We start from the raw sequence: 144,179 nt of genomic DNA on the forward strand, positions 1-144,179 counted from the left end.
ACCATAATGATGAATAAAATAGGTCATGTTCCTGCCAAGACAAGAACGACAAAAGGACCTGCCATAAACCTGATGAATATTAGTTTATGTTCTTATTTAAGAGAATACTTCGGAATAGAAACAGACGAATTTGAATCTGGAAACATAACTAGTAATCACGAATAATTTTAATTTATAAACATTATTTATTCAGAGAACATGACTATCTAAAGAAAATTAAACAAACACTCTTGCAATCCATTCTAACAAATCATGATATCATTCTGCAGTCCAAGAATTGTGACCTATAAATGCATTTGGTGACAAAAATACGAAAAACGGAACCCACAAATGGAATACATATAGAAAGGCTTATGCATTTCTCATTTACTCGCAACATATACACACAAACGCATTTACACTAACAGAGTATATCTTTGAATGCCTTATGACATTGTTTTAAAGACAGAAATATAGAAAGCACTTGAGAAAGTACACACAACCTGACAATAATGAAAACCAGTCCTTCGTATTGATGTGTTTTAGACTCTTCGTTCATGGTTTGTAAGGAAGAACTATATAAATTTGTTCTGAGCATGGATAGAAGAATATATACGGTACTTTATAGCTCCGGTGCATGCATCCTTGATGCAAGTGAAAGAACATGAAAATCAGGAACAGCATGAAATTTATTGATTTATACAGGACATGTTATCATCGATGAAATAAATGTCCGTATTCTACATGCTATCGGCACATAATTGGAAAAAGGACGTGAATTTATATGCGACTGTAAAGATCTTATTCATTTTGTCATTTGTTCTGAAAGACGTATGAATATCGGAACTCTACTTTTGTGTAATTTTCTTTTTACCATGAATTGTTGGTTGTAGGCACGGCTGTTATAATGGAACATGCAGTAAAGAGTAGAAATTGGTCGATTGTTACACTATATACCCTTGTGGTACGAAATTTTGTTTCTAAAATAAGGAATAGTCCTTTCATTTACTGGTGATTAGTATCAGATGGTTATTGGAAACAATAGTATTACTAATGTTTATTTAGGCATCAACTTGTGCTGTGACAGGCAGTGGTAAGAAGGTCGTGGTTCTGAGTGCAGATGCATCGCTTGAAAGAAACGAGTGTAGGAACCTTGCATCGGAATCACTTCTTGTGGTCAATGATTTAAGAGTGAAGCTGCTAAATTATAATACCTAAAGATGAAGAGATGTTAGATGATATACATGGAGATAATGTGACGTGTGTGCAGATGTGTAAGAAACGAAATATACGTGACTCAGGCTTTTACAAAGAGAAATATATAAGTTGGTTCTGAGCACGGATGCAGAACTTGATACGGTACTTTATAGGTCAGATGCATGAATCTTTGATGTAAGTGAAAGAACATGAAAAGCAGGAACAGTGTGAAGCTGGTTGATTTATGCAAGACACGTATTTTTAAATATGCTATTAAAGATGTTACCTAGAGCATGGTATTTCATATATGAAGTTGTTTTGGTTCCCAGCAGGGATGTTATCATCGACCCAGTAAATGCCCGTATTCTACATGTTATCGGTACATGATTGGGAAAAGGACTTGAATTTATATGCGGCTGTAAAGATTTTATTCATTTTGTCATTTGTTCTCAAAGACGTATGAATATCGGAACTCTACTTTTGTGTAATTGTTTTTTTACCATGAATTGTTGGTTGTAGGCACGGATGTTATAATGGAACATGCAGTAAAGATTTGGTCGATTGTTAAACTATATACCCTCGTAGTACGATTTTTTATTTCTAAAATAAGGAATAGTCTTTTCATTTACTGGTGATTAGTATCAGATGGTTATTGGAAACAATAGTGTTACTGATGTTTATTTAGGCATCAACTTGTGCTGTGACAGGCAGTGGTAAGAAGGTTGTGGTTCCGAGCGCAGATGCATCGCTTCAAAGAAACGAGTTTAGGTACCTTGGATAAGAAATTGGTCTTGTGATTTAAGTAAATAGCTGCTAAATTGCAATACCTAAAGATGAAGAGATGTTAGATGATATACATGGAGATAATGTGACGTGTACAGATGTGTAAGAAACGAAGTATATATGTCTCAGGCTTTTGCAAAGAGAAATATATAAATTGGTTCTGAGCACTGATGCAAAATTTGATACGTCACTTCTTAGCTCAGGTGCATGAATCTTTGATGTAAGTGAAATAACAAGAAAAGCACAAACATTATGAAATTTGTTGATTTATTCAGCACACAGAATTTCAGATATGCTAACTATTGTATGACACAATATACGTGAAGCTGTTTTGGTTCCCAGCGAGGATTTTATCATTCATGATGTGAATGTCCGTATTCTACATGGAGATAAATTGACGTCTACAAAGGAGAAAGAAACCCAATATATATTAGTCATTTTCATAGAGAAGTATACAAGTTGGTTCTGAGCAGGTATGCTAAAATTGGAACGGTAGGTTGATGCATTTTACTTATAAACATACAAACACAGATGTATAAGTTAGTTGTTTATACTGGTGCTAGAATTCATATGGTACTTCATAGAACATGTCCATATATCTTCTAAGGAACACGAAACAATAGAATTCCATGATATTCGTTGATTTCTGTACATTTGCAGACTAGACTATATTTATTACTGTGTTGTAGAGAAACACGAATCTAGAGGCTGGTTTACAGTACGGATGCAAATATCTGAGTGGTATTACATACCCCATTTTAGTAGGCGCTGCAGGACAGAGTAAAAGCGCTTCGTGGAGTTCCCAGATTGATCATGGACATAGAATTTGAATAAACTTAGGAATGATTTTGACTATTGCTAGAAAATGCCTTTAATTGCTTTGGTTACTGGTGAGAATGTTATGATCGCTGATGTAAATGCTCGCATTCCACATATTATGGGTACAGGATTTAAAAAAAAACAAACAACAAAAAAACTGTCGAGAATTTGTACAGTGCTATAGAGATCTGAAACTTTGACATTTCTTCTGAGATATGTATGCGAGACTTATTAAAACATTTAAACATTCTGAAAGAAGTTGGGTTAGTTCGAGGTGAGAATGGTGTAAGGAAGCCTGCAATACGATATATAATTACGTCCATTGTACTATGAGTTGTTTGTTCGTTGTCAGCATTTACCCATATTAATTGAGGATTCCAAAAGGTCCCTTAATTTCACCTGAATTTTGTGCAGGCACAATACGCTCCGTAAGGTGCGGTAGCTCGTGCGCTTATTTAATTCATATCGCGGGAGTTTCTAAATGAGAGAGAGAGAGAGAGAGAGAGAGAGAGAGAGAGCGTTTTGTGAGATTCACTGTTGATCTGTGTGACGTGTGTGGGGTGTTACGAAACACCCAAATCCACTCAAATCCACCCAAATCCACACCAAATCCACACCAAATCCACACCCTAGTGCAATCTTTCGACTTTAATCTCAAAATATCAATCCGTGTTGTTGAAAGGTTGAGCGTGACCTTATAATAGATATTTTGTTGAACATGTGGCTCTGATTTTGTATAGAAATAGAACAGTGAAGAATTATAGCATATAATTAAAACTATACAACAGTATATAATATGTGTATGTATCTTATTAAGTACGTCTTCATGCCTGCCCATACGAACGTCTTCCATACTGGCAAATAAGTCATATCAATCTTAAACAACCACCGAATTTGACAAATATGATACCAATTAATAGGTTTCTCGTCAGTCTAAATAGACCTAACCCAACAGAACTGTGTAAAACTGCACAATAAAAAAATAATTCGATTTGTGGAAAAAGATTTGTTTTAAAAAAAAAATTAAAAAATGGGGGTAGGGGAGGTACCGTTGCAATTTAGAGATGAGACGACAGACAAAATGCGATTTGGTGTGGATTTGGGTGGATTTGAGTGGATTTGGGTGGATTTGGGTGTCTCGTAACACCGGAAAAATAAATATATTGCAGTACTCAGCGCACGAAGAAATGTCATTTCACTTTACTTGATGAGACAGAGATACCATATTTATTATCTCTTTTCTTGTTAAATTGTTAAATTGTTAAAGCTACGTTAAAAATCCTAATAAAGGGAAATTACTCTTGAATTGGTTCTCAGCGTGGATGTTTGCCAGTGGTTCTAGCTGTGGACTTCCGGTTCTTCTCGCGGATGTGCACTGCAGGACTCACGGTACTAATTCCACTCCAATGGTAAACATATGGAAACACTATCATATTCAAAATTCAATAACTTAAAATTTATGGGTGCTGATAATGACACCTATAATTCTTCATGCACATCTAACCTTGGTGCAAGCTTATGTGTGGAGAACACCATATGACCCGCGGCAACACGTGTTATTGATTCTGCACCAAATGAATCAGGTGCTACTTTCAGTATTGAGTACTCCTGAGTCAAGCCTGTAAAAATGCTAAAATTACATCAGTAGAAATTTGTCAATATTTTTTGTACATTACATATAGGATAAGCTCTCAAAAGATATTTTTCCTAAAATTTTAATTTTCATTATTAACCAATTATGGACCACCAAACCTGTAAATACTCTATCATTTCTAGACTGGTTCACAGTTCTTCCGTATAATTAGTACCGTGTGTCCTATAACCAGATTTAAATTTTTTAGAAAAAGTTGTATTTGACTCCTTGATATTAGAGCATAATTGTGAGAAAGAATTGGCCATGCTTGTGCATGGATAATAGTGCAATAGTATTTTATGTGATACCAATATCTATAGTTAAATTGCATCCGCATTGCATGTTGCTGTGTTGTATTGTACTTATTAGTGGCTTATTCTTGTTATTAAAATAATTGTTTTCTGCCTTTGCATCTTCATGTTATCTTTCTATGGCATGCATGCTACACAAAAGAAACACAAGCATGCTGACATCAGCAACTATGACATCACAGGGTATCAAATTACATGACGCATTGTATTTTCATCTCTCACTGGCTATAAGACAAGTTTTAAATGGTTTAAATTTCAAAATTGCATTTCTTTTCTTGCTGACTCTCACAGAAATAAGATGCAGTGCATCCCTATTCACATCAATCAAACAAAACAAATAAGTGTACCACATGACAGGTCAAAATGATAAGAGGCCATTGCCCTTTTGTGACTAAAACAAATACACACACCCATGAAGCATCAAGAGATGCTGAAATTCCAAACTTATTTAAACTATCATCACATGTGATTCATGACCCCCAAATGTTAATAAAAAGGTATAAAAGCCAAGGAAGAGTTCCATAAGCTTTATTATACTGAAGAATTAAATAACATAGTGTTACTTTTTAGTATGAAACTATGGGGAAGGGTGAATAAGCAAAGAATAGACAGTAATTTCTTCAAGCTTGGTAATGTTCCCCACAACAAAGGGGTGGGGGGAATGTGTATCAACCCAAATAACACATCAACATGAGGTATGTTACATAAGGACAACAAGAGACAAATTTGAAAAAGCTATCCAAAGTTCCTATAATGCTGACATTGATGTTGGAGACAGAAAGTGTATGCACAAACTGTTATGACTCAAGCTATTAAGTATGCTGGAGGTGGAGAAATGTGTGAAAAACTTTGCTATGCCAAAACAAGTTCATGTCTCTATGCAATATGCAGACACTGATAAAACTTGTCGTTGAATACACTACTTGTTAAATTTAAGTAATAGAACTGAATTGCATATTGAAGTTGTCTAATACATAAATATATACCTTCATTTACCCAAAGCTCATAAAAAGTTAAGAAAAAGTCTCAAAATCATTGCTGTGGCTACTTTCCACTATAAGCAGTGTTAAATTACTTACTTTTTAATATAAAGCTGAAAAAATGCATACATTATTGAACAAAAGAGAAACAAAGCAAACATTGCAATCACTCAATTACAGTCAAAGGGGAGGTAATACACCTTGATTTGGCAAACCAAATAGCAAGCTCTAATTTACAGCTAAATGATTTCTTACTATTACTTGATGGTAAGAACAGAGCAATGTAGGTTTAATAAATAGCTTTTGTTTCAAATATGAAACCATATTTCTGACATGAAGCTTGTTTTCATTTATTCACAACATCATATGTGGTGAACAAAACGCATATCGCTTAGCGCACACAGTAATCAAATGCTGAGATTTGGAATAATGTGTTCTGAGACACAAGTTGCAACACCCTGAGTATAAAGGTTTTCTATCATGGGACTTGGTACATGAAGAAAAAAGAGATCTGGTTTGGTGGGAGAGAGCAGTATGTTCACCATGCAGTTATACATCAAGAATGTTTCAACTGTATGAAGAGAGGTTGGGGAAGAAAAACTGCCTGTGTAAAGAATGCAATACAGACAGGACTTTTGCAGACTCATATTGGGAATGAAGGGTTGAAAACTATTATTTTAAGTGAAAATATCCCTCCCTGCTCCCTCAACAAAAGGGATGCAGAAAAGTTCCAATACTGTTTACCCAAAAATGTAATGTACCAATATGAGAAACATGCTGAACATAGAATAGGTGTCAAGGAGTTTAATTCTAGGATAAGAAATAAGACCGGTATAATTGATATTCAATGTGACTCGACATATAATAATTCAATTTACAGGTTGAGGCAATGCAGCATGTGCAGTTTTGTGCACAGTCCTTATTTTTACAATGTTCTCTGCTTTGATCTGCTGACTGTGTGTCTAACGTTAAATGATCAGTACTGATACATAAGTGATTGTGCCACCTATGTCACAATCACTTATGTATCAGTACTGATCATTTAACGTTAGACACACAGTCAGCAGATCAAAGCAGAGAACATTGTAAAAATAAGGACTGTGCACAAAACTGCACATGCTGCATTGCCTCAACCTGTAAATTGAATTATTATATGTCGAGTCACATTGAATATCAATTATACCGGTCTTATTTCTTATCCTAGAATTAAACTCCTTGACACCTATTCTATGTTCAGCATGTTTCTCATATTGGTACATTACATTTTTGGGTAAACAGTATTGGAACTTTTCTGCATCCCTTTTGTTGAGGGAGCAGGGAGGGATATTTTCACTTAAAATAATAGTTTTCAACCCTTCATTCCCAATATGAGTCTGCAAAAGTCCTGTCTGTATTGCATTCTTTACACAGGCAGTTTTTCTTCCCCAACCTCTCTTCATACAGTTGAAACATTCTTGATGTATAACTGCATGGTGAACATACTGCTCTCTCCCACCAAACCAGATCTCTTTTTTCTTCATGTACCAAGTCCCATGATAGAAAACCTTTATACTCAGGGTGTTGCAACTTGTGTCTCAGAACACATTATTCCAAATCTCAGCATTTGATTACTGTGTGCGCTAAGCGATATGCGTTTTGTTCACCACATATGATGTTGTGAATAAATGAAAACAAGCTTCATGTCAGAAATATGGTTTCATATTTGAAACAAAAGCTATTTATTAAACCTACATTGCTCTGTTCTTACCATCAAGTAATAGTAAGAAATCATTTAGCTGTAAATTAGAGCTTGCTATTTGGTTTGCCAAATCAAGGTGTATTACCTCCCCTTTGACTGTAATTGAGTGATTGCAATGTTTGCTTTGTTTCTCTTTTGTTCAATAATGTATGCATTTTTTCAGCTTTATATTAAAAAGTAAGTAATTTAACACTGCTTATAGTGGAAAGTAGCCACAGCAATGATTTTGAGACTTTTTCTTAACTTTTTATGAGCTTTGGGTAAATGAAGGTATATATTTATGTATTAGACAACTTCAATATGCAATTCAGTTCTATTACTTAAATTTAACAAGTAGTGTATTCAACGACAAGTTTTATCAGTGTCTGCATATTGCATAGAGACATGAACTTGTTTTGGCATAGCAAAGTTTTTCACACATTTCTCCACCTCCAGCATACTTAATAGCTTGAGTCATAACAGTTTGTGCATACACTTTCTGTCTCCAACATCAATGTCAGCATTATAGGAACTTTGGATAGCTTTTTCAAATTTGTCTCTTGTTGTCCTTATGTAACATACCTCATGTTGATGTGTTATTTGGGTTGATACACATTCCCCCCACCCCTTTGTTGTGGGGAACATTACCAAGCTTGAAGAAATTACTGTCTATTCTTTGCTTATTCACCCTTCCCCATAGTTTCATACTAAAAAGTAACACTATGTTATTTAATTCTTCAGTATAATAAAGCTTATGGAACTCTTCCTTGGCTTTTATACCTTTTTATTAACATTTGGGGGTCATGAATCACATGTGATGATAGTTTAAATAAGTTTGGAATGTCAGCATCTCTTGATGCTTCATGGGTGTGTGTATTTGTTTTAGTCACAAAAGGGCAATGGCCTCTTATCATTTTGACCTGTCATGTGGTACACTTATTTGTTTTGTTTGATTGATGTGAATAGGGATGCACTGCATCTTATTTCTGTGAGAGTCAGCAAGAAAAGAAATGCAATTTTGAAATTTAAACCATTTAAAACTTGTCTTATAGCCAGTGAGAGATGAAAATACAATGCGTCATGTAATTTGATACCCTGTGATGTCATAGTTGCTGATGTCAGCATGCTTGTGTTTCTTTTGTGTAGCATGCATGCCATAGAAAGATAACATGAAGATGCAAAGGCAGAAAACAATTATTTTAATAACAAGAATAAGCCACTAATAAGTACAATACAACACAGCAACATGCAATGCGGATGCAATTTAACTATAGATATTGGTATCACATAAAATACTATTGCACTATTATCCATGCACAAGCATGGCCAATTCTTTCTCACAATTATGCTCTAATATCAAGGAGTCAAATACAACTTTTTCTAAAAAATTTAAATCTGGTTATAGGACACACGGTACTAATTATACGGAAGAACTGTGAACCAGTCTAGAAATGATAGAGTATTTACAGGTTTGGTGGTCCATAATTGGTTAATAATGAAAATTAAAATTTTAGGAAAAATATCTTTTGAGAGCTTATCCTATATGTAATGTACAAAAAATATTGACAAATTTCTACTGATGTAATTTTAGCATTTTTACAGGCTTGACTCAGGAGTACTCAATACTGAAAGTAGCACCTGATTCATTTGGTGCAGAATCAATAACACGTGTTGCCGCGGGTCATATGGTGTTCTCCACACATAAGCTTGCACCAAGGTTAGATGTGCATGAAGAATTATAGGTGTCATTATCAGCACCCATAAATTTTAAGTTATTGAATTTTGAATATGATAGTGTTTCCATATGTTTACCATTGGAGTGGAATTAGTACCGTGAGTCCTGCAGTGCACATCCGCGAGAAGAACCGGAAGTCCACAGCTAGAACCACTGGCAAACATCCACGCTGAGAACCAATTCAAGAGTAATTTCCCTTTATTAGGATTTTTAACGTAGCTTTAACAATTTAACAATTTAACAAGAAAAGAGATAATAAATATGGTATCTCTGTCTCATCAAGTAAAGTGAAATGACATTTCTTCGTGCGCTGAGTACTGCAATATATTTATTTTTCCGGTGTTACGAGACACCCAAATCCACCCAAATCCACTCAAATCCACCCAAATCCACACCAAATCGCATTTTGTCTGTCGTCTCATCTCTAAATTGCAACGGTACCTCCCCTACCCCCATTTTTTAATTTTTTTTTTAAAACAAATCTTTTTCCACAAATCGAATTATTTTTTTATTGTGCAGTTTTACACAGTTCTGTTGGGTTAGGTCTATTTAGACTGACGAGAAACCTATTAATTGGTATCATATTTGTCAAATTCGGTGGTTGTTTAAGATTGATATGACTTATTTGCCAGTATGGAAGACGTTCGTATGGGCAGGCATGAAGACGTACTTAATAAGATACATACACATATTATATACTGTTGTATAGTTTTAATTATATGCTATAATTCTTCACTGTTCTATTTCTATACAAAATCAGAGCCACATGTTCAACAAAATATCTATTATAAGGTCACGCTCAACCTTTCAACAACACGGATTGATATTTTGAGATTAAAGTCGAAAGATTGCACTAGGGTGTGGATTTGGTGTGGATTTGGGTGGATTTGAGTGGATTTGGGTGTTTCGTAACACCCCACACACGTCACACAGATCAACAGTGAATCTCACAAAACGCTCTCTCTCTCTCTCTCTCTCTCTCTCTCTCTCTCATTTAGAAACTCCCGCGATATGAATTAAATAAGCGCACGAGCTACCGCACCTTACGGAGCGTATTGTGCCTGCACAAAATTCAGGTGAAATTAAGGGACCTTTTGGAATCCTCAATTAATATGGGTAAATGCTGACAACGAACAAACAACTCATAGTACAATGGACGTAATTATATATCGTATTGCAGGCTTCCTTACACCATTCTCACCTCGAACTAACCCAACTTCTTTCAGAATGTTTAAATGTTTTAATAAGTCTCGCATACATATCTCAGAAGAAATGTCAAAGTTTCAGATCTCTATAGCACTGTACAAATTCTCGACAGTTTTTTTGTTGTTTGTTTTTTTTTAAATCCTGTACCCATAATATGTGGAATGCGAGCATTTACATCAGCGATCATAACATTCTCACCAGTAACCAAAACAATTAAAGGCATTTTCTAGCAATAGTCAAAATCATTCCTAAGTTTATTCAAATTCTATGTCCATGATCAATCTGGGAACTCCACGAAGCGCTTTTACTCTGTCCTGCAGCGCCTACTAAAATGGGGTATGTAATACCACTCAGATATTTGCATCCGTACTGTAAACCAGCCTCTAGATTCGTGTTTCTCTACAACACAGTAATAAATATAGTCTAGTCTGCAAATGTACAGAAATCAACGAATATCATGGAATTCTATTGTTTCGTGTTCCTTAGAAGATATATGGACATGTTCTATGAAGTACCATATGAATTCTAGCACCAGTATAAACAACTAACTTATACATCTGTGTTTGTATGTTTATAAGTAAAATGTACTGGGCTTCCTTCGCATCAACCTACCGTTCCAATTTTAGCTTACCTGCTCAGAACCAACTTGTATACTTCTCTATGAAAATGACTAATATATATTGGGTTTCTTTCTCCTTTGTAGACGTCAATTTATCTCCATGTAGAATACGGACATTCACATCATGAATGATAAAATCCTCGGTGGGAACCAAAACAGCTTCACGTATGTTGTGTCATACAATAGTTAGCATATCTGAAATTCTGTGTGCTGAATAAATCAACAAATTTCATAATGTTTGTGCTTTTCTTGTTATTTCACTTACATCAAAGATTCATGCACCTGAGCTAAGAAATGACGTATCAAATTTTGCATCAGTGCTCAGAACCAATTTATATATTTCTCTTTGCAAAAGCCTGAGACATATATACTTCGTTTCTTACACATCTGTACACGTCACATTATCTCCATGTATATCATCTAACATCTCTTCATCTTTAGGTATTGCAATTTAGCAGCTATTTACTTAAATCACAAGACCAATTTCTTATCCAAGGTACCTAAACTCGTTTCTTTGAAGCGATGCATCTGCGCTCGGAACCACAACCTTCTTACCACTGCCTGTCACAGCACAAGTTGATGCCTAAATAAACATCAGTAACACTATTGTTTCCAATAACCATCTAATACTAATCACCAGTAAATGAAAAGACTATTCCTTATTTTAGAAACAAAAAATCGTACTACGAGGGTATATAGTTTAACAATCGACCAAATCTTTTCTGCATGTTCCATTATAACATCCGTGCCTACAACCAACAATTCATGGTAAAAAAAAAAATTACACAAAAGTAGAGTTCCGATATTCATACGTCTTTCAGAACAAATGACAAAATGAATAAGATCTTTACAGTCGCATATAAATTCACGTCCTTTTCCCAATCATGTACCGATAACATGTAGAATACGGGCATTTGCTTCTTCGATGATAACATCCCCGCTGGGAACCAAAACAACTTCATATATGAAATACCATGTTCAAGGTAACATCTTTAATAGCATATTTAAAAATACGTGTCTTGTATAAATCAACCAACTTCACACTGTTCCATCTTTTCATGTTCTTTCACTTACATGAAAGATTCATGCATCTGACCTATAAAGTACCGTATCAATTTTTGCATCCGTGCTCAGAACCAACTTATATATTTCTCTTTGTAAAAGCCTGAGTCACGTATATTTCGTTTCTTACACATCTGCACACACGTCACATTATCTCCATGTATATCATCTAACATCTCTTCATCTTTAGGTATTATAATTTAGCAGCTTCACTCTTAAATCATTGACCACAATAAGTGATTCCCATGCAAGGTTCCTACACTCGTTTCTTTGAAGCGATGCATCTGCGATCAGAACCACGACCTTCTTACCACTGCCTGTCACATCACAAGTTAATGCCTAAATAAACAGCAGTAATACTATTGTTTCCAATAACCATCTGATACTAATCACCAGTAATGAAAGGACTATTCCTTATTTTAGAAACAAACAATCGTGCCACGACGGTATATAGTTTAACAATCGACCAATTTCTACTCTTTACTGCATGTTCCATTATAACAGCCGTGCCTACAACCAACAATTCATGGTAAAAAGAAAATTACACAAAAGTAGAGTTCCGATATTCATACGTCTTTCAGAACAAATGACAAAATGAATAAGATCTTTACAGTCGCATATAAATTTACATCCTTTTTCCAATCATGTGCCGATAGCATGTAGAATACGGGCATTTATTTCATCGATGATAACATGTCCTGTATAAATCAATAAATTTCATGCTGTTCCTGATTTTCATGTTCTTTCACTTGCATCAAAGATGCATGCACCGGAGCTATAAAGTACTGTATATATCCTTCTATCCCTGCTCAGAATAAATTTATATAGTTCTTCCTTACAAACCATGAACGAAGAGTATTAAACACATCAACACCAGGGACTGATTTTCATTATTGTCAGGTTGTGTGTACTTTTTCAAGTGCTTTGTATATTTCTGTCTTTAAAACAATGTCATAAGGCATTCAAAGATATACTCTGTTAGTATAAATGCGTTTGTGTGTATATGTTGCGAGTAAATGAGAAATTCATAAGCCTTTCTATATGTGTTCCATTTGTGGGTTCCGTTTTTCGTATTTTTGTCACCAAATGCATTTATAGGTCACAATTCTTGGACTGCAGAATGATATTATGATTTGTTAGAATGGATTGCAAGAGTGTTTGTTTAATTTTCTTTAGATAGTCATTGTCACGGAATGGTGTAAAGGTTGTTAATTAAATACATGTACTCGGGTTTCGTTTCTTTTCTCTGTACAACGATACCCGAGGGTGATTATAATATGGTCTATGTATTTCGAAATCGTGAGTACTATTCGTCGTGTGCCACACGTGCAAGGTGTCTTTGATAAAGAATAACGAAAATTCTAAAGGTATAAATACGTTACTACATGTAAAGGACCTTTACAATACTAATGGTTTTGTCAGCAAGCGGCCTGCTAAAAGGATTCGCACAACTCCAGCTGTAGGGGTAGGTAATGTTTTGGGTTTTAAGTGATAACTAGTGTATTACCATATTTGCCTTTGCATGTTTGTTATCGTTTTCTTTACATACCATAATGCGTGCATTTTTTATTCTTGTTGCGACGTAGTGCAGGACTTATATTGGTAATGTAAAGCTACATTTTTTTAAAAAGAATTGTTTACTATTGTCTTATCAAGCAGGGTTAGGTTTACTATTGAACCTGTTTTGTAATTGCCATTATAATATAATCTTTTTAACTTACCATGTATAACGTCCTTACGTTATGTCTGTATCAAGTGTAGTACACTGTATCGGGTATATTTTCAGCTGAGTGAGAGTTTTGATGGTAGGAATATCCGGGGTGTCCGGTGTTGTCAGAGTGTAGAAACGTCCGTGTGTCCGGAGCGTTTAAGGTGCCGGAGCGTCTAATGTCTAGCGTCCGAAAGGGACCAGAGGGACTAAGGTGACCCAGCTGTAGAGCCGTCAAAAGACCAGGGGGTCCGGAGGGTCTAATATTTCAAGTGTCCGGAGGGTCTAATGTTTCAAGTGATCATAGTATTCCGAGGGTCCGGAGTCTATATTGGTTGTGAAATTGATTCAGAGGAGCTGTGGAGCGGATAAGGTGCACGGGTGATGGAGTGCATCTCCACACATGTATTTTTAGCTGTATGCTAATTTTGGGTTAGTAAGACCCAGTGTATTATTCAGGACTGGAAGGATAGATTGTATATCCGTTCTTGTTTAGTGACATAATTTCGCTACCTGAGCGAATACATTTTTTTTACTATGTGTAAACGCTTACATTGTTTACTATTTGAGTGAACTATATTCATCTTTCCATTATTGAATCATTTGTGAAATCATTTATCCTGTATTTTAGGGTTACTGAACTAATTTATTTGTATGTTTTTTCCATCTTTGAAACTGTGCGTTTTTTTGTTAAATAGATCCAATATTTGGATTATAAATACGCACACATCTTCATAATCCACTACTCACATAAATCGCTACATTAAACCATATATCTGTGTCGTCAAAACGTGTTCTGTTGTTAATCCGAGATATCCCACCCGGTTATCTTGTTACAGTCATGTTCTCTGAATAAATAATGTTTATAAATTAAAATTATTCGTGATTACTAGTTATGTTTCCAGATTCAAATTCGTCTGTTTCTATTCCGAAGTATTCTCTTAAATAAGAACATAAACTAATATTCATCAGGTTTATGGCAGGTCCTTTTGTCGTTCTTGTCTTGGCAGGAACATGACCTATTTTATTCATCATTATGGTGTCGGTGTCGGTGTACGTGTCACGTGTCCATCCATTCATCCACACGCTAGATTACAGTTCATGCTAAAACTGTTTGGATTGAGCTATGTCTCGTTAAAGGAAAAGTGGTCTCTACAAATATGTGGTTTAATATCTCTTTGGGTTTTTGCTATACAAGAAGGTAGACTACCTAAATAGGCCATTGCTATTTATCAATATCTGTATGATGCGCTCATAACTGAAGATTCTTATGTTTTTTTAAGTATGTTATTCACTAATCATATTGCATTTTGCATAATTATTATCAGTACCAAGTTACCTTCCTCATCATAAACTCCTCTCTCTCCCTCTTGCATTAGAATGATTTCACATAAACGTTTGATCATCATATGGTGTTGAGGCATCTTGTTACAGTATTGGTTGAGATCCCTGTTTAGATTGGCAGCAGTGTGAAATCTGTTTGATATGGATAGGACAACAGAGCCTGAATTACAATGTTTACACATTTGATCCCTATCTTCTTCTTGACCCATGGGATTTGGGTCTGTGACGTGTCAACACTGTAAGACCAAATAGTTTATATTATTAATGATCCCTGACTTTCTTCCTTTTCTGTAGTTGTAAGAAAGTATCGTCCCTGCACTAAAACAAAATATGAATCTATTATGTCTAATTTGCAGTCGTCATGACCCATTGCTTGGGTCAACATTAAATTAAGTTAAGAAGCTACATTTGTGTTGGATGTTAATATTTGTAACTCAGTAACACCATGGTTGCATTGACTTTAAGTCTATCGAAATTTAGCTGCGTCTCAAACTCCAATCGCACGTGGCCTTGTCTCATTCTTTAACAGCAGTCATCTCATTATCTGAGTTCAGTTCTACTATGTTGCTTCTACTAGCCTTTAATTTTTTTAACTTTATTTCCGACTTTCATTATGTCAAGTTTCTACTTCTCAAACGTTCATTGTGAAACTAATCAAAATGGAAGCAAATGTGACTTATTGTTATTCGTCACTTAATCATTTGGAACATTTACTGAGAAGGTGTAATGAATGTTGCAAAGGTGACTGCAAATCCTACCATTGTCCACTGTGCCCAGCCTACAAGTTCAAGTCGGCCAAATTAGTTAAAGTTAGAAGCCATCTTAAGGTTCATTGGAAGACAAGAGTAGCTGCACCAAACGAAGTTTTACATTTTTGTTCTCTTGAATATGTCAGTCTGTGAGGATAAAACAAAAAGATTTTTAAAATGAAACACAACAATGTTGGGATTTGTAATGAGAAATATGGGAGATATACTTTACTATACATGTGATGCTTTAGGACCCTTCTGCTACTGCAAGTTTCCATCATTTGTTATGATCATGTAAACCCCGGTACTTTGTGAATCTAATTTAAACTAGCACATTTTATGACTTAAATGTGTAAATTATCCCCACCCTGTTATTTTTCCACCTTTATGGCCTTACCGTTTTTCCAAGGGGCGTACTCTGGTTCATCTAACAATTTGCGCAATTTCAAGTTTTCTTCCGTTGGTTTTTCTCATAATAAACACGTTACGCCAGCATAGCATTTAGTGCTACTAAATTGGCATTGGTTCTTCCAAGGACCGTCATTGTATGATAATCCTTTATAAAGAATGTCCATTAACACACGGTTCATGTAAATAATTATATATCTAAAGGTAACATAAGAAGCAAGTTCTTCCTGCAAAAATATAGTATTAATAAGACCATTTCGAAATATGATATAGTACATTGACTTCTATGGGATATCAATATAACAATACTCGCTCATAACAAGTTATTTCATGCATTTTTACAATATACTTATGTTTAGATGATTTTGCAGTCGAAGTTATTAATTTGTTTCATATAAATTACAGTGCATGGTTAGTTTTGATTATTAGTTTTGCAAATATGTTTTCTGTAGATGTAACGTATCTCTTTGTAAAGAAGCTGCATCAGTTAGAGAGTATCATATATAAAAGTCACCAGATTGCTTATGTAGAAAATTACCTCGAAAGTTTTGAAACAAATATGGTGTCAAGCCAATTGAATATATATATATATATATATATATATATATATATATATATATATATATATATATGCTAAGAGCTAATTAAAATCATGTAATTGAATGTAATGTTTTATCTCTATTGAAAATGATATGAGCAAATTTCGACTCTGTATTGTCTGTTTCCGTCCGCAAAAAGCCAAATGCGAGTCCACATGCCTGGTTACTTAAGCCCTTAAATTTAATTTAAAGAAAAAAAACTAAGAAAAAATGCTTCCTTCAGCGTGTATAAATGAATTATAATTAGATAATCAGCAGATAAAGATATTCTTTCTCAAATTTCTTACCCGGCCTCTGTTTCTCATATTCGATCATTATAGTTCCTGCTAAATATAATTAAGCTGTTTCAGCGTGTGTCAATAATTAAATATATTTAGTTTCGGTATCGGGGGTAATTTAAAACATAAAAGTTTAATTTGGTATCAAAATTTGTTTCGGTTTTCAGATTTGAGGGGGCTTGCATTTGCCAGGGAAAAATGAAAAAAGTAGTTAAAATTCGGGACTAGAAAATTATTCGGTCTCGAGGACATTTCAGTATACCAAGGTTTCTGGTTTTAGACGTTCAACTATATTATATATGATCTCATATGAAATTAACTGGATATGTTATGTTGACCTTTCTTTTTAAGGTGAATTTTCACTGCTTTGTCACATTCCACAACAAGATGCAAAGCCAGGTCACTTTCATTGTCCATTATGCAGAAAAATAATTGTGCGGAAGAAAAATATTCATGATCATGTGCTTAAGCATGGATTCAATTCAACTCAAAGACATGGTCTTGAAAAACCCGTATCCATACAACAAGTTTCAGATGATGGTGGAACTAATGGGTAGGTGTGGAATATGCAAGAATTGGAAAACTGATTACTACCTATATAAATTACTTTTGATATTATTTAAATTTCATTGATAATTGTTCTTCAGCACGTATTTCTTATTACGTATTATTTCAATATATTTCTTTAACTTTTAGTTCCTTACTTAATTTAAAATGTTTTGAGTCTCTATTGTTGTAACTTTCTGATTATGTATTTTATCGTATTTCTGTATAAAATTAATTTATAAAATCTTACTGTTACAATCACTAGAAAAAGACCAGAAGAGCTTATGGGATAGTCTTTTGTGCGTCACTGGTCATCCATCCATCCATCCATAATTACATGTTTCTTATGGATACTCCTCATACAGTACTCGGAGCATTGCCAAGAAACTTTATACACACATTCATCCCATGGTCTAGTTATGAAAATGATTGGATGCTGATATCGACTTGTGATTCTGACTGAAATAGTTCTTGTCCTTTTAAGTGGGTCCTAAATAATCTAATATGATGATCAGTATGTCCTGTATATTGAAACGCATGTTATTGCTACTCCTTATTAGTAGATGGTCATATTAAAAGACGTGCTATGATGTATAGAGTTGCTCCTAAATAACGATGCCGATGCGAGCCATGTTGAACATGAATATGTAGTCATATCAACATGGTATTTTCACTCCAAGACTTCTGATAATTGTTTGTCATGAGATTAATGGCGTCTATCCTAAATGAATTCTCTGCTAAAGACTTCTTATGCTGTTTAGCTTGTTATAAAACAAATTGTCATACTCTGGCATCCAATATGACCACCACAGTATCTGTCTTAAAAGTCATGTTATTACAACTTTTCCTTAAACAACAAAAAGTCATCTTGACATAGGGTTCTCACCACAATGCTTAGGATGATGTCAAGTATTTCATCAGTGACAATGGTACCAGTCTGACAAGCAATATTGCACCATCCACACAGTGGCAATCTTTTAAAATCTCCTGAATGAATTAATGTGTCAACTGGAGATTTTCACCAAGAGACTTATTATGATGTTTTGATGGTCTTAAATTATATGAAAATAGCGCAGCTCCAGCATGGCAGCTTTCTTGAAAATCTTGTTAGTGCTAATACTGAATGGAAAGTCATGCCTTGGAAATATTATCTTTACTATTTCCAAATGGATGGCTATATCAACATGAGGTTTTTAGTATAACATCTGTCCAAAATGAAAATGGGGCCTGTCTAAAATTCAATACAGCTACCACAACGACTGTCGTAAAGATCTTTGTGTCACTACTTCACCGTTATGTATGACCATTTTGACATGGGATGTTTACCCAAACACTTCGTATGACGTTTACCTTGTCCTAAATTAAACTGGTGCCTCGCTGATATGCAGTATAAAAATTTGAAAACAAATTAAATCGATAAAGATAATTCCGAGATATTTTAGCGATCAAAAATTAAAAAATAGAAAAGTTCCCCTCTTTAATTCCTTCTGACAAGATGAGCATCATTCCATTGGAGAGATTCTTGTTCCTCATACTGTTTTTTCTAGTTAGTATGTACAATTCATTCTACGAAGTTACAGAAACAAAGCTACATTATTTAAAATATTACTATTTCTTCTACAGTTACAATTCACACTTACAAAATCACATTTCAGCGAACATCATGATGTTGAGTTTGAGAGAAAAGCCAACCACAAAACAGAATCTGAACCTATGGACCATGAATATGCAAGGTACTTTCAATTATGTTCATAAGGGAGAAAAACAGCATGTTCTTTGAAGTTGAGTTATGCTGAATTATTTTGTACTCTTCAAAACAAAAATGATATACAACTAGAAGGATTTAAATACTCGGAAAACATTGTGCAGAAATGAAGATTGTACATGTGAAAACTGTTTGTAAGATAGGCCTGTGAAGACCAGTTGCATGAATCTATAGGCTCTTTATCCAAAAGAAAATGTAATAAGTGTGGAAAATTGATCGGAAAAATATGATTCAAGAGGCATATGACACTACATGATCTAAGTGCCTCTAAAGATATCAATAGACAGCGACACCATGCTACTTACATCATCGACCATGCAAAGGGCATATTTTGCTCACGGAAAGGTTTGCGCGGTGGTGGCTTCATACATATAAAAAAGACATTATCTGTTCCTGACTGAGGTACGTTCTGTGAAAGTAGTAACTGTATACAATCGTATGAAGTAGCAAAACGAGGGAGACATATGAGCTACGAATGTCCACATGTTCAGTCCATACAGTATGCAAAATCAGGGATTGAACACGATCTAACACCCATATTTCTTCAGGCCTTAGTCACTGGCAAACTCATCAAACCCAAGCGCCCATGCTCAATTAAACACACAGATAGCATCAAAATAAGTTAACATTTAATTTAACCTACCTTTTCCCGATCACCCAATGCTTTATTAAACATACATTGGGAATCATATTACGCTAATAGTTATTTCGCCGTACCATTCCTCAGTCACTCCGTGTTATACAAGATATACACCTGGCATCGTAGCAAGCTAATAATTAGTTCGCCCTACCATTTCCCAACTACCCAGTGCTCTATTAATAGTATAGCTGGTATCATAAGACCCTAATAGTCATTTCCTCCCACCATTCCCCAATCACCCGTTGTACTATTAATCATACAGCTGGTATCATAATGCGTTAATAGGTTTCCCCCCGCTACTCCATAATCATCAAGTGACTTGTATTCTTATTACCCGTTTGATTTAAATATCAAAATGATAGTGACGTTCATTGAGAGTATGTCATCGTCATAGCTGAACGGCTTATGTTCCGGTTAGATTTATTACCTCTGCAAATATATGTCTACCGTCTGCAGAGTAATCCCTCTCGCCGTAGCATTTTTTTTTGGCTAATATTAAGATATATTTACATAAGTGAAGACCGAGTCATGCAAAACAAAAGTATTTTGCAAACTTTATTGGCGACACGCTTAAAATCAAGCTCACTCTGGCGTCTTGAATTTATTGACATTTAAAGTAATAAATTATTGACCTTGACCCGAACGATGCCAGGCAGAGCTTCAAGGGAAGTTTAACTGAACTTACTGCATCATATGATTTGTTGTTGTAGGGTTTAACGCCATTTTTCAGCACACGATAGGCTATACATGGCGGCCAGTATTAATGGTGGAGGAAGAACCCGGGAAATCCCCGGAAAGAACCACCGACCCTTGAGAAGCTACTGGCAAGCTTTCTCACATATCCACATTGGCCAAATCCGAGTCTCGAACCCATGCAGACAGAGGTGAGATGGCAGTGATCCGTAAAGGAGAGCGCTTTAGACCACTCGGCCACTCGGGGCCCCTACTGCATCATATGAAATGATATATTCCTTTATTATAAATGGTGTGTTTTTGTTTTGTTGCTTTAAAGGCACTTGTAACAACACACAAGGCTTGTATAATATTATTCTGATGGTTTCAGAAATATATCCATCTGTTTGCTTTCTCATCGTTTGAATAGGTCTACTTTATATTTGCCAGATTAGATTTGGTTATGGTTTGGGGTGCTGTGGAGGAGTTTATGTAGGTTCTATATCGTCAGCAAATCCGTGCGATATGAATGCAATAATTCACTATCCGAAACGTCCTCGCAAATACACTTTTGTTGCATATGCGGAAAGTCGTTATTTCTCTCACTTTGAAATCTTGGTTTATCTAATGAAGACGCATTCATAATGTTCCTTAAACTGAAGTCACTAATCAATATAGGGTTACATATTTGAAAGAATAATTATTGTTTGTAAGCATGCATTTAATTTATAGACATATCACACATAATAAACCACATTTACAAGACACAAACAACACAAGCAGCAACAAATATATCGGTAATAATAACATGAAGAGAATAAAGAGAACAAGGCTTTTTGTTCAGTAATAAAACTCGTGATTAGTTGGTCGAATTTGTAGGTTTTGTACATTTTAAGCCAAGGGAGAAAAATAAATTAAATAGGTTGTAATTTTGTACATCCTTTTAGATCAGGAACACCTGCCTCATTATCATAATTTCTAGACATGAATCATGAAGTAAGTAACAAATTATACTGAACCTGATATTGGAGTATTTAATGGTAGCAATGGTACTGTTGCTCGAGAAATATGATGCAAAATTCGCATTCATGATATGACACTGTGGCACGGAGATTTCAAGTTTTACCGAGTCATTGTGATACGCAAAATATCCAACTATATAACTCCTGACCAGTAGCATGCATTTTATGAATAATGTAAAGTACAAAATGCTTAGTGACGATCATTTGAGCATGGCATTAGTGTTGTACGAGCAGTTGATCATTTTATAAAAGAACAATTTCTTTACATCCACAATTGTCCTCGCGAATAAGGGACCAACAAATGATTTTCGGGTCGGTATGGCTGGGAAATTTAGAGAAAAAGTTCCTACCCAAGGATAGCTCGAAACTCTGTTCTTTCTTTGATTTCAGTAAGAAAGTAATTTTGTAATAAAGCTAATGCACACAAATAGTGTAATGTTTAGATGCCACGTACCATGCTTCGTACTTTATTTGGAAGTTTCATGGAATCTGCTGTGTAAATGCAAGTGCTAACTGACCAGAGGTTTTCTAAATGTATGCGCATGTGTATTATATACGATCCTTACATAACTATAACTAGCAATGAGTCTCACTACCGAGCGAATCAAACAACACTTCTGTTAGTCTGGCTTGATGTCACTGTTTCCGTTATTTCCATGCATGTCAAGACAACAGCCGCTCTCTGCTGTAGGTTTCTTAATCGCACAAGTGCAGCATATAAATTCTTCCAATCAATCAACAGCCAAACACTCACTAGATCCTAATATCAGATTGGTATGGTCTCTCTTGCTTTACAATTGCATGACCCATCAATAAGCTTTTCCATGCCGAGTATTAGTAAATACCTGTACCTTAAAATATCAAAGGACTTCCTTATGCTAAGAAATTAGGAAGAACTTATATTACGAAATTTGTCTATGCTTGCATCAAGTCTCGCGAAGAATATATGTTATAGCGTCTGCTTCTAAAAAATGACAAACTACTAGTTTTGAGAAATATTTTCACGCCACCGACAACCTATTATCAAATAAATGATCACTAAAATCTAAGAAGACTATAAATAGAGAGATATCTGCAATGCACATCCACCCCATGTTTATTACAATATGAAACACTTCCGAATACGACACATATACCTTAAATAGCACCCGAATGCGTGTAATATCTATTGCATGTATAAGGAAATTGAGGGAAAGTACTTAAATTTTGGACCAAGGAAGGAATCAACTGGCTCTAGAATATCTCAATGAAACTTAATAAACCAATTAATAAGAAAATTATTCAAATCAATCTATTAATGTGGCGGTTACTTCAAGTAAAGACAAATATTATATGAACTTGTGGTAGACGTATATAACAAACAAGGATTTAACGCAGTAAACAACACATGTATAAAACTATTTTCAAAGACCTCAAGACAACTGTCGTTTCCAGCTGAATGGTCCTATTTGCGTCCTTCTGGAATCAAGGTACAACTTGGACAATGACAAAATAGTGAAAAGGATATCATAACGGTGTTCAGAGGCGTCAAACACACAGTGGTACTGGAAAAAGATTCCGCCGAACAATACCTGCTTAGATCCACAGTTGCAGCCAATGGACAATTCACCATGACGTGCTTGCGGCTGTGGATGCCCAAAATTACTCCCTGGATGGCTCACATGCTTGAACTGGAATCGACAATAGCCAAATTTGCCAAAAAAAACTTTACTCTGGCCGGCACCGCATTTACATACAGCAATTTTCCGCTACTCAGCTGACCACGTCGTGGACAGTCGCCACTAATCCAGGTAGTGAATTTCCCAGATTGTGTTCTTGGTGTTTCGGATGGCAGATCAACGCAGAGATCAGGAAGGAAACAATCACGTGTTTAAACATCTTAATCTGTCTCGTATTCACGTCAGAGTCAACTCCAGACAGTATCAAAAACGAGAACTTGAAAGCAACTTCGTCGTAAGCACCTGAAATTATTCTCGTGTGTATTTGATGTTGATGGAAGCCATGCAGGAGTACCAAGACCTGGACACTGGCACGCAGATCTCGATGGACGACTTTGCCAACTTGTATCTCGTCCTCCACTTTGATGTTTCCAAACATTCCGAGCGACGCAAAGATTCGTCCGCCGACATCAAAATCCGATTGACCATTACCAATCCATGCGTTAATTACCTGTTATGCTCTGTGAAGTCAGACCGATCCATGACGCTGAAAGTGCTCAATGGAAAAATGAATGTGATCGTCATGCGATGAAGTCATGCGCTACCTCCAACCACTGCATACATGAGCCGTGTATAACTCGTTACAACTTCAAGACGTCAATGACAGCACGCGTGGATGGAACTGCATCGACTACATCCAACGTAGGTACGAAGGAAAATCACCGCTCGAAGTCATTTAGTCACTAAAATAATGTACACTATAAGATAACACAGCCAACACGAGTTCGTTGTGCTATAAGTGCTAAACCAGAACAGAGAGTATCGATCTAGTCGATGTGGTCACGAAGAATCATCGCCTCATGATCATATCGAGGTATGAAGAATGTGGTTAAAAAAATCACACATAGTCACCAGTAAAGTGACGCCAACAGCATCACTTCATCAGCGAAAACCACTAGTATGTAGACTATGTACAACTATGCTGCCGACAAAATCATTTCCTGCGACTTTGTGTCATGGTTCTGTATTTAAAAAAAAGGTATCACTGGAGGCATTGTGACATCGAAACGAGCTGTGAACACCTTCGCGTGGAAAGAAAGCTGTGCGTGGGAGACTGTATAAATGCTGCTGCCAGAGACAAATTCTCTGTTGCGCCGTAGACGTCCATGCGCTGCTCGGAACCTTCCAAGAACATGTGGCGGATGAACGTTACCAGGACATAAATACACCGACCGTGGAATTCCTTAGAACAGCAACTGGATGAAAAAGATCACCCAATACTCGGTCAAAAGCCCTACAACGGCGTACATGCCATCGCTATTCAACACGACATATGATACAGAGATTACCCCGATGACAAAGATGGATGCGATCGAGTCATCCTGAAGGACGTAAAAGAAATTCAAGCCTAAAATTTCAGAGAGCGTGTAGATCGAGCTCTTGTACGCGGAATTATAGGAGCCAAGCATAAGTTAGGCATAGGCTTGCCACGTAAAATGAAAAAAATGCCAGAAGATCTTTTGGAACTGAAAGTTCTCGCAGAAAACCAATATAAAACAGCGCGCAAGCATTTTACACGACTCCGAGTCATCGCGGTCGCGACAGACGATATATGGTAGGCAGATCTCGTCGACATGAGAGATAGCGCGTACAACGATCATTTCAAATATCTCATGAATATCAACAATGTTCAGCAAATACACGAGTAGTTCCTCTGAAAAACAAAAAAGGAAATAGTGTCGTTGAAGTGTTTGATAGCACTGTAGGTGCACGAAAGCCAAATAAGCTATGGGCAGATCACGGTAGTACATTTATATAACAAATCCGTCTCAAACTTGCTTAAAAAAATAATATTATCTTGTACAGCACACAAAATCAAATGAAAGCGGCCATAATATAGAGGTTTAATAGAACTCTAAAAGATCGCATGTGGAAGAGATTTACCAGCGATAACACCAACCGATACTAAGATTTTTTCGCACTGCAGCAATAAAATGACTCCCACGGAAGCATCTTCGGCTGACAAAAAACAAAAGGTCACAGAAGCCTTATGTGTTAGATGCAAATTCAAAGTAGGTGACCACGTCCTAATTAGCAGAGAAAAAAACTACATTAGAAAAGGGATACACCCCTAACTGGCCCGAAGAAGTCTTCGTCGTTGATAACATTCAAGAACCATTCCGGTCACGTACACACTCAAAGAATCCTCGGGGGAGCCCATACAGGGTTCTTTTTACGAACAGGAATTACAACAAAAGAAACCTCTTCAGAGTTTTAAAAAAGTCATCTCTTCCATAGGAAAAAAAAATCCCTTGTCAAATGGTTTGGTTATCCCGAACAATTCAACTCGTGGATTATAATGGGATCACCAACTCCTCATTATCATAGTCGTTTTCAATCTCCTCACAATATATCATTTCAGGAACATAACTCAAATCCTTATTTGCATAAACTTCAAGCTCCTTTGCATGTTTCAGCCACTCGTTGGACTCCTCTTCACTTAATTCCACTATTGGAATATTACTGCAAACCTCATCACTAGATCCAAATCAATCAATACTCCATGAATAACATGGAAGAGACATCTTCGCTATACTACAATCACATCTCTAATACAACCCAAAGTGGTCCAGATCCCCCAGCAGCTCCAACAAAAGTGAGTTTTAAAAAAAGTGGTCCAAAACCCCCATTTCTCTAAAATGGTCCAGAATCCCCAAAACAGAGTAGCATAGAGCCAGAGGCCTCTCAAACACTTTTATCACACACTGGTAAAAGTGGTCCAAAACCCCTATTTTCCTATACTACTCACAGCTCCTTGTGACTACTGATGTCGATGCCAGGTACATGGAGAAAATGCATTTTAATCCATACAGCTACATTAGACTTCTCCACATGCTCCCAAAAAAATGGAGATTATCAAGCAAGTTATTATAGAATGGAGTCAAAGGAGGCACCCAGACATGGATTAATTCATTCCCACAAGGTCAGCAGCAACGTTTGATACAGGATTGTGTTGCATTAACAACCACTTATTTGGCTTCCCCAAGAGGACATTACATTTTCAAACACTGTTCCTGATCAGCATACATGACATTGCTGAGAGTATCCAAATGTCTGCCTCTAGTCTGATGAATTTATACTGAATCAGCAGAGCAATAACTACAATGGCAACATGATGCAAGCTATGATGATGATGATGTTCGCCCACTGGTGTCCATGAGGACCATTCAAGGTCATCAATTCACTGGGCGTGGGTCCGGAGATGGCTGATCAGTCCAATCCGGGTCAATAAGAGCCCATTGCAGTGGATACATGGACGTACAGGTTGCTGACTGGGTGTTGCGGAACTGCTGTTCTTGGATTGTGCAGATCACATTTCTCAGCTGCGTCCACCAGTCTTTTCTGCTCAAAGCCTGCCGCACCAGCATTGACTTGACTGCACCAAGCAGATTGATCAGCAGAGACGCTCTCCCAGCTGTCAGGGTCAATGCCTAAGTTCTTCAGCAAGGCCTTGAGGGTGTCCTTGTACCTCTTTTTATTACCACCATCAGATCTCTTGCCTTGCTGTAGCTCTTCACAGAAGACCTTAGGTAGGCGTTCTACCGGCATGCGGACAATATGGCCAGTCCCTCGGAGTTGTGCCTTGCACAGCATGGTGTGGATGCTTGTCATGCCAGCCTGAGTGAGCACCTCTGTGTTCGGTACTTTGTCCTGCCATCTGATTTTCAGTAGTTTTCTTAGGAAGCTTATCTGGAAGTGGTGCAGTTTTTTAATATGGCGGTTATACACAGTCTAGGTCTCACAATCATAGAGGAGGGTGGGGAGAACAACTACTGCATAGACTTTGAGTTTCGTGGAAAGCTTGATGTCTCTCCTATCCCAGACATTTTGAGCGGAATCTGCCAAATGCTATGCTGGATTTGGCATTCCTGGTGTTGACCTCATCGTCTCTGTGGACTGCTTGTGAGAGGATGATGCCAAGGTATATGAACCTGTCTACATTTATAAGCTTTTGGCTACTGAAAGTGATGGATGGTTCCAGGTAATCGTCTCCAGGAGCTGGCTGATGTAGAACCTCAGTCTTGCTGGTAGAGATGGTGAGTCCGACGTTGGTGCATGAAGTGGAAAAGAGGTCCATTCTCTGTTGCATGCCTGCCTCTGTGCTGGAGTTGAGGGCACAGTCATCTGCAAACAGGAGGTCGCGAATGTTCACAACTTGGACTTTGGTTTTGGTTTGAAGCTTCCTCAGGTTGAACAACTTCCCATCCAGACAGTATCGGAGACCTACTGCCACATCACCGTCCTTGAAAGCATCAATCAACATTGCGGAGAGCATGAGGATGAATAGAGTGGGGGCTACAACGCATCCTTTTTTCACACTATTCGTAATTGCAAAGAGTTCGGAATAGTTTCCCTGGTGCTGGACTATGGCAGCATGCCATGATGAAAATGCCTCACCATTTCAATGAAGACTTCTGTACATCCAAAATATGGCCATGATCTTCCCGATTGACAGTGTTGAATGCCTTAGTCAGGTCCATGAAGGTGATGTATAGCTGGATATTTTGTTCAAGACACTTTTCTTGCATCCGCCTGGCAGAAAAGATCATGTAAATGGTGTCTCTCTACTTTCTGAAGCCACACTGACCTTCTGCAGTAGGCCATGATCAAGGTGCTCTGTGACTCTGTTCAGCAGTAGCCTGGCAAGGACCTTGCCTGTGATGCAGAGTAGAGATTCCTCTATGGTTGTCGCAGGATTGATGATTGCCTTTGCGTTTGTAAATGTGGATGATGAATGCATCTTTGAATTCCTGGGGTATGCGTTTCTGCTTCCACATTCCACAAAACATCTGTTAGTATTTCCACTAGCTAAGGCCCACCAGACTTGTAGATCTCAGCTGGGATGGTGTCTGCTCCTGGAGCTTTCCAACTAGACAGGAGCACAATGGCATTATGAGTTTCCAGCACTGTTGGAGGGTCAGCCAATCTCTTGCTGATCTCCACCTGGGGTAGAGGGTTGATCGCTCCATCGTTGATGGAAGAGAGTCTGTTGAGGACACCGTCAAAGTGTTCTACCCAGCAATCCAGTATCTTCGCCTCTGTATGAGTGCTGCCATCGGAGCTCAAGAATGAGGCTATGCCTGATGTTACTGGACCATAGACATCATGACGAGCACTATAAAAATTCTTCATGTCGTGTCTGTTGGCAAAGGACTGAATATCATCAGCCGTTCGACTCAGCCATATGTCCTGCATCTCACACAGTTTGTTCTGCACAGTTTGGCATCTAAAGGCATCTTTCTTTGCAGTGGATGTAGGGTCAATGTTGTACGCATGATGGAGTCAGTGCTTCTCCTCTAGCAGGGACTGTATTGTTTCACAGTTCTCATCAAACCAGTCTTTTTGCTTTTGCACAGTGACGCCAAGGGTTTCAAATGTAGTAGAGTACACCAGATGTTTGAAGGTCGCCCAGCATTTCTCTATGTCGTTGGTATCAGAGTCTGTGGTTTCCAGCCTTTTTGTCAGAGCTTCAGATAGAGCTTGCTCAGTGTTGAAGACTTTCAGCCTGGAGACATTGAGTCGCTTTGGGACTTTAATTCCCTTTGGACATCTTGGAGATTGAATTCTAAGATTCATCTTGGAAATCAGTAGCCTGTGGTCTATCCAACAGTCAGCACCATACACAGCTTTGGTCACACGGATATCCTGCGCACATCCTCAAGAGCAAATGTCTATTGCTGTTACAGTTGTCAATGCCATGTCTACCAATAACTCCCTCCCACGAGATGTGGTCCATGCCAACTCTGGCATTAAAAATCACCAAGAATGATCAGCTTGTCTGACTTTGTTACTGAAGCAATCAGAGCTTCCAGATCCTGGTAGAATTTGTCTTTGGCTAACTCAGAGTTGGTCATGGATGGTGCATAAGCACTAATTAGTGTGGCTTGCTTTTTTCCAGGGTAGCTTCAGCATTATTAGCCAGTCAATAATTCCCTTTGGTAAGATGGAGAGCTTATTCACCAAACTCAGCATAACAGCGAAACCAACTCAAGACTCACAACATTCATCGGTGCCATGTCCACTCCAGAAAAAGATGTAGCCAGCTCGCTTCAGGCAACTGGCCCTCATTGGTCAAGTGAGTTTCACTCAGGGTTACTATCTCTGTCTTGTAATGAGCAAGTTCTCTTGCAATCAGGGCAGTTCTTCTATCTGGTCTGTCAGCCTCTGCACAATCCAAAAGAGTGCATATGTTCCATGCACCAAGAGTGAGTGGAACCTTTTGGGTTTTCTTTGTGTTTCAACAGCAAGAATGGAATTCCCTCCAGCCACGGTAAGCTGGTCGGGGTGGTTGAAGCAGGCTTTTTTAAAGGCACCTTTTCTAGCCCCCTCCTCAGGCTATGGAGGTAAGCAGCGCTATCATGAAGAGGCCTGCTTAGTCACTCAGATGGTTGACGACATACATTTCTGCTTCAGGTCAGTAGAAGATGACCATATAGCCTCAGCTGCCGGCGTGCAGGTCTGCCACTATGGCTGACAGTGCATCCACATCTGCTGTGTTGCAGCACGCCCATCACCGCAGGACTAGGGCATGGGTGATGATATTAATGACAAGCCCTAACTCACCGAGGGTTTGAGACCCATCAATTACCCTCAACCTGGTTTAGCTGGCCAGTTGATGCCGTTGCCCGCGGTGTGGCTGCTGCTCATGATACAGCTTCCTGGAGCCACAGGTGAGAGCTGATCTCCAAATGGGGACCAAAGGTGGACTAACTACCCCAAAGGGAGTATGACTGTTACCCCCCACCAGATGTACTACCCATCCATAAGCACCCCTTACACCAGCAGAGCAATAACTACAATGACCACCTGTTTCTAGCTATATTGGTTAAATGGAGTCACATATCAGATGGAGTTTAACATCAGGAAAATGTGACACCATGCAGGTAAAACATCCATTCACTTATTTACTTATTCCACGGAAGACCAAGTTCTCTATGTGCAGGATGCAGCATCATTTGTACCTAGGAGTATAATGGAGTGACAACATTAAGTATATTCTACATTATAATAATGTCTCCAACAAAACTTCAAGCACTTTGGATTTCTGAAACACAATGAAAGCCAAAATGAAATAGATGGTCTACATTAGACAGAAGACAGAAGCTGGAATATGAATCAAACATCTGGAACTATCAAATACAGGACCCAGATTATGCAGGTTGAACAGAAAAATATATGCCATGCTGTGCTTTTCTTTTCCTTAATTAATGTGAGCAGGTGCAATGTTCTCCCTCAGTAATTAATATCAGGCCAGCTGATGTTTTACTGGGTACTGAAGTTTGAATCTCTCCAATATGGTATGGCTTCAAAGGACTCTGCTAAAAATGCTATGTCACATTTCTGATCGTGACAGTACACTGTACCATAATTTAGTGAAATGTTTGATAAAAGAATGCAAATTAATATTTTCTTAGATCTTTTTGATAGCTAAATTCATTTTAAAAAATTAATATAAATCAAAACAGGCATCATTCAAAAATGGAAATCAAAAGCTTCATGAGGACACATAAATGGAAATTGGTAATAGAATATGAACCATGATAAACCTAGTCAGAGGACAAATAAAAAAATAAAACAAAACACTGTCACTGCAGTTTTTAAAAAGCAGTATATTTAAGCATCTTACATACATGTGCAGTGTTACACCTTGATCAAATTGTGATGAATATGATGTTGTACAGGTGTTCCACAATAATCAGAATCTTATTATTCTAACTGCTACTTTCGCAAAAAATCAAAATATAATAAAAGTTAGTATTAATAATACAATAGACATATTAAAATTGATATTATTATTAGTTTTTGTATGATGTACATTATATTTTCTTCTTATGAGGGCTTCAAAGGAGAATAACCTTAAATTATCCAAATCACATTCTATACATTAGGCATTATTAGTATTATTATTATTATTATATTATTATTATTATGCTCAAATGTTTTCACCACTAAACATATTTACTAAACCGTTTTTCAGCAAATGGAGTTTTAATGAATATGGTTCACTGTATACATGTATAAATCTACATGATTCTGTGGTTGTAATTAATTGTATACATTTGTTAAATAAATACATCTAAACTAATGTGTGTTCCCCTTTTCTGAACTTTCAAAACACTGTGAAGCTGAGTTAAGGCAGTTTCCCAGTACAACTGAACAATAATTGATTGCTGGAAAAATCTCTGAATTGTAGCGTAGAATGTGAGTTTCCATAGTAACTAGTTCTTGATTCTACTGATTAGGCCAATTCCAGATGACAATGCTTAACAAAATGTGTTAATATCGTCATTTAATTTTATATTATTATTTACAGGCACATAAACAAGTGTTCTCAATTTTGATATTTTCTAAATGATGATTGTTCGTTGCAAGAAACCCTAATTTATGTAGTTTTTGTGATCTCCCCAAAATAATACATTTGTTTTAGCTTAATCAATTACCATCTTATTTTGTTGAGGTAAAAGATAAACTCCAATAATGTCTGAGTCCAACCAAGTTCGGATCACTTCAGTATTAGATAGACATTGATAAAAAGCTGGAGAGGGCCTAAAAGAGAGACTTATGGGACAGCTGAATGAATGGTGCAAGTCTGCTAGCTAATATTGCCAACAGTTACCTGTTGAGATATATATTTTATGTATGATCTAAACCAATTTAAAGGAGAATTATAAAACCAGGAAGTTTAAATTTTACAGCTGAATTTCAGGATCAACTAGTCCAAAGGATTTCTTGAAGCCAGTACAAAATATTCCAGTTAAAGACCCATTATCAGTTTCTTGTGACCAATGATCTGTTAATTTGTTGATTTCATTAACATCAGTTATTGAAAACTATCATTAATAGTGTTAGCTCTTATAAATGACGGAATGGCATCAGGCTCAAGTGGGGTCATGTGTTAGACTGCTTCTGTATACAATGACTGGTGAGGCCACATAATATATTTCATCAATATCCCTTAAAGCTGTTGCTATATTTTGCTGAAAGTCTTTGTGGGAGGGAGAGAAACAATTGTTCTTGGATGGGTTTAGTTCTTATAAATATTTCCGCAATGTCTTGCACTCTTGGGTACTCATCAATAGCCCTGTGGGGTTATTAGGTTTCGAGGCATGGGGATTTACCCTGGCAAGTTGGCTGTTAGCACCCACCTATATTCATCAAATCAATAAACATTTTTGAAGTAAACTAAACATAAAACCCCTCCAATTTTTGTGGAAAAGCCCTTGTATGTTTAGAATTCATGAACACAGTGATAGCCTGATTATATGATGGTTCTGTTGTCTTATCAAACTCATACCTAGCTTTATTCCTCTATTTTATGCAGTTTTTCATTTCTTTCTTTCTGTGGAATTTATCCCTTAGATGCCTAGTCTTTATGATCTCAGAGGTAATCCATCTTAGGTGAACGTTAGTATTTTAACTCCTTTTATTTTAATTGGTAAATGCTTGTCAAAGACTGTATTCAATAACTGATATAACATGATTAAGGCAGTGATGATATCAGCTGTATTGCTAACTGAGTGTGAGTGTTTGCAAAATAAATCTTTTAAGAACTACTCCTTATCAAACTGTTTAAGTCCACACATCATCTTACAATGTGATGACAAATTTTAGACAATTTTGGAGCATGTCTAGTTACAGATCACATAGTGGTCACTCAATGCATACACAGGTGCATTAATTTCACTTATATTTTACGGTTTATTACTATAAACATGATCAATGATAGTAGCACTTCTATCTGGTATTTAAGTTGCAGTTGCAATTATTTAGGTAAATCTGTAAGATTCAAAGTTACTTATCCATTTTAATGGAGTTTTCATGTAGTTAATGTTGAAACCACTCGATACGATAGTTTGTAGATGTATACTTTGGTAGGATTTTCTGAATTTGCACCTCAAATCTATCAATCCCATCAGGTATAGATTAGGTAGCCTGTAAACTGAACATATGAAGCCTAAGAGTGAGATGGTGAAACACAATCCCATCAAAGTCTATAATCTTATAAATCAGGGTGGTTGAATATCTTCAACAACATGGGCAACATGGACCAAAAATGTAAAGTTCATGGTCCAACATGATATATATTATAGAATTGACTTTCCGTATGAATGTGGGCCACAAAAAATGAAGTATGGGCCACATTTTGGCCTATGGGCATGTATTTGGGCAACTATGTCATAAATTATAGCTTCCCCAGACATGTAATCATTAAAATATAGCAACAATTTTAATTAATGCTCTTTAACAAAATCACCAAAAAATTTCTTAAAAAGGGAAAAAGACACAATATGGTATCTTAGAATCAATACACAACTCATTTATTCAGAGTCCCCACTAATATGTTGTATAAAGATGGAACAACAAAATATCCACATTAGTAGGGATTCACTATATATGCAAATTACATTATTTTTGACTTGCCACTAGAGTATATCTAAAAATGTTTACAAATTTGATTCCAATATATTTGGACAAATTTAACATTTATATCTCACTAGAGCAAAACTATAAAATATACAAACAGGTGATGTGGTTTCTTCAAAACAATGTCTATTCTAGAACTAAAGATTTAGTGGGGAAGTTCGAAAGGTGGCCTAAATATATAAGATTGTTTCCTAAAGTAAACATGGGGAAGTTCGAAAGGTGGCCTAAATAAGATTGTTTCCTAAAGTCTGGGCCAGACACTTGCATGCAATTTTTTGGCATTCATTTATTTTGGAATTTAGCACACACATCCAACACTTGTGTCCTAGAATAGACCCTGTTTAAAAGTGATCTTTTACAAAAGTCTCATGATTAATGATCTGAGCAAATAATTTGATTTTATCAAGAGTATTGTCAAGAAAAACTTAATACAGCAGGTATTCACAAGGAAAATGTCACTTTTTATTGTTGTTATACTGATATAAATGTCAATATGGGTGATACAAGATGTAGGATTGTTGTGATATTCATAGTTACTAGGTAGAAAAACATGATTTAGCTTCAGTAATTGCAGATACTGTTCTGGAATCACTTCATTGCCTCCTTTGCCTAAAAAGAGAAAAGAAATAATTGTTCAGCTTACCTAACAGCAGAAAACTTAGAAAAGAAACCAGTCAGTTTCTAATAACTATTTTGTTGAAAAGAGGCCAGTTTTTAAGTATTGCAGTACATGTATTTGATAAGTCACACATTTATTTGTTTAGAAGCCATGCCTTGTCCAAATATGTTTGCACTTGTTAAGAGTAATCAGTAGAGTGGCTGAGTGGTGTAAACCATTCGCCATTGCCTATCACTACCCTTGCATCTTTGTCCATGTGGGTTCGTGTCTCTGAGAATGTGAGAAAGATGTCAGTAGCTTCTCAGGAGTCAGTGGTTCTTACCAGGGTTTTCCCTGTGTTCTTCCTCCACCAGTTTTTGTGAAAAAGGTGATGTGAATCATCTGAATCAAATTTTAACATATATTTTACACATTAAACATCCATATCTGTCAAGTCTCATCATGAACTGCATTTTGTAAAGAAATCATACACATATCACACATTCTTAAAAGAGGTTTTCAGACAGTTTTTCTGTCAACATATTAAATTTTATAACTACAGCAAGTGTGGCTTTAATATGTTTTCAACATATTTACGACCATTTTAATTTCATTAGGAACAATAGCGTTAAAAAGCATTATTAAAAACAAGCCAGTATTAAACTGTTTTCTGATGTAACTATAAGAGGCTGGCTTCAAGGGATTCGGGTTTCCCTCCCCTGACACCCACCAGGGTTCTGCCCATGTTCCCAAACAGGTAGGTGCCACTTACCCCCTCAACCACCATCTCACTCATGACACCCAAGGCTCCTTTGCAGCCTTGAACATACCAAGGCTTTCTCATAATGCAATGTCCAGTGTATGATTTGCTAAACTTTGCTTGAACATGGTTTGCATAGCAACTGAGAATTGCTTAATAAGACATTTTCAAGGACTTAAGAAACTTTTTAAGGAGCATTTTTCCATCTATGGAATTTAAAACCCATATGTTCATTTGCTTATCGCTCCATACATTGAAAAAAAAGTAGAATAAAAACAACAAAACTAATTATCAAGTGAACTGATAAAAGGGACACGAATGCATCTAACAATGTCATGTTCATTTGATTCACTCAGTTTTATCTCATTTTTTATTTATCTATTCATTATTTCTAAAATATACTGAACAAGAAACTTTATGAATTTAAAACGAGATACATTTTATTTATTTGGTTTTAATGTTTTTTATCTCAAAGTTACGAGGAATTCGGGGAAAATACAAGAAATTGTTCATGAATTTCTCATTCAGAAGCTGTAGCCACAACATGATTTTCAAGATGGTTGCCATGGCAGTCATACTGAATATCAGATTGGCACCATTTTCATTTGTGACTAACAAGACACTATTAGAAGTCTTCTGGTGACAGCTGACCCATAAGATCTTAAAACTGTCTATAAAGAATTTATACATGTACGTATTTACACTATATGTCAGGAAAATAGGTGGAATATGATACATTATGATACATTCAAGACTTAAAACCAATCTGGCAAATACCAAGTTCTTAGTGTAGCCTAACATGTTTCTATTAGAATACATCACTTCCCTAATATTCCATAAATAGCTCAGAGGAAGGGTTTAAATAATTATTCTCAATTTTAAGGTTTTGATGCGACACAAATAATATGGCTAACTGGGTTTGTTAAAATCAACTTAAGCAATTGTACCCAAATCCAGCACTCTTGGCTCTAGGCAGATCCTGTTTCTCCTTGAGATGCATGCAATACAAAATGGATGAAAGCAATCTTTAAAACCACCTGACTTTGACTGTACCTGTAGCTTGCAGCTTTTGGAGTATCTACATTTGATTTTGACTGCACCTGTAGCTGTTAGTCGAGAGCTAGCTACCTAGACAGATGTGTACACAAGCAATGAATATTAGAATTTTATTACAAAATGAGTCATCCCCCATTGGGTAACTAATACAGGTATGATTGTGAACGCAAATTCATACACATATTGAAACTGTAGAGTGGAATTAATGGAACACTTCCTTAACTCATTGCCTATTATATCTAACAAAAAAGTGTTCAGCACATGATAGGGTATACAAGATGGCCAGTATAACTTGTGGAAGAAGAATCCAGGAAAACCCAAAGAAGAACCACTGAACCATGGGAAACTACCGGCAAGCTTTCTCACATACCTATGTTAGCCGAACCTGCAACTTGAACCCACACAGACAGAAGTGAGATGACAGTGATTGGTAAAGGTGAGCACTTTGGACAACTTGGCCATCCAGGGCTCTAAAAGCAATAGGCGTAGTTCCAGTTTAAAATTTAAAAAAAGTGTTGCGGTCTGTCCAAATTAGATGTCTGTTTACTAGTTTTCACTCTTTCATTACTTTAATTTTCCTTCTCTTTATTTTATTTATCAATGACCTTATGCTCTGTACTCAACATACAGATGATACAGCAATTTCTTTAACAGGTAGCAATATTTAATCTATACCTTAGAAGTTCGTATCTTATATTAACTGATGACTATTCAAAAGACTATAAGATGGCAGTAACTGAATCTATGACAAAATGTGTGCTTATGGAAACATCTAAAAACTTTCAAAGCTAAAGAAAGATGTTGCATACATTAATAAATTAATTGAAAATATAGACAGTTAGAAGCAGTAATGAGTATTCACTGATAGAAGTGTGAAGTGGGGAAAAAACAAATAGACAATGTCTGTAGGTCTCACACATCTATAATTACATTGCTTAGTAAAATAAAACTTCACCAGTGATAAAGGAGTTCTTTACTATAATGATTATATATGTCATATAAATGTTTAAGAAATCGGGGCATTTATACTAGTTCACAAGGATACAGAACTCATAAGCTCCAAAAACAAGCAGCTCGGCTGATGCTTTTTATAGCCTCATTGATGCACCATCATCAAACGTGTTCATGGGATGACAAGGGTTACAAATCGATGAAATAACACATTTTCTGAAAGCGGTTCTGGTTTCTAAATCTATCAAAGCAGATGTTCCAGAGTACATGATTAAGTTATTCTACAAAATGTCTTCACCCTATAATCTAAGAGCAAAGTTCAATTTAGAATTACCAAAACTTTGTTTTGAATCATTCAAGGGATGTCTACAGTATCTAAAATATGGAACTCCCTGCTCACATTTGACCTGCTGATTGTTAATTAACTAGACCAATAAAATTTGAGTTTTGGGGTTGATAAAGATGTTTCCTATAAAAATTATCACTGTTTCTTTTGCATCTTTCATATCAGCATATTTACAAAAGGATGTAAAACTGTCTTGTACATATAAATTCAGTCTACAAACATCTCTCTCTTTTTTACGTAATGATGTTTTATGAAAAAATATAATGTAATTTTACCACAAGCCATGTTTCTGCAGAATATCCTAAATATATATCTAAGTAGAATTGATCATAGACTAATATGTATAAGTGAAGATCTTGCTGAATCTAAATTTTAAAACAGTTATTGGATGACAAGAAACAAAACTTTATATATGCAGTTACTTTCATAATATATTTTAGTATGTATCTGTTGACTTGCTAACTTGAAAATAGTTATTTTCATAAGAGAGAACCATTTGCATAAAGATATATATATATATACTTTTTATGTAGATGGGTTTCAAGGGAGGTTAGTTGTATTAACAGTTACCCTCTTAAAATAAAGACTTATTTTGATATAATTAAAATGAATGATAGTTGCATGACCTAATTTTACTCACTTGAGAAACGACTCTAGAGGAAATGTTATGTGATAGGTATCATTTTACATATAGTTACTTCAATAATCTGCATCATTTGAAACAAATTGACCATGGTATTAGAGAAATGATTACTAATATAAATGTTAGTGCTCCCATCCATTTCTATGAAAAATGTATAGCTTTATTTCATCTCTCAAATCTACAGTGTATATACTGTACCATTTATTAGATACGCAGAAACCTGATAGTTATACTATAAGAAGTGCACTGTGCTCCAAAATAGTTACCTTTTACGTCTTACAGGACTGTAACTTAAATTACTGAAATAAATATAAATTTACTTCACTTTCCACTTGTAGGGAGATGACATTGTAACCACTCTTTCAGTTCCATAACTGATTAATTTTCTATTAGCCTTTGAGGTAATGTCACCCCGGGGAACCTCGTCTTCCTTTAACTACTAATGCTATGTTCCAAAGCTTGGATGTTGAATTCAATACATTGCCCATCTGAGTTAGTTTTAGGTACAAGGTCATCATGCACTGTATCACATCCACCACATTCATAACTTGTCTTATTGGAAAACTTGTTCTCTACTAATTCAAAATAAATTCTAATTGTGTTCTCTTAAGCTGATTTAGGAACCAACCACTGAATTTGAATGGGCTTACATTGTTCTTTCAAACTGGAGTTTGTGGTGTCTTTTTTCAGATGATATAATTGATATGATATAGTTTTTATTCAATAAATCTGTACATGAATATTTCCTTTAAAGCAACTGGGGGGAGGGATTAGTCATAATTTAATAGCTTGCAAGTCTACTGTTAAATGAATGTATCTAGCAGGTTCCATTTTTGTCCATATTTGGTTAGACATATTTTCTGTAATCCATGGCAAAACACTTCTTGAAGTACATGTTTTTCATCACTTATTATAGAGCTGTATGTTTTCAGTTTTATTAATATGCTGGTCACATACTACATGGTTTTTCCAGTGCTATTGTATGAAGAAAATGCTCCATTGTGGGTATTCCATCTGTTGCCTTCTTAGGTCAATGGATTGTATACCAAGTCATCTAGAAATATTATATTCTTGGAGCTCTGGTTTAGTTTAGTCAACTGCCATGGGGAGGTTGTAACTGTGAATTTTGCCGACATCTTTGTAACACAGTCATTTCAAGTCAATGTATTTGGTTTCGCATGGGGTTGAATATGTGGCATGTTCGTACTTCAGAATATCTGTTGATTTAAAATTGATTATTAATGAGGTTCCATTTACTAACCATTTCAGGCAAACCTGGACAGAGGTGAAGAATGGGTTTTGTTTATTGATTGCCAAGTGTTGAAATGTTGCAGAAACAGCTTTTGTCCTTTCTGAAATATTTCAAACTATGCAGAAATCAGTATTAATATATTAACTTAGGAAAGTGGGAATGCAAAACTTTCCAACCTCGGAGGGATGTGTGTTAATAATGGTAGTTAAACAAACCTGCATTCTCAATGAATATGTTAACGATTTGGGGTGTGTTTCCCAGGCAAAGTCTCATGCTATAAAAATGAATTACACTGCAGGACAGTCCATATAACTTTATCTATTTGTTCAACTTAAATATGAATTCTTTTATCCGATAAATTGGTTGTATTAATATCAAAAAAGCATAATGAGTTATACAGTAATGATGGATCAGCATGTGTCTGACATTTAGTTCAAGATAGTAATTAATAGTTCACATTGTAGGGGCTTAACTGTCATTAAGGGGGGAGTAGATCATGCTATCGATTTATTGGTAATGGTAACTAGTTCTGTTGGAGAAATACATTAATTTTCCTGTAATATGTGAATTTATGGAAAAATAGAAATTGAGTGCATGTAGACAAACACAGCTCTCATGTATGGAATACATGGTAATGACCTGAAACTGTTGTGAAATATGATACTGGCTATTGAATTCTGAGTACTGGAGAATAGGATATTTCAGTTCAGGGTGTGAGAAAGAAAAACTAAGCGATTTAGGCTGCAATTATTTATTTGTTCAAGGAAAATAGCTTCCACAGCTTAATGTAAGAGTGAACTTATGAATATAAGAGTGGACCACCAGTCTGGATGAATGACAGACGCCATTAGTGACGCCTGAGTAGACCATTTTTCAGTACAAACAAGTCAACCACAACACCAGCTGATAAGCTTTGATGATTCTCGAAAGTGACACATAACCAGTTATCAGGTTATGAAGACATGCCATACTATTTAAGTTCAAAACGCTCAATCAATTTTGTGATAAACTTTGCTGTATCTATATACACAGAACTGCTAATTGCATTTTAGAACTTTGTGTTAGTTTATTTTCTAGTAGATTGCATCCTATATTTGGTCTCGTAGAATTTTCATTTATATATCCAGTTAGTTAAATTGTTATATTCTGTACACAGGGAGATTGTGTTTTCTATTCTATATCTCTGCTTAGATCTTCATTTGTTCTATCCATTAATTTAATATTTTAATATTTCTTTCATCAGGGCTATAACACCATGGTCGTTCTTGAGACATCGATAACCACCAACCAAAAATGTAAACCCCACCGCAAGTGGGGGCTCATCAGTGTGGCCTTTCTGTCTCCTTTGCATCTCTTGCCAGAGGAAATGATTTTCCCAGCTCATTTTGATATAGATTTATTGGGAGAACCACTGATTTTTGAGAATGTTATGTTGCTAGAAGAATATGTTGGTCAAACAATATTTCAACATTTAGCTGACATCTTTGTGATTAAAGTCTGTCCTGAAGTTTCTTTATCAGTTTATCTTTAACATATATATACTGCCTGAACTCCATGTATTGTGAATTTTACCTTAAGTTCTTCATTGATTTACATTTGGTTGGTAATGTTCTTATGGACTTTTGGAACCTGAAAACATGGATTTGTTGGATTTTTCCATTTGTTGCTCATATTCCTGTCTTACATGATACCAGAGATTTCTCATACTCAGCCTCCATTTTTAAAAAAAGATCAAATCATTATTTTTTTGGGCAAATATTTATTCTGTATTTAGAAAACTTATGATTTCTTAATAATTATATGCGCAGTTACATTAGTGAGATTTTATTTTCCTTACCTAAATGTTGTTGAAATACATTACCTGTGTACTTAACCAAAGTTGATCATCTGATCCTATGGATCAAGAAACAATATAAATATAAAACAAATTTGACTGATATAATACTTAATTACTGCTACTGCTTTCCAGACAGAACAAACCTTGATCATACAATGCGATTTCATCCTCCAGTAGTGTGAACTGGAAGGTTCTGAATACAAGAATGGCCTTAGTCCATCGGATACCCTGCCCATGCACACTCTCCATCATTCTGTTTCAGAAGGCAGCCTAAACTAGTGGGACATCAGTGTTGGGGTGTGTGTGAGAATTATTTGACAATAACAACAGGTAAATAGTATAGCATTAAAACTGGTTTATTTCCCACAAATCTGAATACCAGCAGTACAGAATATATTGCTATTACATAGCTTAATTTCTCGGTCTGGTGGGAGGCTGATAATCCTACAATCGGTGAAAGAATAAATTAACACAAGGAATACTGACCCTCACAGTAAATGAATAGAAGAAGACTACAGCCTAATAGTATCTATATGGGGACACTTCTGAGTTATTGTACAACAAATGGACCCAAAGAAAATATGTCTTTGCTTTTTTGAGTCAGCAAGCAAAAGTAAGCCGAGGTACTATATGATCATAAATATACCATTTTTAAAGAGGCAAATAACAGATGGAGATGTAGGAATGTCTCAAACCTCATGGGCTTTAATTTCAATGAATGAAAGGTTCATCTCAGTAATGGACTGATGGCATCTCTTTGATAGTTAATGCAATCCATCTAAAAATTCTGGAAGCTGAAATATCATCTGTTCATTTAATGGGGAGGAAAAGATGCTGTCTACCTTTCCTTCTCCTTTTAGAAACTGCCAACTAAAAGCATAAAACCCAAACTGGACATAAAATTCTATCCCAAGCACAGATATGATTGCTTCTGGGGATCTCAATCAAAAGTGAAGCAAATGATAGAAGTTGGTTTTTGTTATTAAAAACTCTGGTTGGCAAAGGAGAGAAGCTGAATCAATTTCCATTGAATATTATCCATGATGGGGCTAGAAACTCTGTCCTTTGTCATGTGGAAGCTAAGCAAAGTAAGAAAACTGTATTGAGGGTAAGGTTCTCAAAGGAAGCTTCACCCAAAGATTCATATGGTGTTTTAGTTGGAGACCATAAGAGGCATTAGTGAACAAGACACCTGTCTTTGCAGCTCGAAATAACTGATCAGTGGATAGGGCCACTTTATAGCCCTTCATAGTAGAGACTAAGTAATATCTCTCTTCAAGTTAAGGTAGAGAGAAAAACCAGTTACTGCACTCAGAAAGAGACATCAGGGACTGACAAGTTTGCAAGTACTGCACCAAGTGCAAACATTTCTGCACTGGATACCATAGACCTGAGATTTATATTGTCTCCTGAACTGAATGATGCACCTGTCAACTTTGTTCAAAATGTTGTACTTGCAGAGAAATGACTTGAAATGTGGCCAGCATGAAAGTAGAGAATCTGCAGACTGCTGTGTTGGAGGCAAAATGAGCTGAGACAGGAGCTCCTTTCACTCGGGTAATGTTGACCAGCAAGTCAAGAATATTGCTGAACCACAACCATGGGGGACCACAGAGGGGTAGTCACATGACCTGAACAGTGGAGTCTTTTCTTTAATAAGTACATTTAGGATCATCATGAGGGATGAAAGGGTGTAAATGAACAGACAATCCAATTTCAGGCTGAAAGCTTCCACTGCCCAAGCCCTCTAGTCAGATAGGGGTAGGTGGGAACTAGGCAAATATATGAATGAAGTCTGTTTCATAACCTTGTTACAAACAATATCAAATCAACTAGTACAATCCAAACTATACTACTCAATATGAGAAAGTATAAAAGAAGAGGTGAAAACGATGCTAGAAATAGGTATCACTGAGGAATCTGACTCACATTATGCATCGCCCATAGTAATTATTAGAAGTCAGATTGTAGAAATAGATGTTGTACAGACTTTAAGAAACTAACTAAATGACCATTTTTGACATTGAGCCAATCCATGGCATACTCTAGTAAAATTTGGCAATGCCATTTTCTTTATAAAGATCGATGTAAACAAAGAGTATTGTCAGATATAAATAAAATCTTCATGTAAGCACCTAAGAGGTCTGAAAATTGTAGAAAATATTGCAGACAAGAGCCTAATTCCTAATCCATAAGAAAACTTGAGGATAACACTAAAAGTTTATCAAAAAAGTGTTAATTTAGCTTAGAACAGCATAGAGAACAGCCAGATCAACAAAATGTGACAATGGTTCCCAAAGACTTGAATATGTAGGTTACATAGGAAACAGGAGAAAAACCAAACCAGTCTGGAGGAAGTTCAGAATACATAAAACTGTCTAAAGGCCAGAGAGTAAAAGGTAAGTTTTTAAAGAACTGATAGGTTCTTACAGGAAATATGTCCCAAACTTTAATGTCATGGCTGTACCTCTTAATGACTAGGAATAGGAAACCTACAAAAGTAGAGTGAGGTAATGTTCAAGAAAATTTCTTCAGAATTCTGATAAAAGTTTGGACAAATGTCCCTCTGTTGCAACTACCTGATTTAGATAGTTTATACTTCATATAAATGCAAGAAATTATGGTTTCTGTTCCAAACTATGACAAAATTATATACCCTGCATCTTATGCCGGCAAAACATTGACAATGAGTGGAAGGGTATATTTAGTTATTGAGAGAGAAAGTCTTGTGAAGTTCTCTAATAATTAATTTCTCTGTACAGTTGAGAATTTGTACATGAAACTGACCATTCCCATTAACTATACCTGAATCAGGCTAAGATTTTAATAATAATAATAATAATATTAATAATAATAATAATGTCTTTGTCTAATGAGGGCTACTCAATTAGTTAAATATAACTAATCTCCCTTGATGCCCTCTATTAATGCAAATATTTCTCTCATGAAAAGTAACAATTTACAGATATGTAATGTATAAAAACATAATAAAAAAAGTTTATTTTAACTGCATATATAAAGTTTTGTTTCATCTCTCCAATAACTTTGTTTTGAAATGACTTTCATCAAGATCTTCCTGTATACAGTTAATGATCACTTCTGCTTATATGTACCTTTATGCAATTCTGCAAAAATGTGGCATGTATTATGTTTACATTAGTTTCATACTGACTCAAAAACAATATTAGGTACAAAATTAGAGAGACCTTCATACACTTAACTTATGTGTATAAAACATTTTATACCTACCTACTTTTATTAATAAACTAATATGAAAGATGCAAAACAAGCAAGGATTAAATCTCGAACTCGAACTTATATTTTCTAGTCTGTTCATTAATTTGTAAGTTTGGGGTATACTGCATGTGCATTTTTTAAAAAGGATTTAACTGAATCTGCAGATCAAATGTGAACAGGATTTGAGTTCTGAATAATACAGACTTCCTTTCTCCGAATAATACAGACTTCCCGGCTGTACTTTTTCCATCGTATACTCTGGAAAAGGATGGAATACGATGGAAAAACATGGAAAACCCTGGAAAACGATGGAAAAATGAAATATTCTGCAGAATTTAGCATGGAAACCCTGGACATTGTGCATGGAAAATGCTGGACATGCCTGGAAAATGCTGGACATTTTGGACTTTGAAATTTTTCAGCATGGAAAACCCTGGAAAACGATGGACATTTTGGACTTTGATTTTTTTCAGCATGGAAAACCCTGGAAAATGATGGACATTTTGGACTCTGAATTTTTTTCAGCATGGAAAACCCTGGAAAAGCATGGACAGTTTAGACTTAGAAATTTTTGGATAAATTTCAGCATGGAAAACCCTGGAAAAGGATGGACAGTTTGGACTTAGAATTTTTGGGATAAATTTCAGCATGGAAAACCCTGCAAAAGAACTTAGTCAATTTTCAAGATTGGTACAAAGAATTATTTTGAATTACCTAAAGAAAGAGCAATCATGACTAAACTGCGCTGTAACACAGATTTTTGAACTTGAAACTGAACTATTATTTCAAACCTATAATAAATATACACTGAGAAATAGAGGACACAAGTCAAATAAACAAACTAAACCATACACACACACACACACCTGACCCCTGCTTTAAAAAAACAAACTACAAGTGCTGAAGTAGTACATCATTTATTGTATGTACCACATATGTAAATAAATGTTCATTATCAAAAGAACATCACTATACAAAAATGTTGGTGTAACACAAACTATACATGTATGAAGAGATATCCTGAAAAATTAGTTAAATCCTGACCAGAAAATATCTGGTGCATATAAAATCATAAATATGTCCAAATCTGTTCACCACTTGAGCTTGACACTACAGTGTATAAGTATGAAATTCTGCTGTGCAATGGTGAGAGCCATTTTAGTCCTTTTCATGATGATTGGGGAGAACAGTACCATAAATGGCATTTCCAATTTCAACAACAATAATAGGTTCTCAAAGACACTTGATCCTATTTTTGATGATGAAAGGAAGTCTTCTTTCTTGTCAGAGCCAACTTCATTCCAAGGAGATGTTTGCTCATAATTATTAGTTATGTACACCTGGACAGCCCCCAGTTTCACACATTTCTTCTTTATCGGAGTACAATTTTTTGCAGATCTCACAATAAAAATTCTATTTGAGATACTCCTTACTGAATTCACATTTTTCCTTCAAATCTTTGACAATTGTCAATCCTGTGTTTGCTGAAGGAAGATGCAACTGAATTAAGTCCAAAAAGTCACATATTTAGCATCTGACAAATTATGTCTTGTTGGCAAAGCCCCAAGGACAATAACATGTTCAGACTTTGTGATTTCACTACAATATATATCTTGTTATGGGGCTATGACATAAAGTGGGGGATCTGTGACATGGGATGGGTAAGACTGAGTTGCTTCATTCACCTGATGATACTGTTCATCGTCTGAACTTGATTAAAACTCTATACTTTCTTCTGAGTCAGATGAAAAACTCATGTCACTGTCACCATATCTAGTTGGTTCATCTGTTGATATTCTCATTATATTTGAAGATTAGTATTACGTACAGTCACCAATTTCATAATATCCAAGACCAACAGAACTGGATTCACCTAGATCAACAACACTGTAATGAGAAATACAAATTTTAGTGAACATGTATAATTCATATTAAAATCTTAACATTCAAACATTATTGTTTTGTTGTGGGAATTGAATATGTACAGTTAATATTACACTGTTACAGTAGTTTAGTTTGACAAATCCAATGTTAATGCATGCATCATTTAAACATAGGTAATGCAAACATGATACACAATGAATGCATGTTAATGACAAGTAATTGATACACAATAATATACTCAATCATACAAAGTACATGTGATACAACATACACTTCATAAATGTATGTGATGTTTTCAGAAAAACAACTCAAGTTTCATAACGTTTTAGGGCATTATAAGAAAAATGAAAGTAAAAATTATATTTAACATTTTAAATGATTAAAAACTGAAGTACGACAATGCATAACAATAAATTATTAATCTTGTTCTGCAAGAATCAATACTGATCAGATATTTCCTGGAATTTCTGTAATTGGCTGATTTGGTTAAATATGGTGTACATTGTGCATATATTGTGTATGGTGTGTTGGATAACCCATACAGAGTGAATGTTCTGTTCAAACACGCACATTGAATATTCTGTCTGTAAATACTGAATGATTTCACCATATACTCAGAATTTGTTGAACTCTGAAAATTCCATTTAGTATTGTATAGTGAAATTTGTTTATTCCTTAAATTATTGATATGGTAATGAAACTGTGTTTAAGATATGAGCCATGTTAAGCTGTGAATGTACTAGGTAAGAACAAATGTATAAAGAATAATGCTTATCTTCACACAAATAAACATTGCTGTGGGAGACAGCTGCAGACATTATTTAAAATGTAAAAAAACTCTCTATTACTCCTGGAATTACCATTGTTTTCTCTTCCTCCAGTACATGGTGCTTTTAGGAATGGACTTTGTGGAATTAACTTCAAACTGCTTATATATTTTGTCCTGAACACCAGTACCTGTAATACACAAACAGCATTAAAACGTTTACAGACTGTACAGTCAGACTGATTAAAACATCAACATATCGTTCAAAAATCATCTTCATGGTAAAACTTGTGTACATTTTAATCTTGCTAAGATTAATGTGAAATTTTTCAAAATTTCTTTTTCCAGGACTTAAGTTACTTAAGTTATGATTTTACTTATATATGTAGCAGTCTGAAAATTTAGCAGTAACCTAAAGACCTTTTTGAACATTTCCAAGACTGACAATTACAAGGTTATGGCTGTTAAAATAAAATTCCACAAATTAGGTTGCTTTGAAAGTTATATATACATATATACTGAAAAACAAAAATACCTACTCTAATTTTAAAACTGGTGCAAAAGGAAACTTGTTTTTGACCTTGTATATCTTTTCACATTTATTGTAATACTTGCTTACAATTTAATTACCAGTCATACATATATAGTGTTGGGCGGTTAATCATATAGTCAGTTTATACTTGGGCAAACGAGATAAAGCCGAGACTCCGTTTATTTCATACTCACCTATAATGTTTGGGTGTCCAGTTTGTGTTGTATTTCCATTTGTGTTCCACACCTCGACACGATATTGCCTCTTGGTCGTAAACTTTGTCTTCTAAAACCACTTTACTGTAAACCAATCATTCCCCAACATATCCAAATCACGGCGTTGGTATCCGATGTATAGATATTAACTCTTTAGATAAATCATAAATCAAAAGAGAACAAAATGTCTGATTTTTCTGTCAAGTATTCGCCTTTACGTATCGGAGTCACGTTTTTGTCACGCAGAAATAGCCGAGGTTGTTCCGTATGATGATGGCTGATGAAGCTGACTATGAAGGGATATAAAATTATGAACTTATTTTTTTAACCAATTACTACATTGAAAAAGCCGACATATTTCGATTTCATGCGTTAGAACCAAATTTTCTGTAAAAAGAAAAAAAAAAAAAAAAACGTTTCTGTAAATTTTGGTTCCAAATTCGGCACCGTAAAACGCTTTGGATAACCAGTCTAGAATTTGGGCGCAATTTTCGATTGGAGTGTCATTGAAATTGTAAAATATAAAATATCCCAGGATTTTAAGATGACCACTGAACCAGAAATATCCCTGGTTATATGGGTTAATGATCGTCCCATTCAGGAAGGCATAATCTGTATGGCTGATGTACACTCGCCACGAAAAGAAATGAAGGAATATCGCACGGGAGAGAAAGTGATGGCGGTTCGTCGTGGATTCAAGGGATACCATGAGTGTATTATTGCGAAAATAGCAGGTAAGTCATTACTCAGTCCAATTGTAGCAAAATTATTTGCACGGCCGCCAAATACCTTAGCTGCGAAAGACTTCGCGTGACGTAAATTTACGGAAAGCTATTACGAAATATATCCTATGGAACAATTTTTTTTTATGCTGTTTGAAGACATAAATTAGACGTCAAAATAGTAAGGATATTGAAAGGTATGTGTTATGTTTTGAGCTTTGTTTACATAATTGGCAACATTTTTTACTTATCCTAATGCACAATGACCAGTTATCTCGTGTCTGTCTTTCAAAAAAGTTAGTACGTGCCGGCCTTGCGAATATACATTTCCAAATTGTAAATTTCACTTTAAATTTTATTCACCCTTGATATTATCAATGATCTGACTGGTATTTGTATTTTTTACATTTTCGTTATTATTTTCCAGACAGTGTGCTATTTGTAGCAATAAGTTATATTTGTTTTAATTAATTTTAGACTGCGACTCAGAAATATTCCAGTAGATCTCTTTTCCAATTAATCTTCAGTTCAGATTATGGCTTGTTTCTGTCTATCCAATTTCTATTCAGTCATTTCAGTAATATTTAATAGTAACTTATTGTATAATTAATAAGAATGTACAGTTGTAAACTGTTGGAAATGATTATCAATTTTCCTCACCAAAAATACTTGTTTAGTTTGTGTCCTTTAATTTCAGAAAAAAAGTGGCAAGGCACAGTTATGTAAACAACTTGATGGCGACAGCTTCATTGAAATTCTTCGATCTTTTAATTTGAATTAAGCAAGCGAGAGGTAATACCACATTTGTTTCAAATTCAAATGTCTAGAACATTAGCTGTAACCTGGAGTTGTGTATGTAGATAAGCAGCAGAGGGGCTGTACAGACCGAAACTTTTTGCACAATAAACCCCTCCAGGAAACTATTCCTCGATAGAGGGCTTATTTCGACGAAATAAACCCTTCTATTCAGAATACAGGACAAAAAAAAATGTCCCCCGAAAACTCGAAGAGTTTCCAGGGACAAACTCGTTGAGTTTGCACTGACAACTTGGGTTACTTCAATAAATCTGAAACAGTTTCCGTGGCGGGGTCGTTATTGAAAAATCCATGGGTCGGGTCCATCCCCTCTGCTGCTCTGGGAAATGAGTTTCCAAGGAAAAACATTTTTATGTTGCAAATAGTGTATCAAGTCCAATACGGTATCTTGTTCTGGGATCGTGTAAATTTATTGTCACAAATCCGTGAGGTTTTCTTTGAGCATGACTGAAGAAATTTTTAAATTTATTTAAATCCATATCGCCACCACACCAGGTTTGATGAATATTTCTCAGTGTATGTGTATCAACTCCATTGAATATCGCAAGAAGATTACAATTATCCCTGATTACTTTAGGAATTTGTGTATAACGCTGAGTAACATAAATCACATCAGTGTTTTTGTGACGTCCCCGGGAAAATATTCTTGCGGGATTTTTTTGCTTGTCCAACATAACATCATCATACACTACTAGGTTGTTAATTGATTCATCAAGATCCTCGACGCTGGGGGCTTCTTCGATATCAGTGATAAATTCAACAACATCCTCACCGTCTTTACTCAGCGCGCTTGCACTCTCATTAAAATCTTTTATAACGTTATAGCATCGTTGATCATCTACAGATGGAGCTATCAAATACAGTTTATCCCATTTCATCCACTTCATTATCAAGTTCAGCAACAGCTGTGTTTTACCTGAACCGGATGGCCCAATTATAATCGCGCGGATAGAGTTTGGTAGCACTGAATTATGCTTAACTGGCTCTTTCTTTTTTGTCGCAGAAAAATCTGTAATTTCCATTTGTATATAAAGAATAATAATTATGGATCTATATTGTGTGAAGTGTAAGGCACGAACCCCTACGAATGATCTAACAACCATTACAACAAAAAATAACAGACAAGCACTTTCTGGTAAGTGTACGCGATGTGGCACAAAAAAATTTAGATTTCAAAAAAAAAGCGAGAATTTAGCGGAGGTGACATTGCAGCCAAACTTGGAAAGCTCCCCGGAACTCCCTGGGCAAAGTATCCCGGAGAAAAACATCTCCCAGGATACAATTACTGCGGTCCAGGGACCCGACTAGATATCAGACTTGATGAACAATCTAAACCAAAACCGGGAGAGTATCCGATAAACGCTATCGACGCAGCGTGTCACATACATGATGTTGCTTATCGAAGTAAAGATCTACAAGACAGGCATATCGCGGATGTGAAATTAATTCATGCACTAAGCGCCATAAAAAATAAATCATTTAAGGAGTCACTCGCTAATTGGTTAGTAAGATCAGCGATGAAATCTAAATTAGTATTAGGCGCTGGATAATTAAATAAAAATGCAAGCGATTTATTATTCCCCAATCGGATACTGGAGAGGTAACTCAGCAATTAATAAACTCGCCAACGCGGCATCAGTAACACGCGAGGTTGCCAAAAATTGGCTATCAAAACAAGCAATATGGCAAATCTACTTACCACCACCTCGACAAATCAACTTTGCACATTTTGATGTTAGTGTGCCCAATGAAGTTCATCAGGCTGACATACTATTCCTGCCTCATGATACTGTCCGTAGAAAAATATACAAATACGCGCTAACAGTAGTTGATGTTGCCAGTAGATACAAAGAAGCAGAACCGTTAGCGACTAAAACAGCGTCCGAAGTCGCCTCTGCGTTTAAACGAATTTATCAACGAGGACCTCTAAACTGGCCACGATTATTACAAGTTGATCCTGGCAAGGAATTTCAGGGCGCGGTGTCATCACTGACAAAGCAGCATAACGTTACCATACGACGAGGACATACTGAAATTCATCGGGATCAGGCAATTGTTGAGCGATTTAATAGAACACTCGCTGAGAGATTATTCGGATACCAGTACGCGAGGGAATTCATTTACGATACGAGATCTCGTGAATGGGTTGCAAGACTGCCAAAACGTGATAGCCGCACTGAATAATGAAATTACCAGAACAACAAACATGAGACCTGTAAATGCAATCACAAAAAAATATATACCCCGCGTCAGTGAACGCGGACAACAGCAACAAAATGTTTCAACGCAGCCAGGGACGCTAGCGTCCCCACTGCTGGGTAATGTCACCGTTAGGTATTTATACGAACCAGGCGAACTAGAAGGAGGAAAAAAAAGAGCAACCGATCCCACATGGAGTGTTACTACACATAAGATATCCAGCATAACCAGATCAACTGGGAGAAACGCAATCTACAGATTAGATTCGACTGCTCCTCAACGCGGATTTAAACGCGAGCAACTTCAGGTGATTCCCGAGGATACACAATTACCACCCCGATCACTAAAGTGATCCGCACTGAAGTGATTCAATCATTTAAATAACTGCAGCAACACCTCTGCGTCGGTTACACTCAAGACAGGTCAACATCACATTTTCACGTGTATGACCGCTACTGCTATCTATTCTATCTACGGTGAATTGCCTTGGGTCGTTTTTCGAATACTGCCACAGCAATAAACAATTACAACTCGCACAGTGATTATTCTGCTGTTGTTGTAATTGTATTACAAATTCAACATCCAAACTTTGTTTGGGATCAAACTCTCTACCATTTTTTTTGTCGCTCTGTTTGTAACCGGCTAATTTCTTTCTTATTGTGTCATCAGCGATTGAGCTGTCGTTGACAACATCTAATACAATTCTTCGTAACTGACCTATCCTTCTTACTCTTGACACGGCTAAATAAACTAAATTTGACCACTCGATGCGATCATCAACAATCCAAACTGTTGTATCTGAAATAGTTAGTCCCTGCGAACTGTGGATGGTCATAGCGTATCCTAGCGTCCACGGGGATTTGCTCATTTTCAGTGCCTGTTCAACAGCATCAACATCAACTGTGACAATATCATTTAATACTAAATTCTGTTTCTCCGGACCCGACGCAGTCAGGCGCCCTGGAATATCAACATCAATATTCTGCAATCGCGTATCAGCTGGTCTATAACACAACGGCACTGGCAACATGGGAAATTTCTTCTGATGTAACTGAAATAACCGCTGCTGAAGTGTGTCCCTGACTATCTTTCTACTTGCCACAATTAAATCACCTGGTTTCCACGTTTCCCAAAAGTCGCTCAGCGAAGTCTCTGGAATTATTTCACGCATTATCTCACACTGGACTTTATTGGTTTGTAGCCTGATCAGTGCCTTAAACTCTTTCAGCGTTTCATCGAGTGCTCTAACATCGTTAGTTATTTCCTCATAATAATCTACAAAAGTTTTCAGCCACTCGTGTGGAGATTCACCTGTAAATGGGGGTGGTTGACCATGATCGCCGCACATCACCACTGCGGTATTTTTCTTTAGCAGCCAATCCAGAAACTGTTTTAATGTATCCAACGGCACAGTGTCTATCTCATCCCAGATGATTTTCTCGGGAATATATTTCGTTCCCATTCGTTCAGGTGTCCACGTGCCGCCGCTGTATTTGAAAAAACTGTGACACGTGCACGCGTTAACATCCCGTTGTCTCATCTCCCTGGCAAGTCTGTGTGTGGGTGTTAGCACAATCATGTCAGAGTTTCTAAATAATTCAATCGCTCGAGTTGTTTTACCAGAACCACCAGGACCGTTCAGATAAACTGTTTTGTGTCTTGTAACAGGATCGTGCACCGGCGGCAACAACGAAGTTGCCCCCGACGAAACCATCGAAGATATTTCTGCGCTGCGATACTCATCCTCGATTTCAACATCAGCCGATTTACAATATCCGTGTAACATTTCATTCTTTATTCTCCACGAGCCCCACGATGGATCATCCGATATAACATTATCCAACAGCGCTGAGTGTTTTTTATCAATATAAAATGAATCCGTTGCAACTCTCACTGCGGCAACAGGGAATCTATTGATCATCGACAACAAATTTATGGATACATAAGCCAGCATCGAAGATCTCAAATGTATGTACTGAGATGATTCTCCGTCAATATAACTAAAAACAGTCCCTAGTTTTTCCCCGTTTGACAGAAACACATCTTTGCGGTTACAGAACATGTTGTTCGTGGCTGCATCAGCGACAATAAGATCCAATTCAGTCTTGTCCATGATTAATCGACTGTGATGTTGTTTATGATCATACGCTCCACCTTGAGTGAATTTCCCTATTATTCTTCGTCCTAGATCTTTTGCTGTGCTTTCATCATTTCTGAGTTTGCTTTTAAGTACTTCAGGAGCTTTCTTGATGATAGCGTCGATAGAAGTTTCTGGATATTCTCGTGACCAATCTTCGATGACTTCTTCTAACGTAACCGGCGTTGGAGTTGGCAACCAAACTTCGGTTTGACGACAATAACATATAATCGCTTCGCTGACCGTCAGCGACAACAGTATTCGACTGTCAAGCATGTATCGCAATAACACTATCGGTGCCCATCGCTTCTCAACGAAATGTCTGCCAAACCAAACATAACACACAGGATGTAAATCCTTAGCGAATTTAAACGACGACACACAAGCAAATCCGGTCAAGTCAAAATCGGGTAAAACACCGTTGACAGCTACTCTTGTCATGGTATTGCCAGCGTGGCCAAACCGTTTAAAATATTCGCTGCATTCTCCACGCCCAAGGAAACTTCCTGGATAACACGCCGTCATGTCCACGGATATCATACCGCGGTGATCATACTGAGTATTCCACAAACCGCCGTGTCCGTATTCGACACAGCTCTGCTGGATATCAGCAAGAAAACTTTTCGGAGTTGGTCTCCATGAATTTCGTTCCCGGGCTACATGCGCGACAACACCCGGGACAGTAAAACAGTGTGTCAGTAACGTATCAGTGTTGCCAGCATGATATTTTTCTGCGAGTTTTTTCATTTCCTGCTGTAACGCCATTGTTCTGTATATTTCCCCGTTGGGTCTCACAAACTGATCATATTCTCCATCCTCGCTACTTCTGAATAACCACACAGACACTGGATCGGTTTTACTTATCTGATAAATAAAATCAAACATGCTCCCAGAATTGCTTTGCAATTCCGGATAATACTTCACAACACGGTCTTGCGGAAATATCCTAACCGAGTCAGTCCAGGCGTGACTGTTATGATCGATAATAGTTATTGGTGTTCCACGGGAATTGTATTTACACTCATACAATACCTCACCGGTTAACGATGAAACCGTTATAGGAAATTTTAGTAATCGCTCTAGCTCAGCAACATCATTTATTGACGCTCCTTTATCCGCTACTCGTGTCGCCCACGCTGTTATTTTAGTTTGTCTTAGCGGTGTTAGGCCGTTTCCTCGCATTGCATTTTTAAAATGTTCCATTACTCGCTCAGCTACACAATTCAACACCGACACCTTCATCGGTTTGAGTTTATCAACGCGTGGTTTCTTCATCGGATAAATTCCATAAACAACTGCGGTCACAGGATACGCTCTGGCATAATATGGTATATCAATCCCAACAAGTACTCCCGGTTTTGAGTCTTTACTTAACAGAACGGTTTTTCCACGAACGCCTCTGGCATCAAGAACAGGGTCTAGTTTGTCTCTGATAATCCACGTTCCCTCGCCGACTCCAACAATAAATTTTATCTGTACGAAATATCTTCTATCGTCGAGATACCCAATTATGTTACGCGCGATTGTATCGTTCATGGTAGCATCAATGATACGGTCACGAGAAATGCTTTGCATTTCCCGAGAAACGCTCGCGTTTCCGAGGATAATTTTATACGAAGACCACGTGTGTGCGGCACCATCACGACGAAACTCTTCTTTGGCATTCTTGATAACACCAATTACCTCTGCTAACTCTCTTCGTCGTGGATCAGCGGTTAACCGGTCAAGATCGAATCTAGAACCTGATATGGGTTTTATTCTGGATAGTCTTTCAAAACCCATTATTATAATTAAGACAAATATTTAAATAGACAAATATATTATATGATGAACCAATGCAAGTGGATCAAACTAAATTCATCAGCGCCGTGTAGCAAACCCTGCAGAGGCGAATACTGTGGACAACATGCTCAACAGGTCCGCGGTGGGAGTCTAGGACCGATACCGTGTATCAGATGCGGCATTGGAGTACGAGGAAAAACGCAATTATGTTCAGCGTGTGGTGGAAAACGCTATCGAGAACTAAAACGGTATTATGATAAAAAAAATCCAGACTGTGATAACGCTCTCAAATGCGAGCGTGATTACATAAATAAGTTTTCAGACAAATTATGAATTAGACAATGATTTGCTTATAGTATAATGAATCAAGAATTCGTCCGACATCCAACTATTCCAAATTATGAGGCAAACCGAGATGGCATAGTGAGAAACTACAGGCTGAGGAAACAAGTTGGTACAGTTGATAATGCTGGTTATTTAAGATTTACTGTTAGGAAAGGGAGGTATTTATGTCATCGTTTCGTCTATGAGGTTTTTAACGGAGAGATCCCTAAAGGCCTTGTCATTGATCATATTAACGGGAACAGACTTGATAACAGTATTGAAAACCTTCAAGCGATCACTCAGAGCAAGAATACCATACGAGGAAGAGTTAAATGTAAAACAGCTATAAGAAGAGCAGTGAAATCTGTGAATGTTGAGACTCGTGAAGAAATAATATTTCAATCAATGAGCGCAGCCGGTAGGTATTTCGGTATTTGTCCACCTTCTGTACAGCATGTCGCAGATGGGATCTACAAAACAGCATTTTCAAAGAAGCTCAAACAGAAGATTTCATTCTGTTATATAACTCTTATCGTTGACACAAACGACGATAACTCCTCCGAGAGTGTGTAACGCTTTGCAGAGTTGTCGTTGCTGGTCAGAGGATTTGCTCCCCCTAAGAAAGCCACCTTGAAAAAATATTTTATCGAGTTCATAACATGTAATCATTTATTTACCGTAGAATATATATTTTTTTACAAACAATATCCTCGTTTTACTGAATATATCCGACTGTTTTGCTCTTCTGTGCTTGTTATATGACCGCGCTTAAGAAAACATACAATTAAAATATTTTAAACAAGTCCCGCCCACTGCTAGAGCGAATTTCCAACTCGCAAGTAACAGTTGGGTTATATACGAAATCGCTCCCTAAGACCTTTGGGTCGATCGAAAGTCAGCACGCGCAAGCAAAACCATAAATTTAATCCGCCAATGGCGGGTGTCTTTTGTGCACCATCCAATGGTCGATTCAATGGATGGTTTTGCTCTGCTGCTGACCGTAGAAAATGACCCACCTGTGTATGTTTGTGTCGTCATAGGATAAGGTCTTAGGATAAGTTAGGATAAGATTACATGTTCATTGTGCCTTTACTTGCTGTCATACTCGAATCAGAGGTTAAAGGTTGTCTGTTCTGTACCGTCTCTTAGGATAAGATTACATGTTCATTGTACCTTTGCTTGCTGTGATACTCGAATCAGAGGTAAAGGTTGTCTGTTCTGTACCGTCTCTTAGGATAAGATTACATGTTCATTGTACCTTTGCTTGCTGTGATACTCGAATCAGAGGTAAAGGTTGTTTGTGTTGTCAAATAAATGTTTGCCGGGCCTGCTAGAGAACTCGATCCTAGAAGCCAGGGCTGTCTCGTCTTGTAAATAAATGTGCCTCTGAGTCACTTGGCAGTCAGAGGGGTCCGTCCTTAGGATAAGTTACGTGTTATATGTTTGTCCTTGTCAATTCACTAAACACGTCCTCTTGAGCCTATAGAACGTTATTTGACGATCTAGAGGCTCTTGCAGGGGATAAAGTGTTTCGTGTTACATGTTGTATTGTCATGTCGGAAGCAGTCCTCGTGGGGTTCTAGAACGTTATTTGACGATCTAGGCCCTTGCAGGGGATAAATGTTTCCGACTGTCTCGTTTTGTTTTGGAAAGCTAGCGTTTCTCATGCAAAGTGTTTCTATTAAAAATATAAAAATATATAATAATATGAATCACGAAAATATAAATACCATACTTGTTGAAATTAAAGAATTACAACAGCGAGGTTTTAATATTTTACTAGACACTGAAACAATTATGTCAGATTTTGAATCCTTGAATGAGCTATCACGCTTGGGGAAGAACAATCTCCCTGCTCGTTATAGGTTCATTAAGGGTTTGCAAGATCGTGTTTACAGATCACTTGCCGGGATAACTGAAAATCAGGTATCTGAATTTATTCCACTGTGCCGTGCAGTTGAGAAGATTCGTCTTGGATTGTCACAAGAGTATGAGACTCGAAAATTAATTAGCACCAGGGTGAGACGGTTAAAAGGTTATATAAAGAATCTAGACACGGAAATGCCTTGCATTTCTGACAAAAATACTAGTGTTTCTGACTACGAGGCCGACAAGGAAGTATAAACCGCATAGCGTGTGACTCACAGCACAAAGTGAAAGTAGAACCTGAGAACGCTAGCGCCCCCCCCCCCCGCTTGGAGTGTAAAGCACATTTCCACGGGTAAAAAAAAAAGTGTATTATTTTTTTTGCCCTTGGAAACTCAAAGAGTTTCTCAAGTGAAGGGCGCTTTCAGATTTTCAGGATTTGCTTAAGCGTTTCAACATCAATACAGGAATGAGAATAGTTCATAATCTGTTCTCGTTGACACCAAACTATGATCATATGATTTTGCTGTAGCTCTGTTAATTGTGACGGAGTTAACAAGAAGTCTTCGTCACCATACACGTCAATAACTATTTTAACGGGGAAATACTGTTCTGGGAATGTCTGTATTTGAAATGCGGTTTTTATTGCCTCGTAAAGAATTTGCTTATCATGAATATGAACTCGTGCATGAATGTACTCGGGTTGATACATTATACACAACCGTTTTTTTTTAAATGCGTGCTAGCACTTTCAACGATAACTTATGCTGGTTTTGATAGGGTATTTGCACGATAAAATGACGAAAATGGATCAGTGCAGAAAAAAAAACTATTATAAATATTATGGATCCCTTGACTTAGGACTTCACCAGTAAGTTTATACTAACAGTCTCGTCACGCAGGTCCAACAAATTCCCCCTCTGGTCGGTGAGTTTGAAATTTATCGTTGACAACCACGGGTTATGACACCGTAGATAGACCGGATTGATTGGTTCTTGCACAATCAGAAAACCAGGGGGGTCTCTTGGTGTGAACGTATACAGGATAAACCCCTGTTGTGCCGTCGTAGTATCTGATGCGCTGTAACTGCCATCGATGACGTCACATACAAGATTGACCGCAATAACATCTGTGATATTTACGATCCCGGGTAAGATGTGTCTGCCATCGGATGCTGTACTGTTGTCGTGCTTGAGAATAACAGGTTGTGGTTTTATTCGTTCGTACGCGGCAAGAATATCTTCGAAAGATTGATCGATGAGATCAGAGACTGATTTTCTCAGCTCGGGCACGTTATATCCAGGAAATTTAAAATCTGAAATATCATTCACTTGAATACCATATTTAATTGCAAAATCTGCTCTGGCTATCTGTCTATAATTATCATCGATATAGTCTTTAAGATCCAGTAAAGCCTGAATTATTCTTAGATTTATAGTTTCCATGGCCGATGCGAGTTTGTTTAGTTTTTCTATGGTTGTGCTAATATTATCACGCGGACTTGTTAAATCAGAAATATAATCTTGGAAATATACTCGCAGGAGTTGTAGCTGTTGTTTATGTACTAGATTGATCGGAATAAATAATTCAGATTCTATATCATCTAGACGGTAAACACGGAGCTCGTGCCCCCCCCCCCCCCCCTTAACACGTGGAGCTTCTATACTCCAAGTATCGGGCATTAAAGTACTTTTTCTTGCTAGTAATTGATCTGCAAGGAGTAAATAATAATTGTACTCGAGGTCGTGTAGTGCTTCTTTATAGGTCATAAAATCCGATTTTTCAGGTTTTGGTGGACGAGGTTTAACCTCGGGGGCCTTTGGCCATCCTAATAATGTTCGGATTGAGCTGTTATAAATATCCACGGCGTATCCTGGCGTTGAGATTTCAATGACCGCAGACAGCGTTGGTTCATGAGCTGTTATAGATATTTTGGCTTCCTTGCCGGTGATTCGTTTTATTTGGCGTTGTATCTCATTATTGATTTCTTCGATCTGATAACTCCCAGTGGGAAGTGTAATTGTATTCCAGTCAAGTTCACCCTGTTCGCCGGATTCGGCTTTGCTTTTCCCGAACACGAATGAATTATTTGGCTGCAGACCACCAAATGATGCCGACCTAACATTGGGCCAGCTGTGATACACACTGAGCTTTGCTAACGCGATTTCGCTCACTGGAATTGGAGTTCGAAAATTAATACCGAATTCTGGTGTCGTCGAGGACACTGAGATCATTGTGGTCCTTACCGGTGTTGTGTTTGTGACTATTTGTTGAAGCAGTTCTATTGACATTATTTATTTGTTTAGTTTTCAAATAGTCATTGTACGCATCTGACATTAGTTTGAATTCAGAATCTGATATCGTAGCGTCGCTACTTTGCACGTCTAACGATGATGATATCAGCGATGATAATTTCTGATATGCGGTCGTGGCTGTATTTAATTTTGTCGTGTAATCGTGTAATTTTGTGTTAGCACATGATGATATTTTTTTTGCTATGATGCCGAAAACTCCAGCTGTTGTTGTGGCCGCGGAAACACAGATCGTGGCGGCGACTGCTGCAGTTACCGGAGTGACCGCTGATAGTATTGCTCCGGCAGATGCAACAACGGCAGATACTGAATAAACCATAATATCCAGCACTGTTATGCGGCGCTTGTATTTTTTTACTTTTTGACTAGTTACTTCGATGACAGTTTTTAACTCAGATTGCCACTCACGGACTTGATTGTATCGATATTGTTGAGCATCTGGCGTCGTTGACATTATTCAATTACGCGGTAACCAATTGAGGCGTTGCAGCGACGAATTCCAAATAAAACCAGTAAGATGTTGCTGTTAAACTATCGTCCTCGGCTTCAAGCATAAATGTTTCCTCGGTTCCGCTGTTTAGTATTACAGTGCAAACCCCGGAATACTTATCGGTGGAATGTCTCCAAGGATATGTTGTGAAGATTTCAAATTTAGCGGCTGAAAACACAGACAACCTGTAAACACCGGTGGCTGTTGCTGTATATTTGATAGTGTTATTTTGTCGTGACCATGTTGCGAATCCCGATGATACCGTGAATACGATGTTGGTGATATGCCCCGGAGTAACTCCAGTGGGAACTTTAATCAAACTGGTTTTGTTAACGATATCAGGAATACCCGATACGATATCCTGCTGTGTTTGTTTGATCGTGTTAATGTCGGTCTTTACATCAGCGAGTTTTACATCGACGACTGGAGGAGTCCCAAAGAACTTATCCACGACCTCATCAGTTTTTACGAAGTTTCTTCGAAATCTTGTAAACGCGCCCACGTGAACATCATGCTCTGCACGCAGCGTATTTAGTTTACCGTTGACGATGTCCACGTATTGTTTGTTTGACGCATCCTGGTCGGATTCGGGATTCGCTAACGCGGTTATTTTGTTGCCGCTCATGCTGAGTTCGCCTGTCATCGTGTCACCGGCTTTTTTCACACATTTATCAACACCTTTATCAATACTGTCTTTGATGCTTGCGATTGATATATTCGAGTCCTTGATCCGGCCGCCATCACTAAATGCAACGAAGTTATCCTTGGTAGCTCCAAGAACTCTGCGAATTATATCATTCCACTTAATGTTGCTCGTTCTTAGTTTTCCTTGCCTGTCTTGGAAAATAGCAACTTCATCTGGGTCAACTCCAGCTATATTCAAAAGATTATCGACTTCATCTTTGGTCGCATATTTTGAGAGATCAGCATCTGTGCTTGGTTTACCTCCTCGTGTGAAAGGTCTTCCGTAAATATCCACCATTATTCTTATTGCTGTTTTTCAAATGCTAGCATTTCTCGATGCGGTATATTCATACACTACTTTATGAGGAGGAGTTGCTGGATTTCTTGAGATTGCATCAAGAACATTTAAAACCTCCCTCCCACAAATGGGCGGATCAATTAATGTTTGTGTTGGTAACGTCGACTGCCACACTGGAACATTAGAAAATCTGCTGACATACTTGAGAAACTCAACTGGCGGTGCTAAACCGTACGAATCAAAATAGATAATTCCACGTGGATCGATCGCGTAAGCAACCCAGTGAGTTCCCGGACCATCTTTGTTGTCGAGATTGATAATGCCAGTTTCTGGATTATTCGGTCGTTGCGGTAATTGATCTCGCATAAATACGCCTCTGAAATGTTTTACACGCAATTTTTTAACAGCATCGAGTAAATCAAAATTGCTCAACGGCGTTAGAATTTTTTTGGATACCATGATGGTGGAGTTCCTGGTAGTCTTAGACCGCGTCCCTTTTTTTTCTTGTATCCTTTTCCCGTTGCCTTTTTTAGTGCCATTCCAGCTGCAGTTCCAACTGCACCGAGTGCTGCGGCTTTTGCTACGGCTGGTGCTGCCGCGGCAATCAACGCCGGTATTGCTGCGAGAAGAGGAAATATTCCACCGGTTTTAGTCATGTCCTTGATAGCTGCAGCAGAGAAATCAAGTCGGACACCGGTTTTTGCTGTTAGTGCCTTATTAAAATGTTTAAGCTGAGTATTAGTCAACGACAATTTGTTTGGACCACCAGTAATCTGATCTCGTTTTAGTGTTATTGATGTCCCGCACGTGCTTGCGTTCTTTGATTGCAATTTCTTCGTTTGACCGGAAGTCAAGGTGACATTAACATGACTGTATGACATTATATCCTAAGTTTGATTTTAATTGCGTTACATATTCTCGATTGGAGCGTCGATGACCCTCATTCGTCCGCCAACACCTTCAAGCAGCATTGCTTTATCGGAGAGTATGACAGCAATCGCTCTGTAACCACCAGCAGGAACACCTACACGAGCTCGGAAATGTAGGTCGACAACAGATTGTTTAACCAGATCAAGATGTTCCAGCGAAAAGTAATAAATCGGATATAAACTCATAAAGTCTCGCTGTGATATTTGCAGGCCAGTGTCTACATTAAGGTCGCGCCCCATAAATGACATCAGACGATGATACGCGCGTGCGACACGATGATGTTCGAAATCTATTAATATATCCTCAGATGGCTCCTGATGCCCATTTATTCTCAACGAAACTTCAGAAACTCCAAGTGTATCAAATACCATTGGATTTCTTTCCTGGCTATCTGTTCTAGCACGGTATTGAAATGCAATGAAAATATGTCGTGGTGCTGATACTCCTTGTTGCGATGATATATGCCATGTAAACAACCCACCATTATCACCCTGAATAACGTCTGTGGTTGTTGTTTTCCAGGATAGCAGTGATTTACCGCCCGTGTCCATGAAAGACAACAGTCGTTGTTCTTCGGTGATTGACGGAGACAACACTGGCATCCACAACCACAGTTTAGTTAGTATTACCTGACCAGGGGCAACAGCAGCATCTCGCCAGATAGCGTCATTATCATCAGGTTTTCGCACAAGTACAACTGTGTTTGGCACCGAATATGACCTTGTGGACATCTCTGCAGAATCCAAAGATGTGAGACAATGGAATCACACCTGAGAACTCTTCATCTCCACTTAACATCGATCTACGTGTTGCAAAATCCAAATTAAAATTTTCGTTCATCGATGCAACTGCGTCACCGGCATTATTCATTGTTAAATTCCTGTTCTCGGGGCTGTCGGTTATATCCTTTGCAAACATCATTGATGGTCCGGCTGATCTGGTGTAATCATCCGAGTATCTCGCCAACCCGAGAATTGTTGTGGCAACGTCGACGTTATCATGAATTGTTTCAATTTCTTTTCCATCTATCATGTAAATAGCGGATTTAAATAACGCCATGATGCCGTTGTTAACAAATCCAACTCGGTCGCCGATTCCGTAGTTAGTGTTATCATTCTTTAAAAGCCTACCTTCAACTTCGATGAAGGCCTCAGCGGGCAAGAAGTATCTACTTGTATCCTGGACCTGTAGTTCAATTCTTCCGCGTTGGTTAGGATCACGTGCTTCATAAGAATAATATTGAAAATCACGTACAGAATCATCTTTAAGTACTGGTTTGGACATATCAAACGCGTCATTGGATTTTCGTGCAAACATTATTATTATTTGTGATGATCTAATTAAAATGTTATCGTCACCGGAAACCACTACCAGCTATCAAATTAGCAGTTACACTATCTTGCAACGCTTTGGAGGTAATTCCTGCTGTTGCGATCTCAGCTAATTTCTGATTTACGGCCTTATTTACTACGCTACTAACATTTGCCGGCATAGCTTCAGTGGATGGTAGTTTTACTGGCACCAACCTCTCGACTGGGTTTTTTTTTCGTATCAGCTGTGCTAGTCGATCCTTGATTGATTGAAATGCTTTCCCGGCAAGACTACCAACAGTGCCAATGGCTTTATCCTTGACAACATCAGCGGCTTTCATCGCGAATTGTTTTGCTAACGGTCCAGCTTTCGGAGCGATTCTTGTGACTAAATCCCTAACAACATCACCGACTCCATCTCCGTAAACAACCTCGTATACTGGTAATCGTGAGTTTACTACTCTGACACTTCTTGGTCTGCGAAAAGAATCGTGTAGTATCATTTTATTTAATTATTGTTTATCTAACTGAATTTGCTAGCAAATTTAATTATTAGTCGCTGTGGTAACCGTCTGCGAGTTCATCAATGAGCCCCCGGTAGATGCTGATATCCATGATGCCACGCTGAAATAGTCTCTGACAGATATCTGCGGCTTCATTTATAATTTCCGGAGAATTGTTTCCGGCACGTCTTCCTCCGATGAGAACTTCCAACCGTGATACATCATCGATGATATTATTAGGGCAGGCAATAAAACCGGATCCTAAACCCTCCCCTGTTGATGTTACAATTCTTGGGGATAAAATGTCTTGAGGCAAACTTTCAGAAGATGTTGTTAAGCTAATTATCGGCGACCTAGTTTGTTTGAATTTTTGGCCCCGCGGACTTCCTTCAGATGCAGCCTCGTATTCACTTAACGGAGTTAGGTCAGGATCTATTGCTCTTCGCCGTGAAGGATATTGTTGTCGTTCTGTGTGTTGCAACGGTGATTTTTCTTCTTGAGGTTGCGATGGTGGAATTTCAAGTTTACGTATAGCATCTACAAGTCTATCGTATTTTGTATCGTCCCTGCTGATTTGTTTTTTATTTTCACGTATACGATACGAATATTTGATAAAATTATCATCTGTCATAGAACCGTGTTCTGGGTTTAAAGACACATCTCTTCTAATCAATCCTAACAGTATTGTCTCAGGTAATTTCTCTTCTGGTACATTTTTAAGAAGTTCAATATAATCCGGCGTAAATCTTTTGGCGGGGTCAGTAATTCTCCCTGTTACTCGCTTACCAGCAGGTACTGACACAACAACTTCATCGGGTGGAGGCGGGGGTTTAAGTCCAGCTGAAATATCCTGTAAAATTTTCCTTTGCTCTATTAAAGCCTCTTTGGTAACAGCTGCGGATTTTTCAGTAGCTTTGGTCACGGGTTTAAATAATTCCTCCGTAGTCTCTGCAAAGCCTTCCCGTGCTTGCTGTCTTAGTTGTAATTTTTGTCTGACACTATCACGGACAGGAAGAAATTTCTGAATTGCTTCGAGACGTTCTCGAGCTAATCTAGTCGTATGTGCTTCTCCAATATTTGCCATTATTTATTTGTCAATGATTTAATTCCGCTAACATAAAAATGTTTTTCCTTGGAAACTCATTTCCCAGAGCAGCAGAGGGGATGGACCCGACCCATGGATTTTTCAATAACGACCCCGCCACGGAAACTGTTTCAGATTTATTGAAGTAACCCAAGTTGTCAGTGCAAACTCAACGAGTTTGTCCCTGGAAACTCTTCGAGTTTTCGGGGGACATTTTTTTTTGTCCTGTATTCTGAATAGAAGGGTTTATTTCGTCGAAATAAGCCCTCTATCGAGGAATAGTTTCCTGGAGGGGTTTATTGTGCAAAAAGTTTCGGTCTGTACAGCCCCTCTGCTGCTAGATAAGTAAATATATCAGAAACTTAGTGCATATGAATCATCATGGTGAAAATTTGGATTAAATTTTTTTTCACACCCAGCATGAGGCAGAAATATGTCAAATTTTGGATTTTAACAAAGCTGATAAATAAATATTCAGAATGCTGTACAGCTCTGGTGAATATATTGGCAAGACACTAACTGGGGCAAGAGCCAATAATAAGTACACACAAGGCCACCTCTCCAAGACCAGTCCAGAATTCAAATAATTTATGGTATATTTTAAATTATTAACCATGCGTTTTAAACTTTGTTAACCTATGACAAAATATATGCCAAATTGTAACAAAATTTTTTTATGAACTAAGGCTGGAACATTATTATGAAATCTAAACGTATACACAACTACTACTTGAAACATAATAGTGTAGACAGGCAATATTCAAATGGACAATGTAAATCTACTTTCAGTTTAAATGGTATAATCACAACTGCATGTATATGGTAGCCAGTTTGTGTGTGCGTGATTCAGATGTTTAGTAACATAGCTTTAACAAATGTTTAGTCACATCGCTACGATGTCTGCAGTGTGGCAATTTATAGTGATGTCTAGCACTGAGATATCATGCCACAGACATGTAGCATAATGTCTCCCACCCATTCACATTATCTTGACACCAGGTTGACCAGTCCTAACACTAACCTCTTAACCGTTTACCTTATAGAGCATAATTACAAAGTGCAGCATGCTATAAATAGAGCACCTGTTACCTATTCGACTCCATACGCATAGGCCTGCCTGTTAACTGTTAAGCAATGTAGTGTATTTTATGTTAAACAGCAATTGTAACCATTTTACATTTTTGGTTCACATCTATTATGTGTGGAAAAATTTAAGATTAAAAGTCTGATTGTTATAGCTGCGTAATTATTTTTCACTGAAGAATTTTTTACGTGCTTTAAAATCTTGAGAGGACTCATTTACCGTCATGTCAGTGAGGCTGCGTGACCAATCATAGCTGCCATTTCTCATACTTGAAATTTACAATTTGTCGTCTGCATCTACATCACTAAATCATCTGAATTTGATACATGTAATTTATGAAAACTAATTGCTGCCTGCATCAATATCAGAGCCTTTACCTAAGTTATTGAATCTTTCGTAGTTCTGATTCTAATCGTGAAAACTTCGTAAGTACTGAATGAAATCCGCGACCTCCATTTTGGAGAGTGGAGATTATGACCCAGTTACTTTAAATAGCAGATATCGACCAGGGCATAAACAGTGACCACGTGATCTGATGTAATTGTCATTCACAGAAATGAATGTAGTATCTAAATGGGGGTTTTCCCCGAAGGTGGCACTATGACAACCGGCTTAAAATGGCTGATGTTTACAGCAGGCGTCAAAAGGCACTTCCATGTGAATGGAGTAGAGGCATCAAAAGACGCTTGCATGAGGTAAAGGGTTAATGCTGAGCACCAGGCAAGGCAACTAATAGTACCATTCTTTTAATAAGTCTTTGGTATGACTTGGTTAAGGGTTCAAACCTGTGACCTCTCACACCCGTAGCAGGCGCTCTAACCACTTAGACTTAGGCCACAGGAGCAGTTAGGTACCAGTTTAATTTGTGATGGAAACCACAGGTTTTTAAGCCTATCAAGTTAGTCATCAAGCCAAGTGCCTCATTACAATTACCAACCTCAGGGATTGTAAAAGTACTGTAATTGCATGAAATGTTTCAGGCATAACTCTCATTCTCTCACTCCCCTCTCTCTCTCTCTCTATATATATATATGGGATTGAAATAAATTTGAAATCTTGCTTGATTCTATTCATTAATATACAATGATTTGTATTTCAGAAATCATGAAGGAGAAGTACAACATTGGGGAGGTGATGGTGAGACAGAAGCTTTGCGATTTGGTTAAACCATCAAGAGTACCATCACTTCCACAGACTCCAGTGGTGACAACAGAAAAATAAGAAATGTGGTGAATGAACTATGAAACAACACGTGTAAAAAAAAATATTTTAAATTTTTTTAATTAAAATTGAGATAGAAATTAACGTGAATTTTTGTTATTTTGTTGTTAAGATTGCTTCAGAATAAATTCAGACTATAACTAGAGTAAGAGAACATATTTTTAGAAACTCGGATGATGTTAAGGAGCCAGTAATCTGGATTTTATGACACACCAGTAGAAGTGTAGCGATATTTATGACAACTTAAGCCATGTTGTCTACTGAATACTATTAAGCTACCAGTGACAAGTATAGTTTTTAATTTTGTTTCCTTGTTTAAAAGTTACTAAACATCACAGTCAATACAAGGAGTTGGTTGGGGTAATTTGGATCATGTTCTTCTTGAAATTATCATCAAATAAAAGTTGCATCACTGTTAAAAATCTCGTTTTCATAAAATATTTCAACAATTTTCAGCTAAATTTTAGTGTTGTCCAGTGTTTTCCAGCCTACCCTGGATAAAGACTGGAATATTAGTCCAAATGCTCCAGCTTTTTCCATGCTAGAATTGTCCAGGGTTTTCCATCGTTTTCCATGCTAGAATTGTCCAGGGTTTTCCAGCCTACCCTGGACATAGGCTGGAATATTAGTCCAAATACTCCAGCGTTTTCCATGCTAAAATTTTCCAGCGTTTTCCATGCAAGAATTGTCCAGGGTTTTCCAGCCTACCCTGGACAGAGGCTGGAATATTAGTCCAAATACTCCAGCGTTTTCCATGCTAGAATTTTCCAGCGTTTTCCATGCTAGAATTGTCCAGGGTTTTCCAGCCTACCCTGGACATAGGCTGGAATATTAGTCCAAATACTCCAGCGTTTTCCATGCTAGAATTTTCCAGCGTTTTCCATGCTAGGATTGTCCAGGGTTTTCCAGCCTACCCTGGACATAGGCTGGAATATTAGTCCAAATACTCCAGCGTTTTCCATGCTAGAATTGTCCAGCGTTTTCCATGCAAGAATTGTTCAGGGTTTTCCAGCCTACCCTGGACAGAGGCTGGAATATTAGTCCAAATACTCCAGCGTTTTCCATGCTAGAATTTTCCAGCATTTTCCATCGTTTTTCATGGAATATGATGGACATTCTACAGCCGGGTTCCTTTCTCCAAATAATACAGACTAATACAGACTTCCTTTCTCCAAATAATACAGACTTCCTTTCTCCGAATAATACAGAATTCCTTTCTCCAAATAATACAGACTTCCTTTCTCCAAATAATACAGAATTCCTTTCTCCGAATAATACAGACTTCCTTTGAATTGTTCAATGCATTAGGTTCTGGTAACTCTAAATTGTAGTTAAAATTCGTTCTTTGATTATTGACATTTTGAAGAATAATGAGATGGGCTTTAACCCTGCATCCTTCCAGATTTCATACTGAAGCAATCAGGTGGTCTGATAATATTGGAGCATATTACTAAATTAGGAATGCACAGCAGAAAGTGGAAATCAATCAGTATCAGTTTCAGTTGGTAAAAACCCATTTTTGCAAAGTGTTTTGATGTACATTGCTGTAAGAAAAAGTGGAAAATCCATTTTTCAACTTATGTTGCAAGTTAGCTAAGAAGTTCATAATTGTTAATACCTTTATCTACCTTAATGTTCACAGAACAGTATAGCTAGTAGAGCAATGCACATTTGTATAGTAAGCTATTTGTATACCTTAATTTATTCAGTATACTGATAATGCTTATCAACCATTTTGCAAGTATTTTAAGTTGATCTAGGTGGACTGTATCTGCTATGTTGTGATATACAAGATGCATTCATGAGGAGGGGCCCCGAGTGGCCGAGTGGTCTAAAGCGCTCTCCGTTACAGATCACTGCCATCTCACCTCTGTCTGCGTGGGTTCGAGTCTCGGATTCAGCCTATGTGGGTATGTGAGAAAGCTTGCCAGTAGCTTCTCGTGGGTCGGTGGTTCTTTCCGGGGTTTTCCCGGGTTCTTCCTCCACCATTAATACTGGCCGCCATGTATAGCCTATCGTGTGCTGAAAAATGGCGTTAAACCCTAAAACAACAACAACAACAACATTCATGAGGACTGGCAAGAACTGTGCATATAGAGAGCTGAAATGCTTAATAAGCATTCTTCCTATAAAATTACAAGATGTAAAACCATTACAAACTTCATGTACAAATGTTTGGCCTGACAGAGATGACATGCTAGCTTGGTTATCAGTGTAATACTAAATAGGATGTGGTCTGTGTTGATCTGATCAGTCTCACTGTTATGCCACGTCATGATTATGCCACGTCATGATTATGCCACGTCATGATTATGAAATGGACAAGTAAGATATGTACTTCCAATAATGAAACAAGCTTTTCAAATGTGTGGAGCTAAGAGAATAGTCTTGTGTGGGCATATATTAATCCCTGTGTGGGTATATCTATTTGTCCTGTGTGGATGTTTATCTTCCCTATGTGGTTGCATATATCGGTCCTGTGTTATTATGACTCTATTGTCTTAAATTAAGTAACAGAAAAGAAAGAGAAACAACAAAACTTTGTAAAATTCAACAAATAATTTCCTGAGAATACAAGGTGAAAATGTAAAAAGAACTTGCAAAATAAATCCCAAATAATCATAAAATGTATAACACATGTCCTAACGAATAAAGCTCTGAATAAACTTCAGTGGTATTCCAAAGTAATTTCCAATGATGAAGGTGATGATGTGCCTGTAGTGACCTGTGTTGTGATCTGCCAGGTCTCTATTTTCAAGAAAGTTATTTTTTAGTACTTTGTATTTACAGAGAAGAATACCTTCAATTAAATAATCTGAGTAAATAAATTCCAGCCCAAATGAAATACTGAACACAACAGTAATACTACTGATTATTCTCAGCTCTTATAACATAAATGAATATTTTTTAAGAAAACAAGATTTTATACTCCTCTACCTGATGTAGTTCACAATAACAATTGCTAAAAAAATGGCCTATTTGAAAATTTCATTATAGAAGGTTCCAAATGATAACAAGATAAAATCTTTGTTATAATTAGAAGGTCTGTTACTAAAAGTATAATATAAAATGTGGTAAACAAATGGCAGATATGGCACTTCATGGGAAATTTCCAATGTTCTGGATTCAGATTGAGATAACATACTTTTTTCAAAACTGTCACTGATTTTTGGCAAGGTCATAGGTCAGCTTATAAAAACAACCTTATATTACCCATAGAATATAAAGAAATAAACTTAAAACGCTAACAAACAATGCAAATTAAATCTATATAACAGTGTGTGTGTGTGACAACCACAATATTATTCTGGCTTTTGTGGACATGCATTAGTGTGTGTGTGGCAACAACATTATTATTCTATCGCATGTGGATGCATTAGTGTGCATGTGTGTGTGACATCCACACTATTATTCTGTCCTGCTGGGAAATGCATTTATTCCCGGTGTGTGTAACAACTACACTATTGTTGCATCTGGTGTGGATGCATTAGTCTGTGTGTGTGACAATCACACTCTTATTATGTCCTGCGTGAACATGCAATGGTCTTTGTGTGTGCATGTGTGTGTATGTGTGATAAATACACTATTATTCTGTCTTGTGTGGACATATATGTGTGTAAGTGTGCAACAACCACACTCTTATTCCATCCTGTGTGGACATGAATTAGTCTGTGTGTGTGACAACTGCACTATTATTATGTCCTGTGTGGAAATGCATTATCCCTCTGTCTGTGACAACTGTACTATTATTTTGTCTTGTGGGACATACAGTAGTCTGTGTGTGTGACAACTGCACTATTATTATGTCTTGTGGGACATACAGTTGTCTGTGTGTGTGACAACTGCACTATTATTATGTCTTCTGTGGAAATGCATTATCCCTCTGTGTGTGACAACCTTGCTATTATTCCATCCTGTGTGGACATGCATTAGTCTGTCTATGTGTTTGTGTGAACGACAACCACACTATTATTTGTCTTGTGGGACAAATACAACTGCACTATTATTATGTCCTGTGTGGAAATGCATTATCCCTGTGTGTGTGACAACCACACTATTATTCCATCCTGTGTGGACATGCATTAGTCTGTCTGTGTGTTTGTGTGAATGACAACCACACTATTATTATGTCCTGTGTGGAAATGCATTATCTCTCTGTGTGTGACAACCATACTATTATTCAATGCTGTGTGGATGCATGTCTGTCCGTGTGCATGTGTGACAACCACACTATTATTCTGTCTTGTGTGGAGATGCATTAGTGTATGTGTGTGTGTAACAAACACTATCATTCTGTCCTGAGTGGATATGCATTAGTCTGTATATGTTAGTGTGTGTGTGTGTGTTTATGTGTGACATCCACACTATCATTCAATCCTGTGTGGATGCATTAATTTGCGTGTGTGGCAAACACTCTATTATTTTGTCCTGTGTGGACATGCATTAGGCTGTGTGACAAACACACTATTATTCCATCCTGTGTGAATGCATATATATGTGTGTGTGTGTGTGTGACAATCACACTATGATTCTGACCTGTATTTAATATGCATTAGTCTGTGTATGAGAACCATGCTATCACTCAGTCCTGTGTGGACAAGCATTAGTCTGTGTGTAACAGCCAGACTTTGAAACAAGATGAATTTTTGCAAACATAGAATTCTATATATATCCTGTCCTTTGATTAAATTACTTGTACCAATATCATGCCTTGAATTATGTGGTGCATTGATTTAATCATTGTTTTATTGAGTGATGTGTTGAAAATATAAATCTATTCATATTTTGTTGAACATTAAATGTTATTTGATTTAGAATATGTTTGAGGTGAGCTGTTTCTTACTCCCTTCGTAGTCATGTCAAGCCTTTAGGCCGCTTCTTAGTCAACATCTACAGATAAAATGATTTGTATGATTTTGTTTCAGCACTACTATGTTTCAAAACATTGTTAAATTATAGTGATGTCTAGAACTGGGGCATCGTGCTACAGACATGTAGAATGATGTCCCACCCAGTCACATTATCCTGACATCAGGCCAACCAGTCCTAACACTAACCTTTTAATGCTGAGCCCCTAGAGAGGGGACAGCTGTTAGTACCACTTTTGTAAGTCTTTGGTATGAATCTGCTGGGGTTTGAACCTGTGACCTCCCACATCGGAGGCAGTTGCTCAAACCACTAGGCCACTGGAGCAGTCAAAGTATTTAGTGAGTTGATAATTTGAAAGATTATTAAAGTAATTCAACGCTTAGAAATGTACTGATGTCAAGCTAAGGAGGAGAAACCTCCATATTGGCAAAATTAGCAATTATTCTTCACAATATTGCCAATCTTATGATCAACAATATCTATTTGTGTAAACAACAAAATAGTAAAATTGATAAACTGAAAATATATTAGTACAGTAGACCCTATTGTAATATAATTTTGGGGAACACATCAGCTAAAAATATGTGAAAAATTTCCAGACTCGAGGAAAGGGCATGTAAAATAATTCTTGATCAGCAAACAGATAATGTTCAAACTGCAATGCTCACATTCAAAATATTACCAATACATGACAAAAGTATTTTTGAGAAAGGTCAAAATAATATACAAGGTGCTTATCGAATCTGCCCCTGTTTACCTAATCACCATTTTCCATAAAAGAAAATCCACTGGTACCCCAATCTAAAATCATTAAAAAGGCAAAATTTCAAAGTACTCAAACCCCCCCCAAAAAGGTATTCAAAAATAGCTTTCAATTTTCAGGTGCACTTCTTTGGAATAACATTCCACATGATAATAAATCAGCTCCAAGCATATCTGCCTTCCACAATATTATATGGATGAAATCATAAAAAATAAAAAGAAAAAATGGTTTACTTATTAAAGTAATGTTATACATATTAAAGTACATGTTACATCCTCCTGTGTTTCATTCTCATTTACGTAACAAGGCTGCATTTGTTGTCTGCATTTTAATGTATTTGCTTGTGTGTACATTTGAGTGTCTGTTTGTGAACATGTAAGTATTAGCTTGTACTTTATATGTACATAATAGAGGGCCTGACAGGGTAGATTAATTCTTATTTGTTACTGAGTTACTCTATGAAAATAAAGTATTTATTATTATTATTATTATTATTAGAAGAAGAAGAAGAAGAAGAAGAAGATGAAGAAGAGAACACAAGTTAGGGCCATTTCCAAAAATGAAGCCAGGCAATATGCAACGTGATGATGGAAAGAACTGGTAACATAAAATTTAAATGGTTACTGCTACTAAAGTTTGATAGATATTTTAAGCATTGTCAATGTTTTGCAAAATGACTACACATTCATGGTAGGACTGGCAAATCATTCTTATATGGTTAATATTAAAATAAATTCCCTTTTAACATCCAGTCCAGCGATATTTCCATGTTTACAACGGTCGTATCTGTGATAAAAGGAAAATAGGTTTAGGTTCCAGACTACATTTGCACACTACTTACCATGTTGAGATTTATTCTGACTACACTGCTTACCTCAGGAGGCCTCCAGTAGCCATTATAAAAATCAATTATCCTGCAAAAAATGAAGTAAAACTAATGATATCATGATACTGTAATATTGGTGTCTGAGCTTAGACATACAAGACAAAACAACAAAAAAGATAATTATCTTCTCAATGCATTAATATTAAAATTAGTTGACACAAATTAAATTTGCTTTTCTTTTTTTTAATCATTGTTCTGATTTACAAATTATTACTATTGTGGAAGACATACCGTAGTTTACTAAGTGAAAGCCAGTTTTATAGTGACAGCCAGTTTTATAGTGAAAGCCAGTTTGACCCACTATCAAAAGCATCATTCATGTACAAGTAATTACTTTCATTAACCATTAAAGCTGTGACCTCACATATAATGAATGCAGTTCACTCATCTAAATCCCATAATCATTGACACGTACAATACAAAGTTGATGTGCTGAAGATAACCTATCACAGAATGAAATGTAGTCATCAATATGGAAAGATTAAAAATGAATGAAAAAAAACATTCTACTGCTGACAGTACTGGTGATGACGAGCTGTAATATAGCAAGGGAAAATAATCTATGTGGTCATAAAATAAACACAGATATGCATCTTACATCTATGTCATGCAAAAAAGCAAGAAATATTTTGCACTAAGAGTGTGGTGCTTATTAAGATGCATCCCATCAGCATATTTTGATATAAGAATGTATGTACAGTATGCAAAACCCTATATAGTCATGAGCTAAGTCTGAAAACAACTGAGCCAGTCAAATGTGAAATGAAGGTCACAGTAACCATTTGCTGCATGGTTGTACTTGCTTAAATTTAGTTTGGGGTCAATGTAAATAACTTTCAACTATTGCCAATCATCAATTTCCCCATTGATAAGCACCCTTCTGTATGCCCTCAAGAAACATGAATTCAGAGTATATAGCAATTTTTAAACTGATCTGATACATATTTCCGAGCCTTTCCAGATGCAAACATGTTAGATGAAAACACTGATGTATAAGAGATCAATATGGATCCAATAATGTTCCCCTTGGGAGTCGCTCTATGACAGCTATTTAATACAAAGTCATGAATTAAACTGTACAAGGGAATAAAAGCTTCTATCACATATAGTTTATACATAAGTTCACTAGAACTTGTAGCAAAGTGAGCTAATAACCAACCTTCTTTGCCTCCTCCTTCTCCAGCAAGTCTTTTAAAAATTCTTGTTTGGCCTGGACAAGGCATTCTTTAAACTTGTCATAGGTATTCTTATCTCTGAGCTTAAGACGTTTTATGAGCTCCCTTGTCTTGTCACATTCTGTTTTTTGGTCCTATAGAATCATAGAAAAGAACAGCTGTTGGTACATATTTTTCAATTAGTCATTTTAAACAGGAATACACTTGAAAGCTCAAGTAAATAAAATCAGATCGTTGTTTCTGTAGTGTAAACCTTAATCTAATTAGCTTTGAAATATCACTTGACAGTAAAAGTAATCAGATATTCCACACTGGACTAGAACTGATACACACCAACAGCTGGTTTATGTTATACGTTCACTAGGGTTTAAGTTCCATGTGAAATATACGCTCAGGGCAGACTTTACTCCCCTTCCAAGCTGTATTGATGTCTTGTATATAATAAATACTATAGAATGCCTTCTGCAGTTATTCTTCAATAACAAATAACATTACATGGTGGCAGCAGTAAAAACACAGGATTGAAAATATCAGAGTTGAAAATGGCTTCATTTCAATTTACAAATCCAGACAAATTTGACTTTTCGAGACCTGAAACTTGGGAAAAGTGGTTTCAGCGCTTTGAACGCTTTCATCAAGCGTCTGGACTTAGTGAAAAAGAGGAAGAAATTCAAGTGAATACCTTCATTTATTCCATGGGAAGTGAGGCTGATGACATTTTGTCTTCGTTCAACCTGACAGAGGAAGATCAAAAGAAGTGGAAGCCCATGACAGAGAGATTCATGCGATATTTCATTCCAAAGAGGAATGTAATTTTTGAAAGGGCAAAATTTAATCAAAGAAAACAGGAAAAGGGAGAAACAGTGGACAGTTTCATTACAGCTATCTACGTGTTAGCAGATAATTGTAATTTCGGGCCACTACATGATGAAATGACTAGAGATCGACTTGTAGTTGGACTGTGAGATTCAAAGCTGTCAGAAAAATTGCAGTTAGATGCAAATCTAACTCTAGAGTCAGCCGTTAGTCAAGCTCGACAAAATGAAGCTGTGAATAAGCAACAAACAACGATACGAGCAAGTGGAGAACGAATGTCTGAAATGGATGCAGTAAAATCGTCTTCACTGAAATATGGGAAACAGAAACATAAAATCCCAAATGTTCAACAAAATAATGTCAGCAGAAAAGGATGCATGAGATGTGGAAAGAAAATTAATCATTCTCAAGACCAATGTCCAGCAAAAGAAGCAGAATGCTACAAGTGTAAGAAAAGGGGACACTATGCAAAATGCTGTCTGTCAGAGTCAACAGTTCGCACAATAGAATCTAGAGAGGAATCTGGATTTCTAGGGACTCTTAGCACGAAGAAGGGTCAGCCGTGGATAACGTGTGTGAGATTAAACAACACTTCACTTGTATTCAAGATTGATACTGAAGTGGATGTGACTGTAATTCCTGAGAGGGATTTAAGAAAAATCGGAGACCAAAAACTATCAAAGTCTGATCGAAAACTGTATGGACCTGGAAACTTTGAACTTAAAGTGCTGGGAAAATTCACATGTGGACTTGAATCAAACAATGCATTCAGTGTACAAGACATATTTGTTGTAAAGGGACTGAATCAGGCACTCTTGGGCAGGCCTGCGATTCAGGCTCTCAAGATTATTGAACAGGTAAATATATCCTCAGTAAATGCCTCAGATTTAAACTCACAAAATGCAAGCAAAATTCACGATAAATCAGTACATTTAGATAGGGATTATCGCGAGAAATATCCAAATGTGTTTAAAGGTCTAGGGAAAACAAAATGGTTCTATAACATAACTCTTGACAAAAAAGCCAAACCTTATGCCTTATCTACCCCAAGAAAGGTTCCTATCCCTTTATTGAATAAAGTTCAAGAGGAGTTGGATAGAATGGAAAAAATAGGTGTTATTTCAAAAGTAGATGAGCCCACTGAGTGGTTTGCGGCAATGGTTGTTGTTCCGAAACCAAACGGTACGGTAAGAATTTGCGTGGATCTAACAAAACTGAATGAATCGGTTAAAAGAGAAAACCACCCACTACCATCAGTTGAAGAATCCCTTGCAAAACTAGCAGGTGCAAAGTTTTTCACCAAACTTGATGCAAACTCAGGCTTTTGGCAGATAAACCTGTCAGAAGATTCACGCCGCCTTACAACTTTCATTACTCCTTTTGGTAGGTTTTATTTTAATCGCCTTCCATTCGGAATCAGTTCTGCGCCTGAATTTTTTCAGAAAAGGATGTCAGAAACGCTGGAGCGACTTGACGGAACACTCTGTCACATGGACGATGTTCTTGTCTTTGGGGAAACGCAGAAACAGCATGACGAAAGACTAGAAATGGTAATGAAATCAATTCAAAAGGCCGGCATCACTTTGAACGCTGAAAAGTGTGAATTTTCGAGACCATCAATAAGGTTTCTTGGGCATGTTGTTGACGAAAATGGTTGCCGACCTGATCCAGAAAAAGTCAAAGCTATAACTGAAATGGAAACACTGAAATGCGTAACAGATATACGACGATTTCTCGGTATGGCAAATCAGCTTGGAAAATTTAGTCCAAATTTGGCAGAAAAATCAAAACCATTACGTGAGCTTTTGAAAGGTAAAAACTCGTGGACTTGGGGTCCAGATCAAGAACAAGCTTTTAGAGATATCAAGCAAGAAATGATATCTTCACCAACTTTAGCACATTATGATCCAAATAGAGAAATGGTTGTGTCTGCAGATGCATCTTCATTTGGACTAGGTGCTGTGCTACGGCAGAAGCACGGTAGCACTCTGAGACCGGTGGCATTCGCATCACGAGGTATGTCAGAAACTGAGCAACGCTATGCTCAAATAGAAAAAGAGGCCCTTGCAATCACTTGGGCTTGTGAACGCTTCAGTAGCTATTTAATTGGGTCACAATTCAAACTTGAGACTGACCATAAGCCATTAGTACCACTAATGAGCACAAAAATCTTGGGAGATTTACCCCCTAGAATTCAACGCTTTAGAATGCGTTTGATGAGATTCGACTTTTGTATAGTTCATGTTGCTGGCAAAAATCTATTAACTGCTGATGCTCTGTCCAGAGCACCTTTAAGTTATCACTCTGAGAGTGACAGAGAATTTCAGGCTGAAACTAACGCCTACATTGATTTCGTAGTTAATAATTTGCCTGCATCAAATAATCGACTTGAACAAATAAAGTCTGAATATCGAAATGATTCGATTTGCAAACAACTTGTACAATTCTGTGAAATGGGGTAGCCAGAGAAATCCGCTATTGACAGAAAACTTCAATCGTACTGGGCAGATAGAGGTGAATTTACAATTCAAAATGGTCTTTTAATGAAAGGTACACGCCTTGTCGTACCAGAATCACTTCAAAGAGAAATCCTAGAGAGAATTCACGATGGTCACCAAGGCATAGTTAAATGCCGAGAACGCGCCAAAACGTCAGTTTGGTGGAAAGGACTAAGCACTCACCTAGAGCACTTGGTAAAGTCTTGCCAAAATTGCATCAAAAACTCACGAGATCAAGCTGAACCAATGATACCAAATGAATTTCCAAGCTGACCTTGGCAAAGAGTCGCTTCAGACTTGTTTGAACTGAATGGTCAAACATATCTCTTGGTGATTGATTATTTCTCACGATACATCGAAATAGCAAAATTGCAAGGCACAGGTTTGAAAGCAATTGTCAATCATCTCAAATCAATCTTTGCGCGACACGGTATACCAGAAGTTTTAGTTTCAGATAATGGTCCGCAATACACATCCGCAATACTTAAAGATTTTGCGAAAAGTTATGGGTTCAGGCATATTACAAGTAGTCCAAAATATCCACAGAGCAATGGACTCGCCGAAAGGGCTGTTCAGACAATTAAAAGAATGCTTAAAAAAGCAAACGATCCTTACATAGCTCTTTTGACATATCGCACAACACCATTACCAAATGGATACAGCCCTGCTGAATTAATGATGGGAAGAAAATTACAAACTACTTTGCCAATGGCACCAAACAACTTAGAGCTGAAATGGCCAGATTTAATGAAACTGAAGAAATCGGAAAACTATCAAAAGCAAACTCAAAAGAGAAATTATGATCGTCAACATCACGTCTGAAATATGAAAAAACTTCAGGTAGGGAATAAAGTATGGATTAAAGATCATTTTTCTTCAGGGATAATTAAATCTGAGGCATATACACCTTGTTCATACATGGTAGTAACTGACGAGGGAGAGATACAGCGTAATAGGAGAAATTTAGTTCTTATGCCTACCACATTATCGGAGCCTCTCAAAGTGACTGCTTCAGACCCTGATACTTTGACTGACTCAGATGAAAGCAAAGCAGTGCCTTGAAGTTTTGAACCAGTCAAAACGGATATTTCACACGTTCGGGAAGATTGTCGAAACCACCTGAGAGACTGAACTTGTAAAATAAATTAAGCTGATGTAGCTTGTTTAGAAATGCGGTCATCAGATCACATTTCGTTTTAATGTAAACTTCTCAGGAAGGGAGATGTAGTGTAAGCCTTAATCTAATTAGCCTTGAAATATCACATGACACTAAAAGTAATCAGACATTCCACACTGGACTAGAACTGATACACACCAACAGCTGGTTTATGTCATACGTTCACTAGGGTTTAAGTTCCATGTGAAATATACGCTCAGGGCAGACTTTACTCCCCTTCCAAGCTGTATTGATGTCTTGTATATAATAAATACTATAGAACGCCTTCTGCAGTTATTCTTCAATAACAAATAACATTACAGTTTCAACAGTGAAACTAAAATGTGATTTAAACTCAACTCAAGAATTTGACAATCCAACTGACTGAAATGTATTTGACTTATAATAAACCAGGATATCTTGATCCAAGATTTTTTACTTCTTAGAATAGCAGATTGGTTCTTGGCCAAGCATTTTCAATTTTTTTTAACTTATATAAATTGAAATAAGACATTTGTATATGCAGTTCTAAAAATGAAATGACTGTTGAATTTAAGTATTTTTTAAAAACATGCTACTGTACAAATATGAAGCCAAATTCTTGAAAGTAATAATGGGTCCCATCCAAGCATACTTTAGATGAGGAGCACCGAGTAAGCCAGAGGCTGAGCATGCATAAACCCATCCAACCTAATATGATGTGCATGATGTGTTATAACCAACAAAAATAGTTTAAGGACTCCTGAAGGGAAAAACAACTGGTTTTATATAACTATGTCACATGATTTTGTTTCCTTTTAAAGAGCACCTCTCAGTCAAGCACCTGGGTGAAAATGCTACTTCATAAATCCTCGGCATCTGGCATTCACCAATAATGCCCACCCCATCCATCAAATCTAAAGTATGCATGGATGGTGGCCAATTTAACTTTAAATATTCAAAATGTTTTCTCCTTTTCTCTCCTTATTTCTTCTCTTTTGCATATTGGTAAAGTATACTATTTACTGAACTTACCTGCTCTTATTTATGTTCCATTATGTTTGTAGTTCTGAATTTTGTCACATATCTCTTTTGCTGTAACTTTTTCATCCTTAGTTGTATTATCTTGAATTGAAATACACCACTTTCCAATATGTTCACTTTGTCTCCATTTAAAGTATAATATTTTGCTGTTATTCTTTTTCTATTAAACACTCACATTCTTCTCTATTATATTAAAGCTTTTGATTATTATGATACTGCTGTATATTGTTACTTTTTTCCATGATAATCTTTTTTTTAATTTTCTTAATTAAATTTACCTAAACCTTGACCCTATTTTCAAAAATTAAACCAATGCTTATTTCATCATCATGTGATATGAGTGCATTTTCTACATTATATGCACAACCTCTTGTAGCTTTCATTCCTTTATGTATATATATATATATGTATGTATATATATTCCTTTATGTGCTATCTGCAATGTGTTTTATGTACTAGTCTACAACATTCATATTTTATTATTTTGGCAAATCTGGAGATTGCCTTTTTGGGGAGTGTTATAATCAGTGACTGGGTCCATAGTTTGGGCCATTCATCTGTCTGCCAGATCTTGTTGCAGATTTTTGTTAGTAGCTCTATCACTGATTCCCCCCCACCACATTCTTGATAAGTTCAGCTGGGATGGTGTCTACTCTTGCTGCCGTCCCATTCTTCAGTGCTCTTATTGCTGGCTCCACCTCTTCTTTGAGAATGGGGAAATTCTCATCATTTGAGGAGTTTGGAACTTCAAGCACCTCTGGGTCTCCTGTGGACTGATGGTTGTAGAGTTCTTTGCAATACTCAGTCCATCTTTCTGCAATGTCACTCGCTTCTGTGAGGCATTTTCCATTTTCATCTTGAATGGTACTGACTCCTGACTGTTTCTGTCTGGTGAGGTCTTTCACAATTTGGAATGCCTTTTTGCTGTTATTCTTTATCAGACTGCTCTCTATTTCTGTGCGCTTTTGTCCAATCCAATCTTCTTTTGCTTTCTTGAAGTTTTTCCTGATATTCTTGTTTATTTCTCGGTACTCCATTGCCCCTGTTGTGTGTCTGGTGTTTTTGAGGTCTCTTTGGGCATCACACAACTTCATAATCTCTTCTGTAACCCAGAGGTTATTTTGGGGCAATGGAGGCCAATGATGTCCTTGGCAGCTGCTGTCTTGACTGTGTTGAAAGTGTCTGTCATCACTTTAACATCACCATCCATCACAAGGAGTGGAGTAAATTTTCCTCCAATTGTGTCTTGTAAAGACTTGCAGATGTTAGGGTCCTTCAGTTGTTCAAGGTTGAATCTAAGCCTGATGTTCTTTGGCTTGTTAATTTTCTTCTGCCTCACTCAGAAGTTCACAATCATGAGGTCGTGATCACTCCCAAAATCAGCACCTGGGAACGTCCTTGTTTTGGCTCTATTGATGCCAGATTGGTAACGGTTTTGAACCAGTATGTAGTTGATCTTGTTGTGATGGATTCCATTTGGTGAGTGCCATGTCCAGCATCATGAAGTTTAATGTTGGCCCAGGTGTTGGCAAGTACCAAGTTGTTGTAGCCTGCAAACTTGAGCAGCCGTCTCCCTCTTTCATTGGTAAGCTCATTGCAAGAAGGTCCACAATGATCTTCCCAGTCTTTTAGAGCATCTTTGCCAACTCTGGCATTCCAGTCTCCTTGGATGAGGATGTCTTTTTCACTGACCATGTTTGTTGTAAAACTCCTCTATTTCTTCATCATCATGATCAGTAGTTGGAGCATAGACTTGGATAATTGTGATGTTAAAGTGAGATGCTTTCAGATGAATGGAAATGATTCTGCTAGATATGGGGCAGCATTCAAGCACAGATCTCTTGATGGCTTTGTTTACAAGGATGCCTACTTCATTTATGGACTTGTCAAACTCTTTACTATAGTAGAATATATGCCCATCTTCAGTTTGGTGTCCTCCTGGGCTTTCCATCTGACTTCTCTGAGTCCCAGAATGTGCCATGTGTAGGGTTCCAGCTCATGTGTCAACTCTTGGAGTCTTCCAATTTGCGCCAGAGTTCTAATGTTCCAGTTGGCGATGGCAATGCTGTCTTTTGCTCTGAATTTATGCAGAATACCAGTAGCACACTTGTCACCTCTGTCCTAGTGGACAACAGCAGGCGCAGTCCTTGTGACCCAGGTAATGACCGATCCGATTTGTCCAGCATTATCAGTGTCTTGGGTAAAAGTCATCTGGCAGAGCCCATCCCTCTCCAGACCAAGGAGTTGCCAGAATGGGATGTAGTACATCGTCCCGCTGCCTTAGGGTCTCCACTTCGGATTTTCTTATAGGGTTTACTCCCTTAGCTTTTGGCTACCCAAAGCCGACATGCAAGGTAGCAGGAGGGTGGGTGCATCCATTTCCCGAGCAGATAAAGAATCTGCTACTGCCCAAATGACCACAGCAGTGATGGCTTAAACCATAATGATTTCTCCATGTGTGTATATCAAAACATAATTAGGAACTTGGAGGCCCAAACTGAAGAATTAAAACTACAGTTACATGCTATTAAGTCAGCACAGGGAAGGATTAATGAGCAAGTAACCTCATGTGATACAGCAATTCAGACAGACTCCCAAATATCAACAGTATCAGATGCTCAGACACAGACAATCCCAATACCAGCCTAGAGAAAATGTAAAATGACCATGCAAATTAAAACTGATACCCAAAGTAATCCTGAATTGCAAACAACAGTAACCCCCTCTCAGTCATGTGTGACACCTGCAACAGCAATAAGTGTACACCCATCGCCCTCAGCTGAGACAAGTCTGTTGCCTTCAACAACAACTGCATTTCCCAGTGCTCAGACAAGTGTGTCAAGTAGTTCACACAACTGAAACACCAATTTCAGCATCCTTTCCTCCAAGATATGTCTGAAATACAATCCAGAGACCAACACAAGAAATCACGAGCCAGAAAAGATAGGACTCTAACAATTGGGTCCTCAATATTGAATAGTATAATACCAAGGAGACTTTTTAAAACAGATGTATAGACTTTTAGTGTGAGGTGCAAAAATCAACAACATCACGGGCAGAATAATGAAAGTGACCTAATCAATTACAACCAAATTATTATTTTAGTAGGTGGAAATGATGCCTGTGAGGGAAGATCACTAAATCAAATCAGAACAGATTTTGAAAGTTTACTGTATGCTGCTAGGTACTGCAGCCCAAATACATGTAAAATAATGATATCAGGACTACCTGCTCATGTGGACACCAAGACGAAAGAAATCAACGATCTGATAATTGACCTATGTGAAGGCTTCACCCTACAGTACATTCCACAATGCACATCTTTCTTTCTTCAGAACCAGGATGTCAACCTAAGTCTCTACCAGAGAGACAAAATTTATTTAAGCAGAAAAGGAACCTCTCAACTACTGAGAAATGTTAACATGTATGCCCCCATTTTCAGGCACTATAATGAAAAGTACTGTCTCTACTGTGGAGAAACTGGGCACATAACACAGGTATGCCATTATGGCAAGCAGATTGAGTGATTCAGATGCCATAAATACGAACACAAACAAAGACTTTTGTCCATCAATTTATTATACATTTTTAGGAAGCTTGCAGGGAGGAGAATGCCAATGCTTCATTTACAACAAATCTAAATGTACCTAATGAGACCCTTGACTAGCTATTCAATGGACACTATTGTAGATGCAAAAGTTAATGGATTTTCAGGGTTTTTATGTGAATTTGAGCTAATATATATGAACAAATAAAGATAGAAATTATATGATGTAAGAATGATAAAAGTAGTATGGAGACAATCTCAGTGAGTACCCCATTGCATCATGACATACACAGAATTGATATGAAACTAAATACAAAAGGTTTTAACATAGGTCACTTACATGTACAAGGTATAGTGGGAAAGATAGACCAGGTTAAGTTAATGTTGTCTTCCAAGGAAAATAATATACATGTTTTAGGACTCACTGAAACCAAATTAAATGCTAACTACAATGATGATCTATTTCACTGTCAATTCTACAATAAACCATTACGTAGGGACAGAGAGACATCGGGAAGGGGGTCTTGTTGTATATGTTATGGAAGATGTAAATGTAGAAAGGCAACTTGACTTGGAGTCACATGAAATTGAGAGTATCTAGGGGGAAATTTTCAAAATAATGCAAAATCATTCCTAGTTGGTTTCATTTATAGGCCACCTTCCTCCAAAGCAATCTGGAATGAGAACTTTTTGAAAAAATTGAAAAATGTTCTTGCACAGGAGAAAGAAACATATATACTCGGAGATATAAAAAAGGACCTCCGCAATACTCAAATAAGGAACAACTGGATGGAATTTATTGAATTATTAGGCCTAGACCAGCTGGTAAATGAGCCCCCAAAGGTAACAGAAAAATCAAGCACTCTTACTGATCACATTTATACCAACGTACCAGACAATGTGGCTTGTGTTAATGTACTGAATGTTGGTCTTAGTGTCACCACTATCCTCCTTTTTTGACAAGAAAGATTAAATGCAAGAAAAATAAGAAAAATACACACAAAACGATCACTTACAGATTTTTAAAATTTTTTGATGAAGAACAATTTCTCAATGACCTATATAAAGTTCTATGGAATATGATCCAAAATTTGGATGACATAGGTGAAGCTCTGAGGGTGTGGACTGACTTATTCATGGATGTAGTCTCTAAGCATGCACCACTAAAAGTACATCAAGTAAAGACTGAAATTCAGCCTAATTGGCTCAATACTGCTGAAATCCTAGATGCTATGAAAACATGAGACCAATTCATGGCTATTGGAAACCATGTACAATATAAAGTATGGAGAAATTGTTGTTGTTGTTGTAGGGTTTAAAGCCATTTTTCAGCACACGATAGGCTATACATGGCGGCCAGTATTAATGGTGGAGGAAGAACCCGGGAAAACCCCCAGAAAGAACCACCAACCCACGAGAAGCTACTGGCCAGCTTTCTCATATACCCACATTGGCTGAATCCGAGACTCAAACCCATGCAGACAGAGGTGAGATGGCAGTAATCCGTAACGGAGAACGCTTTAGACCACTTGGCCAATCGGGGCCCCTATGGAGAAATAAAAGAACAAGTAGGATTAAAAAAGCTAAAACTACTTATTATCAATCATTGCTTGAAAACAAAAAGAGCAACACAAACTCCATTTGGAAAGTCTTCAGTGAACTCACTGGAGGAACACACAAGGATCAGACAAATTAAATTCACTCACTTCTGGTAAATGACACCATAATCACTGATGACACTGACACTGCAAATGTTTTCAATTATTTTTTTTCACCAACATTACCACAAAGTTAAAAGAACCAGTGATAGAAAACACCTTTAATGAACTGAAAAAGTTCTGCTGCAGCAAAATCTCTAAGAAGGTAGGTTTCTCTATCCCACCAGTATAAAAAATCTTTGTTAAAAAATGTCTCAGTGAACTTGATACCAAGAAAGCTACAGGACTTGATCAATTGGTCTATGGCTGATTAAATCTTTTGCCTCTGACGTAGATAGCATAACATTCATAATTAATTTAAGTATTGCAACCTCATCTGTCCCCAAAATATGGAAAACTGCAAAAGTAACTCCTATTCACAAATCTGGTTCTGAGGATGATGCTGACAACTACCAACCAATGTCAATACTACCAAACTTGTCAAAATTGATTGAAAAACATGTCCATGACTAATTCATGTCATATTTAGCCAAAACACTTGCTGTTACACCCTAATCAATCAGGCTTTAAGCAGAAACATTCCTATGAGACTGCCTTGATCTCCCTAACTGATAAATGGCTTCAAGCACTTGACCAAGGTAGAATAATAGGATCTGTATTTGTAGATTTCAGGAAAGCTTTTGACATGGTGGATCATGAAATCCTTTTGAAGAAATTGAAAATCTACCAATGTGATGAAAGAACTATTAGATGGTTTACTTCCTACTTAGGTGAGAGAACACAACATGTTTACATAAATAATGTTGTCTCAACCTGGAACAATTAGATATGGAGTACCACAAGGCTCAATTCTATGTCCATAACTATTCATTTTATTTATTAATGACCTACCACTTTTACTAAGAGACTCAATATCATCTACAGATCTCAATGCAGATGACACAACATTGTCAGACATCCAAAACACGAAGCATAAACTCAAAATTTCTTTACAGAATGCCCTAAACAAACCGGAAAACTAGTGCACATGCAATGGCATGGTGGAAAATACTGGTAATACTAAAATATTACTTATCTCAACATGGCTAAAAAGGACAAATCTTGATAGTGATGAACTCTGTCTCACATGGAAGGATAGAAATTTGCAAATGGTCTTTAGACTACTTGGTGTTCTGGTAGATAATAACCTATCATGGACTGAACATATCAGTAAAGAAGTCAATTCAAGTTTATGACTTCTCAGTAGGATAAGACATTTTCTCCCTGAAAGGCACAGGAAACTATTTTATAACAGTCACATACAACCGTATTTAGACTACTGTAATACAGTATGGGGTAATTCAAATGATAAAAACATAGCAAAGCTGGTACATCTTCAAAAAGGAGCATTAGGGCTAATATCTATCTTGAAAGAAAGCAAGGAAAATTTAGCTGGTAAGTTATTGTTGTTGTTGTTGTTCTAGGGTTTAACGCCATTTTTCAGCACAAGATAGGCCATATATGGCGGCCAGTATAACTGGTGGAGGAAGAACCCTGGAAAACCCAGGAAAGAACCACCGACCCACGAGAAGCTACTGGCAGGCTTTCCCACGTACCCATGCTAGCCGAGCCTTGGACTCGAACATACGCAGACAGAGGTGAGATGGCAGTGATCCGGAATGGTGAGCGCTTTAGACCACTCGGCCACTCGGGGCCCCAGCTGGTAAGTTAAAAATATTACCTATTACAGACCGAATCTGTTTGAGAAAAGCCAAATTAATTTACGGGATATCCCATAATAGTGCTCCTAAATATTTACAATCACTCTTTCAGTATAGGCTACCTGGTAATACTCCCCACCTGCGATCCATATCTACCAAACAGTATAAAATTCCCAAACCAAAAAAAGGAGTTATTGAAAAAAGTTTCTGATGCTGTGGAACTCTGCTCTGGAATAGTATTCCAGCTGAGATTAGAAATGCCCACTCTATTTCCATCTTCCAAACCCAATATATCCCATGGCTTCAGAGATGCAGCTAAAATAAATAAATTCCTTTGTATGAGGGCCTCATGGTAGATTAGTTCTTAGCTAATTGTGTTACCCTCTTTAAATAAGGTCATTATTATTTTTTTTATTTTATTATCAACTTTGGCTTACTCCTAGTGATACCACATTGTTATGTGTAAATCAGCCATACTACAAGAAAAGAATTAACAAGACAAACTCGTACTATGAAGAAGAGATCATGATTCTGAAGATTGCCGAGTTTTGATGAGATGACAGATCCTGTGATGCAATACTAACCAGTCCAAAATCTTGGTTAAGTTTTCACTTGTCATACTATAACTGTTTTGTTACAAAAGAAAAGTGCAGTATTAATATTTTGGATTGAATGAATGTACTGAATGTAGGTTACTGCCACATAACCATTGTTTAGAGTTTGTAAAATAAGAAATTCAATACCTCAGCTGGAATGTGGAGACAAATTATACATATGTATGTAGTTATTGATTTATACATTGCATGAGCATCTTTTCAGATTGATATTTGTATTCATCACATATTCTAACACACAATTCAATGCATGGAACAAGCTGATGATCAGAGAGGCACAGTTACCAAGACTAAAATAGCACATGATAGCAACAAATTACCCAATGGCATTTTCTGGCACTTATTCTGGCTGTACCATGAAGAAGTGTGACCATGACTAACAGATGGAATTTACAGTTATCACAGTTTCCAAGATACGTTTGACTTGGACAATACATTCCTCTTTGCTACTGGTCTAATGTTGACAAATGGTTGTAGTAACTCAACACAATCATGATCGCTTTCTGTGGCTTACACATCACACACTTTACTCTCAGGTATATAATCAGAATCTTGATCGATGTTTGCGGGCTGGTCTGAAACCGAGCAACTCTCTGGATCTCCATCTTCAGTTTTATTCTTGCTCAAAATAGAATGCAGTGGGGGCAGTTTTACTAGGCTGCACTGTATTCCAACATCTGACACATGTGTCACTGCCTTATGACTTCATCAATAGGAACAGAAACAATATTTAATCCACAGCCTTTTCATAGTGCATTATTACACCTGTCAATGTAAAATGGCATTGTCTTTCTCATGAAATGTACCCTAACAACTTTCAGCTTGGATGCTGGAGTCACTACTATGATGTAACATCACGAAAGTAACTAAATGGGCATGGAAATTATGCATACAAGGTCACAGAAATTCAGCTTCTAGAAATTATGTATTTAACCCTTTACCTCATGCAAGCGCCTTTGGACACCTCTACTCCATTTGCATGGAAGCGCCTTTTGATGTCTGCTGTAAACATCAGTCATTTTAAGCCCGTTTTCGCAGCGTCACCTTCGGGAAACCCCCCTATTAAATACTACATTCATTTCTGCGAATGATAATTATGTCAGATCATGTGGTCACTGTTTATGCTCTAGTCAATATCTGCTATTTAAAGTAACTGGTTCATAATCTCTACTCTCCACAATGTAGGTCACTGATTTCATTCAGTACTTAATGACGTTTTCACGATCAGAATCACAACTATGAAAGACTCAATAACTTAGGTAAAGGCCTGATATTGATGTAGGCAGCAATTAGTTTTTATAAATTATCAAATTCAGATGACTTAGTGATGTAGATGTGGACAAAAACTTGTAAATTTCGAGTATGAGAAATGGTAGCTACGGTTGGTCACACGGTCTGACTGACTTAACGGTGAACAAGTTCTCTCAAGATTTTAAAGCACATAAAAAATTCTTGCGTGAAAAATAATTACACAGCTATAACAATCAAACTTTACTCTTAAATTTTTCCACGCATAATGTGTACCAAAAATGTAAAATGGTTAAAATTGCTGTTAAACATAACATACACTACATTGCTTAACAGTTAACAGGCAGGCCTATGTGTATGGAGTCAAATAGGTAACAGGTGTTCTATTTATAGTGCGCTGCACTTGGTAACTATGTTCTATGAGGTTAAGAGTTAAATATTAGCATTATGATCGTAGATGATGCTTCAGAGTAAGTTTTTCTTCTATAGTGCTTTTATTATTATTATTATTATTGTTATTATTTCCATTGATTTTTAGTCTCCTTGAAGCACAGATTTGGAAATAGATTACTTGGCAGATTTTTAAAATTTCTTACAATTTATTTTATTTTCAATATTAATAGAAACTACATGAAGTTCAAATGGAATGGTACCAAATTTAGAGAGATACAAAATTTTAGCTTTTATGGTAAGTATAAGGCTATGCAAAATCTACGTCATAAGCAAGTATGACATTATCGAAAGGTGATCCACATAGGTACTACTACTACAAGTCACTTCTAGATCACTCTATAACCCATAACAAATCATATGAAAGATAATAAAATCTGTAGGAATCACTATTCTTACCGAGATGTCACGCATTGTTGTTTCATCAAAAAGTTCCATCATCTCGATGTACATGGAGACTGCCTTAAAATCAATATCCCTCACCAGTGTTAGTAGACATCGATTCAAACTTCTCACATGTAACTCATTTCCTAAAAAAGACAGAACAAGAATTTTTTTAAAGTTATATTTCTCTCATTCCATAGATGTAATTACCTGGTAAATGGGAGTGGGATTAAGGAGCAATTTCTTTAGACATGTTAGTATAAGTGCATTGTATTACATTATCTGGGTCAACATATTGGAATTATTCCCATGTATGTATGTATGTATGCATATATGTATGTATGTATGTATGTGTGTGTATGCATATGTGCATGCATGCATGGGTGGATAGACGAAAGTATGTATGCATATACGTACATATGTACATACGTATGTATGTATTTATTTGTGTATGTATGTTTAATGGCACATCAGCACAATTGTGGCTATAAACTCAACAGTGCCAACTAATAGTGAAGTTCAAAAAACGTAAATTTAAAGAACTGCATAAAATACTTTAGGTAGATTAAATCTTCAAAAGAGACATACAGTTTATGTTGTATGAATTTGTGATTCCATCTAGTTGTAAAAAGATGAGGTGCTGCTACAGATGACAAATCTGATTAAGACTGATAGATTGGGGGGGGAACCATTCTGTATAGGGGCCCCCGAGTGGCCGATTGGTCTAAAGCACTCTCCATTAATTTAAACACTGACATCTCATCTCAGTCAGCATGGGTTCAAGTCTAGGATTCGGCCAATGTGGGCATGTGAGAAAGCTTGCCAGTAGCTTCCTGTGGGTCGATAGTTGTTCCTGGGTTTTCCCGCGTTCTCCCTCTACCATTAATACTGGCCAATATGCATAGCCTATCATGTGCTGAAAATAACATTAAAACCCACAACAACAACAACCATTCTGCATGGAGAATCTGTTTCTTTTTGAGTGATAGTTAGCCACAACACTTGGTCTTCCAAGAATATATCTGATCTGTATGTCATTGTGCATTGTGTGCAGCAAATGTGGAATGCCTAGACTCAAATGTAGAGTTGGGGAGATTAGGCACCACCCTGTTTGAGGAGGTATGTCACTGCTGCCGACTTGTCTGACATGATGAGTATAATTTTGTTTTGAAGATGGTTGATCCAAAAATTAAAGAATTTGATGATAGTCTTCTTTTAGAACAGATTGATGTGTTGACCTGTGTCCAACTGACCCCACTGGTCGATGATAGTGTTATGTACATTTAATTTGCATTGCTTGTTAGCAAGCTTTTTCATTTTACAAAGCTTGCTGCTCCTTGTTTTTTTCTGTTATTTATTTAAGAGCATAGACTGATAATAGAAAATTGGGAGTTTGGGATGTGAATTTCTCTAAAATATTCAGAAAACTTTCTTTTTGAAGTTTAAATTCACTGTGTTTTGGAATTTTGGAAGTTCCAGGTATTATTTCAAATTTTAGAAATCTATAGTGAAACTGATGAGCCTTTACAATGCCATCTAAAGTGAAGACCTTTATTTCAAATCCTAAGGATGAACAGTTAGACTCCTTGAAAAAGGATGATTTGCTCCAGCTTGCCAGAAAATAGGATATTTCTGAAGCAAAGGCTTCTTGAACACAGCATGGTCCAATAATGGTTGAAAAGTATTTTTTGGATATAAAGTGCTTTGGATTTGATTAGTAAGTCCCCATTTGGGTCAAACTTGCAAATTATGGAACTAAAATTAAAATACAACAATGAAACTGAGTTAACAAAGCTTGAGCTTCAAGAAAGCAACTTCAGTTACAGAAAGGAGAAAAACAAATACAATTGTAGCTATAAAAAGAGAAAGAAACAAATGCAGTTAGATAAAGAGGAAATATAGACAGAAAATTCAGTTGCAGAAAGAGGAAAGACAGAAACAAATGCAAATGCAGTTGGAGAAGGAAGAAAGAAAATGCAGATGCAGAGAGATTAAAAGAATTAGAGCTGGCAAGTAAACTGCAAATCCACACTTTATATACAAATTCAAGATTTGATGTTACTAAGAATACTAAGTTAGTATTAGAGTTAGTACCCCTGTACAAAGAAGTAGATAAATACTTTCCTTATTTTGAAAAAATTGCTGAAAATGTTAAATGGCCAAGAAAAACATTGGACAAAGGGCACATTTTGGCAAAGCTGGTGACATCTACACTTCCTTGTCAGTACAGCAAAGTGCTGATTATGATCTGGTTATGGAATGCATCTTAAAGGGATATGATTTGGTACCTGAGGCTTACTGACAAAAGTTTAGGAACTTTTAAAAAGAAACTGGACAAATTAAAGTTGAATTTGCAAGAGAATAAAAGCAATTATTTGATAGCTGGTGCTTAGCCAAGAAAGTTGATTAAGATTATGAAAATCTCAGACAACTCATATTAGTTGAAGAGTTCAAGAATTGAGTCCATTGTGATGTTAAGACTTCCCTTGATGAGCATAATGTCAAAACTTTAGAAAATGCTGTTCATGAGTATTCTTTAGCTCATAAAGTTACTCTTGTCATTAGGTCTTCCACTCAGCAGTGGTCTGGTAAAAATCTATTTCAGCCTAATATGAGCAATTCCAAATTTCCAACTGGCGCAAGTTTTACCAATCATGTTTTTGATAAGACTCATTAGAAGTCCTTAACCCTTCCTCCTTATACCTATTTCTGATTGCCACAAATTGAAAGATATGCAGGAGAATCAAGACAGACCTATTCCAAATGCTCTAATTTCTAAGAGGTCAAGGTCACAGTCATGTACTGAAGCAATACATTTGTTAGATCAAACAAACCACATGCTGATTTTATTGTGGAGAAATATGAACTATTCACGTCAACTTGGCCTTTTTCTGAGAAGTCTTCTAATGGCAGTATACTGCGGCTTTGTTAATGTTCCTCTCCATTGCATAAATTTATCATTGGACCTGGTCTCAGGACCCATGACAGTTGGAAAAGTGTTTTCTTTACCCATTAAGGGTATTCATTTATTAATAAGTAATGACCTAGCTGTAGATAAGGTTGTGGTTAATCCTCTTGTAACTGACAAGCCTTGTTTGGATTTGAAAGCCGATCCTATTGAAAAAGAAATACCCAACTTATACCCAGTTTGTGCAGTTACACAAGCAATGGCAAAGAAAGCTCTTGAGAATGATGTTCATCAGGAAAGTATTCATTTAGCTGACACATATTGATCAGGCTTTTGATGAGGTTACTTGTACTCATTATTTGGATCAATCAAAGGGTATTGGTCACAGTGATCCTCTTTTAACTGCTCATTCTCTTTATTCCAATCAGGGTGACAAATGACAATCACGTATCATCAAATGGAAAAAAGATCCTGAGATCTCTTGTTTGTTATAGAGGGTCATTAGTGACACTGAAGCCACAGAAGAACCTATTTGTTCTTTTGCTAAAAATGGGGCCCTTAAGAGCAAAATGTAGACCACCAGGGGACCCTGCTGGTGAGAACTGATCAGTGAACTATTAAATTGTAGTTCCAAAATCATGCAGATAGGAAATTCTTAGTTTGGCCCATGAAAAGATAGGAAATTCTTAGTTTGGCCCATGAAACTCCTTTGGCAAGTCATTTAGAGATCAATAAGATATATTACAAGATCTTGAATCATTTTTATTGGCCAAACATTAAAAATGATGTTTGTAAATACTGTAGATCTTGTTATACTTGTCAATAGTAAGAAAACCCAATTAGAGGATACCTAAGGCTCATCTACAATCTATTCCTGCATTTGATGAACCATTTAGCAGAATAATAGCAGATTGTGTACTTCCTTACCTAACATCAAGTCAGACAACCAGTAATTGTTGACCATAATGTGTGCATCTACAAGATTCCCAGATGCAATTCCGTTGAGAAATATCAAAATTAGAACAATAAATCATTAGAAAATTTTGTTACTAGGACTTCAAAAAATGTATTCTTGGATTATTCTTGGATTAGTTTTGGATTTGATTCTTAAAACCTTAAGTTCATTTTTTCCCCATTTTTTACAGAATTTCTCCCGGGAAATAAATTCGTATATTTTTTCAAAGGTTGTTGTTTTCATTCTTTATTGTCTTACTGTTTATTTGAGCCTAAACATGTAACACAGTAAAAAGCAATTGATGTGAATTTTAGGTATGGCTGGATACTATTGGAAATATTGTTTCAATTTTTCCATAATTGCTGAACCCCTCACAAATTTATTGATTAAGAAAATCAAGTTTCATTGGTCGGAAAAATGTCAGGAGGCTTTTGATATGTTAAAAGCCATACTTAAGAGATTACAAGTTCTTTCAGCTCCAAATTTCAATTTTTTTAAAAGTCTATTGATGCAAGTGATGTTGGGGTTGCTGCAGTATTGATTTAAGAAGACAAAAATGGTTTAGCTCATCCAGTGTGCTATTTTTCTAAGAAATTAAATAAGCACCAAAGAAATTATTCCACAACTGAGAAGAAATGTTTGGCTTTGATATACTTTGAAGTGTATATTAGTTTGGCTCCTTCTCAGATTATTGTGTTCAATAATAACATCCCCCGTACTTTCATTGGCAAGATAAAAAACAAAAATCAGAGATTATTAAGGTTGAGTTTGATTGCAGGAATGCAGTATTATCATCAAAGGAAAAGACAATGAAAAAGTAGATGCACTTTCATATCGATAGAAATTGTATATTATATTTTGCATAACTTGTGTAATTTATAAGATTTCATCCTATGTAATTTTTTATCCCATGTATATTTGACCAATAGTAAAAAGAAAGCTTTATTACAATAATCTTTCTTTTTCTTTATGTGGAGGGGTGTTAATATATTTAATTTACATTGTTTGTTAGTTATTTTTTATTTATCTTTTTTAATGTTATTATATGCTATTGAAAATGTGACATTATATGTTGGACTTGACCTTGTCTAAAACTGAGTTCATTTTCTACCTGGCCTGAATTATTCAATTTGGTTTTGTAGTAAACATGTTTATCTCAATCTGAGTCTAGAACTTTGGAAATTCTTAATGAACTGCCTAGTCCACTTGTTGCTTAATACAAATTTTATATTATAATTTTAGCAACATTATGAACATTATAGGAGGTTATTTTACAATAGGTAATTTAATTTTTTTTAAAATGTTAATTTTGACCTGCGGTAACACAGAAGACTATAATCTTGTTACTGGAAAAATTATCCATTTGTGCTTTAAGATTTAGCTGAATCAATTCTATCATTGCTGTGTCCAGTAGTTAATTTGGAATTTATTTCTTGAAAGTATTCAAGTGATTTTTCTTTGGATATACAGAGTGCTCTTAAAAAAAAAAAAAAAAAACACATTTTGGACAGAGACATTTACTGGGATTTATAGTGAATTCAAACCTGGATTTAACAAAAGGCTGTTGGTACAACACCAATTGATAGGCCACCACAGACAAATCAACACTTTTAGCATTGGATTTAGTCTGGATTTCCACTTAAGTTTATTCAGGGCTTTTATTTCTAGGACTTGCATCTTTAATTCAAGGTTTATTTGGGGATTTTACTAACAATACCACAAGTTCTATTTTTTATTTTCACTTTGTATTCAAGGGAAATACATTATATGTTGAAGTTTACAAAGGTTGTTGTTTCTCACTCTTTTGTTTTACTTATTTTAAGAGCATAGACTCGTAACAATAGAGTCTAACGCCAGTAACAGATGGGTTCCGAAACCATAGATGCTTGCATCTGTACACACAGTCAAATCCCATCCTGGTGTGACTGTTAGGGTATTCCTATCATGAACCAACCATGGTTGTGCCACTGGCCCAGGAATTATACTCACTCATTAAGCTGATCCTATGTTAGAGCAGCATGGAAGGAGGATGCCCTTGAGGTAGCAAGTTATTCTGCAAAGGGCACATGTAGAGCAAACCCAGTGGGATAAGATCTGCTGCTGCACAACACAACCAGAGGAGTTGCAAAAGTAAATAGAAGTAAACAAAGTCAGACTGACTACAACATATATACCTTTTCTAATTCTATGTGGAGAAGGCATTGGAATGGGTCTTATACCAGCGATATTGCTAAGAACACTGAAATTGATTTTCAGAAGAAAAAATAAGGCTTTGGAATTGCTTAAGTCACTGGTCATGGATACAGACTCCCTGCAATTTCCTCAACATTTCTGGAATGCAGAGAAAGATGGGCTGGCTTCCTCTTTGTCAAAAAACAAATGAGACCTTCAACCTACATGCCAGTGTAGAAGAGGGGGAATAATAATAATAATAATAATAACAATAATAATAATCATAATAACAATAATAATAATAATTTATTTATTGCAAAGGTGCCCAGGACATTCTGAATTTGGCAACACCCAATAAATTGTATTGCCACCATAAAGCTATACTCATCTGCTCTATGGTGGGATCAGAGCATGAATCCACCTATATCTACACTTAGTGTGTGGGTTGTCCTGGCCATGATCTAGATTGATATCCATACAATATATCCAAGGAGGCATAGATGATGCATATCTGTCATCTCTAAAACTGCCATGGTACCATCCAATAGGGTAATCTGTGAGTAAATAGCTAGCAGTATCCAAACGATGTAGTTGTCAAATTGGTTTGGACAGCTTGTCAAAAATAAACACATTCAATATGGGTGTCAGGTGGACAGATGGCAGTGCAGATGGCTGTACTGCTGGAATAATGGAAACTTTGTAGGGAAGAACAGATCTATCAATAAGATCTCTAGTAATGTTAACATTCTATTGCTCACCTTGACAAGGCATAGGACAATAGTTAACAGAAGCCATACGGTCACTGAATGGTATGTATCAAGAGTCAGATGGCTGCATGATACGGTTGGAATCCAATACAGCGTTGAAACTTAGGTGCAGCTAAAAAGTATGGATCGAGAGTCAGACAATTGGATGCCAAGGTCAGAAGCCAAGATGACATCAAAACTGAGGTGCAGCTAGATAGCATGGGTCATTGAAGTCATTTATAAACACCAGTCTTAAAGGCCCATAGGCCATACTCAGATATGTGGTGGAACCCCACCTGGGCTGCCGATCATTGGGTTGAAACTTCTCCAAAGTGTTTAAATTCTAGACTGAAACAGAGAAAGAAGAAAGGAAGTGAAAATGGTAATTCAAGTCATGTACATACCCATGCACCCAATCTGACAGCCCCAAGGGCCCTACCTGGACATGTGGGAGGTCTTACAACACCTGGGTTGCCTAAAGGTGGATGGAAACTCCACAGAATATTTAAATTCTCCAGCTGTAATGATGTCTCCCACTTGGCCAAAGACTCAGTATAATGTTGATATAAAAAAGATTGGTACTCTTGATCCTTTGATTTTGCATATTACTCCTGGTTACTTTGTTTTCCTTAAAACTGTTGATCATATATTCTACAATCAATTGGTATACATGATACATGTAGCTGACGATGTATCTTTGTACATATGAAGCACACATCATAAGACGTATCACATTCAGCTTAAACAGTCATGATGGTTACTTCAGGAATGACATAGTAGGAAAAGAAAAGAAACGCTACATAGTTAACTGTGTTATCAACGCCCGAGACATCTACTATACCAAATGTGTTAAATGAATGCGCAGAGTGTGCAAAAACAAACTTCAACACATTTACATACAACGTAGCTGCCTAGAACCATTCTGTCAGAGAATGCAGATAATAACTCACCATAGGTGACAAAATTCACAAAACTATGGTCAAAATTATAAAAAAGTAATGTATATCCCCGGTACAGTAATCATTAAAGCATCAGAAATAACACATGCCTTAATGCATGGGATGGATTTCAGGAGGCAAAGTGAACAATGTCAGTTCAAAACAAAATCTTAAAAGTGACGTCACCTGTAGGCAACAAGAAGAGGTAATGGGCGAGACTTATTGCCTTTTGTCTATGTAATGTAAGCGGAAAAGACACATTTTTGTTTTTAGGGGAATATTGGATTCATGGGGTGGTAGAGCTTATATTTGTAACTGTTTGTATCCATTTATATTACATTTCTTCATCTTTCCTTTTATATATAAAGGTGTTATTATTGATCAACTAAAGTTGCTGCTTAAAGAAGCAAGTAACCATTGAATGTTCAAAAGACACCTGACTGCACAGAAACCAAGTGACCAATCATTATACATGACATTTATACAGTAATTTCAGGTGACTATTCAGAAAACAAAAATACAGGTGTGACTGAACCACACATCTGCATTTAGTTAGGTGAAAAAGTGAATGCACATATTCACCTATGCAAGGGAACAAATGTAAAAATAATCCCTGCAAACATATAAATTACATATGTATGTGTTTATAAAACCTTTATGCCCCCCCCCCCCAGCAGACCCCAAAAATCAAAGTATAATAAAATTCGAACTAAAACTATTTCACAATAATGGCATGAAAATCTAAACAGGTCATTTATTTTTTATGGATTCCAAATTTCACTTGTCTATGACGTGTGATTTTTGCTATAAAAACTTTGAAAAAATATAGTCCAATATATTGAGATGGAGATGAAATTACTGCTGAAAATGCAGGTTATTCAAGTGTGAATATGAGGTAAAGTTGACCTAGTTTTGGAATGGTTCAGCCATGTTCCTTGAGACACAATCACATCAATTTTCACGGTGTTGGTGAAAAGATTCTACATTACTACAGGTTTAAAATCAACTAGAATATCAGATCTTGAAAAAGAAAAACTGATGAGAATAGCCTTCTTACAGCAACATAACAAAGTGTTGTACCAGTAGATCTGGGTCAATATCTGTATGAAATATTGAACATAACAAAGTGTTGTACCAGTAGATCTGGGTCAATATCTGTATGAAATATTGAACAGAATAAACAAAGTATAAACTGAACTGGGATAAAATATTTATAGATATGTTTTTAACAGCAGATGGCTGTACTATCCAGTTTATTACCTATACTGTCATGTTTTGAAGACTATACTGTTTTGATGGCTGTACTGTCAAGTGTTGATGGCTATACTGTCATGTTTTGATAGCTGAACTGTCATGTTTTGGTGACTGGACTACCATGTTTTGGTGACTGGACTACCATGTTTTAATAGCTGAACTGTCATGGTTTGATGCCTATATTGTCATGTTTTGATGGCTGTACTGTCATGTTTTGGTGACTGGACTACCATGTTTTAATAGCTGAACTGTCATGGTTTGATGCCTATATTGTCATGTTTGCTGTACTGTCATGTTTTGATAACAATCATGTTTTGATAGCTGTACTGTGTCAAGTGTTGACAACTATACAGTAAAACCTGTCTTGAGAGACCTCTGCTATGAGAGACGACCTGTTTTGAGAGACCAGGATCTCCATGCACGGATTTATTGATTATATAGTGTTATTACCTGCAATGAGAGACCACCTGTCTTGAAAGACCAATATTTTTTGGCAGAAGAGGTGGTCTTTCAAGACAGGTTCTACTGTAGTGACTGTCATGATCTAAAAGCTGCATTATCTTGTTTCAATGATTCTTGTTCTGAGGACAATATTTCGGAGACACAAAATGTGTAAAGTATACTAAATTAAAATATATGCAATATATTTTTGTTTTTTAAATCTGGGGACAATGTAAGTCATAATGCAAGTTGTTTATTTTGGAAACTGTACCATAATGGGGACATAAAACTAAAGTGATAACCTACTGGTTCATTAAAGATCATATTCTGTTTTGCAGAGATATTTGTGAAAATTTTGTTTCCTCACTAAATTTGCTAAAATAATAAGCTTGTTGCAGTCATGTAATTGTTATATCATGACATAATGCTCATGAACAGGCAGAGCCGATTATTTGTATACACTGTTGAGTGCCAGTCATGCAATTGACTAAAATTCCGTGACTTCCAGATTATTTGTATACGTTGTTGAGTGTCAGTCATGCAATTTACTAATATTCCGTGACTTCCAGATTATTTGTACTTTAGATTCCTTTGTAAAGTACTTTGGGTCGCTAGGTGCAATACATGTAGTTACACTAAGATCATTTGCAAGGACCTAATGTTTGGCAGATTCTTGCCAAAATGTTCAATCAACCAAGCAGAAATAAACTACTGTAGGAACTTGAGTATGGTTAATTTGAAATCTCATAAACCAATCTGGAAAAAGAATTTCTTGATGAAACTGACACTCTACTGGCCTACAAAATTTTCAGGATTTCGAGATAAATCCATTTCTTCTTTTTAACTGCCGAGTACTAAAACTATCTTTTTTTTTTAAATGGTGGCCATATTCGATATATATGCATCATCATTTTCATTTAAGGAAAACTACACACTGATAGCAGTCCTTTTGGCACAAACCTCATGTCAATATGGCTATCAACTCAGGAATGATAAATGAGTTTTCAAGATGGACTTTATTACAGTCATATTTGATACTGAATTAATGAATTAGCAAAATTATCATTCAGGACCAACTTTTTGTGAAAACCACATGTTCATTTGACCATTCAAAATTTGTGATACAAAGTTTCTCAAGATGGTCACAATGTTGGCCATAATTTATGTCAGATCAGCATCATGTTTGCTTAGGACTAACAGATACCATATGAAGTCTTCTGGCAAAAATCCTATGTTGATATCGCCTTCTGTTCAGGTGGTGTAGCAATAACAAGATTTTCAGATTTTCAAGATGGCTAGCAACGTGGCCATATTGGTAGTCAGATCAAAACCATTTTCATTTAGAATCACCTAAACATTTTTAGATGTGATTTGGTAAAAAAATCCCATGTCAGTATTACCTTCCAACTTGGAAGAGTGACAAGATATTCCAGATAACTTGCATTATGCCAACCCTGAGAGATGTATAAGCTTAATTTTTGATACAATCGTGGCAAAAATCATAATCTGAGCAGAAAAAGTGTAATAATCTATGCATTACTAATATAATATATGAGGCTACAACATCGTGGCTAATATATTAAATAAATACAGTACACTGTATGAAAAATTTAATTTATTTTTACTACTAACCTGGATCTGCAGGTCAAAATGCTTGGCACAAATGGGCAAATTCCATGTGGATTAGAATCTTGTCTTGGCTATCATTGTTTAACAATTTCTTATATTTCGATGACATTTTATCCAGTTCCACGCTTTATGATACAGCTTGCAGGTTTGTAACTCTGAGGTCAAGGTCATTGGTAGGGAAATAAGCATAAAAGCATACAATGTGCTGCATGGTGCTCATAACTTAAAGCCCTGACAATAGGCTGCAAACTTTGAGATGGTTTTTCAACATGCTTTTGCTATTAACCCATGTGACGATAATGTGAAATAGTGCATGTTTTGTGCAACTTAGCCACCTCTGTCATGGAATTTTCATCAATTTTTTGTGAATGCAGCAACAGCAAATAGAGTTAATAAAAAATGCATGCAAGGGAAGATCATGCAGATAATAATAATAATAATAATACTAATAATAATAATAATGACTTTATTTAAAGAGCATAAAACAATTAGCTGAGAACTAATCTACCCTGAGGCCCTCATACAAAGGAATTTATTTATTTTAGCTGCTTCTCTGAAGCCACTGGATATATTGGGTTTGGAAGAAGGAAACAGTGGGCATTTCTAATCTCAACTGGAATACTATTCCAGAGCAGAGTTCCAGAGTATTGGAAACTTTTTTGAATAATTACTTATTTTGTTTGGGAATATTATACTGTTTGTCATATGGTGCTTTTTTAGAAGATTTATTTCCTAAATAACTTTCCATTAATTTCAACAACACATCAATTTTGGTATCAAAGAATTGCTCACATAAATATATTTTTTAAAAAGACTTAGAATGTGCAGAATATGAGAAGTGTTCCTGCAGCTGGAGCTTCATTGACAGTGTTACATGACACACAAATTATCCTACATGTATCATATGTCCTGCATGTCCTGCATGAAATGTCCCATAACAACCTTATCAATAATACAAGATTTAAAGAAATAACTATTTGACATTCAGGAGTAATTTTGGACAAGTTGGATTTTTTGACAGCTTCAATAGAAAACATTAAAACTCCACAGCAACCAGGTAGAAATGATATCTTTTCACATCTCCCTCTGGTACCATTTTTATCACAGTATTGGAGGATATATTTATTATGTCATAATCTACAAACAAATGTGTGTATCCTGGTCGACATGACAGCTAAGTGAGGACATTATTTCCCATTTCCTTAAAATATATGTCATTTAATGTTGTCAAACTTTCAAGAACTTTTAATGTGACATGTATTAGTTCATATTGTTTAGTTTAGCCTCCATATCAGCCAAGTAGGAACTCATTTCAATATTGCTAAAATGAGTACGGCAATTTATGTCAAACTTTACAAATAAAATAAATATTTTAAAAAATTTCTACAACTGCTGTATGTAAAGAAAACAAGAAACTGTCTGCAAATGACCAACCAAACTTAAATATTAGGCAGTACTTGAGTTTAATAGTTTAATGCAATCATGAGAATAATCTCAACACCATGAAGTTTAACCTGCAGATTTTTTATGTTTTTACTGGTACTTCAATTTAAGCCTAGTGAGAAATACTTGGTTCTTTTAAAGTATGTTTAATTTACCCATTTATAATTCTCTTCAGTTTTTGGAATTACGATCTGTTAAAAAATATATCTGTTTCATAAAAAAAAAAGTCATGCCATTAAGTTTGTGGCATATAGGATTTACTTTTGTTCGTCTATGTCTGTGGATCTATTGATCTTGTTTACTCTAAAACTCCTATATACACAGCTTCATTTGATAACATTAAATTTGTACTACGGGTGAATTTGAAATGCACAGGTGTGTGTAAATAAACAGATAGAGGGCTCATCATTTTAATCTTTTAGCAACAGAGTGAGATGTTATAATATAAACATTCAATTGGTAACACTTTACTCTCATTAAACATCAAATTACTTGCTTTATCTACTTCTCTGAAACTGCTTACAACTAAGAAATGCTTTACTTCTATGAGAACATTACTATGTTTTAAAACAGTGACAGGAATACATAGACTTTTAATATTGCATAAATTAATGTGAAAGCATCTTGTATATCAACATGGACTATGGCTGCAATGTCACTGTACACTGGCATTTTAGTGTTATTCTAGTGGAAATAAATTATAGCTAGGTGAGTCAAAAGATAAAATACACTACACTGCATAAAGAGTGAGACAACAACTTTCTAGTCTTAAATTTTAAAAGCATAATAAAATTCATTACCTGAAGGCAACATGCCACCATCCTGAAAATTAATGTGCAAAAATTGATGTGTATATACTTGACAAGAAAGAATGCTCCTCCTCACCTCCTAAAAGGACAACACCACCTCACTGAGATACCCCCATGCAGCAAATTGGCACACAAATCATCTTTATATAACCAGACCATTGGTCTTGTACCCTACTGATATGTGTATGATGTTTTGTGTGTGTGTGCGTGTGTGTGTGTGTGTGTGTGCAGATTGTCATGATAATAGAATTTATGCTAAAATACATAACATGGCAGAGGGCATACTAGTTAATTCTGACAATCACTGATCATAACGATTTTGGCACATGATGTAGCTGGCAACACCCAAATCATAGTTTACTATACAGAATTTATCCCATCAGAGAGAGAGAGAGAGAGAGAGAGAATAAAGAATTAAATCTGAACACAGATTTCATGTATGTAAAGCATGTCATGAAATGACCAACGTATGTATGTATGTATGTATGTATGTATGTATGTATGTATATGTGTGTGTGTGGATGGATGGATGGATGTTCATGTGGTAACAGTCCCATATTTAAAATGTTGGATTTTTCATTAGTGCATGTTTTCAGTAAAAAATGGAAAGCAGCAACTGGACTAAAATTAAAACTGGAACAAAAAGTCAAATTACAAAATTCCACTCCATCCCATTGTCTATGTTATACAGTTAGTGTCATCAGAAGAATTATAATATTGGCAGGCCATCTAGTTTGGATACTTTAATCTCCTTACTGTATGATGGTACTTCACTGGGTGATATATGACATGATCAAATTGCATCTGATGAGGAAATATACATAAAGACACATCAAAATTAAAATGAAAGCTTTCCTGTAAGATCTTCACAGAATTTGTCATTCATATATCAGTGAACATTACAGACAATGTAAACTGAGTACAAATGAAAATTTTGCAAACTTTTGTGAGTAATTATGGATAAATATTATCAATACATTCATCTTTATCTTATTATTATCCACATAAATGTTATCATTACATCCATCTTTATCTTTATTATTATATACAACTGCGACCTAAATGTGCAGCACAAACACACAGCTGGTTGAAAAGGTAACGTCAGTTTATTGAGTTTAAAAAAAAAGTAGTCCATATATTTTGTATGAACATCTTATTTCTTCACTGAGTCATACAGTTAAGAGATATACAGAAAGAAAAACATCCATTGTTAAAAGGATGCTAGCATCAAATGTCAAGATAACTTGAATTGTACGTAAAAGTTTAATTTTGAATGACAAATATGGTAGAAAACGTTTATAGCAATTTTTATAGTGAAAGGTCCCTTTTAGAATTAAATAGGAACAATTATGATTGAAATCTATGTTAATAAATATTTACTTGTGCTCAATGTCTAAGGCTTGTGGAAGTAAAAGCTGAATGAATTTCATTAGGTTATTAACCATAGGCAGTTATAAATGCTGTAGATGCAATTAGTTTCTATCGATCACATTTAATGACAACAAAGGGGAGGGACAATATGCATGCAATAACATTAGAGATATGACACAAAAAAGGGATATTTGAGGATACCACCTTACTGCATGTACCTTTTAAATACTATTTCTTGCTGTCAACTGATCAATCCATACTAAAATCAAACTAATTCTTACAAAAAATTTGTTTCAATTTTTTGTGATATGCTAGTAATGATCATTTTGATGTTTTTAAGCTAAAAGAGATTTTTGTGCAAGCTTGAATGTATCTTCAAATTATACTTCAGAAAGAAAAACTAGCTCACAGCAAGCTTCTTCATATATCCTTCTGCCTGTGCAAGTTTCAATGATGTCCATGCTTGCAGGGGACAAAAAAAAATTCTGCAAACTTGTCAAAGCTTATAGTGAATGAACAAACATGAATCTGTTTAGAACAATGGAATGTAAGTGAATGTTATTCACTCAGTAAGATTGGTTTTCATTGCAGTGATACAACAAAAAAATAAAGTTATTTAATCTTTGAATATACAATACACAGGTAGGTCATGGAATAATGAGCCTCCTCATCATTTCCTTTCTCTTTGCAATCCCACAAAACTAGACACAAAGCCAAACAAAAATAGTTTTTACTCAACGTTTAATTTTCTGAAACAATTTATTATAGAAAGCATGTACATTTAAATATATTTGTTTACAATACATAACAGTATTTCTGTGTTACAATATGCAAATTAACATGATAGTTTACACATATAAAATTTATACCTTAAATCATAGTATAAAATAAACATTTGTAATCTCAATATTTAAGGTATCACTACACCAAGATGCCAAACATATAACAGTTATCACTATTCACTTTTGTTTCTATTTAGAAATAACATATTTAACATTTAACAAACCCATCCACATAGCAGAGTTACATACCTTTAATGAAAACAATTTCATGAAATCAAAAAATGATGAGAATTTTAGAATTTAGTACTGTTTTTCTTTGTAGAGGTTTATAAATTTGGCTGATCATTTTGATATTAATAAGAAAGCACTTTTAACTTTCATGGAATTAACCAGCAGCAAAAATGGTATTGATGCCTCAAAGAAAATGCAACTCAGTTATTGAATAAAGTGAATTGTCAATACACAGCTTGAAATGCAATTCAGTTATTGAATAAAGTGAATTGTCAACACACTACTTGAAATCATATTAATGAGTTTGATCAATCATGTGTGTTGACTATATTTTAAAGTTTCAGAATAAAAAAAATGCAAAAATATTTTTACCTGAAAATTGTTACTGAGCAAATTTTGTTCCATCCACAACTTAAATGCATTATGAGTACATGCAGGCTAACCAAAGCGTGTAAGAATCTGATTTTGGTTATTATATAGCACACAAAATCTACACGAAATACTCATATACAATTTCTATATTGCTTTATTTTTATACATTTTTTTGTAATTATTAAGACATCTTCCTGTGTCATGTTTTTAATTACATTCTCATATGTAGACTGATTAGTATGTAAAAAAGAAAGTTTTATTGCATACATTTTTCTTTTTCTTTATGAGGGGAGGTGTAATGTATATCTATATTGTGCCTTACTTTTGGCAAGTGTCTGTAGATCAATAAATAGGTGTTTCTCATCTTTAATGTTAATATTTATAATAAACTTGGATAAAATTCCCACTGGATGGGTTGGCTGGGTGAGTTCTTTTGCAATGTGGGGTATTGTGACAAGTGGAAAAAAATTTGATTTAGGGCTGTATGGTGTGTATAAGAAGGTAGGCATGGACGGTTAATTTATTTATATTTTATACAGTTCTTGTGCTAACAACAGTCTGCAGATGTATTTAATGTAATTCATTTGGGTTTAGATTCTTCTGGACCTGTGTTGAACATTTTTAGGATTAATTCACAATATTGTAAGTTTCTCTTATATTTTCATTTGATTTAGAATTTAGTAAATTTGTTTATTTGTTAATACCTGATTTTACTTCTTTCTTGTCCACAGAGTCATAACAATATATAAACAGCAAATATTGTTTAAAATGTGTAAGAAGGGACTTGTATTTTAGAATGCTGGTAATATAATGTGCATGTTAATGCTAAGTGAAAACTAATTACAGGTAACCCAATCAATCTGTTCCCTATTCGTAGGACACATTCATTGATTTGTACCCAACATTTATAGTTTTCAATTGAAGTAAGGTAAGTAGACGATCTTCATAAGGTAAATGACATACAAGGGGATAAATATTAATAATTTCCTAGTCTTTCAACAACTTAAAACTAAAATGGTGAGGGGCTCGAGCTGAAATCAGAGGGATCCAAGCATCAAGCTATCAAATAGTTTTAGCATGACTGCCATTATTTGTCTGACTTCAACAAATAAAGTGATGAAAACGTTATCACCTAGCTAAATTTCTCAGGCACACAAATCAAATGCTACAGCCAATTAAACTTTTTTACAAAGGAAGGTTATAACAAAGCTTTGGATATACATCTTTGTTACTGGGGAATTTAAACTACGATATTCTAAAAGAGTAAAATGTTGTATCAAAGAATGTAATAAACAATCTTTATTCTCCCTCTCTCTCTCTCTCTCTCTATATATATATATATATATTCTTTCTTGCATTGCACTTACCTCTCCCTGTTTAGCTCTCACCTCTCCTAATTCTGTCAAAAGGATGCCAATTCTCCCTAAAATTAAAATCTAAACTGACCCTGCAAACATCACTAGTAGTGGCATAGTTTTGGGTGCCTGCATCCCAACCATGTGCATGCTAGTCACCACATTGACAAAATGTTATTAATCACGAAGGGTTCTCTCATTTTGCAAGCTATTTGCCAAGGTCTTCTCTGGCTCAAACCAGCATTAATTGTAGTCACCAAAAATTGTCTGTGCCTTGCATTAATCTAGACATGAAAAAATGGTGGTTGAAAATCACCATTTTACATCTGCTTCATTGCAATAACCACTGATTTCCTAATATTTATATCAAATTTCATAAATTATTAAAATGTAATTACTCTTCACTGTCTATGACAAAGAAATGTAATATAATTAAGTCTGGATATTCTTATGCCATGTACATATGACAAGCATTCCATTACTCAATTGTAATAATAATAAAATTTCTGGAAAATAACTACATAATTCTTCACCAAAGTAAACTACTGAGCATCAATAAAAGACATATTACCAAAATGCTAACAATCAACATTTAAATATTAAGTTTTATCCATAGCCATGCAAATAGAAAACCATCTCTCTTTGACTAATATTAACATTCTACTTTCCAATACTATATCTTGAATCTGTTTGTGCAACATTTTCAAGATCATAATATAAATTGTTCTACATACTTGATTTAAAGTAAATTTACGGTATCTGAATGACAGTGGCTAAGAGATATCTTCCATTTATTTTTTAAACCATGAAAATATGCTGTAGGACTGCTGCATGAGCTAAGACAACACACTTCTAATTTAGTAGCAATAGAAGTAAATATAATTTTGATAGCTGAAGCGATTTCTTGGAATACTCATTTTGTTTTAATTCTTACAGCATGTAACTTCATAACATTCAGTATTGTCTTGTATAAAATCATAATCTCCTCTCAGTGTAAATGTTGATACCCTGTGCAAGACAGAGAAAAATGAAACCTATAATATATCCAAATGTTCTTAAAGAATATAACCCATTTCAAGGCTCTTTAATACTTTGTCTCAATATTTTTCAAAATCTATAGTATCACCGAAAAAGTAAGTACATGCTCATTTCATACATACCTCCTTCTGTGAGTCGGCTTTCAAAGAATTCATGACATTGTGGCTCTCACCAGCATTGCCAATGTTGCTGTTCCTTCCATCAGTTATATAAAATACTGGAGCAGTATGTAATGTTTGTACAGTTTTAATATTCTGATATTTGTCAAGAAACTGCCAACTCGCTGTAATGAGAAAACAGTTGCACACTAAAAATGACAGTCTCACAAATGGTAAACAGCACATGTACAAAATAACGAAATAATGATTACACATGCACATACATATATAATATATATATATATATATATATATATATATAAAATAAACAACAACATCACGTAGAATGTGTGACTGGTTTCGCTTTAATGCTTCATCAGACTGAATTCAAACTGATTTCAATATCATTGCTTACATCATTAAATATGTTGTTTCTAAGTGATGAATGAAATAAACAATATGACATAAACAAGATGACATTATAGCTTACATTTTTAACGTAATTATCTAATACTTTAACGAAAATTTACAGGGAGATGTGCATATACAGCAAAGGTTAATGATATCTTAATACATAAAAATATATAAAAAACTGGATCTTAAAGATACATATATCTCTACTGATAACTATATCAAAATTTATTAATAAATAGAGATAAACAGTTTTAGTAACATTTGTATTATGTATAATACACACTTATTAGAGGTATAGAAAATAAATAAATAGAAAAGAGAAAGAAAAGAAGAAGAAAATAAAGGAAAAATGAAAAAATATTAATAAAATAAAAATAGAATTAGAAAGATAAATATATAAAATATATGTACTAATATAATTTTTACAGCTGTTAAATAGGTTATTAGAACTCAATTTATATAATTTCTTTACAGAATGTCCTAAACAAACTGAATAGGTGCACATGTAATGGCATGGTGATAAATACTGGTAAAACTAAAATTTTACTTATCTCAACATGGCAAAAAAATACAAATCTTGATAGTGATGAACTATGTCTGACATGGAAGGATAAAAATTTGCAAATGGTCTTTAGACTACTTGGTGTTTTTGTCGATAATAATCTTTTATGGACTGAACATATCAAACATATCAGTAAAAAGGTAAATTCAAATTCATGACTATTCAGTAGGATAAGACATTTTCTCCCTGAAAGGCACAGAAAACTATTTTATAACAGTTACATACAACTGTATTTAGACTACTGTAATACAGTATGGGGTAATTCAAATAATAAAAACATAGCAAAGCTGGCACATCTTCAAAAAATAGCATTTGGGCTAATATCAATCCAGAAAGAAAGCAAGGAAAATTTAGCTGGTAGGTTAAAAATATTACCTATTAAAGACCAAATCATTTTGAGAAAAGCCAAATTAATGTACAGGATATCCATCAACAATGCTCCTGAATATTTACAATCACTATTTTAAAAAGGTTTCCAATACTCTGGAACTTTGCTCTGGAATAGTATTCCAGTTGAGATTAGAAATGCCCACTCCATTTCCTTCTTCCAAACCCAATATATCCAGTGGGTTCAGAGATGCAGATAAAATAAATAAATTCCTTAGTATGAGGGCCTTAATGTAGATTAGTTTTTAGCTAATTATGTTATCCTCTATATAATCAAGTCATTATTATTATTATTATTATTATTATATCATTGTTACTGCTACCAGTAACCAGCAGTTTGTTTTTATTATTACTGCTACAAAATATTATAAAACCTGCTCGATACTTTGCATATGAAATTAATGTACTAGTAAAGATTAATACAAATTTATGCTCGTATCTTTACAGATGAGCTGTGATTGTTTTCTGTTTGAAAAATAAGACCACACTATGTAATAACTTGAAAGAAATGTTTAAAGTTTTTAAGGTTACTCGCAGCTCAGGCTATTGTAGCATCCATACCCCCTGCATAAACATCTTCATTTGTCTGATTTTATTGTATTTTACACTGTTTATATAATAAGTTAATATTGTCATGACAACAAATACCAGCACAATCCAACTATGCAATAAAACAACTGCAAAATAAATATATAAAAATAAAAAGTATATACATTACTGTATTTAACTGTTCACAGGAAATATTAGAGAAAAATAAATATTTTATGTAAACTTACAGTTATAAAAGCAATATTTTTGATTAATTAGTCTAAACAAATTATTATACAGGTAGGCATTTAAAAGGAATATATATCTGGATTGTCTTGTTACATTGTCCTTATAGATTTGTTTAGAAAGGTAAGGAAGCAGATGTTATCAATTCCTTTTGTTTTTCACTTTCACATGAATAAAACATGAATAGAAACAAGCTTTTACACATAATTTTGCTTTTGGATTGGACATACACACATAATTGTAAATTCTGAGTAATTATAGCTGCATATTCTGGACTGGCTGAGGCACATTTCCCCAAAATTTCCTTTTAAAGACCACATACATTTGTAAATTATGCCTCAATAACAGTCTGGTTATATTATCTAGTGACTGTTTCATTAATTAACCCCAAAAATCATTACATTACTGGATTTGTTTTCAATATATACACTGTACATAAAATGCTGACTTTTTGGAGAATTCTTTTTTTGCAGGCAATAAAATAAGTTGTTTGCACTTGCTATGAGCGAAACTCATGAAAAGGAGTATACTTTATTTGCTAATTTGTTATTTCTGATGCTCTGACCTTTTCAAAAGTATTATATTTATTAACCTAAGGTGAAATTTAAAATTTGGCCTGTTATCCCTATAAAAGTTTGATGCAGTGACAATAAACATTATGCTCAACTAAAATGTTTGTCAAGTACGTACAGACTTTATTTACCACTAGTACAGTAGCACAAACTTTAGTTTCAAACCCTATGCAACTCAATGGCTTGTTTCTATCTCTCAACTTGACGTAATTCTTGGAAATTTCTTATGTGCTGATTTTTTAAAACTTATTTTCCCTTTCCTTTAAAACATGTACTGCTTTCTGGATGACATTTTTTTCAAAAAAGTTCTATAATCAACAGTGTGATCATGCAGATACTTCGCATGAACAAATAGATGCAGTTTAAAGCATCTGGGGTGGTGCTGTAAAGTTAGTCTGTGGACTAATTTCACTAATTCTAATATGAAACCTGGATCCAACATGGATGAAAAAATTATCTGGACTTTTTTGCAATGATCACTTTTCCATAGTTTTTGCTCGTTATCCATAAGTCTGTATTTCATGGGTAATTTTTGTAAGACTTATGGCAAAATCGTAAGGGTTGGCAGGTCTGTAATGCTCAGAGCACCAGGCAAAGCAGCTGCTAGTAGTCTTTTGTATGACTTGGCCAGGGTTCAAACTTGCAACCTCATGCATCCAAGGCAGACACCCTAACCACTTATCAATAAAACAAAGGAAATGATTTTGCTGCACTGATAAACTTTAAGTGCATGGATTTACCATAGTGCAAATGTGGGAACATTAAGAATTGTAACAGTAACAAGGTATAAATACATTTTGTTACCAAAGGTATTTAAAAAGACTTGAGCAGATGTCTGTAGCAAATCTTATGAATAAACTAATGTTTTTTTGCTACAAACTGACAAGACCTATGGAGGGGTCAAAACATGTTATTTTAAATGAATATATATTACAAACAGCAAATTCATGTATGTCTCTAAAATGTCTGGTTTAACTTGCACAAATTCAAGGTTCAGTTTCTACCATCTGATTAGCCTGGATGCCAATTGAAATATGTAGTCTTATTATAATGATATTATAATAATCAAATCAAATCAGAAATACAACCCGGAAAGAGGCAAAAAGCTCAGCCAATCAGCTTCAAGATCACCTCATTAATATGCATATACCTCACCCATATTTGAACTCGTCTGAGCTATTGATAATAAAACCTATTTATTTTATGTTAAGCAATGAATTACTTAATTTTCTAATTAAAATAATATTGATATTTCACTGTAGTGAAAAAATAACAATATTTTGTCGCTACAGGAACTACTATTTTGGGTCAGAACATACTTACCTCCCTTTGATTTTCTGTCCGTGCAAAATTAATTATACATTGATGAATTAATTATGGTTGTTTTCTATAATAATAATCCCTGTCTGTTATCATTGAAACCTGAAGTTTGTTATTCTGGAAATATCAGTTAATTTGTATCAATCTGATGTGGAACTAGTGTGGAACACATAGCACATCAGAACATGTACGGTAAACAGCTGACATTACCGTAAAAAATCTGCTAATTTACTGTGTCGCAAACTTTAGGTAGCCAACCTATGTGAGCATAAAATAAAAAGAATATTTGCTTGAAACGAGTGAATAACAGATACATTTCATCTCGTGGGTGAAAAACTTGTATTTTAATCCACTCGATGAAATATATCTGTTATTCACTCGTTTCAAACAAATATCCTCTATTTATTCCACACCTTATCAAAATCACATTCAAGTCATGGCCGACAGACTGGTAGCAAGCAAATGCTGATGTATGGATATGGACACAGGCCTTACCATAAGTTTATTTTGCTTTAAGACCAGGTAAGCTACCAAAACATGTTGATGTACCTTGTTGACAAGATATATCTGATGGCTTGCAGTTCCCTGATGCTTGAGGTACTATATCTGAAGATCCAGATGGTAGTGGCTTTGTGTTTGCTACTTGCATTGCTGCAACTGAAGAACTTAAGGATTCCATTTGGCTCTCATTCCTATTCTGGGTGATGTTGGAAGCACCTTGCATTGAAGGCAGTGGATTGGCAATCATATGGCCTTCTGCTGACCTGTCTATTTCATCTCTTGGGCCTAAAGTAATCAGAGGAAATAAACTGTGTTAAAAATTTTTTATTTAAAATCCATGTCAAAAATGAGAGTTTCTTCCATAATAGTTTTCTTTGGAAGAATGTACATGCAGATTTATCAAAGTAGATCCTGTTAGGGACTTCCAATGCCAAAGAAACTTTGTGTGCCAGTGAAACAAGGTGTTTACTTGCAAATACAAATCCCCACTCCAACAGGAACACATTTGGATTGGCCAACAAAATATAGTTGCTATAAAGAAAAATATAAACCTGAAATATTCTACTGAAGATAATTTAGCATCCAAATTTTGCCAAAGTTATTGGATGAGATTCTCTCTTTATTATCTATTCAGATGTGCCCCTCACCCACCACACATGAAAAAAACATTATTCATGAAGGTGAAAAGGGTTTAAGATATTACAGATTTTACGTATGAATAGCTGATAAAACAAAAGCTCACCAAAGGCAAAATTGGGTCACAATGACCTGGTTTTAGTATGGTTTGAGTTACTTCATATATGCATTCATATGCCCAGTTTTCATGAGTAAATGTCAAATAGGGCCACATACATGTATATTGTCAGTTTAACCAACAGATACCTAAAACATTTTTAAAAAGTCATACAAGCATGAATAACAAGGTCACATTGACTTAGTTTAGGTATGGTTGAGTTACCCTCCTTAAGTTGCATCTACATACCAGATTTCAGGAGTACAGGTGAAATACCATCCAAAATAGTGAGTGTATGATGAAATGACTGCTGAAAAATTCAAGTCACTCAAGTGTGAAAATCAGGTCAAACTGACCTAGTTTTTGAATGTTTTAGTCACATTTCATAAGACACAGAATTATCAATTTTCATTAGTTTTTGTGAAAAGGGTCCAAGAAACTGCAGGTGTAACAAACAGTTGAAAATATATGTTACTCAGGCAAGAAAATTTTATGACAGTGGCCTGGTTTTTGTATGGTTCAAGTTCTTTTGTTAATATTTATCCACATGCAAATTTCACAACTCTAAGTAAATTAGGTCCAAGACAGTGAATGTCACTGTCACAGCAACATGGTTAAAGTCAGATTCATCAAAAACAGAGCACGTGTCAACAATGGTTTTGTTAGATCACGTGGCTACCATGTTGACCTGTGCTCTCTGCTTGATGAATCTGGCTTTGTCAAGGCTGCTGCAACAGCAACAAGTTTCTGATCGTTGTTTCTGGAATAAATATGTTACAAATCATGTGTCCTTTCATTCTTTTTACGAAAACTTTATGTGACTTTCATTTAATGTATCTGAACTTTTATGCAACATAAGAAGGGGTTTAATATTCATATCACATGACTATTGGACCTCTGATGTCATGGATATGTAGGTTGTGAGTTTTGTGTTAGTCATGTGACTAGCAATGGAAATAGCAAGTACCAGTACAAAATTCATCAATGCTGTGGTTTCATCTCATCTGACAGCAGATTACAAATAGAATGGTTATAATAATCGCAATTTCTAAATAAATAAATAATTTTCCTACCGATTTCATGCTGGTATGACTCAATGTAACATTAAGTTTGGTTGGCCCAATGGTAAGTGGCTACCCTATGCTGCCACTGCACACTGGCAGTGAAATCCAACTTTTCAACAGGTTTAACTATAAACACTGAAATATGCTCAGAAACTTTAATACACCTGCTTTTACCATAATTCTCTTGAAGGCAAATGTGTTATGAACTGAATGTGTTATGAACTGAATGTGTTATGAACTGAATGTGTTATGAACTGAATGTGTTTTAATAATGATGAAAATGCAATTTAAACTTTATGTTCTTTTGACACAAATTATTTAGACCTTTCCTATTGATAACAAAATTAATGTATTAACTTGCGGTGAAACAATAATTTCATTGATATATCGATGCATCAATACGTTTGCTGTACTGATACACATATCGATACAAGATTTGATCTAATGATACTTACCATATGCAGATTATTTTAATCTTTAGTAGTCATAAATAATTATTAGATGTTTACCTTGGTATTCTTTAAATTGAGAATATATTTGAGACAGCTGCTACAGGCACAGGCACTCGTTTTTATTAGTAAAATAACAAAGACTACTGAGAACACTCACTTGACTTGTATAAGTAACACAATGTGACATGATGTGTAATCTGCTCCCACCTGCCAATTCCATACTAATTGTCTTATCCCAACAGCATGTTCAGCATAAAGGAGACACTTCAAATGTGTTCCACATGTATAATGAAGTACTTAACTAATTTTTTAATAACCACTTTTATGTGAAGTTTCGATGTTGATTTGTATTTGGTCTAATTTGAAAGTGATACTAACAGTGTCAAGCTAAACAAAAATGGATGTTAAACAAACTTTGATTGGCACATTGAGGCTTGGAACAAGCCTTATGTCATAGTTTGAAGCTTGTTACTAAAGAAAGTTTTACAAATGCGTGTTTAAAATCTGAGCTACATAGAAAACCCCAAACAGCTGGTTCGCAAGGGGGGCAGATTTTTTTTTATAGAATGGGAGTGGGTGTTGTTAATGGTTTTCCTTCTTCACTAATAAAAACAAATACAGCAGCAGTTTTTGCATTTGCTGGAACTACAGTGTCATTGATTTTGCTGGTATTCATCCCCACTCTCACACCCAGACTTATTCTAGATACGAGTTTCTTTGCATGAGAAAACTATTATTTCATCTGTTTCAACAATAACATTGTAATCTCTTCCAAGTTTAAGTGAGACATAAATCTGGTAATAAGATGGTTTTAAAGCAGTTCAAAACAAAAGGCTTGGTGACTAAAGCTAGTCCTGCATCTGATCAAATGGAGCCATGAATGCCTTAAATGGCCTAAATTGTTGAATAAAAGTCACTGACAGCTGATAGGTAGTCTGTTTTAAAGTATTTTTGTTATCTTGACATTGATCAGAATGGCATATAAATAGATGCTAAGTATGTATCTATATGTAATCTGCAACCAATATGTCAACATACATAAAGGAGCACCACCTACAAGTAGCAGAGCTTCTACAGAAAGAAAGGCATCAAGATCATATGTGTATCAATATTGTGTAGTATCATAGGCTTATATCGTGAATTGTATTGATATGTGGTACAGGTGTATGTTTCATCCCTAGTATTAACATGTTTCTGTCGTACTTGACTGTACAAATAAGACAAATGGGAAATTGTAATATATGCAAGAGTGGGAGTAAGAATGTGAGACTTTACATTTAGTCAGGGTATATGATAATAGACAAGGGCAATTTAGGAAAGCATTTTTTAAACAAATCAGAGACAACATTACCATTTTTGTTACGTTATAATGTTATTTATGTAAATTAATATTATATACAGTTCAATGTACAGGATAAATTATTAATATATATATATATATATATATATATATATATATATATATATATATATATATATATGTATATATATATATCAGCCGGTGTTTACAAATATTTTTTTGGTGTTATTAATTTTAGCATTTCTCATTAAAATACACTATTTAAATTTTGCACAAAGGCAAATGAGCTGTTTTGAAAACATTTCACGATTAAATTGCCTATACAAGATAAAAGAAAAGAACAACAGAAGCTACACGCTGTAACGAATTTAGCCAAGTAACTAAATTATAGTATTTTAATTGCAAGTTTGTAAAAATGCTTAATCAACTCTCTTTAAGCAAGGATTTTTTTAAAATTTCTGAATGTTCACTATAAAATGGCACTTGAACAGATTTCTCAATTTGTTTGAAACAGCCACTATTTTGTTTACATCAGAACAAATGTACACGTGTTTAGTAACTGTTTATAGACAACAAACCTAAGCATTAAAGTAGGTAAATGAATGAACTAAAACATTTTTTTCCAACGGAATCGATACAGCAAACATGAGAGTGCATGTTTTTAGAAAGAGTTGTTTTCTTTCTGTAACCATTCAGTTTATAGTTTCTTTACAACAGTCCATTAAAGGGACTGCAGTTGTAAGGTTTTATTTTTTGTCTACATACTTGTGGTAGCATTGGGCATTGATTACACAGTATTTGCTTCACTTCTTTCTTTCTTTTTCTTTTTTGTTTGTTTTGGTTGTATTTTCACCACACACAAAAATGTCATGTCAGAAAACAACTTTGACTTTACAGCATTTCTTGAATTTCATTGTTCCATACATTTCTGACCCACACAATTGGATTTTAAAGCTAAATCTTCAATAACAAAATATTTAGACTTTGCTTTCATGAAATGTGATTACCTTCATTCCTATGAATCTATATTTACTTAAGAACACATAAGTATATGATTTACAGACTGAAAACAAGTTAATACTTATTTTGGGTACTCTCTATCATAATCTCTCATGCATATATACTATCTCAACTGTTAAATTCGGATTGATATGCAATTTATCAAACCTGACCAATGAAGAAAAATCAAATTTGACCTAGAGATATTGGTATATAAACTGTGCTGGAAATTGGTAAAAAGTAAATAAATGGCTTACAAATTGTATAAATCAAATTGTACTTTGTTTTTGTTAGATTAAATCAATTGCAAATCATAGTCTTGGCGTTCATACCAATATTTAGAGAGAAATCTTGTACAAAATTGTGCATTTCGCTGTAAATCCGTTTTTGAACGCATTTCGGTGTTTCTAGTAGCTACTTTTCGAAAGGCAGTCTACTCTGACCCTACACCCCAACATAACTGCCCAAATATTAAAAACTGAGTGGGAAGGAACAGATGAAAGTCTGACTAGCAGGTCGATGACACTTGAGGGTCAATTGTTCATCAAACGGAGATGAGGCGCGGGAGAAAGAGAGAGAAAGAAGTGATGAAGAACAATGAAATAGACCTAAATATGGAAATACAAGTCTGAATAACATACATAAGGGTGGATACAATTCTAACTTGAAAATGAAAGTAGGCTAGTAGTTCCATAATTTAAGTGATATCGCAACATTGTTGAAATCACTTTTTTCCCAACTGTTACATTTCAGCATTTCATTATAAAATATATACTAATATGTTATAATGCTTTCTTTTACGATCGACGTATTAGCCTAGAATGTTTATATCAAACCTTCCGCCATTCTCAATTATGACGTGTTTCTCTGATCCTGGTATACTTGGTAATACCCACAGGTGGGCGGAGCTTAACGTGGTATTCAGAAACAAATAACTCAACTAGCTGGGATAGGTGCATTAGGTAAGGCTTATAGTTTCTTGTCATGTTTTTAAAAAAAAAATAGTTGAGTCTCTTGCCAACATATGACATTATATTAAGCCATATCACGACTATACTTTGTATTTTTATTATTTTTAAAGAATGTGATATATATATTACTGAAAATGCATCTGTCGTAACTGGGTGACTCGTACCCCTCTTTATTTCCAGAAGAGTTACCTCTCTTAAATGCAATGGTATACCTGGTTATGTCCTTGTCAAACTGTCGATCTAACATTATTCTCTATGACGGTGTGTGACACATATGCCGGGTTAAGATAGAAAATATATCTATTACACCAAACATTAGCATTAAGGTCACTGGAAAAACAACTGGTTCCGTGATACAAGCATGCCCCTTTAAAAACACACAGGATAAAAAAGACCACCAGCCAGGCTGGATCTCCCCAGAAATTTTAGAAGCAATAAAGCAAAGAGACCAACTAAAATAGTAGGAAATCAAACTGAATATAGAGTTTGGAGGAACACAGTTAATAAAATGATAAATCAAGCCAAAACAAGCGCACTATAAAAAAGTGCTTGAAGAAAACCAAAATAATCCCAAAGCTATCTGGAAAGTGTTTACAAGGTTTGGTGCAGGCAAATGTAAGAGCAAAGCTGAAATTTTATCCCTCGGTCATGACGGCAATTACACTGATAATCCAGCTAACATCTCAAATACTTTTAACAACTTTTTTGTTCAAATTGCTGAAAAACTTAAAGAACCCAGAACTTCATCTGATTATCTGAAACTCAAAAAATTTTTTTGCTAAAAAAACTACCAAACAATATAAAGTTTGAAATTCCTGAAATGAGTCATGAATTTGTGTTGAAATATATAACAAAAATGGATGATTGTAAAGCTACAGGACTTGATATGATTGGACCAAGGCTACTAAAGGTAGCTGCACCTGCAATTGTAGAGAGTATAGCTTTCATTTGCAATGAAAGTATTAGGTCTAATAAATTTCCACAAACATGGAAAACTGTCAAGGTTATGCCATTGCATAAAGCAGGAACAAAAGATGATGTAAATAACTACAGACCCATCTCTATCCTTCCTTGTCTCTCCAAATTACTAGAAAAAAACATGTGCATGATTCTTTTCTCAACTATTTAAACACTTATGATCTTATTCATGATAATCAGTCCGGCTTTCGCCAGAATCACTCCTGTGAAACTGCAATTGTATCTTTGATTCACAAATGGCTGAAAGCATTAGATCAAGGAGGAATGGTAGGCACTATTATAGTTGATTTTCGTAAAGTTTTTGATATTGTAAACCATGAAATTTTGCTTGAAAAACTAAAAATATATCAATGCAGTGAAATCTCCCTAAACTGGTTTACTTCTTACTTAACCGATAGAGTGCAAAAATTATCTTTAAATGGTCAACTTTCTGAAAGTAAAATTATTAATTGTGGAGTACCACAAGGCTCTATCCTTGGGCCTCTCTTATTTATACTATTTATCAACGATTTACCTTTAAGATTGGAACTTCAATTTCTTCCACTGACCTTTATGCAGATGATACTACGCTGTCTGAGATTGGTAAAACCAAAACAGTACTTGAAAATAACTTACAAGATGCTCTCAACAAACTTCAAGTATGGTGCAAGGAAAACAGTATGATGATAAATACAGAAAAAAACGAAAGCCCTACAAGTTACAACACAACAAAAACTAGCAAGGCTAGATAGCGACAAACTCCAGGTTCTATTTGACAATGTGAGCCTCAATATGACCTCTCAAGATAGAATTCTTGGTGTTTTCGTGGATAACAATCTTTCTTGGTCTATTCACATTAAACATATTTCAAAAAAGGTTAACTCTTATCTTTGGCTACTGAGGAAAATCAAAACATACATTCCTTTTCAGTATAAGGTCATCTTTTATAAAAGTTATATTAAGCCATATCTGGACAATTGTAATGTAATTTGGGGTAATACCTCTAATTCAAACATAACAACACTTTTAAGATTCCAAAAGAGGGCCTGCCATTTAATTCTAGATCAAAGTATAGACAATTTTCAGGATGCAATGAATAATATAAAGATTTTAACAAAACATGAAAGAATCTTTCTTAGAAAGGCCAAATTGATGTATAAAGTATCCAGAAAAGACATTCCTGTCTATCTAAGCAATATCTTTCATCAAAGAGATACTGATGGCACTCCAAATTTAAGGTCCATAAGAAGAACAAAAATACATTATACCAAGGCCAAAGAAGGAATTGTTTTAAAAAAAGTTTTCAATATACTGGTCCACTGGTATGGAACAAAATTCCCAGTGACATAAGGCAGGCTCCTAGCATTTCATCTTTTCACAATCAGTGTCTTAAATGGATGAAATCTTTAGAAAATTGAACAGTTCTAGTACAAAAATACCGCCTGCTTTTCTGTAATTTTACATCATTTTCATAGCTGAATATTTCAGTGCAGGATTATATTTTATGTTTTATATATGTTTATGTTTTCACTGATGCCTGTGAATGTGTTCCAGGCTTGATACTTTGAATTTTAAAATTACTTAATTATTTAGTGTCAAGCCAGACTCTTCACATCATGTTGTATATACTGTATGGATTGTACATAACAGATAGAAGGCCTCAAGGTAGATTCGTTCTGTAACTAACTGAGTTACCTTCTCTAAATAAAGACTTTATTATTATTATTATTGTTATTATTATTATTATACAAACTATGGGTATACAAGACCAACAAGCAGATCTCCGCTTTTTTTTCCCCTTGCATTACTGGTACGGCTACCAGTAATGTCGAAAGAAGAAAAAAAACACCTGAAGATCTACTTGTTGGTCTACGGGTATATGTAACAAAAATGGAACATTCTCAGGTTTTTCGTTGAAGTCGAGAAGCTCTCGGACATTTCAACCCAAAGACATTTCGACTCCAAGACAATTTAACCAATGTTAAATGATTTTGTTTATGTGCTGGTCATATAATAGTGCAACACGGTCAATTACCTTTTTGTTCAATAAACAAGATCAAATATAACGATAACGACCAAGGACAACCGTTCAAATTTTACACACAACAGAAGTAATATCGCTCCATTGGCACACACACACACACACACACACACACACAGGGGCAAATAGGTTAACACCACCCCACCCACCCCGCCCCCGATTTCACTTCTAAACATGTTTCAGCCTACATCTGCAAAACGTAATAGCCTACTGACCACTACATTTTGCCCCCCCCCCCTCCTCCGAAAAAAATCTGCGGGCGCCGCTTTGTCGCTGTATGCATATGGGGGGGGGGGGGATTTAAACTGGAACTAAACATCAACAATTTCGATGGTTAAAGAACAAGTAAGGTCGTTTATGACATATAATTCATAGAAGAAAAATGCGTTGCAGCTGTAGTACCATACAGACTTTCATCATTTAAAAAAAAATCAATATAACTCTATTAAAAAGACAGTAGATAACTGATAGAAACAGATAAGTATTTAAGAACGCGAACAGTTTGTCATGATTTAGTTTCATTAGCAAATTGTATTAATAGCAATTTTTTTATTCTTGTAAGGCAAATATGTATTATTTCAATAAAGATTGTGGTTTTTATGTAGGAATTGTAAAATCCCTTGCATTGTATAACGCATTACTTCTTATATTCTTAGTCAGCAAATTTAGACTCACTAACATTAATACAAGATGTGCTTGAGCAAGTAAAATTCCATTCTGCTGACGGTGTCAGTTAAAGTGCACGTGTTTCATGGAAAAAGGTGTTAAAACAAATATTTATGTAAGGACGTATGCAAACCAAGAGAAAAAACAGTAGAAATGTCTTGATCCCTGGAGTCAGACTGAAACTGAAAAAGTGTACAGTCAGCAATTATAATATGAGATGCATCAAGAGAAACATTTATTTGGCTTGGAAGCTACTCCCCCAAGTCGTATTTATCTAGATGCGGCTCCGCCTAACTAGTTCGATTCCGTCTGACTCTGGTAGCCCACCTTTAGTACAGGTAAGAAATTGTCTGTATTGTATCAGATTTTCTTTACAGTATAGGGATTTTACTGTTTATGTTGATGTGTTTTGGTAGCAATTTAATGTTAGATTGAAGCGTTTCAAATATTGTCTAGTCTTCTATTATTCTTTATTATGATATATTGGAAAGTGAAATTCTATTAAGAGTTTAGGATTATTTGTGATCATACTAATGACTATCGTAAAAGACGACTTCACTACCAACTTCATTAGTAGTATATGGGGATACCTTGGCGTCAATGAGATTGCAGTGATAAATGTCGTTGGACACTTTGGCGTCAAGCGGAATTTAACATGGGGAAATTTAACATAAAGTGAATGGGAATTGAACATAGCGACAAGGGATTGGGCCACTTTAGCATCCATGGGACCTTAACGTTAAAAATTGGTATAGAAAACAATGGCGTCAATGGGAATTGAACATGGGGATGTCACCTGGAAGTCAATGGGAATTGAACAGTGGTGGCATCATGGGGTGTATAGGGTCAAAACTATTTATAGTGTGAAATGTATTTGAAGGGACAAAGGGTTGATAGCGGCAATAATAGACACACAGAAACAAACAAATACGCATCCAAACACGCATAAAAGAGGACCGAGATGGTCCAAAGAAAGACTCACATATAGAAACCCTGTCTTGGAGAAGGACAAGAACGAGTCAATTGCTCTGCTTGTCAGCGCACTTTTATCATTCCAACCTGTCACCAGCAAGATCTGAAGGCACAAGGTTCACAGCAGAAAAGTGCTTGCCAAATCCTGCGATTGTGCCCTACTTGTGGACAAGGCATACGTACCAATAGTGCCAAGGCACACGTTTGTCAAGGAAAGAAACAATGTCACGTTTGTCGCCAAATCGTGGACTTGGAACATGAATGCTAAATTAAAAAATACCAACAACAAGCGGAAGATGATAAGAAGAAAGGAGATTTCATCCTTTTCGATTTCGAATTCATACAAGAGACCGACATTCCCATTCCTAATTTCTGCGTGGCTCATCGTGGTTGCGAGAAGTGCATCAAAGAGCTTATATTTAGTCACTACCCTCGCTGTAGCAAGCTTTCTGGAAGACGTGATAAAACATTTCGGGGACCTAACACGCTGGATGGCGATCGTTTGCCAAAGTGATGTTAAATTGCTTATGGGTCAAAATGGCACAACGACCATGTTGTCCCTAGAATGAGTATTTGACAGATCCTTCCCGTTACTTACAGACAATTCACGACAAAACCATGTACATGAAACACGTGGATGTCCTACGTGAGGACTTGATCTTAGTAAACATCGAAGAAAGACTGGACTTTGTCGAAGCCGACGAATTTGGAAATGTCATCATTGCGGCTTACATGACAGCCCATGCTCGCTTAAACTTGTACGAAGCTTTAGATCTGATAGGAGATCGTGTCCTGTACCTTAACACGGACAGTTGCAGCTCTATAGATCGCCTGGGTCAACGTCACCCTGACATCGAAGTAGGCCGTTTAGGAGCCTGGACGGATGAGGACCCCGACAACAAGATTCTACGTTTTGTCAGTGGCGGTCCTAAAAATTATGGCTACGAATACCGGGACCATTCAGGATAAGTGTACACGGAGTGTAAAGTGAAAGAATTGATTCTCAATCATCGCACCAGTCATGTGATGATCTTTGGCGTACCGATAGAAGCCTTGCAGACTGGAGATGATGAAAATTTTAAAGTAACCACCTACGAACCTCACAAGATTGTACGTTTACCAACACACCAAATCGTCAGTTGACCTTTGGATTAAGTGTATCAATTCGTGTACCAGAAGCGAGTGCGACTTCCCAAACAATTCACATTATCGTACGGACACACTGGTATAATGAAATGGTTCCAAGACGATAGCTACCAACATGAAAGGTGACTTCGACAAAGTAAGAATCGAGTTAACGACTCAAGTCCAATGAGATACTCGAGTGCGTTGCTGTGCCTCACAATCACATCACCAATGCAGTACCACATCTTTAGTGTTTATTTACTAACGCCATGTAAATCTATGTATAACCAGTGCAACTTCCAGATGCAAAATTTTACCTTGTGGACACGCTGATATCACCCAGTATAAAAAGGGGACGACTTCCAAGAACGACATTGCACTGCGAGGACAAACGACGAGAAAGATGAATCACTCTACGCAAGTGAAAAAAGAGAAGGAACAAACATCATTGCCTCTTTTACCACCACCATACCGTCACAGCAAAGTGCGCACAAGACAGAAAAGGATTCAGCAGACCTAAAGGAGTATTTTAGCATCCAAATGACTCAGACATCGATTTCGAAAAAAATTTAGGATGACAACCTATACCTACACAGTAAAATTTGAAGACTTTGCGTCTGGCATTCTAGCCGAGGAATCAGCAGGTTTCATTAGGGACATATTTGATTAAAGTTAGAAGAACCCAATCGTCAGTGCCAAGTCAAAGATCGAGGTCGTTGGAGCCTATCTATGTATCACGTCAGTTTGAACTCTTCTGTATGTCTCGGGTTTAGTACACCTGCAGAAATTTGTTCTTCCAAACGTTTTAGAGCTATTGAAGACGTGCAGACGAGGAGAGAAGAAATTGACATGGACGATGGAAAAATGACCATTTATATTGCCTACGCTGTAGCTTCATGGGAAGAAGACCATGACTGCACTTGATCTGCTTAACGATAAGTGTACCTAGATTTGTGGATATAACAGCAGATTTACGAATGAAAGGGAGTATGTGATGGGAAACATCTACGCTGGGACACAAGTGATAGCTGACTAGATTTTAAACAACGTGTGTGACGGATATAGAGAGAAACATGAACTGTGTCTTATTTGATTGTTTGTTACTTGTGTTAGCTTTCTCTTAAAAATGAACATTTAATGTAGCGTGAAAGAAAATGTCATTCTTTTATGAAATATAAATACGTTGTATATGAAAAGTTTTTTTTCTTTTGAAGGAAATTTAATTTTTAAAGGTAGATTACTAGAAGCAAGAACTAAATAACTTGTAAAAAGGGTTGTTTCATGTCCAAATGTTTATGTATTAAATGGATAGTACCTAGACCCTAGCACAGACCAGAGAGCCCCTGTATATAATTGAATAAATATTTTGTATCCATACAATAAACTTTTCTTAATGAGTCTATATTCTATCTGTGCCTCTCTTTGGAACATCTCTGCCCTCTTTTATGTGTGTTTTTATGTGTATTTGTTTGCGTCTGTGTGTCTATTTTTGCCCCTATCATCCCTTTGTCCCTACAAATACATTTCACCATATAAATAGTTTTGACCGTATAAACCCCATTACGCCAACAATTTTCAATTCCCATTTACCTCCAGGTGACATTCCCATATTAAATTCCCATTGACGCCAATTTTTATATACCGATTTTTAACGTTAAGGTCCCATTGACGCTAAAGTGACTCTTGTTGCATTGCTCAATTCCCATTCATTCCATTCTAAATTTCCCCATGTTAAATTCCCCCTTGACCCCTTGACGCCAAAGTGTCCCATGACCTATTAGACTGAGATTTCCATTGACGCCAAAGTATCCGCATATACTACTGTCATATTCCGTAAAAATTAATTTAGAAATAATATATTCTTTAAATTATAAAGCATAATACTTTGGTATTTTAGGTCAAATTTAGTAAAATACCTTTCAGCGAAATGCTTTTTGTATTAGTCTGCAATATTGAACTATTAAACATTTTGGCTATCGTTTATTTACTGGATATTTATTTTATTTAAATTATATTGTAAAAGACAGACATTCTAGAATTATATGAAGTTGGTAAGCTTGAAGGACTATTATAATTTTATATGCATGTTTAAATTATAACACTTATGTAGACGTATGTCTATATCTAGAATATAATTAATTATATTAATAATTTCAATCAAGTTCGATTTCCTCAAACCCTGGAGGTTCACCTTTTTTACAGCGATCTTAACTCTCTCTCTTGATCGATTGACCTTCCCTAATGACGTAGACACTGCTCGGGGTGACACCCATTTTAGGGTAACGTGAACTCTCTTGCTCCGTCTGCCCATGTGTGAAAGACACATGCAAGTCAAAATATTTTACAACCATAATTGATGAGGGCGAAATACATTTTGTACAAAGTTATGAGAACCTTCTCATGTTTATTAAACTTTGGAAGAAACCTGTTTAAAATGGAAAAGAAACATTCATACTTTGATTAATTAATTAATCCTTATGAATCCAAAATAATTCGAAATAACTCCAACTAGCGTAAGAGAGAGACTTCTCCTGTGTAAAAGCCCAACTGAGATTATTTCTATAAACGATGATTTAAAACGTGAATTTTACGCCCCGGATAAGGGTCATGTTTTCATATTTACTTATAAAAAAAAAATTACGTAGCCCCTGCATATACTTAATAAGAACCAATCGTTTTACTCCGAAAATAAAAGCTGTTTACTTTACTAAAAACTATTTAGATGTCGAGGGTCACGTATTCAATAGTCTCGATCTCACTCTTATTAGTCCCATAATAAAAAATAAAAAATAGCTTGTCCACGTTGCTGTTACTAATTCTGAATTAAGGTCGAGAGCCAGGTCAGCCTTATGTGTTTATGAAAATGAACAGTCAAGGTGAAACATTTTTTTTTTAAACGGTATTAGTTCCTAATAAACATAACTACATTATTTTGACATATAATAAAATAAAATAAATAGAAAGATTTTAAAACTTACAAAAAAATTCAATCAGATAAAACATTTAAATCAAATATACATAACATTTCCCCCATAAAGAAAATAAACTTTTATCTGATAAAGCTTTCTTTTTACCACAGACAAATTGTACATGAGTTGTGCATAGAATATTACATTGTTATGCAAGAGGAAGTGCGTATGCTATTTAATTATCTTTTCCTTCATGTGTCTGAAGTCAAGATTATATTCCTGTAACACAAAACTACCTTAGAACTCTTTAATTTTTGTTTTATCTTGCCGATAAACGTAAAGAAGTTTTGGTCACTAAACACAATAGTCGAACAAGGAGAAACTACGGTAATCTAAAAAAAATGTTGTCATGCCAATATCAAAGCCAAACATTCCATCTCGATTGTTGAATAATGTTTTGATGTTTATTTAATTTCTAGAAAAAAAAGCAGACTAAATGATAAACACCATTTTCATCTTCTTGAATCAAAACTGTTCCAAACCCAGCATCACTTGCATCAACATTCAATTTAAATGTAAGAAGTGGTGCGCTTTTAAGAATGGCTTTTAACTTGTCAAAAGCCTCCAGACATTTTTCAGTTCAAATGAACTTGTTTTTCTTACTCAATAAATTTGTCAATGGTTCAGCAATTATAGGAAAATTGGACCAAAATGTTCGATAGTATCCGGCCATATTAAAAAATCGCATATGTTGCTTTTATTAACAGGCATGGAAAATCCAGAGATTGCGTTGACCGTATGATGTATTGGTTTAACTTGTCCATGTCCCACGATATGTCCTAGAAAAGTTACACTAGCACGGCAGAACTCACTTTTAGATAACGTAATTGTCAAACATGCATCTGTGAGTCTGTCAAAGAATTTCCGAAGGTTTTCTTCAGAGAACCCGACGGACTACTCCCCCATCATTCGAGATAGAAGTCAAGATACTTCCTACATCTATCAGAAAAAAGGGCATGGGTCTTAAGAATGTCCAATACGTCAAATCAATACCATTGCCAAAAGAGACAGGTGTCAAGATATCTGTTGTCATTGTCAAGAGAAAGGACATTGGTTTCAGACTGTCTTAAGAAACATCAGGTGCAGGTGGGAAAGAGGGGTTCAGACCAGGAAGAAAATGTATTCTCTCTAAAAAAAGGAAGAACCCAGACACGCTGAGAAAGAGATGAAAAGAAGACTAGAAAAAAGTGAGGAAGAGGAACGAACCGTGACGGAGAAGAAATTCAATAAATTGAGAGAGCGAAAAGAAAAAATAAAGAAAAATGAAAATGTTAATTTGAGTGTTGTGAAATCGGATTGTATATTTTAACAGGGAATATACCAGAAAGAAAACGTAAGTGTCTCTTGGTTTTGGTGAGACCCAACACTCACTCACCCACACACGTCCGACATGAGAAAAAAATGATTTTGAGTTTGATTTTATTTTGGCAAACAGCGAGTAGTCTCTTTTACAAAGAGGTGGTTGTCCGTGAAAAGGACCGTTGAGTGTTGTTTTTTATATATAAAAAAACACAAAACTCAGGAACGGGTAGCATTGAGCCTTAGCTGCCTTATCCGTTTGACACGGCCAAGACCTGCCTCTGAACATGGTGATTTGTTGTTTGCCACGGCCAAGACCTGCCTCTGAACATGGTGATTTGTTGTTTGCCACGGCCAAGACATACCTCTGAACATGGTGATTTGTTATAACTCACTAGTGTTGGTATCTTATGTGTAGTAGGTGTGTGGATAGGGTTGGAATGTTGGCTCGGAAAGGTGTTTTTCTCTTGTCTCTCTCTCTCTCCTAGATCTTATTCCTTCTCTGCTTCTTCTTCCCGACGTTTTCTTCTTGGTTCATCTTCTTCTTGATGTTGCTGTTGAATGAGAAAGGCTTTTTCGGCTTCTTTCTGCTGTTGCGAAAATTTCTCCAATTCTTCTTTATGCCTCTGTTTAAATTCTTCGACGTACAGTAAGGAAAAAGAAAGCAGAGAAGGTGCTGATACCAGAACAAATTTCTGTTAAGAGGGAAAATCCGTTAAATCCCAATTAAAATCCCTCTCTTCTGGAAGTAGGATTGTGGTTGTTTTTGGAACCATCACTCCTCTTCTGCAGAGCCAGTGTAACCCAATCCATTCTCTTCTTAGTTTCCGTTATGTTCTAACTGCGTCGCATTGATTCACAGCGCACAGACGCTAGCGCACCTATATAGGGTATGTAACGTCACAGGCAACTCTCTTAGGATTGAAGACAGACTCCGCACTGTGACTGAATTTTGTAACGCGTGTTAGGATTGGTGAAAGAACTCATCCCCGTTTCCATCCGCTCTTCAACCATAAATAAACGCGGTTCAACTCATACTATTCACGTGTTTTCTTCGCAAGATGTGAACTAACGTAGATTCGTCTACCCTCCTATCGTCGATGCTGTTCAACCCGGACTATCCCATGTATGTCAAATTATAATGGGCAATTGCCTAGAACACAGAGACAGCCCTTTGGAAACGAAAGATCTATGTGGAGAGACAAGACTGTCTGAAGAGAGACTTAATCTACGGTCCAGAGGTCAGACGAAGTTTGAATAAGAGAAGAGAGGATCCGTGCCAAAGATTCTATTCTCTCTTGCCTAAAACATTATTCGATTTTTGTGTGGGATAGTTATGTTCATAAATCTATGTATTTGTGATATGTCTATGTCTCTGCTTATGTCTTTAACCCTGTCTCTAACCACGTATCTATGTCTCTGTCTCTATTTGTCCCTATAGTAACGCGTATTCAAGCGAACCCCTTGCCAAACTTACTCCCGATTGAATTCAGCCACTTAATACTCTGTAAAACTGCATTACATTTACCACCATGGCAACATAATCTGTACCTGCTGACGACGGAACAGTTCCTTTTCGTTTATTTCATGGTGTAATTTATCAGTCTCTAATCTTAAATACTGCACCTGAAGTTATACAACCAATGTACACAACTAGATTTTAATAGAAAATATGGAACGACAGGGACACTCACGCGAGTCTGACCTGATTCCACCAAAAGTAAACCATTGCATCATGGAAACTCACTAACTCTTCACTCCGTGACGTTTGTTCCTAGTAAGTGGCTGATTATTTCGGGCTAAGGAATATTTCCACAGGATCGAGTTCCCATAATCGAACAAGTCATCACACAAATCTAAGAATTCCTCAAAATTGGCGATATAACCAAGTGTGCATGCTCTAATGTTATCACAATACTTTAAAACTCGCGATACATGTTTCCATATAATCCCATGAAATCATGTAAGTAGTGAATAGGGATAGTATAGCGACAATGGGAATTAGCATTAAAAACACCCTTGGGAACATATAGCGACAATGGAAATTTAACATGGAGAAAAATCTTGGGAACATATAGCGACAAGGGAAATTAACATGGGAATAAATCGTGGGACTGTTGAGCGACAAGGGAATTGAATATGGAGAAAAATCGTGGGACTGTTTAGCGACAAGGGAATTGAACATGGGATTTTTTTGAAAAAAAAATTTAAATTTTAAAAAAGGGGTAGGCAATGGAAAGGCTATCTCTTTTCGAGATATATGGCTGGCCCTGAAAAGGGCCTTTGGGTTTTCTTCTAATTTCTTCTTTTCCTCCACCAACTTCTTATTTTATCTCCAACACTCTTTCTCTTCTTTTTTTCTCCTCCTCTTCTTTCTTCTCTTCTTTCTTCCTCTTCTCATTTTCCTCTTCTTTTTCAATTTTTTCGTTCCATGTTCTTATTCTTATCTTTTCCTCTTCATCCTCCTTCTCCTCCTTTATTTCCTTCATCACACCACTAATCTTGTCCTTTGCTTTTCTTAAATTGTTAATTTCCATCTTTACACGATGGGGACTATAGGAATAATGGTCTTCAACGAGTCTTATTAGCATCTGTTCCATTATTCCTAAGTTGTCTAAAACGTCTTGCAAGGTTTGTATTTTGTCCATTTGGTTTGACGCCATCTTCTTTTTATTCTTTGCAGAATGGTTTGAACGACGAATACTGTGGGTTCTTATACGAAAAGCGCGTACGTGAAGGAAAACATCCCCCTAAAACATAAAATGGATCTTACCTAGATGATGACCAAACATCGCGCGTACGTGAAGGAAAACATCCCCCTACTTTCTCATTTCATATAATATAACCCTAACTATACTCTCCACATTTGCTAAGAAACCCATAATCTACTATTCACACAAACATACCTGAGCTCTTACAAACACACAAACACATACACTTCCACTATTAATAAAGAGTTAGTGTTTATCTTCACACTACTCCACCTACACACATTGGCAAATTAATAGTTATTTCTTTTCTAGAGTATTGGGTAGCCCTGAAAAGGGCTGTTTTTTGAACTCCTGATGCACCTATCTAATGGTTGCACCGTCCTGGCCTGGCGCCACACACGCATCTTCTTCCCCAGTCTTCTTTCACCTTTCTTTTGGGGAGCGCAGAGGGAGGATGATTCGCTTCAACACCCCAATCCTCTGTCTCGGGAATATTGAACGACATCCTCTCTTTTCTTTTCTTTTCCTCTTCTTCCCTCTCTCTTCTCTCCTCCTCCTCTTCCTTCTTTACTCTTGCTTCTTCTACTATAGCCTCTGCTGATAGTTCGTTTACTATCCGCCTGGCATATTCCAGGTGCATCTGGAGTTCTAACAGTTTCACTATTCTGCTAGTCATTCTTCTGGCTGTGTTGATCAATCAACAAGGGTAGCTAGACTGCCCAGCGAGTTTCAATTTATAGTGAAAGCGCGTACGTGAAGGAAAACATCCCCCTAATAACATAAAATTGATTTTACCTAGATCATGACCAAAAAAACAACAACAACGCGCGGACCTAAAAGAAACACTCGCTCACTTTTTTATGCTACCCATCACTATGTTAAAATTTTTTATAAATCACTTCAATAGACTATCCACATACGCAAAGCAATCCAATCTAACTCCAAATATACACCTCAAACACCACAAAAAAAAGACATCATTTTAATCTACTATCCATACCAACTTACTTAAGCACTTACTAACACAAACACACAAACTCATACCCTCACATTTTTTTGAAAAAGAGTTAGTGTTTATTTTCACACTACTCTACCTACACACATTGGCAAATCGATTGTTATTTCTTTTCTAGAGTATTGGGTAGCCCTGAAAAGGGCTGTTTTTTTGTTTTGCTATGGCATTCTTTTTTAGTTTCTAAGAATGCGATGTCCTCTGAGGATAGACTTTCTGGCGATAGGTCTGCTTCTTCGGAAAGAGAAGAAGAATTCTTTGGTGTCGATACGACAATCGACAAAGCCTCTGTCAGCTTCAGGTTGCTGCTGCTGTTGTTGCTGCTGTTGCTGCTGCTGTCTCTGAAGTCTGTACTTCTCTGTCCATTCTTCTTTCTCCCTGTTCATTTCTTCTCTGAAGAGCTCTTCTATCAGGTCTTCAGTGATTTTTAACATTCTCACATTCTCTATTTCTTCTGGCTTCGGTATCAGACTGTGTCTGACCCTATGCAGATTCACGTAGGCTTCGTTGAGCTTAGCTAGTTTGGAGCACATCTTCTTAGGAGGATGAGTCGACAATGGATGGCTAGACTGGGAACAACCCGGTTCTTAAAGTTAAAGCGCGGACGTGAAGGAAAACATCCCCCACACGGTTTTCGAGCCGCAACGTTCATGAGAGGGATAGTAAGAAATGAAAGAGCATCAATCCAACATTCTTATAGCTAAACAAAAGACAAAGGCATTTTTTTCTAAACACAACATTTTTTATTCAAAAATCACTTAACACTAAACAACAACAACTCTAACATTTTTAACAATAATCCAACACTATAACATCAAACCATTTTTTTCAAAACTCATCATTTTTTTCTTCAAATACAATCTACTTTAAACAGGGCTGACAACGTTGTGAATGAAATTGTGATTTCCACTGTTGGAAATCATTAGGCCATTGATGGACACTACGTTTCCTAGCTTGAGACAAAAGATAAGCATAATGGTCACAAAACCATCGATCTACTTTCACATCGTTTCTAGCAGAAGAACGAGGATCGAAATGAGTCACTAAATGTTCTAAGGAATAGCCCAGGTTGCGATGATGCAGAAAATACACACAGTAATGTCCGCACACCAAGGAATCTGTGCCTTGTAATTTCACATTATTGAATCGGGTGGTTTGAGCATTTCTTCTCATAAAGTCGATGATATCGTCTTCCAAAGGGGGCAATCCGTACGAATCAAAATATTCCACACATCCTTCTTGAGGAAAGTAGACGGCTACCCAGTGGGTTCCTGGGAGATGACTGTCGTCCGTGTTGATCACGTAAGCTTGATGGTCTTTAGGTTTGCGATGAGGGAGTTCATCTTTAGCACAGACGACAGGATTCCAAGAAGACGTATACGAACTGTGGTTCAAAAGGTAATAAAGTTCCCAGGTATCCATTGTTTTGTGTTTGTTTTCTTCTTCTTCTTCACCACAGGTAATAATACGTCGTCAATTCGATCCTGACTTTTTGCTTGAAAATGTCTGACGAATAAACGGTTATTCATTCTGTTTCCTCACTCTGATTCAGGAGAGCTTCGATACGATGGATCTCTTGAGTGGTTAATGGTGGACAAGAATGTTCACGCAAGTCTTTATACCACTGGTGCAACACGTCTTTGTTCGAGATGAGACTCCAAGCTTCGTCCAGATACTCGTCCAATTTTTCTTCTTGACTCAACATCAGGCATTTATCGTGTTGAATTTGACTGGGATGATCGTTTTGACATCCATAGCAGTTTTTCTTGATCAATTCTGTTATTTTGTCGACCAAGTGTTTGGCAAAACAGGAGACTAAATGGGCTTCTTGTTCTGGCCATCTCGACTTCATTATGATATCTTCTTCGTCTTTGTCTTGAGATTCTTCTTTTTCCACGGTCTCCTCACATTTCATCTCCAAAGTTTCTCCACTAGGTAAAGAGGGATAACAGTCTTCCATGGCTTTCTAATAATCTAGAATGACTTCTCTCAAACTGTTGATTTCTATGGTATTATCGAATTCTGCATACAGGATGACGTTCACTGTCTTGTCCAGTTTATCTGCAAACTGAAGTTCCACACGAATCTGGCCTGATTTTATAGGGTGGAAATGCCCCTCGTCGCTGCCTTGATCTGGAGTGAAATCAAAAGCCCACAAAGCATAGCCTCCTGCATAATCCTCGTACTCAATGCCGTGACTGGTGTTGGTTCCTAACTGGCCGGTGGCTTCGTACAGGGACAAGTACGATCTCAAGTAATTCATCTTTGTGGGATCAAAGCTAGGTTCGAAAGGTCGGGTACACAAGGTCTTGCCATCGCGACTGACTTCGATTTTCTTCACGTTGAAGTGTTGAAAGTTGAAAGGATTTTCAGGGAAGGCTCCGTTGAAGGCTGAATTCGAGACCATACCAAGGATTAAACGCTTGGGTAACTGTCCTTGGAACAGATGATCTTCGATCATGGAATGATGGTTAGCGGGAATGGTGAACGTTTTCACTTCCACACGTCGGATGGGATACTTGGCGGTCGTTCTGCTCAACGTTTGACTGATGTCGTTACCCACTTTGGGTAACACTTCTACGCGTCGTACGTAGAGTTTGGCCTCTTCGATTTTGCTTTTAGGAGCCTTAGCAGACTCAGCCAACAAATGGAAAGCGGCACTGCTGCGATTCAGTCTCAAGCGGACATTCACCCCGTTCAGCAAATATTTCTCTTGCAACCACATGTCCAAATGCAAACGATCCATCAGTTCTAAACTCCTCTTGTTTAAGATTTTGCTTGCTCTTGCCTCAAAGCCGGGATTGGTTCCATCCACTTTGTCGAACTTGCTCGCTTCGTTAGGTACCCACAGCACACAGGCATTGAGATGAGTATCCTTGGCATCTATTCCGTACGTCAAGAGATTTTCCAGGTAGGCACGGTAAGGGTAAGTATCCATGCTGCTGCTGACTAGTTTGTTATTCAAGTACAAATCCACTGAGCTGAACAAGGAATGCATGAAATTGTTGACGGGAGCTATTTGTTCAGCGTCATCTACTTCACCACCATCCTTATCTAGAACTTGGACTTTTAAGTACAAGTAACTGCTATTCAAATCGATGTAATCTTCGGGCTGTCCTTTGATTTCAAACTCGATGGGAGCGGAATCGGTTAATGAGGAGACGGGGTGAAATTCCACCCATTGGGATTCTTGCATGGTCATCATGGTAGGGGGCATGGCAAACAGATCCAGTTCCGTCTTGGAACAAGCGCAAGACTCTCGGTGCATCATTTTTTTCTGTGTTTCAATAATCGAAAACGTCTAAGTCTCGAACGGTTCTTCTTTTCTTGGCCTTTCTCGCTTGAAGTCTGGTGAAAGGGTGTTTTCTTCTTCGTCGTCTCTTTCTGCCTTGTCCTTGCTGAATGCTTGACTCAGTAGCGTGCAGGGCATTTATAGGTGTGTCTCGTCGGCCTAAAATGTCTTTACCCGTTTGCAGCAATACATTTTTGCCAGCCCTCATGAAGGCTTCTTTAGGGGTTTGTTTGTCGATGATGACATTTTGGAGAAATTCTTTGCCTTGCGTCAGTGCCGCATCTTTCAAGGCGTGCAATCCGCGTGTCACCATCGGTTTCAACACCGGGGCCACCGAACGAAAGGCCGATTTTAACATGTCTCCTAAACCGTGTCCTCGCTGTCGAGCAACCCCTTGGTACACTGGATACATGACTTACTTACGAATTGTGAGAGAACCGTTTTCGAAAATGGAGTTTCACCGTGACTTTTCCTTTGGTGAATGGAATATTTTGTCCCAGATCTCCTTTTATAGCAATGTTGACCGTGTCCAAATAAGACTTGCTGACGGGCAAATAGTGAGGATGGACAAATTCGCGGTGGATGTGGTAAGTGTTCCCACCTTCCTCGTCAGTGGCCATGGCAGAATTTACTTTGAAAGGAATGACACGCAGTAATGGTACGGAGGTGTGTCCCACCACGTTGTACTCCACCACATCGGAGTACACGAACATCAAATTCAGTCCTTGGTTCAGTTCTACCGGGTAACGAAAATACCTTGCAAAATGCATGTCGTTGTCAGTCTCTGCCCTTTTAATTTTTTTGGTCTGCTTATCCGTGACCATATTGAGGTCTCCACCCAAAATGTCATACAATTCAGGGCAAAATTTAATACGTATACTTCTTTCCTCACTTTCAAATTTGATGAGTAGACGGTGAGACTGTTTGTGGTACACGATGGTGACACGTTTACCTTCTTTGGTCAGAACTTTGTCAAAGGTTGCATAGAATTTGTCAGCGATGGCTTCCACCAGATGTTGACCACTAAAATAATGGCCTGGGTTAATTTTAAAGCGATAAACGAAAAGAGGAGGAGGAGGAGGAGGAGAGTCACTGCTGCGGGGTAATAGCTCCTTTGCAAGATGTGAGTTATGTTGAGGACTGCCCGTCATCTTTTGCTGCAGTGCTGGGTCCAGAATTTCGACGTCAAAAGTGTTTTGAGTTTCAGTGATGTTTTGGATTTGTGTTGGGTGAATCATTTCTACCAAAGCCACTTCCCAATGGGCTTCGTGATCTAAGGGGATGGCCTGAGGTAATTTGGCCGTGTAACAGCACAACGTGTTGTGGGGAAACACCTCCATGGAACTGTAACTGGGTAAAGTGAAGTAAAATTGGTTTTGGTGACTCATAATTCCAGAGTTCTGTGGCTGTCCGAGGGGTTAGTGGACGTCAGAGGCGTGTCTCCGTCTAAAATGGGGTTCTGATTGTGATTGGAGTGGTGACTGGCACTGACACTGGACACAACGTTCCCGTTCGAGGAGAATTTCAGGGAGGGATTGGGAAGAAGGTAACCGATGCAACTGCTCAATAAAATGGTCCACAATTGTTTGTCTCCTTGTTGCAAACTCAAATTGGCGATGGCTGCCCCGATGACACAATACACCACGAAGATTTGGCAGAAAAAGACGATTTGCGTTTTAGGCACACGTTCTCCACACCACACCCACAAGGGTTGTTTTTGTAAATCTTGCACAGAAGAACTGGGTGAAGAAGGAGTGGTCGACGTAGCTGCGTCTGTTGAGTGAAAGGGCATGATGGTCACTTCTTCTTTTTATAGTCGATGACTTGCGAAGCGTCGATCCAAGAATCGAAACTGGGTGGATATCCTTTCCAACGTACTTTGACTTCTTTGACACGTCGTTTGCCCACTTTACGGGTTCTGCGTTCGAGAATGCTTTCGATGTCGTACACGTCGTCTTCTTTTTTGGTGACACGTTGTAACTCGGGCAAATAAAACGTTCCTTTGAGTACTTCTCCGTTCATGTCTTCCAATTTATAGACGGCAGGATGACGGCCATGTACTCGTCCAGTGACGCGAAACAATTCGGTCGTCCAGTTAGGTAAGTAACCTTTGTCGAAAGTGCGTTTGGTTTTGCCAATGCGCACCCAATCTCCTACGGCCAACTCTCCACTTTTCTTGGGGACAGCCCTCGTCGGGGACGTACCGAAGAGACGCTCGAACACCAGCACTTCGTTGTCGGGAGTCACGTCTTGCGGGGCACGTCCGATGCTTCGATGGTAAGATTGGTTGTACGCTTTCACCAGGTGCGGTAAGATGTCGATGTACTTCAGAGTGTGGTGATGCGTAAAATATTTCCACATGCGTTCTTTCAAAGTGCGTTGAAAACGTTCCACGATGCTGGCTTTGGTTTCGGGATTCTCGGTGGTAAAAAAATGAATGTCACGTTTCTTTAATTCTTTTTGGAAAGCTTGGTTCAGAAATTCGGTGCCTTTGTCCGTTTGCCATCGAAGAGGGCGACGACCGCTTTGTTTCAACACCCGTTGCAGGGCTCGCACTAACTCGCTGCTCGATTTGGAAGTCAAGGGCACGACCCAGGCAAATTTGGAAAAGACGTCGATGACACAAAACAAATATTTGTAACCACGATTGTAGCTGGCCAAATGAGAGACATCGGCTAAATCGGCTTGCCATTGATGATCGATGCCTTCCACTCGGGTGCGACTTCTGGCAAACTTGCGTCGAATGGGTTTGTGCAAAGTGTAGGTAGCTTGTTCTTGTAACCATCGTTGCACTTGAGGTAAACGGAGACTTTTCAGTCGCGTTTTGGCAGCACGATACAATTTTTGAACTCCTGCGTAACCTGCAGGATGGGAGGGATCGTAGTAAATGCTAGCTAAGACTTTTTCCATTTTTTTTGTGTTGATTGGTGTCTTAATAAGGCACCCACTCTTGGAAGAGGCTACTCTTTTTCTCTTGGGGTATTTTCTTGGATTGCAATGCTTTGCGTGTGCGGCCAGCAATAGGTGTCGAAGAGGAGGAGGAGGATGTCTGAGCAGGGGATATCGGTTCTTGTTTCACTTCTGTCTTCACTTCTGTCTTCACTTTCTTTTTCTCTTGTGAGGAAGAAGGGGTGGCCATCATCTTTTTAATCCATCCAATTCTGGAGGTAGGTGGTGTTGTTAACTTGCGTACTTTTTCTGGTGGAGTTTGAAACCCTTCTTCTTCTTCTTTTCCTTTTTCTGTCTTGGTCACGGGTACTGGTGGTACTGGTACTGGTACTGGTGATGGTGCTGGACTTTTCATCAAGGTCTTAAAATCTTTCAAAGTGGGTAGAGCTGTTTCGTCTAAAGCTTTCTGGTGAAAGAGTTGTATTCGTTGCAAGAGTTGACCGTACTTTTGCGATTTTTCTGTTTCGGACAAATCTTGGCGATCCATCAAGGACTGCAATTCGTGTTGTAACTGGGACATCTCGCTCAAATTGGGATTGGGAGGTAAATGCGGGGTGCGTTGTTCTTGCCACCGATGGTATTCCATCCATCGTTTGTAAGGCACTAAAGCTAGTTTTCGTCCTTCCATGGGGTTGTCAGCGGTCGATTCTGAGATCTTGGGACTTCCGAAGGCCTTTTTATCTTGCTCCCATCAGTCCTCCCAACATGGTTCCCAAGACTCCTTTCAGTATGGGGCCTAACAAGAGAGGTAAAATGCCTCCACGTTGGACCAACATCTTCTTTTTCTGACGAATGGGAACTTTCTTTTGAACCATTTTCCGAAGAACGTGACGATGTTTGCCTAAGCATTGTTTCTGGTGTTTGGACAAAGGGATCGTGCCTTTCAAAACGTTCAAACAACATTCGCACACGGTATCGATGACCTCTTTGGAGGCCGTTTGAATGAGTTTTTTTCGTAGGGGTGGAGAAGCTTTGGACAGGACAGATAACAGGTCCCCATGTTTGGCTAAACGTGGTGGCAGTCCTTTCCTTTTCTTTCCTTGGGGTTTTCTGGAGGGTGACATCTTTGAGTCTTTAGGAGCACCTAAAAACACTGATACCCTATTCGGTCACAGGCCTTTTTTATACTGGAACGCGTCGCCACTGATTGTCTTTACGTTTTATCAGTTTGAGGACAGGCATAACACGTCGTGCAGGGGTACGTAACGGACTAAATCGAGCCAGTTCTTGCTTGGACAAATCCAGTAAACTTTGTAACATGCCCGATCTTTCATGGACTTTGATTTTGGGAGAAGGTACTTTGTGAGCAGCAGCCACTGCCGCTAAATTGGAAGGTCCTGCCACTGGGGAAGTTCTTTTGGGGGTCATCAATGGAGAAGTTCTTGGTGTAATCAACGTCTCCAAGTACTCTTCAGTTCCTGGTGACATCAACGGAGAAGTGGACAAACGTGAGGCTGCCGGAGACGCTGTGGCAGGTCGTGGCTTGCGAGTGTAAGGTTGCGTCCTGGCCGAAGTGCCTCTCTTGCGACTAGTTTTCTTCTGTGGACTTTTCTTTTTCTGATGACTTTTTCTCTGTTTCTTTTTCTGGGGGCTTCTTTTCTTTTTCCGGGGTGGTGTCTGGTAAGAGGAGGGTCCTGCCACTGGAGAAGTTATTCTTCTTGGGGACTTGGTCTTTTTCTTTTTCTTCTTGGGGCTTCGTTGGACTTTTGTCTTGGGGATAACTTTGGGGGCATTAGGATCCCATCTTAAGAGTGAGCGAATGATGACCCCTCCTAGAGTACCACTCCCTCCAGGTTTCAAAATGATTTGTTTTTTGGTTTGAGTGTCGATGCGGGGATCGGCCAGTTGGACCAAAGCGACTTTGTTTCGATCGAAAAAGCGTTGGGTTTGATGAGGAATCTGAATGATTCCTTGGAGTAATTGACGTGCCGTCACCGTGAACCATCGTAAGACTTCTTTGAGACTAGCTTCTAAGACACGGGCTCGTGTTTGTGGATCTTTTTCTCGACTGATGCCATACAAGGCACGAATCAATTTGACGGGAAGATGCGACTGAAGGGACGTCATTTTCACACTGTGTGAGACAGACGAAAAAGGGTCTGAGGTTTTTATAGATTTTTTTCATGGGGAGTGAAATGAAGTCGAGGACGGAGACGTGTACAGGACAGGCCCTCTGTCTTGGCACCAGTGGTGAAACAAGTGGGTACGAAATCGCAAATCCTCGGGGGTCGTAGGTTTCAAATCGACGAGTAAATAGGCGTGTGGCGTTTGAGTGGCATCGTCGTACGCCTGAGTCAGCCAAGGCGTTCCTAACTGTTTGGCTAAGACTTGCACTTGCGATTTATCTCGAGGGCTTTTAAACAAGACCACGTAATGCGCATTGAGACTGATGGTGCGATGGGCTTTACTTTGTTGAAACAAATTTTGGGTGATGTAAACGACACTGGCATTACGGTGATGCCCTTTGCGCGTGAACCACAATTTAATTTCTTCTTCGTCTTCTCCTAACATATCGTCGAAAATGACCAAATGGGTTAGACGGGAGTCAGAGTCGATGCCATCGTCTTCTTTAGGAATGCCTTCCACAAACACGATGGAATCGCCTTGACTTTCTCGCAAGAGGCTGTACGCCGATTGCCACTCTTTGTAACACCACACGATCCGTTGAGGGGGCCGATCGATCAAATGATGTTTATGTTCGATCAAACGTTTGACGAATTCGGTTTTGCCTGAACCGCTAGGTCCAGCAATGAGCATGTTAAAGGGATGGCGAAGATACAAAGCCTCCCAACTGGCACGATCTAAGTGTTCGTCGATGACTTTGACAGTAGAAGAGGGAGCAGAGACAGTAGAGGTAGCCATTGTGTGAGAAATGTCACTTGTGACACGAAAAACAAACAAGACAAGAGTTTATATACTTTTTCAGAACACGTTTATTGAATGTTTTTTTTTTCAAACATGAATACGAAAGACAAAAATACATAAAAGCCAAAGGCTTAAGTACAAGAATAAAAGGCACATGATAACGATGAATGTGGAATAAACACAAGTGTCTGTACAACAACCACATGTTTTGGGTAATGTTCTAACCAGTTCAACAGGGGGTAAGGTCACACAAGTGTCCTCCCGAAAGGGTCTTTCAGGCCTGTCCACGACAGTCCTGTCTTGGGTGACGGGTTCTTCTGGCTCCGTCACTAACACGTGATGAAAAGTAACTTTTTTCCTTGAACAACTCTCGTGCATACTGGGCCACTTCTTGGGTCCAAGCCTCAAAATCCCATTCTTTCCAGGCACGGACATCTGTCCAATGGGGATGTAAGTCACAAGCTACACACACATCGTCATACACGTCTTGGGTAGCTAAAAGTTGACGAATCTTTTTTTCCCGTTGAGGTCGAGAAGTATCCAGATGAAAACGCAAGGCTTTGAGCAAAAGGAGTTTTTCGTGACCATTTAAGGCCATGGAGGTGGTAAGTACTGATCGTAAAGAGTCCACAAAGAATCGGCTGGTAAACGAAATCCCAAAAAACAAGTCACTAAGACACACACCACTTGTCGTCCTAAATTGAATGGATACAGTTCCTGTAATAATCGATGGTAATGATCCACGGTTTGAATATGGTCATTGAGTTCCTTCCACGGAATCTGTTGGATGACATGTGACATAAGTCGTGGCATGGCAGCCTGTTTTTATAGTCTCTTTGTTTCGGAAACAATACACGTACTTTCTAGCCAGAGATCTTCGTTCTCCAGTAGGGAATCTAAATCTTGCATACTGTAACCGAAACTTCAGAGTTCGTTTAGAAGTTTCCACTTCCTCTAAGTAGATTCCACGTAAAATATGTTGATAATCCTTTAACTTGTCTTCCTCAATGTATTGCTGTAGGTGAATCTCGAAGTAACCAAAATAATGAACGTTTCGATCATTCACTAACTCAAAGTGTTGAACAAGGTCTGACCACTGAAACAATTTCTGACGAATCAGTTCTCTTATACCATTCAGGTACCAGTGGTTAAAAATCTGGTGACGTAACGGATGCAATTGTTCTTTACGTTTCACTTGTATTTTCACCAGCTCTCGGTAAATGCGTTCTCTCAACTCCACAGGCAAGCCCAAAATGTACTCTTGTAAAGTATCCATAAGTATATACACTGTTTTTGGAATCGTTGGGTGGTAGCCAATAGCCTCGTTTAACTTTGTGCCTAATGTAATATCCACTCATAATCAGTCTTCTTGTACTTTGGAACAGAGCATAATTTAAAAACGGATGAATCACTTTGAGTTTACGTTTCACTTGTATTTTGACCAGCTCTCGGTAAATGCGTTCTCTCAACTCCACAGGCAAAGCACGAATGTTCTCTTGTAAAGTATCCATGAATAGGTCATACTAAATCCTCTTTGGTCTGACACAAGAAATGTACTCTTTGCACAAACATGGTTTCACTTCAGTGTCGAATTTAAATCGTTGAGTCACTAATCTACACATTACAATTCGTTCAGAAGTTTCCTCTTTCACCAAGTTGACATTGTGTGAAAGATGTTGGTAATTCGTTAACTCTTCCTCTGGAATTCGATGCAGTACGTTTACAATGATGTAACTACAATCGTCCATACCAAACCAATCCTTTTTAAAACTAGAGGATCGTTGATCAATGTCTGTCCGATGGAACACTTTCAATTGAATCAGTCCTTGTATAGCCTTCAGGTACCAGTGGTTCAAACACCGGTGACGTAACGGATGCAATTGTTCTTTACGTTTCACTTGTATTTTGACCAGCTCTCGGTAAATGCGTTCTCTCAATTCCACAGGCAAAGCACGAATGTTCTCTTGTAAAGTATCCATGAACAGATTATTATGGTAAGAAGTTACTTCAATGTCTCGGTCCCACTAAAGGTAAGTAATGACAATTCGGTGACCATCGAGCATGTTCTACGTAGGCCGAATCTTGCGGTTCCCAGTGGTGAAGTGACACACCGCAACTGAAGCACTTGACTTTATCTCCTTCGCCCAAGTAGAAAAATCCGGCTCTGGCTAATTCTTCGGGGGTCGGTC

The 144,179-nt window shown here is 36.7% G+C and overlaps 1 protein-coding gene and 2 long non-coding RNA genes across 5 annotated transcripts; 1 reads left to right on the top strand and 2 right to left on the bottom strand.

Annotated features, from left to right (window-relative positions):
* Positions 1-31,080: 31,080 nt before the first annotated feature.
* On the bottom strand, positions 31,081-119,051 carry LOC149783206 (uncharacterized). 3 transcript variants are annotated; one of them, XR_016413579.1, is made up of 9 exons: positions 118,826-118,965; positions 113,662-113,898; positions 109,108-109,268; positions 103,828-103,849; positions 90,557-90,687; positions 75,432-75,581; positions 74,261-74,300; positions 39,227-39,486; positions 31,081-34,524 (listed from the first exon to the last, which is right to left on the bottom strand). XR_016413579.1 is itself a non-coding variant. In XM_089931443.1 (8 exons), the coding sequence occupies exons 1-7, from the start codon at positions 119,005-119,007 to the stop codon at positions 74,292-74,294; spliced, it is 720 nt and encodes a 239-aa protein (XP_089787569.1). In that variant the 5' UTR covers positions 119,008-119,051; the 3' UTR covers positions 31,081-34,524; positions 74,261-74,291. The 3 variants fall into 3 exon arrangements, 2 of the variants coding, with proteins under 2 accessions (XP_089787569.1, XP_089787568.1); XM_089931443.1 differs by lacking the exons at positions 39,227-39,486; positions 118,826-118,965 and adding an exon at positions 118,998-119,051; XM_089931442.1 differs by lacking the exon at positions 39,227-39,486 and having other exon boundaries at positions 118,826-118,964.
* On the bottom strand, positions 45,497-48,224 carry LOC149783207 (uncharacterized). Its single transcript, XR_016413578.1, has 3 exons — positions 47,972-48,224; positions 47,340-47,436; positions 45,497-46,482 (listed from the first exon to the last, which is right to left on the bottom strand). It is a non-coding gene; the product is annotated as an uncharacterized LOC149783207 (long non-coding RNA).
* On the top strand, positions 48,275-49,561 carry LOC149783208 (uncharacterized). The gene is made up of 2 exons (XR_016413577.1): positions 48,275-48,726; positions 49,412-49,561. It is a non-coding gene; the product is annotated as an uncharacterized LOC149783208 (long non-coding RNA).
* Positions 119,052-144,179: the final 25,128 nt, after the last annotated feature.

This window comes from Sinohyriopsis cumingii, chromosome 14, assembly GCF_028554795.1.
Source record: "Sinohyriopsis cumingii isolate HCF-2022 chromosome 14, ASM2855479v2, whole genome shotgun sequence".
Taxonomy (NCBI): domain Eukaryota; kingdom Metazoa; phylum Mollusca; class Bivalvia; order Unionida; family Unionidae; genus Sinohyriopsis; species Sinohyriopsis cumingii.

Coding starts and splice junctions, on each gene's coding strand:
- LOC149783206 (XM_089931442.1), bottom strand. CDS start 118,877: ATGTTGCGATATCACTTAAATTATGGAACTACTAGCCTACTTTCATTT. Junction 90,688..103,827: donor TGGTGGCATGTTGCCTTCAG/GTAATGAATTTT, acceptor TGTCTTTTTTAG/GAAATGAGTTACATGTGAGA. Junction 75,582..90,556: donor CAACAATGCGTGACATCTCG/GTAAGAATAGTG, acceptor ATGATTCTATAG/GACCAAAAAACAGAATGTGA.